The following is a 142,193-nucleotide window of genomic DNA, read 5'->3' on the forward strand; positions in this document are numbered from 1 at the left end:
ATTGGCTAGTGTGCAAATTTGCTGGTATTGTACTGGGATTTCTAAGAGCAAGAGAGAGAACACCAGATAATTCTGGTGAAGCTACATTCAAAGACAGGATTTGAAATATTCTCAAACTGTAAATCTGAGAATTAAACATTGTTTTTGACTGATTTTGCTTTACATTTTTATTTTAATAAATTTATAAAATCACAGCAGTTCCATTTAGAAGCACTGGAAATAAGAATAAAGTGATCACTTCACTAACAAATCTGTTTGGCCGCTGTAATATCTGTTCAAGGAGAGATTCCTGCCATAAACAGAGTGCAGGCAAGTTTTGTATCATTTTTCCTGTGAATATTGCTGATTATTGTACAGATGACTGCATACTGAGTCTGTGAGATTCAACCATAAGTAATCATTACTTTGCACTACAGGAGTTTGCAATTACCAGCTTCATTCTCTGTTCTGTGGTGTTTTGTTTCTCCCTTATACTGAAATGGAAACATCCTGCTGTAAGCAGCAGTATTGACTTAGTCATCCTTATTTATTTATCACTCAGAGTGCTCCTTCTCAGCAGGTCAGGAATTGGAAAATTCATGAATGTGGTCCTTCTCATCTGAGGAGGTTGCCCAGTATCATGCTTAACAGATTTTGTGCTATTAGTTAAAGCTTTTTCCTGTTTCCTTTTCAAAATATGAAATACGAAAAGAGGAGCAAAATTGGTTTATGCAAATGAATCCTTTACAACTACAGAGTATGTTTTGCAAAGTTTAAGTTGAAATCTGAACTGTCACAAAGTTCAAGTTACCTTTTTGTTGCATTTATTCCTTTTTTTCAGAGGGGTCATGTATCAGTGAGAAACTTGAGAAGAAAGACATGTAAGAGGAAGAATAAGAAAATATACTTTATGAATGGTATTTTTTATATTTGGCTTTAAAAATCTTAGGGCTCAAAGTGAAAAATTCTGAGCAGAGAAAAAACATAATCAGTGTTGCTTTCTCACTGACCAGCTTGTTTTGACAAGCATGGCTGCCTGTTTACATGCAAAACTTGGACACACAGTTGAAGACATAAACGAAAATATAACGACATTTTTTGTAGGGTAAGTACTGCATGCTAATGCAGTCACATAAACATTGTGATTACTCAGCCAACTGATTAGCATATTGTTAAGAGTTTTTTCCTTATTGTTAAGAGTTAAGTGTATTTTCCTTTTCAACTATAAAAGAAACAGAACACATTAAAAAAACATAGAAAATGAGATATAATGGGCTTGTTACCAAATAAAGTCTAGTATGTTGTTCTTAATTTGTAAGAAAGACTATATTCACAATAGATTTATGGCAGGTATACTACAATTACAAAAACTTTAGTGTATTCACCCTTCTTATGCTAGGAAGTGATATACACTAGGTGATTTGAACAAAACCAGGTCTACAAGACATAAACACAATGTGCTGTGGCCTTCCTGGTATTTAACTCAGCAAAAGTGTTTCTGTGGAGTTCCCAGCCAGGGTACCACACAACAAGGGAGACACTTTTGCTATAGAGACACAGCTTACTTAAGTAGAAGTCTGTTAGTATTTCAGTGACTATTTTAACAACCACTGATTATTATTCAACTGACCAGTTTCAACATTGCAAAAACCCCCACTCTAACTCTACTTGGCACATGGCTGAGAGGTCTGGAGGCCATGCTACCAATTAAACTGCTTTGATTGAATATTTAACCTATTCAGTAAGAAGTGCTGGTGTTTCAGTGCACTATTAAATTAAGTGGGAATTTCAATTTGAAGCTGTGTTTGAAGATCTCACCTTTTGTTTTTTACACTTTAACAAAACTGGTGTAATGAAACAACAGACTAGAGCCTTGAGGAAAAGTGGGGGGTTGGCTAGGAAATGGTGGAGGAATTAAGGTAGTTTATATCTTTCCTTCCATAATCCTCTCAGTGGAATCAAAAAACAGCTACCAAAATGTAAATTGTTCTGGATGCAAAAGTATTTGTCTTTGAGTTACCATGTGAGTGAGCACAGTCTGTAACTTACTCTTGGTGGTCTTGTTCTGGCTGCTCAGGAATGTGCTGAATAACTTCATAAACCGTACTTAGCATATCCTGGCCTGCGACAAAGTCAGGGCCAGGAACAGATTGACTTGAAACCTAAAACCAACAAAGCATATTCCTACTGTAAGTACAAATATGAAAAGATTCAACAGAAATTAAACTGTTAATGTAACTTGTAGTTTTTTAAACTTTTTATGAAGTTTTGATTGTGGATTGAACAGGTAGTCTCTTCTAGTTTGCATTTCATTTTGAGTAAGTTCTTGTCACATTAATAGTAAGACAAGTATTAGTTTTAAATTCATTTAGCCCCTTAAAAGATTTAGGATGCAGCTTTTGTATTTAATACAGCAAATACTTTATATTAAGGTACCACAAGTCAAGAAAGAAACATTTACTAAAGGGAAAAGCAGGAGAACAGACGGTAAAAAAGCAGTAAATATTCTGGGCTTGGGTTCAGCATAAAATTCCCATCAGCCTGTCAAAGAGAGAGAAATGCATGGAATTTCCATGAATCAAGTAATATTGATGGTTCAGCATGTTAAGTATATTAATTTCCTCTCATGTCATGACAACAGATTTACCTAGACTCTACATCCATAAGGAATTACCAGTCTTTCTGCCTATACCTAACCTCCAGTTCTTCATTATCTCCACCTTCTTACTTTCCCCTTTCTCTGCTGACTAAAATGAATCAGTGGATCTAATGCTGACTTTACCTGCAGTGTTATACATTTGAATAGCTGAACATAAACGAGTGGAGTTTCTCCTGTTTCTTAAAATTTTACTGGAAATTATAGTACATTTCATTGCTTGTACATCCGTCCTGTTGTTCTTGTCACTGCTCTCTCCCTTCTGACCTGCTAAGGCCCTGATCCTGCAAAAATGTGATATTGTGATATTATCAGCTTAAGGGATATAGAAGGTTTGGTTTGGAAGTCCCTAAAGATTATCCAGTTCCAACCCCTCTGCCATAGTCAGGGACATCTTTCACTAGACCAGATTGCTCACAGTCCAATCTGACTCTGAACACTTCCAGGGATGGGGCATCTGCAACTGAGGCAACTTTCAGTTGCCTCACCATCCTTACAAGTAAAGATTTTATTTAATCTAAATATACCCTCTTTAGTATAATATCGCAGTATGCTTAAGGCTGTAATGATCTAGGGCCTGATCTCTAAACTTAATAAGCCTCTTACTGGCACAAACTGTTAAAGAAGCAGTTCAGTTGCTCTGTTTTTAAAAAGTCTTTTATCTCTGCTGCTGTAAAAGCCTGTCCTCTCCACTAACATTTGCAGTAGCACTTTAGCCCTATAAATGTATATTTCAAACATCTAACTCCATCAGAGAAGATAAATTAATCTGTGACTGTTTTCTGACATCATGTATTATGAGTACTAATCATAAAAAACAAATTAGGTGTGACAATGTGACACTGTGACCATGCTTTAAGAGCTCTCCCTTACCTGACCAGATTGATGCTCTCCAAAGTTACAAGATTACATTGCTGGCAATTTTCCCTAGCAAAGGCAAAGTCTTTATTCTCTTTCCTCCCAGTTTTACCATTGTCCCTAAATTTTGTGGCCCTGTTTCTGATTTTTTTTTTTGTCCCTTTACACCATATCAGAATGGTCTCAAACTGCTATGCAGTAATGTCAGAAAAGACACCATGCAAGGAAGCAGTAATGTCAGAAAAGACACCATGCAAGGAAGCAGCAAATGTTGCAGGATTTCTTTTCTGCTGGCAAAATTCCTATGCTTAACTCCTACCCTACAGTACATGAAACCAACCAGATAAATTTTGTAAAATACAGCTGAGACTTATCTTATATTTACACTTTAAATAACCCCCTGACACTTTTCGGCACTGCCAGGGCTGAATGTTGCATGAGCAGAAATATTAGGGTCAAGGGAGAAAATGGCATCACAACAGTACACTTGCCTGTCTGACACAAGTGGTTCAGTGCTACTTAGCTACCCAACATTACTAATATTCTTTTAATATTCTTTCAATATAGGGTAGTTGAATGGAGATTGCTGTCTTTAGAGCTTAATTATTCCTTACTCCACTATGTTGAGTACGAAGCACTGAACTAATATAACAGGAAAGAAAGAGCAAGTACTGGGTGACCAATAGCCATGAATACAGTGTCATACAGACATCCGTAAAAAGCAACAGAAGCAAACCTACAGAAGGATTCTGGTACAGATATTTAGTATACCTAGAAAAATAGAAGAGAAACTGTCTGTTTACGATGTAAGATCACATACCCTAGAGCCATTGGTAAGATCTGGAAAAGTGATGAACTCATATATCCCAAAATCATCCAAAGCACTTTCATGTCCTAAAGTTAGAACAAAGATTTAAAAAAAGAGATGTTAATATGAACCTGGAAAATAATGACTGACAAGATATTTTGCCCTAATTTTTAAAACACCCGAATACTACTTATGTGATCTGCTTTGTACCACTTCCCTGCTGAGCTCCTACACTGGTGTGGAGTGAGGCAGGACAGCTGCAGAGCTGGTGTGCACGTTACTTGGTGATCTCCCACACCTTATACCAAGTGTGGAGCCTCTTGCTAACCTCAGCAACAATTTTGGTAGAGGCATTCATACTCTCTATTCTGGAAGGCTAAAATGACCAATTCACTTTCATTTCCCACAGAAAAGAGGCTGAATAAATAAACTCAGCACATCCACAGTGCAGTGAAGCAGTACCACCTGAATGTTTTACAATTCTGAGAATAATAAAAGGGAACATGGTACCTAGAGATGCCACACTATTATTATTATCTGGGACTTCAGATACAGCTTGTGTATTTAGGTGTAGTTAGTCTACCCTCCCACTGTCCAGGAGATGTGAGGCTCTTGGTTGTCTCTTGGGCAATATTCCACATCAAAGATTGCAGCACTAAAAACAATGATGAATTTCTATTCTTTGCTATGACTTTGATGGACCCTCTGTGTTCAAGTGAATGTCCTACTTTCCTAAGCTTTATATACTTCCCTCTACTTGTGCATGTAGCAGTTTATGGTCTGCACTGATGCTTTGGTAGAAAGGAATGGGAATAAAAGTGATCTCCTTCCAAAGGATGGCTGGTCTCTAGCATCTCCTGCCTATGATCAGGTGGGAAGTATTGTGAAGGGAAAAGAGGCAGTGGAAAAAAAAAACACTGTGAGTCCTGATAACACAGAGAAAGGTAGTACAGAATATGATAGAAGGTTATATAGGTATATTGCAATTAACTCATGTCATTAAGTCATTAACTCATGATTTTGATAACAACTGATGCCATGAACATTTTCAGTTGCAATCCTCCCATGGTCTATCACCTCTTACTGCTATCCCACAATAACACTGATTTAAGTCATATTGGTGACAACAGTGGAATACAGGTATTCCAATCCCATGGGATTAATAGGTAGAATTCAAGACAAAAGTACATACTGCTATGAGCTGCAGGCATGAGCTAAATCCATGCTGACTTCTCATTTAGGTCTTATCTTAATTAAGCTATCATAGAGGTGTGTAACCCAACATAAAAGCACTCTTTTCTTCCTTTCCTTTTACTTTTTTTCTGTATTTTGTGATGCTATTTTTCTTTTTCAGAAATGGACTTTGACATTATGCTCACACTTATTTCATTAGCATTACCTGAAAATGCCTGTGCCTTCCTGTAATCAGCCTCTGCCCTAGAAAACATAAACATGGTTCTCAGTTTGCTGTCATAAGCCAAGGAAAGAAAATGAATATGATAAAATGCAATTCTCTGGATGGAAAGTACTTTTAGAAGTAAGATGAATTGTTTTTCTACCTGCTCTGTAGCTTCTGTTGTATCACTGAAAAGAAGAAAAAAAAATTATTCTTTTTGCTCCAATGGTCCAAAAGAAGAGCCAGACTTTGCTTAACTTTTACATACCTTTATGTGGCTGATATCTTTTCCATAGGAATAAAAAGGCCATAGCTAGGATCAAAAATAATGAAATTCCTGTTATTACTGCAAGAGAAGACAAAGATTTTCCTTTCTGGGCCAGCCTTTCCAACCCTGTGACAAAGAAGATGAGTACTGGATTTAGTTCCTTGTTCTTTACAATGTGCTACAACGACACTGAAAAATGTATATTTTAAAATTATTCTGAAACTAGTAAACCTGCATAGAGATATAAAACAGGTGCAAAATTTGGGTCTTGTGAATGGGTAATATTTATTTTTCCCCACAGATTTCCTGAACTGAAAAAGCAATGACATGCATATCAGAAAAGACTTCCAGGCAGATTAGTGTCTAGAGCTAAATGGAAGTCAGTAAATGTAAGCCACAAATTACAGCATCAAAAAAAGAAAATGCATATTATAACTTGAGATATAGAGACACTGAACTACCAAAAAAAGAGGGTGAGAGAGCAACTTGTACTAGATTGGAGGGAAATCCTCCTAGTAGTTTTGAGCTATAAAGTAGGAGAAGACAAAAGATCCATTAGACTTTTTGTAAAGATTTTTAGATCACTGACAGTCTGGTTATTTATCAAACCACATCTGAAACCAATAAATTATCACAGAATCACAGAGTCAGTTAGGCTGGAAAAGACCTCTAAGACCATTAAGTCTAACCTATGATCAAAGATCAACATGGCATTAAGTTCTATGTCCAGTCTTTCCTTAAACACCTCCATGGATGGGGACTCCACCATGTGGTTTGTATTCATATCTAAATATATTCAAAATATTTCTTTCGTTTGCTCAAGTCTTTTGCTGGGCTATGAACTAGCAGGACTTTTCCAGCAGCATTTTCTGATACAACACATACACAAATTGCATATAATTACATACCTAGAAGCACATGGAAAACATTTGTAATGAATTTACAAAGACAAGAATGTGAAGGTTAGGAAATACCAGACGTATTTGCTTGTGCACTCTCAATTTCCTCCTTTTGCTCTGAATTGTGCAGAATTCATGTGATTAAAGGACAAGTCACAATCCATACAGGTAAATAAATGTTGCATATTTACTAATGCCAGATTTATTAGAACAATTAAAATGTATATTATTTAGCTGGATGTGTTTCCAGTAGTCAATGAACTCCTGTGCAGAGGGCTGCTTACATCTACTTACGCCTCTCTGTAATTCACTGGCATTGTGCTGGCTACATGTGCAGTGGTTTTCATGAAGATTAAATATCAGGATTTCTAGACAGATGTGTCCTAGAGATATGGGAAACTAAACCACTGCAATTTCACCAATTTTTTTAGTAGTCCTTCAGTGTACTGCTTTCTTTAGGAAGAAAAAGCCCGCCCAAATGCTGGAGAATCAGATGAGTCCTTAAAATTGTTCCTTAAAGTGAGTAATTTCAAATGTAGACTCAACAAATCACATCTCCATAGATATATCAGTGCAGAAAACAAAGACATGCTCTTTGCATGCATTTAACACACTCAAGCTAACCTTGAAAACTGAGCAATGACTGGTGTACATGAGATACCTCATCTTATTTTAGAATCTTGGCTGAAAATGGGTAACAACTTAATGCAACTATTGATATAATTGTAAATTATTAAAATAATTGTTTTGTAGATAATTTTTAGGATTAATTAGGCAGCTGTCTGTAGCACCATATAGGTGAGTTTCTGTCCCACGGGGAAGTTGTGTAAGGTCTTCCGAAACATCAGAGTTCCTGCTGCTACTGCAAATGGAGTTTCTGGTATTTTGAATGCCATAGTCCAGGCTCTGTATCTAGGATTATGAGGGTATGGAAAAGGAATATGGACAATTCTTATAGTCTTTGGTTAGTATGTTTATTCACTTGCAATGAGAATTTAGCCTGAGCAACATTGCTGAGAATGAATTGTGTGTGAATTCATACCTCTTAGAATCAGTCAGTGCTGCTCTGCAAGGTGTAGCCTTGACATTTCTACTTAGTGATATTTGAATAAACACTCATGAAAAAGAAAATGGCTCCTGAGAGGGAAAAATATCTTTTTCTATTTTTAAATACACAGGATAAAATGTTTTAATAAGATGTAAGTAAAATATTTGTAATTAGGAAATCTATTATTTTAAGTGCAACCAACCATGAAGCTGTGGAGTCTTCTTTCTGGCCTTTGAAAGGAAATCTCAGCTGAATATCATATCTTACATGAACTTCCTGGAGAAATGTCATGTTTATTTCTATAAATATGTAGTTCTGGTTGCATTTTCTTTCACTACTAACCACAATATTTAGTTTTTCAGTGCAGCATTCTTACTGTGAAATTGAAACCCATCTTCCTCCCAGCATACTGAAAGCCCTGGATTCATGATGAATCAGTAAGTAGCCTGAATCATGGACATATCTTGTTTACCAGACAAACAAATTTGTCAGCTCTTTGCTCAGCCCACGTGAAATTGCTTTGTTAAATTTTCTAACAGGCAATCTAGTCATGCTTGTTCAACATTAATAGCATATGTTCCTTATCTGGAAATACTTGTATCCATCTGTATTGAGAAGAGACATCAGACTTCCTTGATATCTTGTTCTTTGCTCTATGCTTCTGGAGATTTTCTCAAAAACTGCTTTGTTGCTATTGAACACAATCATATAGGAGCTGAGGTTATACTGTATGAGCAATGAAGGTATGTGTTCTTCAGAACCCAGCAATCAATCCAGAGATTCGTAACTATGACAAGGAAATAATTTACATGAACATTGTAATAAAATCCCACAAAACTTCAGTGTCTTAGTGGATTGTGTTCCAAGCTGTGTCATACAGCAAGTAAAACCTTTATCCCACAAAATGTCGAAAAGCCCCTTTACTATATTCTTAGCAAGGCCTAAATTTCAATACATATTCTAAGAAAGACTTCCTTTTTTTTGGGGCATCCACTCAGATGTTACACTTTACAGCAGTAAAGTTACATTCTTACCTACAGATGTAATGACAACAGTGAAGCGAGTTTCATCTCGTTTTCCAGTCACGTTGTTGAAAGCACAGCACATGTAATCCATTGTCTTCTGGGCCACTTTATCAGATACAACTTCCAGATGGGGTCCATATTTGATTACTTGAGTGGTATTGTCATCCCTTTGAATCCATGAATAAGTATTTGGTGGATTTGAATCTGCTGAGCAGTCAAACAGTACAACTTCCCCCACGTCAACTGTAAACACTGCCCCTATATTCAGACCTTTGTCTGATTTGACTCTTAGTCCATAAGGTCCATCTGCATTGGGAAAAAAAAGAGAAATACAGTGAGAAAATGAAAATCAAAGTATATAATTAAAAACTAATCAGACATGCATCTCTAAAGTAAGAATATTTAAGTTAGACTAGCCTTTAGAATGGCTGGCATTCAGTCACTCCAATGAAAAGGATTTCAGGTCAGTAACTGGGTCTGTGCTAGGCTTCGCTCAGGCTACACCACTTAATAGTGGTCTAATTGCTGTTTAAGGAAAACACATGGGTCTATGTATTTCTCAGCATGATAAAAAGAATGAAAACTGAAATCAGTTGGATTTCTATGAAGTAAAGGAGCATGTCTTCTTTAGGAGCATATTTGATGCCAAACTTACTGGCATAAGTAATTTCCCTACAAATTTAAAAGTAAACAAATTGGCCTTGTAATGTTATCTTCAGTGCAGTAATTTACAGTATAAAAATTATTTAGGGAACTAAATTACAGGTATAATATTGAGTGGGGTGTGTCTTAGATGAATGCAGAAAAATTTTTCCATAAATGACTGCTAGAATAAACTTTAACTTTCCCCCTATTTTAGTAGGTTTGTACTACTAAATAATACCTTAAATAATTAAATAATTTAAAATACTTAAATAATTACTACTATAATTAGGCCTTTTTCAAGAGCAAATTCTTGTGCTGAAAGTTGTTTTTCTGAATATAATTAGAAGAAGCATATGTTGTTCTATAGTCTTGAGTTCATTACTCAAAAAATTGAGCAGATGAGTATTTTTAGTGCAACCTGCATAGGAAAATGAGAAGGGAAACAATATACTTAAATATAAAAATATTTGTCATGCTGTTTTGACTAGAACATTTCAGATCATTGGAGCTTTTATATCTTTACAGGTTAAAATTATTTTTGCAGTTATTGAAGTATACAAATTTATGTAGAGAATATAATTATTGAAGTGTGCCTTATTAAATAACTTTTTCTAGTTTAAAAAAAACAAAACGAAAAACCCCTAAGAATTTTAATGTTATTAATTCCCTGAGGACTTGCATGAATAATCAAAAATGCACAGACGTAATATGACAGAGCAAAAGAAGAAAATATGCAGAGTATCCTTTTGGTAGGATCCCTGAAGATCAGTAAAGCTGCCTCATACAGAATGGTGTAGCACAAAACAGGCACAGTACTGTGCCCATTGCAGACAGTGGAATCTAGTAAAATATCCACCTTCCTGTGGTTGTCTGGAAGAATTAAGATAATGTAGCTGGGTTTGAATGGGAAAATCCCTGCTACATGAAGCTGCACACTTATATATTTCAGACTTTATTTCCCACCATGAAAATCAGGACCATGTTAGAACATTTTCTAATACTTCTCTAATACTTCTATTTACTGTTTGCCTTTTTTTATGAGACTCATTTATTCTTCAAGAACACCTAAGCCACTAGCACACAGCACAGATCAGGCCATTTTGTGTGTGCCTCTGTGTTTTTTTCTGTTTGTTCAGGCTTAGACAAGAGACTATAGACCACCACATATGACCTCAGTTTAATCCACTTTTAAGTAAACATCCGTATTTCACAACATAAACTTGTCAATCTTTTAATTTTCTCTACTCATTTCCTAGTGGTAAGCTTTTTGCAGTCTCATTTTCAGGAATGGCCAACATCATGCATAATATTTTCTTGGGAAATGCAAGACAAATTCACTCCAGTATGAATTAGTGCTGCTTCCACCTACATTGCAGTGGCCACTCTGAAGAATCATGGCTTTTCTTTAAGTTCTAGATGCTGGGCTGCTTCCTCACAGGCTCTGCAGTTCCGGAGTCACTTGCTTTATTGTCTCCAAGAGCCAGCTGACCCTGTAATGACCATTTCTGTGAAGTACAGACCTATACCCCACTGTTTTGGCTTGGCTGGCCTCACTCGGGCTGCATGTTTCTGTGGGAGGGGAGCTTTTCACAGGGGCTCACCTCTTATAGGTGTTTACTTCCCCTTTTTTTCAGATCTGAAAGACGAAGGGATGTACTGGCCTTTGACATTTTTCATAAATGAGTTAAAGCCCCTCACAAAATATGTATAGTCAGGAACATACTTTTTTAACTTTTCAGAGCAATTTAGTGGTTCTTCCAATCCAATTCTCCCTTCTTAGGAAAATTAGCTTTTACTTTCATGACTTTGCTATGTGTTAACAGAGATTATTGGTAAGAATAGTTGACTGGTTTCTATGCTCTCCTCACTGTAGTTGGTGGTTTGCCACAGTCTGCAAAAGAATTGGAAATGAGTTCTGCTTTTCTATCAGTATCATAACTGTGCAGCATAAAGAGATAACACCGAGAACTATATTTTAATGGAAACTGCAAGTTGAAAGAAATCATTATATAAACACTGACACACACTGGCTGGGGAAGTAAGTTGGAAAAAAACAGAGGGGTTATCTTAAGAAATAGCCAAATCCTGGCAAAATCTGAAAAGTGGTATTCCTTGCTGAAGCCAACACAAAGATTGGGTAACCCTTCTGCTTTGCCTGGAGCAATGTTTTGCCTCTCCTAGGCATCCCGTACATCAAGGTCCCTAAACAATGAGTAACTGACAGTTATACACAGCTTCAAGGATGATTCTGAAAAGTAGGAAATTAGCCATTCTCTCACTACTAGTAAGCATATTCTAGCTTTTGGAAGACTTGAGGAAGAAAATCCCACTTAGTCTGCTGAGTTCAACTCCATCAACACAGTACAACAGTGTCTGCTGCAGCCTACAGGACAGCAGCTTCTTCCAGTCTTGAAATAATTTGTTTCTGAGTCACATGACTGCAATAGCCATGTTCCAGGACGCATTATCATCGTAACTAATGGAGAAGCAGGATAATATTAATAAGACATTAATTAAAAACCACTTTTCATACTCAGCAACAACCCACAATGATAGCCTTCATGGATCCCTCAGCTCTATTTTCCCTTTCAAGTATTGTTCTCTACAGAAAACTGCCTCTTGTCTCAGTAAAACCAGTTAACTAAATGACGTGTAAAATAATAAATCAATCTTTCTGAGTAACAATTTACTGCTCCATGGGAATATTTCCAATTGCTCCTATCACTACGAGACTGTTACAGTTTCCAAGCAGATGGCAGGTATTTACCGTGAGTGACCTTTTCTTTATCATCTCCAGTAACTCCCCCACAGCAATGACATATGGCAGAGAGAGATCTCAGGGCCTGTTCTGGATTGTTATTGACAACTGGGAGCTGGGAGACAAAGTGCTTCTGCAGGCAGAGGTTGAACCAAATTAGGTGACTTCATATAGCTCAGGAAGTAAGACCCCAACTCCCATCACTGACTTGGATGTAGAGAATACCACAGGTATTTGAAGTCTTTCAGCATTGCATTGTTTGCTCTTAATACCTTTTTTCAGATTTTATATTATGGACAAAGCAAGTCCTCAGTTCTGATCAAGGACATTCAGAAAATGCATATACAATAATATTTACATGCATGGAGAAAAAGTGAATCTCAAGGTTTTTGATAAAGATCACAACCATTTAAACAGCAAAAGATTCAAGAAATGTGGACACTTAACTAACTTTAAGATTTTAAAACTCTAGTAAAAAGTAGGTCAAATCCAGGTTTCTAGCTTAGAACTTAGAAAGATTTTTCAAATTTGCTGAAAAATGTGTGTAATTGATGAGGAAGAAGGGGGGAAGCAGTAACAGAGCTGGGACTGAAGGGCACACATTGTCAGAGTAGATGTTCCAGACACCTGTGAGTTCCATCAGTGCTTTGGAGACAATCAGATGTATAACAGGTCAGAAATTCAAATCTCACATGAGCTGTGCAACAGAGCTGTCTGAAAGGTAGCAAGGGTGGCAGATGTTTTTCTAGCCTGACCTGACTTCATTGTATGGGAAGGGATCTCAGGCTGGATACAGTGTCCCAAGTTCTACATAGGTACTCTTTGAAGACAGACCTCTGTAAGGCCAATTCACAGCTCATTAAAGTGAGAAATGCAGAAGAGGAGCTGCGTTCATACACCTGCAGCTTTCGTTCTTAGCACTTTAATCACATAAGTGAGCTGAGATTGTGACTTTACAAAAGCAGGCATATAAAAATGTGCTACCTTGAGGAAAGAATGTGATTGATTTTTTTTTTTTAATTACAGTAATAATAAATTAAAGCTCTATCAGTGCTAATATTTCCTTATTTATCATGATTCCTCTGTCTAATGAGATGGAAGCTCAATGAATATTTGCCCTGTTTAGGACTCTTTGCAGCTGCTTCTTCATTTTCAAGTCTGCACTGCTGTCAATTTTATAAGCTACATATAAGCTTATCTCAGTTCATATCTAACAACGTCCTTGTTAATCTTTGCTAATTTAGGCAGTCTTTTTCTCTTCTCCTGATTCAGTGTAGAGACACCTCCTCCCTCCCATACTTCAGATGCAAGTCATCCCCATATCCAATTAATTCTTCCAAGTTATAACAAAAAACCCCAAAAAACTAGCAGAATAGACAATCAGAGATGAAAGGAGATGAAAGGCGGAGGGGGAAAATATAAGAGGTAGAGATGTAAGAGATGTAGGTCCTGAATATGTTGGTGGTGTAATGGTAACAACTTGAGCAGGGGCTGCCTACCAGCTGCCAGCTGCCAGAGCCTGGAGAAAGCAGGAATGAGTACCAGCCCTTGCCTGGACAGGAATTCAGTTCCAGTCCTTGCAGTGTCCCTTCCAGACTGGGCCACTGGGTAAACTGGCTGAATAGGACTGGTGGCAAAGTAGGTACTGGCCTTTCAAATTTCAGTTCTCCTTTGAGAAGGATAATTCAACCCCCAAGGACATGAGGATTAGAGCATGGCAGGTGACATATGTGTAGCATGTGCTACTTGAAAACTGAGGAGGCTCTGGGAATTCCTGACATGGACCAAAATGAGAAGGTGCTAAGATTTATTGTATAATTGTTGAACGGTGATTAAATCAATCTTTTGTTTCCTCTAACTCAATTAGTTTCTCAGGTGCCTTAATTTCCAGTCAAAATACCTGGCTACCTTATGGTTTTTTCTTCTGTCAAAAATGGACTTTATGCAACTCTTCTTACTCCCTCACGTTTCCCATTTGATATGGAATGCAATAATTTCTTTTAGTTCTAATTTTGCTAAGCCTGACTGAGGTCTCTGCGTCTCTTCTCCATTCCTGTCTGTCTTTCTTTCCAGTTCAAGATCAGCTTTCTGGGATCTGCAGGGACTACGTGAATGATTGCACATGTGGTGTTATCTTTTGTGTGCCATTAGCATTCCCCTTGTTTCCTTGTTGGAAATACCTTTCTCACTCCTCCAGAATTAAATACATCTTTCTCATGCCTGAATCACACTGCCAGTTCATAGATATCTTGTGATAGCTCAATCACCTAGGCTCACTGCCTTGATTATTTTCTAATCAATCTCAATCTTATCAGCAGAAATTCATGTTTTTTATTCTCTGAAAGGGCATGCCCATTTATTTCATTGCTAGCAAATCTCATCCCAGTTCCATCACTTTGTCAGAGTCATTCAGTTCTCCTATTTAATGTCATGAATGAACTTCATTGAGATACTCCCTATCTTCTTTCTGGTGCCATTAATGGAAGTATGGAAAAAGACAGGACTTGAAATATCTTGAGAAAACCCACTAATACCAGTCCTTCAGCCTGGTACATCCTGTGCTTAGCTTTTTGATACTATTTGGTATCTTCATTTATAACAACATTTTAATGTATAATGATCTCATTATTTTTTCCCCTTTGAGTCACATCTCAAGACATCTGTGGAAATTTTGAAGTTTCTATTTGAATTCTGCAGTTGAGACTGATCTTCACAACTACACAACACTGAATAATTTTATTATCCTGTCTAAAGTTAGAGCTATTGCAAACAAGCTCATTTTGAATGCAAGCTCACATACAATGTTGGCTCCACTGTTTTCTGCCTGTTTTCATATTTGGAGGCACTCCTTCCAGCAAAATCATTCATACAAAGATAATAATGAATATTTCATATACTCACAATATATGGTTGGTGCAATTATCTCACTTTCCATTGTACTGACAGGGTTAGATACCAGACAGCTGTAATTCCCAATGTCTTCTTTCACTACAGGAACAATTAGAAGTGTGGCATTGTTTGATGAAAAGGTATAATTAGGGCCAGCATGAAGACGCTTCCCATTTTTCATCCACTGGTAAGCTACCCTTGTACCTCTATCCACAGTACATTTTAGGGTAATATTCCCTACATACTCCACTACTCCTGAAGATGGTTCAGTATGTACAGCGGGCTTTGTGACTGGAACTGTAAAAAAAACAGATATGAAGAGTTGTTAAAGTGACAAGCCATTATATTACAGTCTCCATGGTCAAGATGATTCAAATAGCAATCATCATTCTCCCTGGAAATTACTAATATTTCAAATTTTATCTCTTAAATGTAGCCAAAGGTTAAAAAAAGAAGGTCATATTCTCAGCTGGTGACTGTAAGAATTGTTATGGGATATAAATAAAACCAGACTGTTTATATTACTGGTAATAGGATAAAGGCTGCAGTTATATGTACCACGGCCTCTTGCCTCATGTACAAATCACTGAGTCCACAGAAAGGAAAAGAGCACAAAGCATGACACTGCACACCATGTGTGACCTCTCAGCATGACTGCCCACAGCTTTGCCCACACTGGGCATCACTGAAATCTGGGCAATCTGTCATGAGGATGTCTGCAGATTGGGATGGGTTTAGGAGTTAAATGGCAGCTACAACTTTGCCACCTCAAGATGTCGTTCATCTCATTCCTTCCAGCCCTAAGCCCTTCAGTTACAGGGTTCCCTCTGTATAATCCATAAATTATAGAAGACCCTTGTCATCCTTTTAGATAATTTTTTCCCATTTCAATTTTTTTTCCAGTCCCCAGTAGAAAGAACAGAGTCTAAAGAGGGAAATTCAGTAAACTTCTGAATTCAGATCTGGGCTTCTTTTACAGACTACAGTCACCAGCAAAAGTCAATGGCTCCTCTTTGTTTCAGGAGGTAAAGTTGTTCAGGGCAAAAGACTATTTGAAATTCAATGCATCCTCATGATAGCACAGCAGAAACTTATGAAATCTTATTTTTTAAAAGTCTGTCTAATATAATCTTAAATGTTTCTATACCTCTTCAGTTTTTTACTTATGATATAGAAGCATCAATCAATATATTAATTCTGTTTAAAGATGACATATTTTAGTATTCCCTCCAGCAGCAGTAGAAAAAAACATAACTTAATTGTTTGCATTTATTCATGTATGGTTGCATTAAATGAGACACCATTGTAACTGGATACTAAGAACCAGGACTTTGAAACTATTGTAATTTTATTTTCAAAATGAAGATACTGTCCTTTACTAACTTACCATCAACAGCTACTTGAATCTTTTGACTTGCAGCTATGGTCCCATTTCCACGGACATTGACTTTTACGATGTAATTGCCCTCATCACTGAGATGCAATGGATCAATCCTCAAAGATGCATTTGGTGGTATAAGGGTAAACTTGTGCTGGTATTCCAAGTCTGGAACAACTCTTTGATTTACAGAGCCAAGCAAGTATTTTGGATTACTTTGAGACCTCTCAAAAAGCCAAATGATCTGGATTTCAGAAGCTGTAGCATTGAAATTGTAGTCAACAGAAAGATGAAGTGGTTGCCCCTCAATACCATGGATGGTATGAGATGGTACTGTCAATTTTAAGGCAGAACAAATCCCTGCATAAAAATGGAAGAACAAACAAATAAACAAACCGAAAACACAAATGAAAACCCCAGGAAACTCAAATGAGAAATTCTTACAGTGAAAAAACTTTCAAGGCTAAAACTCACTCTTTTTTAGTTATGACTCAGATTTTAAGTATGAAAGGGGCAAGAGCTCACTGACCTTGATGAAGCTGCATCTAACTACAGAGCTCTAGCCTTGTATTATACAAAAAGCTAAAGGATCTTTTAGTATTGAAAGTTTGATCAAAATATGTATTTATAGTGTACATTTACCTTAATGTATAAAATATCTTCCCTTTAAAATATTTTGTATTTCTAGGTCTTACACTGCCTAACAGTCTTGGATTGTAAACTCAGTTTTTAGGATTTTTTCTGGGTTGGACTTCTTAGGTACTCTGCCAGTTATACTGAGAAACTGACTGAAAATCTGACAAGCAGCACTTTCATGAATTCTGACAAAAACTATATATAATTATTATTGCTGACTGTTCTGTACCTGTAAGATTAAATTCAAGAAACATTACAAAGCTTGCAAAATTCAAGTATTCCAGTCTTAGGAGATTGCCAGAATTAAGCCTTGCTGTCGATATGCACAAAAGTGAAATTTTCAGCCACATGATTAATTCTGTTTTCCAAGAATTCTGTCTCTATTACAGTGCAAAAAGGCCACTCCTTGGTTAATCATTGTCTTTCCCATATCTTTTAAAAATAATTTTTCCTTGTGCTGGCCTAAGACATATTTATAAAACACTATTAAAGCTTTAGTCTAGGAACTAAATGATTGATTTTCACATTAACTTTGCCACGGCACTTATGAGAACAGCAATGAACATTGACATTAATGAGCTGATCTCACAACACCATTTTAACTGATAGGACGATAGAGATTAATAATTTAAGCCCAGAGAATATTAACAGCAAAAATACAGACTCATTTTGGATGACCAATTGAAAATATAAAGGGTATGATTTTTCAATATATATAAGAAAGTTTTAGTATGTTCAAGATGCAACTCCAATTGACTCTAGTTGCAGGTTTGATTGCTCAGATTTGTGTTCAATTCTTCTAAAAAGCACAATGCAAGTGGCAAAAAAACTCTAGGAAAAAAGCAACCTCTTATAAGTAAGAAACGTAAGTGCACCATCTATTCTTTTCCTGCTAATGATCATTTTTGGTTGGACTTGATGATCCTTGAGGTCCCTCAAACCTGAGATTCTGTGATTCTTGACATGCTTACAAATACCTGTAATGAAAAAGTAACTTCCCAGATGATGTACATGGAATGTGTTTCTATCTGGAAAGGGCTGTATGGGTAGGGAAGAGCAGGAGCAATGTATGAAAAATAAGTGACTGTGCTCATTAATATAATGCAGAGTTAACTTTATTTCTAACATTCCCTACTTTCATATAATTATTCTTTATGACAGAAATTGTTAAAGGTTCATTTCTGTCTAATTTCCTAGGTTATGTGACAGAAAAAAAAAATCAATTCAGTATCATAATGTGGTATCTGTACATGTCTTTTGGGTTAGAAGCAGCAAATGTTTGCCATGAGGTAATGGGAAAGCAAACTTGTTGAGGATGAGGGTGGGGACAGAAAAAGGAGTGGTGGTTACAGATGCAGCAGTAATGCCAGTAATTAATGTCAGAGATACTCTGGAGTGTGAGTGGGCTGGCTCCTGGGAAGCCAGAAGCGCTGTACAGAATCTACCCCAAAAAAGTAATTTTGTGGCTGGCTTCCCTTTTCATAAAGCTGAGCAATATTACACTCAGCTAAAGATAGCTTACAGCATTTCTGAGGGCATGGCAGGGAAGGCAAAGGAAAACGCTGTAGAATACTAACGGGGAAATATACAAAAAGACAGTGAAATCCTTTGACAGAAAGTCTGGCAAGCCCCCACTAATGGGGCTAAGGAGGAAGCAGGCAGAGGGCTTCAGGCTGCATGGACTTTCATTTGCAGAGGACTGGCTGGGGTTCAGCTGAGATAGGAGGAGAACAGGGTAAAAAAAAAAGAGGAACAGCGTAGAAAAAATGTGGAATGGCTTAAGTGGAGGATACATAGGACAGAGATATCTACATGCTTAACTTCCTAGATGAAAAACCTAAAACAGATGATGCACATCAAACTGAAGCCTGCTCCCCTATCCCTTTTTAACAGTATTTGTAGCCTGTTATTCTTGCAATTTTCTAACACTGCACAACTCTTCCAGGCTTGCTAGACTCTGGTTAGCAGGACATTAAGCATTTTGTTGGTTATTCTAACACTTCTCAGATATTAACATGCTCCCTGACAACATTACAGTACAAATCAGATTTAAACTGCTGTTGTCCACTTGAAAAAGAGAGAGTAACTCCTCAGTAGAATCCTTCATTAAATATTTAATGCTAGAGATCTATTTCATATAACCTAGCAATTTTATAACCACCCATTTAAATTTTTAGATCAACTGGAATAAAATCAAACACATCTCTTAAACACAGAGAGATCTGTAATTAAAAGATCTGTCCATATACTTACTGATTCTTTATGTACGAAGGTGTTCAGTTTTTGGGTTTATTTAGCTGCCAATAAGTGATTGTACTGTTGGACAACATGCCAGTAAAAGAAGCAATGCAATCATAAAATATGGAAAACAAATAATATTTCTCACAGATCTGTTTGTGCAAAAACTTAGCATAACCTAACCTTGTGAGCACCAGGATAACTGGGATGACCAGGATGGAATGTAACAGCATAACAGAGTAATAAAAAGAGAATCAGGGATGGAAAATGTACTTTCTTAGCAACTAAAAACTGTTGGAATAGAAACTGCAAATTAACTTTGTTCCACTTGATTTACAGGGAAAATTGGCTCTGTGTAATGTCTTGGAAAGACATTTTGATCTGCAATTAAGGAAAATCTTTTAGCTGGAACCAGAGGTGGTGAGGACAGAAACCTCATTTTCCCCTCAGCCCCTTCAGGAGTGCCTTTGGATAACTCCAGTTCTTGTTGGTCTCTGGCTTTGCTTGGGGTATTTTGTGGAGTGCCAACATCCCACAGGAGCTTCCCCATGGCTGGTAGGGCAAGGGAGAAGGCAGGCTGAGACTGGGGCAAGTTATTAGATAATGGTGCTCTGTCACAGGCAAAAGTTTTATGGGAGGAGTGATGGAAATATTCTGGTCTTAGCAGGGATCATGTCTTCTGCAGTCTGGAATATTCTTTATTGAGAGGGTTATCCTCTTCATCAAAAGTGTTGTCAGGCATTAGAATGGGACACCCAGGGAAGTGGTAGAGTCATCCTCCTTGGGGATACTTCAAAGATGTGTAGACGTGGCACTCAGAAACATGCTCTATTGAAGGAATTGGCAGTGTTAGGTTTATGGCTGGACTTGATACTCTTTAGAGTATTCCCCAACCTAAAGTGTTCTATGATTCACTTGTACTAGACTAATTTTGATTTTTAATTTAAACTGGAGACTATTATGCCTAATCCTTGAATTAAATTATTAGCAAAATCAAGCCAATGTGTCAAACTAAATTCATATTTTTCAGGCCCAAATACCATAAAATTCAAGCCTATCCCTACCGCTTTACAAATATAATACACTTTTTTCCCAAGATGATGAAATTCCAAGACCTAACTTTTGTATAATGATTCTAAGGGCTGTACCACAACGACCTCCATTTGGAGCTCAGTGATCTGTGCTTTGCTTCCATTTCACATTACTATCACCAGTATTAGCAAGCACAACAGAATTGTTGTTGACATAAAACAAGGGCTGCAGTTTTAGTTTAAATAAAAAACTATGACATAACTTTTGAGTTTATGGCATAAACTGAAACCTGCTTAGCGAGATTTTAGCATTCTCTGAATTTAACATGCACATCTCCTTGTGAAAGTGAGTTTGGATTCTTACCTGCTTTTCACCAGAGTGTTCATTTAGCCCTTCAGCTCTCCTGAACTTGGTGCAAAATGTAACTAGATCAGTGAAATATTTTTTCCCCCTTTTTACAAGTATGTTCATTTATGGAACAAAAAACTCCAAACAACCCAGATGTAATGGTCCAGGAAAGCTGCAATTTCTATACCTCCATTTATATAATGGAAAATTTGGGAATGTTCTTCTCTGGATTGGGATTTTTGCCCAAGAAAAAGTTCTACTGAGCTTTGTTACAGGATTTAATTTTATTTGCTGAGGTCAATGCCTTCAGTGGCCTTTGTGTCATGTCTGCAATGCACCTGATTCTCATCACGATATGAAGTATGGGCAGCACATTTCCTGGGTAAGGATGTAAGGCTTCCTGATGAATAAACCTGTACTCAAAGCACTCTGCTTGAATGACAACAACTCTTGTAGGATTTTAATGAAAAATATCCAATAAAGTGGTAAAGTAGATAAAGCACAAAATCACTGTTTTTTATCAACCAAATATTTTTCATTTTTAAAGGAGAGATCCAATAATCATCATATAAAATATCAATCATTATGAAGCCAAAAGTCTTGAAAAAGTATTGAGCCTGAAATCAAGGAAACTAGGTGACTTTATAATAAGCTAGAACTGTGAGGTTCAAAAAGAAGATAAAAAAAAGTTGTTCCTATACATGAAAGATTAGAGGATGCACTTGATTTGTAATATTACATATTTCCTCTGTTGACATTTACAAAAACAATTAAATATAGAAAAAAAGTAATTACAGTAGTTTGTAGAAATAAGCTTATCTATAACATCTGATCACAGGATATTTCTATCAAAGTACAGAGAACATCTATTTTTTATCCATTGCATGGATAACAAATGCACATGTACAAAAACTGCACCCAGACACCAAACAATAGCACTACTAATAGGGAGATATTCTTCAGTTGACTAAAAGCTTAATTTAGTTTCAATACCAATTACATTTAGATATTACATATAAATTAATAATAAAGAAGTGAAAAATGATGTATTGGTGCTGTCTCAATAAATTTTTAAACAAGTGTGTAACAGCTTCTGTATAATTGGTTAAGAATCTGTCCAGTCTTACTGGTTAAAACGAATGCACAATGTATATGTTACTCAAAAAAATGTAATAGTATGTATTTAATCAATACCCATGTTTTACATGTGGACTATGAATATTTAATCAATGCCAAGTTTTACATAGAGATTATGTATAGCACTCATTTTTGTTCAGCTGGTAAAACTTTAGCTTCACTCATAAAACAAGGTGCCACTATCTGATGAAAAGCATTTAGGCTACCTTCCTGAAATCAAACATCTGACAATACAACAGAAATATCTTTAAATTTATAAAGATAAATCTTATAGAACCAATTCACATTTCCACAATGACAATCAAATATAATTCATACTGTATCTTACCTACAAGCAGAAAATATATTTTGCACTGTAAGTCCCAAAAGAAGTTGGCTAAAGGGCTCCATGAAAGCATCTTGTCCCACACAAATGCCACCTTCTCAGCACTAAGCCAGGGCTTGGACCTGCAGCTGCGGGTTTATTTGCTAGGGAAATCAGCAATGAGTTAACAGGTCCTATCCGTCCCCTGCCTTATGTGATTTGAATATGTGTATACAAAGAACAAAGGGAGTGGAGCACCTGTTAGATGAGGACCCATCTTCATTGCCTCTGACTTTATCATAACCCTTCCCCAGCAGTCACAGCAAATATGACACAGAATGTAATAAATGGGGCACACAATACAAAGTACATTTAATTAATAGAAGTAAGTAAACGCACCAAGTGAACAGGTTATACAGTTATTAACTTCCTTTAGTTACAGATTCATAAAAAATACTGTGATGCTACATGCTTATTTCAAACTAAAATTAGTATTCAGAATATTTTTTCCAAACTTTTCTAATCACAGCCTCTCATTTTCTGTTACAAAACACACCATTAAACAGCTGATAAAGAGCCTTACTAATTTTTTTCTTAGCACTTTCAAGCCTGTACCTTTTCTGTATTTTTTTCCTTAACATAACTCAGCAAATAATTAATTCCCTTTCTCTAAACAACATGTGATGTCAAGTGCCTATGAGACATCTTTGAAATGAAAATCCTATGGCTAGAGTGGACAGTTTACTACAGTTGTTAACTGCTGATTATTGTTTCTTCTCCATTAACTTACATCAGTTTAAATTAATATTAATGTAGGGTTTGGATTTTGTCCAAAGCTGTCACCCACCATACAAATCAGCAGCAAACTGGACAAACCCTCCCAGAGCTGTGCAGTAACAGTTTGCAACAGCAAATATTAGCAGTGACAGAGATGGTTTATCCATACAAAACCACACAACATTTTTCATTAAACAACACTTAGGCAGACTATTATGGATTAACAAACATTAGGCTAGACTGTATTCCATTTTGTGCAACTGGTAGGAAGGAATTGCCTCCCCCTCACTGAGTGCTAGGAGCAAGGTGCAGCAAGGTGCTAAACCCCCATCAGAAAGGATGAGCACCCAATTTTTACCTTAGTTAAAGAGAGGTGAAAACACCCAGATGCTTCTAGGGCCAATATAAGACACATAAGGGTTATTCCAGGTTAATAAAGCAGAAGTACAGTGATCCCACCAGATATAATATCACCACCTGACATATGTCAGGAGATGAAGAGGGTATTTCACATATTCCCAAAAGCTTTCTGGCTCCATTGTCCTGCCCACCTGAATGTTGTTGTTTGGAAGCTGCTTAATCCACCTACCTGTAGGCTTGATATATCAAATTGCAACCTTTCATAAAACATTACAAATTATTATCTACTTGATTTCACCATGTAACAAAATATTTGTCATAGATTCTAACTGAAATAATGGGACTTTTAGCATTGGAATAAAACTTGTGTTTCATTTATTTATTTATGGGGCACTTTAAATGTCCCCTATGGGCAAAGAAAATAATAATAAAAAAGGAACAGATAAGCACAGTTATGTTTACAGTTATGTTTTTTAGTTGTGTCCGGTAACTTCCAGCATTTGAATATATTCTTGATGTTATTAATATACTACAAGTTTTAAATGAACCCACACAAATGTCATGCATGTGAAAAATGAATTTTTTCAGTAGACTTGTAGTTGTTAAATGGCACTTCGACTTAATACAAATCGAACCTCCCTCCTTTTGAATAGAAGCAACTACATTAAAGCATCACTATTTGCAGCACCAACGTTCTGCAAATTTTCGTTACTTTATTAAGCAGTAACTTGTTATGTGCTAAACTTGTTAGAGGTTTTCCACAAAACAATTACACGGTATTCCCAATGGTAGCCAGAAGTAATGCGCTCCTGCCAAAGAAAGCAGGGAGGGACCATGGCTCCTGACCCTCCCTTTGTCAGCGAGCCGTTTCAAAGACACCTGCTCTTACCTGCCCTACCCTGCATCAACACAGCAGCAGCTGGGGCGCTGAGTAACAGCAGGATCAGGAAACACGCGGAGCTGACCTACGTGCCCTCCAGAAAGAAAAAAACCCCTTTTCTACAGGCACAACCATGCCACAGTGGATGTGCCGGTAGTCTCACCGTCGAATGCTGTCTCCACTTAACCAAAGACTGTAGGATAAATTCTTTCTTTTCTCGTGCTGACATAAATTAGATTTAAAAAGCTATCTGATGAGTTTTGGTGTGTGTGTGGTTTTTTTTTAAGTTGCCAGCCATACAACTAAATAAGAGTGACACAAGCCTATTTTGCCGACGCAAAACTACATCTGTCACCCGCGAACAGGTCAGACGCGCTCTCTGCGAAACGCCCGAAAGAATTCGAGACAACCAGGAAATTCTCTTCATTTACACGTACGCTCCAGCTTGCCTCGTTTTATCTTCTGAGCTAAGCACGCCCAAATCCGCACAAGCGAACCTCCATACTCAAACACCCCACCCACTCCCACAGCTCCAGGGCCCGCCCTGCCGGCCGCGCTGCCGGGACTTGTAGTCGGGCTGGCCGGCCGGGAACTACGGCTCCCAGGGAGCCGCGGGCGGGCGCGGTCAGGTGGCGCCCAACATGGCTCCGCCGTGCCCCGGCACCTTGCGCGACCGCTGAGCGCAGTCGGGGCGGCGGCGGGGCCATCATGCAGAAGATCAAGTCGCTGATGACCCGCCAGGTGAGCGGCTTTTCTCGCGGGGGCGGCGGGGTACCGCGACGGCCGTGCCGGGCTCTCCTCGGGGCCGCCGTGCCCGGGCACTCCGGAGAGCCGCTGGTGCGCGGGCATCGCCCTCCGTCCTGCCGGGGAGGGAAGGCTTGGGGCGTGCGAGCTCCTGCTGCACACGCATCCGCCTTGTTTCTCTCTTCCGAGAAATGGAAGCGTGTGCAGGTGCCAGCGCGTAGCTCATGTCACAACAGAGAAATGGTTGTTGAAGACGACAGGGCGGGCCCGTGTCAGTTTGCTTTTTTGACATATAATTTCAAAATTATCTAGGCTATGGTTCTGTAACATAGCTTTGTCTGGCAGCAAATGCTTTTGGTCCAAAGGGAGGCGAGGCTAAGAAGGTGCCAGGGACATATTTGGGTGGGCACATAGTGAGTGTGTGCCGCAGCACTCGGTGTGTGTCTGTCAGCTCGCTGCTGTCTGCCACTTGTACCGGTTGTCTCCAGGATTATGTAGATCTAAGCCTACGTTTGGACCAATATTTCTAAGATTGAGAGTCATTTTAAGGAAGTGTGTCAGCAGAACATTCCAGTTATTCACATATAAAAGAAGCCTGATTATTTGTGTCTAATTGGAAAACTTAAAAAAATGACCTATGTCGCCCACATCAGATACTCTATATAGTTATAGAAAATAATGGGAAAGTCAGAAGTTTTTTTTTCCTCTAAAACTATGCCCTCAGAGATGTGATCCTTATGCAGGAGGTAGGGCTTAAAAATGAACACTTGTGTGAAAGCGGAACCAAATCTGTTCCGCTTCAGTAGAGGGTTACATGATTTGTTTTGAGCTTGACTAGGCGGAGTGCTGGGAAACCTGCCCAGTGTGGAGATGATGTTTTCTGCAAATGATAACAACTTAGGCAATTTTCAGTCATTTGGAAGGATTAGGTTCCATTTACCATTTGATAAATGGAACCTTTTATTTTTTCTGGAGGTAAGTCACTAGAACTGCATATTTTTGAGAGGACTTGGGAAAATTTTGTGTGAAGTATGAGAGACTGCATCAGTTGCTTAGCTTTTTTCTTACTTTGAACTTCTGATGCGTAGAGGTGAGTCATCTTTGATGGTGGCAACTGCAGAGGGAGGATGTTTTGAAGTGATGTGTAACAAAATCTGAGAATCAAAATCAAAATGGAGAGGTTTTGCATCTTGAGAGGATGAAACAGTTGTAAAATGTAGTCGTTGGCACTGAAATGATGTACAACACTTCATCAGTTTCAAAGAATAAATACAAACTTTCTCACCATAAACTAACATAGTACTTGCACAGGTCCTTTTAGAAATGTGGGTACCAAGGACCAGAAAGGGGCTTGGAAAAAATACTGTTAACATCGATCACAAGAGCAGGAGGAAAGTCTGCCTGAAACTTGTGACTCACAGTAACACACTGAAGTCTCAAGAGAAGCTGGAGTTAGAACCATATCTGAAACCTGAATGTGTAGATGAATTTCTGCCTAGGGAGCTGGCAGAAAAGACACTAAGCAGCCTGTTCTGTGGTATTGCTGCTTGAAATGGTGAGATGCTGTTTCAGGTTGTCAGGAGAAGTTGTGGATGCCCCATCCCTGGAAGTGTTCAAGGCCAGGTTGGATGGGGCCCAAGCAACCTGATCTAGTTGAAGGTGTCCCCTGCCCATGGCAGGGTTGGAGCTGCATGATCTTTAGATTCCTTCTAACCCAAACCTTTCTATGAAAACTGTGAATATGTTTGATATTCAACAAACATACAAGCTATTTATGTGGCTATATGTGTTATAAGGAGTAATAATTATATAAAGCAGCTAGTGTGGATTATGCAAACTTTTCAGTTCAGTTACACATAGGGAAAGCCAGTCCTAGTAGTGGAATATCTTAAGTAGAAAAATATGCCATCAAGCAGAAATAATCTTGCAATAGAGTAGCTGGCACCTAAGTTGAATTAAGGTCTTTGATTCCATTAAATCGTTAAGTTAGTGGAACAAAGTATGCTATTTTTATTTATATTCTAAATAAATGAACTGTACTGAAAAGCTACATATTGCAGCATAAAACTGGAAATGCTTAGATGTTTGTAGAGCATAATTTATATACCAGTGGTCTTGCTTAAATGTTTCTAGAATAATGTCTTAGCCTTCCAGCTACATGCCAGAGTATTCATTAAGGGACCTGTAGATACCTATTCAAGATCAGGTAAGACTTGATTGTAAGATACTTAAAGGAATCAAACTTAACTGATTATTAAAATTATTTTAAAGGGTCTAAGAAGTCCTCAGGAGAGTGTTAATGACCTCAGTCCTATTGAAAACTTTCGGATTCCTACTAAGGTATGATACAACATCCCTCCCCTCCCACTCCCTTTGTTTTTAGTTTTTCATTTTATAGTTAAATGACACTTAGATGTGTCTTCTTTTCTTCCTTAACACCAGGTTTACTGTTGTTCTTTTTTCAGTTTTATTTCTTGCTGAAAGTCTTTTAGAGTGTTTTAATGAAAGAATTAAGAGCTGTGAGACAAATCAGTTCACCAAGTCCAAATGAATTTGCATGAAAATTTTTTCTTGAAACTTTTCAGTTGTCACTGGATGCTGATCTTAATATTATTTAGGTTTCTTGCTGGAATGAATTAAAAAAAAAAAGAAGAAAAAAGAAAAATGCCTTTTTGAGTTTTACTTTGGAAAGTAGATGCTGTGTGGATGGCCTGTATAGTTCTAGTCTTAACACTTAGTTTCTTCATGGTTTTGGTGCTGTAAGTATATTTTGTAATTTCATAGTTTTAATCTTCAGCATATATAATTAACTTCATGTTCTACTTTAAAAGTTAGATCTTTATAATAGCAATAGTCTTTGGTATTTTTTTGGATCTCACTATTTAAATGAAGCCAGCTCACTGTTATCTCACAAGTCATGCTGTGTAATCTGTGTGTGAGGGAACAATTGTCACAATAATTGGCTGTTCCTTGCTCGCTATTGATCTGAGGGGAGGATTCACAAGACTTCTGTGGTTGTTGTCTATTATTTTCTATGACTTTGGTCTTTGCCTTTAACCAATAAGATACTTAAATTACTGACTTGAATTTAGATGGCTTATTTTACAACAGTTAAAAAATCAAACTGAAAGACCCCTTGTGTTTCTTTGTGTCTCCCTTACTGTGTAAGATGTTGCTTGTGCTGAGGCAGATCAGAAAATTATCATTGCTGTGTATTTCAAAAATCAAGTAAGAGTCTCTGAATTGGTACATTTACTTTATACTTTATTAAACAGTGGCCAATATATTGGTATCAAAGACCAAAAGTATTCAGCTGCAGCAATGTTGAAAAACTTGTCACATCTCCATCGCTTAAATTTCACAATTGCAGATTCCTGCCACTCCCTGAGCAACCAGTTTTTTGCCAGGTTGGCTCTCCAGGTAAAAGTAGATGTAGGGTATCTTGGCTGGATTTCCATTCTGTAATGGTTTGATGTTACATGTCTGATAAGTCTACACTGTGTAGCAATAGCTGTTTTTATTTAACTCTTGAATCATTAAAGTCTTAAGCTGTTTTGATGACAGAATGGTTATGATGCTGCACTTCCATCATCACGCTTCCATATTCAAATTGATATCTCCAGACTGATTTAGGGCAAATGTTACTGAAAACTTCAAAAGCTGCATTAAAGCTATACAGAAGTATACAGAATGAAAGGCTGCAGGGTCAGCATTAATTAGGGCCAGTGTGAATTACTGGTAAAAGGACAAGCCATTGGTTAGACAACCCTAGGTACAAACATGTGTTTTTTGAGATGAGGGACTACCACAGTAGTTTGGAGTTCAAATGGGAAATAATGAAAGACAGGAAGACGAATATGCTGACATTCCATCCCCTGAGGGCAAAAACAGCAAAATTCTTTTGGATCTTGATATCTGAAAGTTGTTGATTTGCTGACTGTGGCCAGCATGATGAAGTGATGACTGTACTCCTCAATTTTTTATTTTCAGGCAATGAAATTGTTAGGCATTTGGACATTTTAGTAAGAACCTGAGTTTATTCACTCATTAACGGGTACTCCAATAAGTTCTGCAACTAGTTTGAAAAGGTTCAATTTCTTACCATATGAAGGCTAATCACCTGCAAACTTGCTTAACTTTGTTAATACAGACTCATGCAGCCACTTCACTCGCATAGGGAAGTTTCTCAGTAGGAAGTAAGTGTATAATAGTTTGAGTCTGATAAAGTCTTATAAAGAAGAACAGCCAAATCTGAGCCACAAGGCTGGATATAACAGGTTGCCCAGAGAAGTTGTGGATGCCCCATCCCTGGCAGTGTTCAAGGCCAGCTTGGATGGAGCTCTGAGCAAACTGGTCTAGTGAAAGGTGTCCATGACAGGAGAGTTGGAACTAGGTAATCTTCAAGATCCCTTCCATCATTCTCTGATGATTCTTTGATGATTCTATGATATCTAGAAGCGAAAGTTGTCTGTAGAAGGACATAATATCTATTTTGACTGAGATACCTTACTTCTTTGGTATACCCTGATTACCCAGGGAAATTAATTCTTTTTGTTATTGTTGTTTCCCAAGCTGATAACAGTTTTGTTAGCAGATTCTGTCACAAAAGGCTGAGAAATATATTTTGCATGCTTGAATTCAAGCGTGTGGGATTAATGGCAAATTGACTTTGAATTAGGTTATGTTTATTTTGATGATAATCAGCTCATATGCAATATACAAATAGTATTTGACTTTGTGGCTTATCATGGTAAATAACACTGAGATTAAAAAAAAAAAATTTTTTCCTATAGATATAGGAATGTGGGTTTCTTATTTCCCAAGCAGTAACTGAGTGCTTTTCAGGAGTGCATTAAGTAGTAGTGTGGCTAACCTATGTTCTGTGAATAGGCTTTGCTGTTCTCTCCATCAGGAGAGTTGTTTTCAAAGTATAATGTTTGTTTTGGTAGAGTGAGAGCTTTTTAGTAGGTATTCTCTACACATATTGAACAAGGGAAGATCAAAAGGAGGTTCTGAGGATTTTCTATGAAAGACAGGGAATACCACAAACTTCTCTGTGGTACTGCCTTCCCTAGCTGGGAAAGAGGGAGGGAGGGGCAGGGAGGAAAAGCAAAGTAAGTTTATAGATATGGTTATACATTGTATTTTATGATATTATAGACATTAATTTTTATATAAAACACATAGAGAAATACTAGATTGTTATATATATATAGTAATACATGTGTATTGTTATATTAAATACATACTGTTATAGTATAATATAATATAATATGTATACATTAGATTAGATATTAGATAAAGATTCTTCACTCAAGGATGGTTGAGCACTGGAACAGCTCTCTAGAGAAGTGGTCACAGCACCAAGCCTGACAGAGTTCAAGAAGCATTTGGACATTGTTCTCAGGCACATAGTGTGATTTTTGGGGATGGTCCTGTGCAGGGCCAGGAGTTGGACTTGATGATCTTTGTGGGTCCCTTCAAACTCAGTGTATTCTGTGATTATAAGACAAATATAATCTCTAAATATATCTTTGTATATAGACAGAATTCAAAGATTGTTTGCATGTATGTATACAGATACATATATAAATGCATTAATACTTTTATTTCACAGTGGTGCAGTGTTGCAGTATAGCTGCTGATTGAATCTGTTAAGCATGGCCCTTATCCTGGTATTTAGGATTGGATTTTAGCACAGGTGTTATCCATGTTCAGAATGGAGGGATATAAATCAGCAGCATATTCATTGGTGTGTTTTTTGGCTCATGACAGAAAGGAAGGCTGTGTCCAAATTAGTATAGTGCAGACTTGGCCCCTGGTAATCTCCAGATAAAAGTGCATAGGCTGTTGCTGGACTTCAGCTTGTAATTAGATTAGAAACAGTTTAGATTTTTTTTTCTCTGAGTGGTATCAGTTAACTTTTTTCAATGTCTTCACTTCCCAGTCTTTTAGGTGATAGTGACTGGAGTGCAGAAAGTGTTTGCTTCTATTCCTTACAAGTAATGCTTCATTCAACAGAGCAATATTGGTTTTGCTGCTACAGGCAACATAGCATACAAGGAGAGTGGGAGTGTGATGCACTGGGAAATAGCTGGGTAGACATCTAAAACTTGCTGAACTGCATTTCAGATGAGTCTGCAATGAGATGACTCTTCTGAAATACATTTCAAGGAATTGCCACAGGCTTCTAGACTGTAAACTCCTATTTCCATTGAACAGAAAGACAAAATGATGTGAGATGTGTGTGGATGCAAGCACTTTTGTTTAGCAATGGCTTCTTCGAGCACACAGAGCTGTCAGACTTCTTTTTCCTTCTTTCTTTTCCTTCCCAGATTCTGTCTTTCACTGATCTATTCAGGTGGCATAATGAGAGAGGCCTGCACTAGTGTTAACCTGACAGGATAAATTGTTTTTCCATGAAAGTATGATCCTGAAGTACTGGGGTAAAAAAAAGGTGCAATTGGCACCACAAGTGAGGCCTCTTATGAATAAAACTTTGGGAAAATGAGTAGCCTGTGAAACAGTATCTTACCAGGCTGTGTACTGCTGAATGCATGTGTTAACCTGGACAGGTGGATTGAAGTGAAGATTGTGGGGTCCACCTTGCCAATATGCTGCTCTTCCTGACCTCTTGTGTATCTAATTAATTCTGTTTAGCAATGGCAAAGTTCTCTGCAAGGGTATTATCATGAACTTCCCTCTGTTGCAATTTTTGGTAGGTGTTTCTGTTCAGAATAGCACTCGGAATTGCTGAATTAGCGTAAAATGTAAAATTATAAATGTGTTTTAATGCTGACTTTTTTACTTTTTAAGGAAGATACTTATATGGCAATAGATAGACAAGTTTTGGGGTGGAAAATACCTTGAGGGATTTAATAGAGCTTCTCTTTTTCCTTTTACTGAGTGTGCGAGTACCAAGTCCACAGAGCTAGACCGTCCCTTTGCCAAGACCCCTGAAACTACAGGCTTATTTCTACATAGTAAAATTGTTTTTGTGTATCTGATTGAAAGGATGAGGAAAATGGAATATCAGCAAATAAACTTTAGTCGGGACTTTGCCTCCTTTAGTGGTGAGTGAATAAATTTGCCTTCACTATGTTGGTTATTTCAAAGTACTGGAGCGTGATGTGCTGAAAGCTGCAGGTTATCATGGCAGAAGGTCTGGTGTCAGATAATGTAATTTATGGGAGAGCTAAAGTTTATCCTGGAGAGTTATAACTAGATTGCTTTTCTAGAAAAAAATGAACAAGGTAAAGAAAAACCTTGTCATTTAATAAATATTTCCCTGAGTAGTGTTTTGGCAAGAAACACACTGATGAGTGATCTTTCTGAGACAGAATAAAATGGTTTCTTAGCAATTTTCCTAGGCACTGCAACATCAAATCCAGATTATGTGTCCATAATGGCTTTCTTAATGCATCTTTAGCAGATTTAAATCACCACTGACCTATGGTATTGAGATATTTTTTTCACCAACATGACAAGGTATCAGTAGTCCAGAATTTCAAATGATCCTAAGCATTTCTTCTTTGGTTAGTTTTTAATCTTTTTTTCTTTTAGGAAACAGCCATGCAGGAACTTGAGGCAAATATTGGATGATAAATTCAGTTAATCCATTTGCAGTGGTTCAGTGGACCCGGTTGCATGTCTTGGATAATTTTCAATTTTAGTTTCATATTGCTGAAACTCAATGTACTGTAGGACGTGAAACTGATTTACAGTGGGGTGTACATTGTAAAGCTACCATTGCAATATACAGCGATATAATTGTATTATTTCCTTGTTTCTCTCGGTCTGTCTGCGCCGTCCATGTCCTTTCTCTGGTTGGGCGTGGGCTGCTCAGTTCACCTGCGCTGGTGGCAGTGACTGCATCAGGCGTTTCAGGAGGAGATCGGAGGCGCCTGGGGCCTGACGGGCGGGAGAAGGTGGCTGCTCGAGGGCTTTTCTCTGGTTCCGCGCTGTCTCCTCGATGGTTTAGTCCCATTCCCCGCTGCCCCATCACGGCTCGGAGCCTCCCGGCTGCGGCCTGGCCCGCGGCCCAGCGGGGGCGCCCGAGCACCGCCGGCGGCCGCGCCTGGGGCCTTCCCTCGGCCTCGCGTGTGGCCGCTCGGAGACGCGAGATACGCTTGAAACGCGTTTTTCCTCTGTATTGGAGTCGTTGCTTTTTATTTCCCCACCGTCCCACCTTTTTCTTCTTTTCTTTTCCTTCCCCCCCCCCCCCCCCCCCCCCCCAATCTTTTTTTTTTTCTTGTGAGAAGTATTTCAGAGGAGCAGCGGCTCCTCTGATGCTCTTCCAAACTGCCCACTTGTGACCCTTTGGCTGCCTCTTACTGCGTAGAGAAACAGCACCTTGCTGTGTATTGCAAGGGTCACCTTGCCTCGGAACGTCTGCACATTGACCTTATCTCAGGTGATGTGCAAAAGAAGGAATTTAGTGGTTGTTCAGTCATTTAATATAAATTCGGATACCTCTAGCTGGTAAAATAAACCTTTGAGCTCTTTGTGATGAAAATACCAGCTGGAGTAACTCAGCACTGTTGGGAGGCTCACGGTCATTACGGGACTCTTCAGTCTGCTGCATTGCTTTACCAGAGTTTAATTTCATTATCAAGCAATTTGATCCATTTTATCTTTACTTTTGATGAAAGAATATTCTAGCACTTCTCCCTTTGGAGTCCCTGATAAAGGATTTTTTATTGTTTTTCAGTGAACGATGTCCAGTTGAGGGCCAGTATTAGTTGCAATGTCCAGTGCAGCAGAGGAAGAGGAGGTTCAGGCTCAGTCCTTGGTTTGCTTCAACCACTGGAAGCATCTGGGTTGTTGGGGAGACCTTCCAGAGGAGATCATGACAGCAAGGAGGGGGATGCTTATCTCTGGAATATTAGCTTTCAGAAAGCTGACAGCACATCTCTGCTTAGACCACTGTGCTCAAATCTGAGAGCTGTTAATCTTGTGCAAAGAAGACTGATCTGTTCAAGGTTTACCTGTAGAAATCAAGTGTTTAATGGCAAGACTTTTATTACACTGAATGTGAGGGCTGAACTGAAAAGTTATGCATTTGTAATGACACTATCTACCTGTCATTTACAAAGAGGGTTCTTCTGTTTTAAAAAATGCAGGTTTTATTTGGTTTTTTAATGCAATTTTTTTTTCCTCCTTCTGGAGAAGTACTCTGCCAGTTTATTTTTAGTTTATTACTAGTCTGCCAGTTTATTTAGAAATTCTAAAGGTAAGGAGGAAGAAACTGGACTCAATATGCAGTCGGTGCCATAAATCGAGGAAGTGTTTAAGTGGGCTGCAACATTGATGTCTACACTATGTTTTTTGAAAAGTTTTAAATGTCTTGCTCTCCCTAGTGGGAATACTGTACTTTCTATATTTTGCCATTGCTTCTTGTGCTAATGTTGGAAGTGGCTTTTGAAAGATGTTAGTTTTGTTAAAACGTCATTCTTCCTACGATGTGTTCTTACATTATGGAAATTCTTTTTTGTTTCATGCAGGAGGAGCTCAGAGAACTACATGAAGAACCAACTGATCCTCAGGCACAACAAGAAATAATTAACAGCATTGAAGAAGTTTATTTTTCCAATGACTCCTTTGATATTGTGAAGTATGAGTTAGAGGTAAGCTGTCATCTTAAAAGAAAAAACGGTAACATAACAAGAAATGCAGACCAAAAGTATGCCTGTTTCAATGAGCTATTTTTTGTTTCTTAGATCTTGTATTAATATAACACTGTATTCCCCTATGTCATCTTGCAGTTGTGTGCAGCCTCTAGCATAGAATATTTGTGCATATATATGTAGTATATAGTCTCTTCTTTTAATGTGGTGGAATGTGCTAATAGGCATTTTGTAATTTAAACTGTATTGAAAAAGTCAAGATAGATGAGGAACCAAATCTGTTCTATATTTTGTGTATTTTTTTAGCAAACTGACAGAGACAATTTCTGTGATAGGCTGGTTGTGTGTATACATATATTACTTTGAGGTAATTATAATATTACATGAGGCAATTATGATCATATGTTGTATATCTTAACACGAATTGATTTCAGTATCCATCATTTGAAAAAAATGGATTAATTCTGCAAATTAGATTACAGAAGCCATAAGAATGTTTCTTTAATGAAACTGATTGCCTAGCTAATACTATGTGTGATTTAACAACATATAATTTCTCACTGATTTTAATTTATTATTTAAATGCAGAGGCTTCCTCCAGTACTTAGTCTTCAAGAACTAGAAGAGTACAGAGACAAACTAAAACAACAGCAAGCTGCTGTAAGTAATGTTTTTTCCTCTGTACCCTTACACAATTTGTTGTCTTGTCTATAAGTCTAGCAAGAAGTGTAACTGAAAAAGATTTGATTTCTTAACACATTAGATACTAAGTATTTTTTAATATCATGTTGTGTGCCTTTATAGTGGAAAATCATCACTAAATCATATAATCATATGAAATCATGGAAGTAAATCTTAGTGTTAAGTATTGTAACAAAGACCAAATGTGCTAACTATTTCTTTAGAAACTTAACTTTTTGAATGTTTATCTTGTAATGTTCAACACAGTGCTGACTAGTGGAGTAGTATCTTTTTGAGGGATTTCTGGCAATGTAAGACTTAAAATGTTTTAAAAACTCTCTCTTTGAAGATGCTATTATCTCTTACTTTTCATTTGCCAATATGTTAATTGTTCACAAGGGTTTTAAGTGAACACTGATACAGAGTTATTATGTAATAAACCAAATGAAATGCAATGAGTAGTAAGTACGAGGAATGAGGAGAAATTGGAGTTGCAGTGTTTGAAAGGTGCTTGTTATGTTGCAGACTCTTAAATTTTCTATTCATGTATTAATTGTTGTTCTATTACTCTTTTGAGATTAATAACATGGTATGGGAAACTAATCTGTTGACTATGGCATTTAGAGAATATCTACAAGTAAAATAGAAGTAATAATCATAATTCATGTCTTCAAATAAATGAAATGTATAGGAGAATCTTGCATTGTTAACAATATATAAAGTAAGTTCCTTCTGCCTTAAACTGCTTTCCCCATAATATACCTATGAAGTTTTGTGAAAGATTAGTGAGAAGTTGAGGAAATGAATATTCCATGTTTCTCACCAAGATTTTTAAGGAAAGAAGTTGGAAGTGAGTGAGAGGTAGTAATTTTTTTTTGTGTGTGTTTGTGTGGTGGTGGTGTTTTTTTTTAATTTTAAGAAACCATCTAGTAGTGACCTTGTTTTGCCAGGAAGTGCTCTCAAGACTGAGACAACTTCAGTGAGATATGCTGCACAGCACAATTGTATGGAAGATGCCAAAAGCAGTGTGACAGTTTGGAAATAAATGAAGTAACTGAGGATAGTATTGCTCATCTGAAAAAGTATCTGAGAGAATAGCTTGGAACCTCAGAAGGAAAAGTAGTATCACTAAGTACTGGGAAAGAAAAAAAGTATCTGTGGCAGGTGCTTCTCAGTGTTGAGGTCATTATTAGACAAGGGTAACTGAGGACTTGGAAAACAAAAAGAGTGTAAAAACTGAAAAGAAACCTATCTTTTATTCATGTGTACTGCTTGAATGTTGCTTAACAGTACTAGAGCATTGAATAACTAGCAGGTATATCCATGTCCTAATGTGTTTTACAGGTACAGGACTAGAATGAAGAATATGTTGAAAAAACAAGGTGAAAATTTCACAGTGCATAGACTGTGGAGTGAATAAAATTTCTTAAAGAGCCCCAGGGTCATGTAGGCTTGTGTAGCATTTGGCTTGATAATATCCCATCTGACCCCACCTTACTCTGGAGTGGTTCTTCTGCTGTCCTACAGAGGAAAGATTTATTAGTTATGGAACAACTAAAAGGTTAAGAACAACTGAACAGTTTTAAAATTGCTCTGTGGTTCTGGCCTGCTTTTGATATGGAAGGAGGAAAGCATAGCTGGGTATATTGCCCTTGTCCACATTGCCCCCTGATGACATTGGAATACTTCAAAGACCATTTATGCGCAAGTGCTCTTCCAGAGGATGGGAATTGAGCTGGTGGAGCCAATATAAGATTGTTACAGGAATGCTGATTGAAGAGCTCAAATTTGTGCTATGTTTGCCTAAGCAGTCAAGTTTACAAAAAACTTCTTTGTTTCTCTTTGCCAGTCGTGCATTGTGGGGTGGCAGTCATAGCCAGTTTTATTTTATTTTCATTTCTAGGAGTATTGTTCCCCCAAAAGAATATAGAGCAATACCAATAATTTTTTTGTTATGTTTGAAACAATTTCTTAAATATTTTTAGTCCCTGATGAAAACCGAAACTAAATACACTATAAGTGCTCAATCTGGCATTTATAAGACTGTTACTGTTGGATTTCTTTTTAAGCTTCTGTGTTTGTGGACAAGAGATTGATTAAGGTAGCAATGCTCACTTTTTAAATTCAATACAGACAGCAGCTCTCAGGAGCATTTTATTTAGAATTATACTCAGAGCAATGGAGAAAATTTTAAAATATGCATATTCTGTGTTCTAAAGAAAGGGTATAATATGTAGAGGATGCATATTCATTTAGACATAGTTTTACTTTAATGCAGTATCAGTCTCAAAGGTAGATGTCCTTATGTTAAATGTGTTGTGGTTTAACTCTAGATGGCAATAAAGTATCACACAGTCTCTCATTCACTTCTCCACCAGTGGGGTGGGGGGGAGAATGGGAGGAGTAACAGTGAAAAAGCTCATGGGTTGAGATAAAGGCAGATAATGAAGAACAAATAGCTAAAAAGTAGGTAAAGCAAAAGCAAGTGAAGTGAAACAGGGAATGAATTCACTGCTTTTCATGGGCAGGCAGCTGTTCAGCCTTCACCAGGAGAGCAGGGCTCTATCATGTGTACCATTTATTTGTGAAGACAAATGCCATCATTCTGAGCATCCTTTCCTTCTTTCTTTTCCCCAAACTGTATATGCAGATCATGACACTGTACATTTAGGATATCCTATGGGTCAGTTGGGGTCAGCTGTCTCAGCTATGTCCCCTCTCAAAGGTTTATGCACCCCTAGCCCACTTGCTGGTGAGGTGGTTCAAGGAGTAGAAACGGCCTTGATCCTCTGCAGGCACTGCTCAACTGAAACTCCTCTGTGTTATCAAAACTGGTTTCAGCCCAGGTGCTTTGGAGAAAATTGAATACCCCAGCCCAAGCCAGCACACCATGCTATATCATTGACTGAAATTTGTACTCTAGCAATAGCATGAGCAAAATGTAAACACTTGCAGTACCCCAAATTATTTCTATTTGCTTTTGTAGCACGTTCCTTAACAGAGAGTTAAGTGAGTAGTCTAAAAATGCCCACTAATTGCTAGATGGACTTGTGAACATTTCTCTTATCTTGGTTCTAAGGAAAGCTGATCATAACTTTTACAGTTTTTTTTTATATGTTGTTGTGGAATATTTATGAATAAATTTGAAAAATGCAGAACTTAATGGTAGAGAATCATAAGCTTGTAGAACATTATTATGGGCATGGCCTACTTAATTGAGATTACTGTGTATCACATGGAGTGTTCTTCTTTTTAAGGTATCTAAGAAAGTTGCAGATTTAATCCTTGAAAAACAGCCTGCATATGTTGAGGTAAGACAACTAACACTTTTCAAGAATAAACTGCTCAATTTTGTGCTGTTATAATGCTGGAGTTGTGTTGTTATAGTGATTTGTAGTAAGGGTACTAGTGCCTGGTTGGAACCAGCTCTTTTTGTATGCTAAAGCTCTGTCTCTATAGTGAAAACCAATGGTGTATTGAGTTGAAAGTCATTAAGATGATAAAGGTTTTGGCATACTGTTTTTTTACAAGGCTTTCTGAAGAATTCAGAATTCGTGAATTCACAGGCTTGGCTAATACCTGTAATGGATTTGGAACAGGAGCTGCTTTAGTGCCCCTGTTTAGGAGTGGTGTGACAACTTATTCCATAAGAGAAAGCAGTAGTGATCTTTCTTAAGATCACTTAACTGCCACTAATCTCAGGCAGTTGTGAGAATCACAGTCACAGAATATATCGTGTTGGAAGCGGCCCACTAGGATCATCAAGTCTAACTCCTGCACAGAACCATCCCCAAAAGTCACACCATGTGCTCGGGAGTAATGTCCAAACAATTCTGCAAAGTGAAAATGGTGATTGTTATTAAGTTAGTCAGAGAATGATCCTGTGGTGAATATTTCTGTTTGTGTACAGTGCCTTACATCACTATTGTTGTACTGGTGATTATGGCAATTCTTTGGGCAAGAAGCTGGAGAGAGCGTGAAAGAACAGAGATGGCTTCCTGGCTATTAACCTGTGGTAGATGTCATGGAGCTGCAATCATTTTCCTCTTACCCAGAGGACACAACATCCTTTTTGTTCTCTTGTTCTTATGGCCAGTGCATCCAGCTGTAGTGAGGTTGCCATCTGTGTTCTGGCATCATTGCCTGGTGAAAGGAGTGCTGATGTTTAAAGAACAATGGAAGACAGAGAAGTGACCATTGCTTGTGTCATCTTCTGCAATATAAGATGAAAGAAAAAGGCTGTAACAGTAAAGTTGTTTCAGTTTTAGTTGAAGGGGTGATGAGGTGGGAGGCTATTGCAGAAGGAGGCTGGTAAGTGCTAATGTACAGTAAGTGCTACTGGCTGAGTCTTCACAAGATAGTGTGAAGACAAGGGGGAGAAAAGGTAATTGCGTGGTATAAAAACATTCTGGTATTATTTCGCTATTATGAGGGTTTGAAATTGATAGTTTTGAGTGAGTGCTGCTTTTCCTGAATCCAGCAGCTTCACTTTGAAAACCTCTCACTGCATAATGGAACTTCAGCAAATATTCTTGCATTTTGCTGTGTAATGCTGATGTTCTTATTGCAGACATCTTAGTGAGGTGAACCTGTTTCATACCTAGAAGTGCTTTCAGATATTCCAAAAGGACAGTTAAAAATCTGTTGTGCCAGTAAAAATCTTTTAAAAACTTTTCTTAAATGCTTTTGTGCCTGATTAAGTCAATCCTTCAGTGTTACTTATGGGCACAGGCCTGCACAGACTTTTTCTTGTCAGTAGACTTTTTGGAGATTTCTGGTGGGCATTATAGGTCTCACTTTCCCACTGATTCATGAAGTGAACCTCCTGCTGTGTGAACTTGTAATGGCAGTTCCAGTTCAGTGTTAAACTACAGTAACAAATCATTACAAGAACGAAAAATGCAATTGAACACATCCTGGACACATTTTCAAAGTGTAGTTTAGGGATATCATGGTTTGAAGCCTATGCCTAGTGTGAAGTACTGGTCTAACAGGCGCTCCTGTGGCCACAAGAGGCACGGTACAGACACAGGGTAAGGGATTTACAGTTTTCTGTTCTTGGAAGAAATACATGCTTTAGAAGGAACCAGTGGGTGAAAGACTGTTTTTGAGAAGAGAAAAATTGTATTCAGTCCTACATGGTGGGCAGAAGACTCCCTCTTTGGGAATATTTAGGCTGCACTCTCTCTCCATTCCTCTCCATTCAGTTGTGTCCAAAGGAGAGATTTTACAGAGTCTTTGCAAGAAGAAGAACTGGAGTGGAGTTGCTCTTTATTGTATATGTTTCCTCATGAACAAGGGAACAATGGCTTTTTGAATAGCTCTGGTATTAGCAAAGTATGTTTTCAGAGAGAAGTAAGTATTTAGGAAAGTAACCTTTGAGCTTGGTTTCTTAATATATTTTGCATATCAGCAACTAGGCTGTCATTTATAAAAAAGCAACCCTGGTAACATAAAGGAGCAGGTTGTGGTGGAAGATGCAGCTCGGTTGTTTGTAGACTGACCAGGAGCTGATCTAAAACTGAACTGAACTTTGAATTCATTTTTGCTTGTCATATTATTAGAGTTAGATGAGTTTTCAAAGTGAAAATCTCCCTTCTCATGGAAAGCATTTGATGCATTTTGAAATGATGAGCAGAATTAAAAAATAAAACAAACCTCCCCCACCAAAAAAAATCAACCCCAAAAATCCAAAATAACCCTCAAACAAACAAACAAAACTATTTTTCTGTAGCCTGGGGAAAGAATGCACTTTTCTGCAGAGCTGTTCTAACAAAAGAAATCCTAATAGTTGTATTTAAACATTTTTTTTTCAAGGAGTTGAGATTATGCTAGGCACTTCACTAAGTCAAAATCAGGCTAAATTCAGGTCACCTCTGCTGAAGAGTTTTCAGCTGAAAGTCAACAGGATACAATTAACATTCATTGTGATGTGACATCTATTAAATTGGTAGAACACAAGTGCTTCTAAACAAGAAAATGCTGTGTGAAACATAATTTTTGTGTTTTGTTTTGCTGCTCTCTGGCATATTAATGTAAATTAAACCCTGTGCTTCTATCCCTGAAGCTTTGATCATTCTGTTGTAATGCATTAATGGTATAGAAATTCTTAGGGTAAATGTGCAATATATAAATGTAGAGGGTCCCACTGCAATGAAAACAGATTTCAACTATCTTATCTTCAAAAGAGAATTGTATTTCAAAATATAGTTTATGTTTATGTTACATTGCAGTACTTAGTGTATATAAAATGATGAAACAAATAATATATGAAGTAACTCCACAAAGTCATTATAACATCTCAAGAGAAATGTACTAATCAGTAGTCTTCATTGGTGTGTAACTTGTATATTTGTTTAACTTGTGTATTTGTTTAACCTGTTGTCTCTGTAGGAACTTGAACGTGTTACATCATTGCAGACTGGCCTTCAGCTAGCAGCAGTTATTTGCACAAATGGAAGAAGGTATCTTGCTTAAGGAACTACAGAGATTGAAAGTGGGGCAGTATTAACAGGAAATCTGTAAACCCAGAAAGTTGCTTGCTGATGATATTTTCTGTTCATGTGCTGAATGCTATTAACAGTTGCAGTTAGAGATACCGAAACAGTTGCAAACTCTTGCAGCTCTCAGTTTTGCAATTGGTAGTTCTCTTTGAAATAGAAAGCTTTGGAGATATACCACTGATCCACAGACAAGTGCAGAAGGGAGGATGTACCTTCTTGTTTTCTGAGTTCCCCTAACAGTGCTGACAATCTTATCTTCTACCATTTATTTTGTTGGACTTGTTAGAATTTATTAGAAGTAAGTTTTATTTTATGAATTATTGAAGATTATGTTAATTTTTACCTTGCAGACACTTGAATATAGCAAAGGAAGGGTTCACACAAACTAGTTTGGGGCTCCTTGCAAATCAGAGGAAACGACAGTTGCTTATTGGACTGCTAAAATCTCTGAGAACAATAAAAACACTGGTATGTACAGTTGTTTTTGTTCAGTGAAAAATATTTCTTAGTTTCTGCATAGTAATGACTGGATTTTTTTTTTTTTTTTTTTTTTTTTTTTTTTTTTTTTTTTTTTTTTTTTTTTTGTTTTTTTTTTTTTGGTTTTTTTTTTTTTAGCAAAGAACTGATGTGCGTTTGAGTGAGATGTTGGAGGTAAGTCCCTACCAGACTGGTATAATTTGAAGCTATTCTAAGTCTACATTTGTCAGTCATCTTCATTTTTGTCTTGCAAACAGGGTGTGTGCATGGGATGAAATTATATTTTTATTCTTCTTTTAAACTGAGAAAAGCTTCATATCAAATTAGATAGCCCTGTTGCCAGGGGAGAGTATTTTCTATCAAAAACTCATTCCTGCCTTTACATCTGGGCACTGAAGCTTGAGTTAGTTCAGTACAAATGTTGTGGGGTCTTCACTTATCCCTGCTCTCAACTTATACCTCTTTTCTTTTCTTTAGCTTGATATTTGGGAAAAAAAAAAAAAAAGATGAGATTTAGCTGATTGTTGATAAGCTGGGTCTGGATAAAGAATTTCTATTGTTATATTACTATACAAATTTATAGATGGGCTTCCTGCTTAGTATTTTATTTGCAAATGTAGTAGCCTTCTGTCCTTATTCATTGTGTTGTCTTTTTAATTCAATTGTAGAAAAGATTGCAGCATGCAGGCCATGACACTGAAAATTCTGATGCTCTTATATATGCTGCCTAAAAATGCACTAGATGCTCCACAGAGCAAAATAAGATCTTGTCTTGAGGTGATGAATTGTATGAAAGAAAGCCTCAGGATTTTATTGACAGCTATAGTAATTGTAGCATAACAATTTTGACTTGCAAGTTTGCCAAATATTTACAGCTAATACTGGATGGAACGTCATGATGACAATTCCCAGTTATTAAATTTGGAAATTGAATTTTAATAGTTTTAACTTTCAAGATTCTTTGAATTTAATTTCATCTTGAGTAAATCACCTTGTGTCAGCAAACTTTCTTACTCTTTACCAAGCAAAACTGCACTCATTTTCATGTGGCATAAATGCTTTCTGCTCAGTAAGCCCTGTACAATGATTAGCTTTTAATTTCTGTGCTGTGTTTTGCTACCCAGGAAATTAACTCTTCACTGTCTACTGGCAGGAATTGTCCTGAGGAGGTATAGTTGTTGCATTCACACACAGACCCTAATGTCTAATTACCATAATTGGTCAGTGATTTTTGAGGGCTGGAACTGCTGTTTTGGCAGAGTGTGATTTTAGAGCTATGCTCAATGTCTGCTCCCAGTAAGGTATCCCAGCTACTGGCCCATTTATTTTCTGTACTCCTAGAAGTTAGTAGGTTGGAATATGCATGAGAGCTATTAGTAGCCACTCAGAGAAGAGCATTTTGAAAGGGTTCCCAATTAAAAAAAGACCTAGAATGAAGCTATAGTAGCTTACAGGGCTGAGCTGCATTTGGAATATATTAGTAACATATCTTATGCAAGCAAGGCTTTCTGGTTTGAGCCCTGTTAGACTTAATGGAGCAAGTACCAGATTTCCAGTAGAGAGAGATGTAAAGAGCTAAAAATGCAGCAGTCCTTTTAGACCGGTGTACTGTTCTGTTTTCATCTAATGGATAATGTATTTGGGGTTTTTTTTTTTTGTGTTTTTTTTAGTTAAATTTGATCTGCATTAGAACATTGCTGTTCAAACCAATTTAATTTCAGAAAGTACTCTATGATAATAGCTTAATATAAATTACCCTTGCGTTTTTGCTCTTCAATCAATGACTGAAATTCCAGTAACAGTTTTGCATTTTGGCTGTCTAAAGCATGTAATATAGCAGATGTAATTATGACAAAAACCAGAAGCTCTTAGCTATTAAAGAGAGTTTCTCTTCTTCCAAGATTCCTTCTGGTCTCATGTCTAATAGAATACTGAAACAATAGGTATATCCAAGGCAATGGCTATGTCTTGTTGGTAGGATCTTGGGTTTTACATTTTTCTGTGTATGTTTTTGTTTTGTCCTGACATCCTTATAATACTTCCTGATTGAGCTGTCTACTTACTGGATATTCTTCTTATATGTTAGGACAATGCATCCATAGTGTGTTCTTTGTTTCCTGAGGCCTTCTGTGAGTCAGTTATGTTTAAGCTAATTTTTAATAAGCTGGATGTATCAATTTAAATAGTTTTTATTTGGGTGTTATGTTGGAAGTGTTTTCCTTGTCTCCTCTTACGTTTTATAAACAATGGGAATAGCTTGTCAGTGCCTGAATTAACCTCTTTCCATGAATAGATTACTAGGAAGATGTTAGTTGTTCTGTAATAAAAACTATATTATGTATTTTTTATGTGTGGATAAGGAAACAATGCAAGTTGTTTGCATAAGGTAATGTAATACCTAGTGTTTTCAGATGTTGATAATTCTAAAGTACCTGCACATTAAGTGCTGCAGTAGACCCTCACTCTTTACTGTATAGACAGGAGAGGTAAAATATTTGATTTCTAATGTTTATACATAAACATGCAAGCAAAAATGGGTATTGCACTATTACTTCAGATGAGCATTCACTTGTATTTTATCCTAAGGAGGAGGATTATCCAGGAGCTATTCAACTATGCTTGGAATGCCAGAAAGCTGCCAGCACTTTCAAACACTACAGTTGTATAAGGTAGGATGACATTGTGCAGATGTCAGCTTTTATGGTTTTACTTGTGGTCACTGATTCTCATTCTCTAAAGAAAGTTTAATTGAAAAGTAATTTTCAGCTTAGAAAAGTAAAATTGAGGCAGTTATAAAAGCCTAAGTATCCTCTGTAGTTTCCCACCTCCCTCTACCACGACTAACCAGTCTTCAGTCATAACAGCACATGATCAATGTTTAGGCTATATAATTGTTTTGTAACTCTTCTAATATGTTGGCAGGTAAGTTTCAACTTAAAATGAATTATAGCTGTTCTACAACCTCCCGCCTAGAGATACCTGAGCTGAGTTTTTAATGAGAAGTTTTTATTCTGGAATTAATTTGCCTATAGCAAGATGGCTTCTGCAGGATAACTCACCCTGATTCTTGTCAATGACATTAGCAAATGCAGAGTTTCATGCTGACATGAAGAAGTTGCTTTCAGAACTGAAACTAATACAAATATCTGCAGTTTCTAATGTAGAAAGACTTAATGTTTCCATTGATTTAAAAATAAAAAAAAGAAATAGCAGGAAATGCTCATAAACTCCAGTAGGAGATGCAGTAACATCAGATTATTATGTAGGTCCTTCTGTTTGAAGGTTCATTGCATGTGGAGAAACAATAAAAAAATACTGGCTACTCTCTTTAGTGTTTAATGGCAGTTCTTTCTGATTACTTTTTTTTCTATTTAAACTTTTCTTTGCAGGGTGCTGTACCCAATTTATCTAATGGAAACAAAAAAGGAGGGTGATGGGTGTATCATTTAAGCATAGAGAACTAAGCAGAGATGCTAAAATCTGTCTTTTGATAATATCCTGCCTATTTCTTTGTTGCTTTGGCCCTTCCAAACAAAAACATAGTAGGTTTTTTTCTATTTTTTATTGCTGCTGTTCTGAAATTTTTGAAGCTGGTTGTTACAAAGGTGCACTTTCTTTGTCCTAAATAGTTTCTCTTATGGTAGTTGTTTTTGTTAATTTTTTATACCAACTTAATTTTTTTTTTCTGAGAAAGCTTAAATTCTCTTTTTCTGATATAATTTCTTTAAGGGGTTCCTGAGCAACAAATAAAAAATACTGTAGTTTGCAAAGACTTGATAGCCCTGACCCTTCTGGGTATGCTCTGCTGTAGACCACAGAGCCAAACCAAAGCATTTAAAGCAAGTTTCTTGGGGGTTGGGAATGTCTTTGAATTCCTGGTTAAATCCTAGCAGGATGGAGTCTTGTCTAGACCCTCTTAACACTGTTGCATTATAAATCTAGAATAATGTGGCTTTCAACATAGTGGTGGTGTGATGGTGCTAGTCTGACACAATAACAGCAGCTTGATGGTTTATGATGAATTACTATGTTGTGGCTCAGTAGTAGGGTTTCTGGAAATAAGAAATGGTCTGAAATGTTTATATAATCAGTAATTTTATTCTATACATTTTTTTGTTCATCAATAGTGAGTTAAATTCAAAACTGCAAGACACCTTGGAACAAATAGAGGTAAGAATTAATATAATGATGTTTAGTATATATTAATATTTATCCTCTAAGTATGTGTTAGTATGTAATCTCTAAGTACCAGAGCTTTCCAGTAAAATGTTGTTAGCAATTATAGAATGTGTACATTTCTTTCAGATACTGTCTTTGGATGCTATAGCCATTGATGTTTATGTAGACTTTAGTGCTGTAATCAACCTAAATGGTCTGCAATATGTTATATTATGACCAAGTTCGCTAGTTGTGCTCACTCTAAGTGGTAGAGCAGTCAAATTTAAAAGTCACATAACATTTGAAGTATTGAACTTCTAAAGAGTTGTGAAAAGTAAATTAATAGCAAGCCAGTAGGTTTGGATAAGCTGTACAGGAGATCACAGTTTCACAGGAAATTTTAGAGGTCAGCAAACTGGAAACTGCTGGATAGGACCAGTGCTAAGCTGTAGGAAATAAGACTTGAATAGCTGTGAAGGATGAGACTACGTTTGGTCTAATTTGGTGGATAGTATCACAAAAGCAAAGGAATATAAAATGTTAAGTGTCTTCCTGGAAACTGATCTGGTGGAAAAAAAAAGGGAATGCTTTGAACTCCACTACTGGGTAATTTTGAGCTGGAACTTGGCAAGCTTTTTGTAGGAAGTCTAGCAGTGTAGGTATGTATAATGTGTATGTGATGCATGTAATGCATACACATGTAATGTTTAGCAGGAAGCTGAATTAGCTATTTGAGCAGCTGTCTACACTTGTTGTCACATGCTCTTCAGAAAGTCAGACTAGCATGTTTTATAATACCTTGTTATTTAATTCCCTGTAAAATTAAAATTTTGTCAGTTTCCCTCAGTTATGTCTTTGTACTTCAGCATTTATGTAAAGCTTTTTTTGTTCCTTTAGTCTTTCTTTGATAGTGCTTTGTTCAGAGCATGTCTAGTTCAAAAGAGCTGGTGGAATGACTGATTTCTTCCTACTCTAACACAGGCCATGTGAGAGTTTTTAACTCAGTTTCTAACTCAGTTTTTTTCTTGTGAGGAAATACTGATGTTGCTTAAAAGGAGACATTAATTTTTACTTCTTCCAGTAACAGCTTTGAAGAGCAAATTCTGGTCTTATCAAAATATGATAAAATATGCCATATTGGTTGGTGAAAGCAATTCACATCTAGCTAAATGATCATGTTCAAGATTCTTATTTATTACTTGTGAATTTATAAAAATATCTTACTTTATTTCTGTGAAAGTATCTTGTTTTGTACTGGAGTTATGCCTGTGCATATGGAAGAAACATAAGTCATCCTGGGGTCCATGGAGTATTGCTGAGAAATACATGGTCTAATTAATACAGAATAATATTCTGCTACTTAGGATTTCAATAATGAGCCTTTTCAGTAGTTGAGTACCTCTACTTAAGTCCGTTCCTTTTTCTTGTCTTTTTTAGATTTAGGTTTTAATATAGATCTTACTTTTATACTAACTTACAAATAAAATGCAAGATGGCTTTAGCAGAAGGAACTATTGAAAAATGTAACAGAAAAGATGAATGTTCTCTGTTTAAGAGCTCTGTTCATGGGCAGTTTGATATCCCGGTTTTTTTCTTTGTACAGGTGTTCTGCAAGAAACGAGAGAAGGAATTTTTTTTTAATCAGTATATGCCTGAAATTCAAATTGCTGAGTAATGTTTTAGAGAAGTTCTGAATCTTTAGGTTACTTATCCTTTTACCATTTGGCTTGGGGAAGAAAGTACAGTGAACAACCCCACCAAATCTCTAGGATTAATACCAAAAATATTTTGTGACTGATGATGTAATTCATGAAAATTTTCCAATGGTTTAAGTAAAAGTACATAAACACCCATCTACTATGGTTTCTATTTTTAAGAGCAAGACTGTATTGCAAGATCATTAAATAATAAGAATTGAAATGATTTTATTATCTAGCAATGAAAGAAAATATCTGTTAACTGTGTATCTTATTACATGATATGGATTCATTCTGCTTTTATTTTTTGCATTGTTGGTTGGAAAAAAATAGGTTGTGTATCTGAATATATTACAGTATCTACATGAGAATTTTGTTATCAAGCTACATAGGCAAACTCTTGAAAGCTTTATTAGTCATTAAATACATGATGCCGTTGAAGTTTATTTTTCACTTAGTTTACATAATAGGCAAACTTCACTTTTGGCAGAGCTGTTCAGTATGCTCAGACACAGCTCTGATGGCAAAACCTGTATTTGTGTGTCTACTTTCTTTTTAGACTCTCTCAGGTACTGATTGTTGTGCTGATGTAGTAGTCTATAAATGGCTGTCTTGCCAATGAACTTTTAATTCAGGCAGTGTTAGTTCAATTTAAGAGATGTAGTCAGAGGGTTAAGATGTCTGTAATTTAGTTAACCCCCAGATCTGGGTTTTTCTTAGGGGTCAAAGTGTACCAGCTCAGAAATCCCAGCTCTCCCATACTGGGGTTCCTGGCCTTCTCAAAGTAAACATCACTTTGAATTTGAAGTATTCTTGCTTGTTCTTGGGAGTGGTGGAACTCTTTGGCTGAAGTACTTACACTGTGAGAAGTAACACTTAAACACCTCAGAACAGTCTAGTCACACACAGTCTTGGTTACTTTACAACCATAATTATCACACTGTTTAAATAAACATCTTCCTCACTTGCTGCTGTTTAAGTAATGTATTACTTGGCCTGGTTTTTTTTTTTTGGGTTTAACACATTTTTTCTTTCATTTTTATAGGAACAATTGGACGTAGCACTTTCCAAAATATGCAAGAATTTTGATATCAATCATTATACAAAGGTTCAGCAGGCTTACAGGCTGCTTGGAAAAACACAGGTTAGTAATTATCTTCTGAGGAAGTCACAAAGAATAGTCATGTCACAGCATGAAGCTTTGAGTACTGTGATGGAAATTTATTTTCATAATTGTTTGGTTTAATCCCAGGTGGCACCTAAGCCCCACACAGCTGCTCGCTTCCTTCTCCTTGGTGTGATGGCAAAGTCAGAGAGTGAGCAGGTGTTCAGTCATCCACAGGGCTCCATCATGTGTAACACCCACTTGTGAAGACAAACTTCATCACTCAGAACATCCCTCTGTTCTTCCTTCTTGCCCCAGCTTTTATTACTAAGCATGACAGCACATGTTATGGAATATCCCTTTGGTCAGTTGGGGTCACCTGTCCTGGCTGTGTCTCCTCCCAACTCCTTGTGCACCCCCAGCCTCCTCTGGAGGGTTGGGGTGAGAAGCACAAAAGACCTTGACCCTGTGTAAGCCGTGCTCAGCAATAGCTAAAACATCCCTGAATTATCAAAACAATTTCCAGCACAAATCAAAAACACAGCCCCATGCCCCATACCAGCTACCATGAAGAATATTAACTCTATGCCAAAACCAGCACACTAATGCTGATGGGTCTTGCCAAATATATGTATACAGAGTTTTTTATAATGCTAAAGGTAAGCTCTGTGTTACTGCAACATGTAGTTTTTTTGACAGATCATAACAGTAACAGTTACATATTTCAGCTCTGTTTATACTGCTGTTTGGTCATGTAAATACTATTTTTTATAGCTAGGTCTGTTTTTCTGGGTTGTGCACTACCTCTGCCTTGAGTATTTCCATTTTATAATTAACATGATGGCAATGGCGCATGTGAGGGGATAGATTTTTGCAGTAAAGTACATCCCATGGCATGTCAAACACGTACTGTGAACATGTCCGGAAAGTTACATCTGTGTGTATCTAGAGCATTTTCTGTGTATAGAAGAGTAGACCTAGGTTCTCCCATAGGATGGGCTTTTCTTCTCTTTGGTGCACTGTCTTGAGGCTTCATATTGGTTTATTTCTCTGAGAAGGCAATTAACCAGTGTACTTCAGAAGGTATGAAGTAGGAGAGCTAATATCAAGGTCCTGTGAGGTAAAGGGGATAAGGAGACATGAAAATCTTGGAGGCATGTTTTGTCAGTGGTCAGTGCTCATAATACAGGCTGAATGTGGTGGTGCCAGTGTAACAGGGATTGATTTACTTAGGGAAGAGATTACCCCAGAAGGCTTTAGTTCCTAAAGATCAAGTCAAAGCACCTGTCCCCTGGTGAAGACAGGACAAGAACCCCAATCATTTTTTATTATGCTTGGCTTTTTAAATACTCTTTCCAGATTTCAGGAGTATATCTGATATAAGATTGCCTTTATTCGGTTTGTTTTAAAGTTTTGTTTGTTTGTTTTGCTTCTTTCTAATTAGAACCTTTCTAGCAAAGTTGGGTTCTTTTTTCCTGGCTTGACTGTAAAACCAATGCAGCTCTGCAATAGGATAGAAATGGATTGATCTTCCCATACTTTGTTAATGTGCAGAACTATTGGAATGCCTAAAGACTGCAACTTAAAATCAGGGGAGAAGATGAATTAGACTTCTCAGTTTTCTAGTGCACTGTATTTAGTTTCTTATTTACTGAACAAAAATAGGTACCATGCATTCACTGCGTGTCATGTACATGACATGTTGAGAAAAGCAGATATTTGTTGGAGAGGAATGAAGTTTCTGACAAGTGTTATTTGTTATTGCATGCTTTTGCTTGCTTTGTTCCATTATAGAGTGAGTTGGTTTTGGCATTCTTTTTATTACTAGTAAAGTACATATTTTGAACTTGTCCTGAAAATAATTTAATTGCATTTTTATTCAAATCTCTCCCATATTGAGCTCTTCTCAGTAAACAAAATAGCAAGGTCCTTCAGTACTTTTCATTATTTCATTTGTCATTCTGTTTTCTTTAGCTAATTCAAGTTAGGACTAGCTATAGAAGATGGGCTGTTTTAATTTAAGCAGAATTTCTTCTTCATTTCTTGTGGAGTGATTGAGTTCTCAGCTCTTGTTGGTAACTAAAAATGTCAAATATGAAGTAGTGCAACTAAACACTTTCAAATCTGCTGATTACATGTATGTGAAAACACTGAGAAAATTCAGTTTCTGAAATGGAATAATGTTACATACAATTTATGAAGAACAGGGACACTTGGGAAAGATCCTGACCTGAAACTCAGACATGATTATGGCAAAACTAATATGTTACGTAGTCATTAGTCCTTAGTACATGTTATTTTTTTTCCTGGAAAATGTAGTCTTTTTGTTTAAACAAATGTCTTTTTTTTTTTCCCTACCAAAAAGAGGAGTTTTATAGGAAATTTATTTATATGATGTGCACACCTTTCTGTAATGCTTGATTGTACTTTGGGTTCTTCACTCTGGCAAGTGGATGAAGACTTTGTAATTGTGCTTTTAATTTTAATGATTGCAAAGGAAATATTTTTGATTTAGTTGTCAGTGTTTCCAGTGGGAAAAAGAGCATGAATCCCAACTAATTTATTTTTGGCATGTTATCAGTGATTGGGAGAAGGGTAAATGAGTGAGCAAATTCTATAATTATCTATATTTTATTAATATTTACTAGTGACAGTGTACAAAAAAAGGTAAAGAGGGAAGATGGCAGAGGAAACTGATTTTACTTGCAATACCTGAACTCTTTTATGTAACCATATTGTAATATTGCCAAGATCTGTGTTAGGTATTTTTGAGACAGAGATTGGAGGACATGCTTACAAGTGTTCAGTACTGAGAAAGATTTATGTTAAAAGATGATGGCTAAAAGATGATGGCATATGACAAATCGAATTTTGCTGTTTGGTTTCATGTTACTCTATTTCTTTCAGACAGCAATGGACCAGTTACATATGCACTTCACCCAAGCAATTCACAACACTGTGTTTCAAGTAGTCCTTGGATATGTGGAGCTGTGTGCAGGAAACACAGACACCAAGTTTCAGAAGTTACAGTACAAAGACCTCTGTACAGTATGTAATTCTTGCATATATATGCATGGTTTTTAATCTGAATTTTTTCACTGTTGTAGGTGTACCTTTTGTCAGTAGGGACTCAGTAGCTACTGTAACCCTGTAGCTACTCTAAGTTTCTTAATACAGCTTATGACTATTTGAGATATTTGTTACTCATAACTTAATGTTGATTTTGATTGCACTAAATCTTAGCACATTGGAGTTATTGTGCACTCCATCTAACAAAGACCAACATTTTGAAATATGTGTGTCTTCAGTATGATATACTAGTTATTGGAATAACTATTATCTTTGAACTTTATTCCAGTGCATTTAGGTAGTATTCACAATTTCTCTGATACTGCATTTCAGTAAGAATTCTTGTAAAGATTCTAATTTAATTGGTGTCTTCCCATTATTCCTGACCTTGTATCATTCACTTTTCATTCTCACATTTAATTTTGCACTTTTGATACCAGGATAATGGACAGCTATAATATTGAGATATGAAACCCTGATGACCAGCATATCATGGGCTGGGAATATACATTTATTTTCCTCTGCTGCAAATTTTAAGTGCAGTTTCTTGCATATTTTGTAATATTTTTAGAATGAATGTAGCATTTTTTAAATTCACTCTTTTAATTTTTTCACTTGGGATTTTACTGTTACACCGTGAGAAATTTTCTAAAACTTCAGTTATAGGGAAGAAGAATGTGAGATATTTTAGGAGGCTAATGTTGAATTACAATTTGAAATTATGTTTCTATCTTGAATGTTCTTTAGGATGTTTGTTTCAGTCACAGATGGAGCCCTCATCATGCTTTGTCAACTTAAGGACCCACCCCATCAGTTGCAATTTATAAAATTGAAACACAGTCACAAAGAGATTAAAGTTCATATTCTGATCCATTTTCTGTTCTTTCACTTCTCTAATCTCCTGGGATCAAGTAGCTGCTGCTAGTAGACAACACATCTGCATTGTAACCATTTCATTGTAAAGAGGTGCCTCTTTGACTTAAAAAGTTTACATTATCTAAGAGCCTTTATATAAATAAAAGTGTGATAAAAGCAAAATAAATTTATTGGGAATAATTGACTTAAGTGTTCATGAACATGAAGAGTAAGTTTCTGGATAGTTGGTATTTCCACTTCACTGAGATGAATTCTAGTAGCAGAAAGCCAGCAAACCCTGATCTTTGTTCTCCACACTGCAGTCTTTTCATCTTTCCGCTATAAGCCTTCAGAGAGTGTGGTTTTATTTTTGTTTCTTAGTTTCTAATGAACTTTTCTTCCAGTTTTTTCTTTTTCTTTATACTTCTGTATGTCCTTCAGTTTATTTCTCATTCCTTTCTAATACTAATGATACTAAGCCCACTTACTTACACTTGCAAACTACTGCTGAGCTGCTTCTGACCAGCTCTAAAATCCAGAGTGTGTGTTGCTGTTTATCCTTATAATTGAGTGTGTGGAGGGATCTTTCAGGTACTTGGAAATACTACAATTTGTAATACACAGAAAGAGGGTGGCTTTAACTGCATGGTTACAAAATGATTTCCTCATTATTTCTATTAGTCTTTACTTATCCAAAGTCTTAAAGACATGATGCTTAAGTTAATGTGACCCTTCAATAGCTGGCATTCTGTATGAAGGAAGGTACTCAGATTTTGGGACTTTATTCTACTATGAATATTGCTGCAATTGCATTGAAATTTACTTTTTAAAATTTTTCATTACTGTCTTGGTAACCATTAGATATTTAGAGACAGGCTGCAGATGGGAAATTTTGGTCTCTTTCCATGCTGTTGGTTGTTACCTGTTGTAATACATTTGTGAAATCAGGGTGCTGAATAAGATGAGCTATCATAGCAATTCAATTTCTAACTTCCTGTAGAAAAAACAGCAGGTTTTCATCTCATGCATTCAGTTGTTGAGGAATAAATTGTTCAAAACTGAAATATGAACCCTCTTTCTCTTGGTTAAGTGAGAACCCTCTTCAGGCTGCCTGTGCTGTTAATCCAGCATGCCCTTAACATGTAAAGGGTTATGGAGTACTTTAATTAAACAAGGGAGGTCATATAAAATTGAAGTATTCCTTTTGAGGCAGGTATGCTGCTGTGTGTTTCTAAAAATCTGTCAATATCTGTCATTTAGCTCATTTCCATTGTACATAGGTAGCGGGGGACTATACTGGCTTTTTTCTTTGTTTTGTTTGCATCTTTTTGGAAGTCAGATACTGGATATTATAATAATGTGAATCTTTTAAAAAAGATTAATGTTTCCAGAAATTCTTAAGCATTTATGACAGTTAGTGCCTGTTCAGTCAGAGTCACTGTTTCATTGTTGAGTTTTTCTTTTCTTAGCAATATGCCATGCTTTTACATGTTTTCTCTTTTTGAATATTTCTGGAGCAGGGCAAAGCTTTGCTGCTTCAGTCTCAAGTTTTGATTTTCTTTGTTCTAATATAAGCTCAAAGAAATTCAGTTGTTTCCTTAGTTTAAATTGAATTACCTTGGTATTTAGTAAGTAATCCTTTCTTCCTGTCCACCTGAAAGTCAGTATGTCTTCAAATATAGTAATTTGCACAAGAAAACTTTAGCTTTTAGATACCAAGAGCCCTGAAATACAGTAAGAATAACATACAGTAAGAATAACATAAGTTAATAGAGAAAATTGCTGAACCAACAAGTTTGTGTTTTTTTTTTTTTTTTTTAACTACTACTTTAAGGCTCATTCAACCCAATGGATTAATTGCCAGGAAGGCTTCTCTGTAGTACTGCAGTGCAGAAGTCTGCATCCTTGAACTGACACACAGGGGTGGCTGCATCCCTCTGAGAGTGAGATAGCCTTACTTCTGCATCTGTGTCACTGTAAAATAAATGTAGGAGGTGGTTAACATACAGGCCAATTGTGAAAATTAAAAAACAGATGCTAACAAAAACACTTTGTACTTTTGGACAGCATTTGATTAGTTGACCAAAATCAGGAATCTGTCACTTAAGATGCATTTGAACATGAAACTGATCTATGTCAGCTCAGCTGTATGAATTTTAAGAGTTTCTTACAGTTTGTGTTGTTGCAGCAAAAAATGAACGCGATTTTAAAGTTTCTCAATGCTGTTTGTTGCTCTGTAGCACATCACCTCAGACAGCTACATTCCATGCCTTGCTGATCTCTGCAAAGCCCTCTGGGAAGTCATGCTCAGTTACTACCGAACGATGCAGTGGCATGAGAACCATGACCAAGATGAGGCAGCAGTTGTGTCTTCTGGTAAGAAACTTTTGGAAACAAAACTTCTGATATTTGGAAATAACTTTTCTTGTGCTCAAGTTATTAATTTATGTGTTGATATCTTCGTGGTCTTGACTCAGTGCCTTCAGCATTTTTGCTGATAGTGTACAGTAAGGACTAAAGCACTCACTTTAACCTGCTCTTTGGTGACAGGTTAAATTTTAAATGCATATTTGTATGTGCCAGTATTGCAGATATAAATGATTTTATTTTAAACAGTGCTTAGGGAAAATGTCCTTCCCCTATTGTGTGGAATCTTAAAAAAATAGCAAAAATTATTTTTTTAGTAAAAAAAAAAAATTATTTTGGATTGCTGTAGCTGTTTTTGGAGTTGAAGCCATTGCTTGAGTTGTAAGTTTTTATAGCTGTATCAGATGTAAAACTCAGAGTCTAAATATTTGCTTTTGCAGTGTGGTATGAAGAAAAATTATAGAGTTTTGATTGAACTGCCCATTTCCAATAATATTTACATTTACAGTTTAAATGAGATAGTTATATTTCTTCTCTTGTGTCCATTTTGCTGTGGTTTTTGCAGATGTAAAATCAAGTAGGTATCATAAAGAACTTAGTTAATGGAAAAATGATTGCAGTAGACTCCTAATTCAGCCACATATGCACTTATAAAACTAGTTCCCCATAGCGTCGTTACCTGTGACATCCTGAGGAGAGAAAACCACCTGCACTCTAAAGCCTTCTACAGAAGCCATTAAGCCTACTAAAGTCATCTATACAGTCAGATGCATAATTTTAGATGCACTGCTTTTAAATGCATGCCAGAGTGTTTTGGTATGTTTACTACTAACCTTCTGTCACTCAGTTTTTTTATTTGCTGTACATACGGCTTAGCTATAATGTACAACTGAAATGTAGTGATCTACTGAATCACTTTTTCAAATACCTCAGCAATAATAAAGTACACAGAAGGGAATTTTAGAAGTACAGTTTAATTTCAGAGGGATTGTAAATATTTACTGGTTGTTTTTTGTTTTTCTAAAACTCTTTGCTTCTTCTACAGTATTTATTGAAACTGTACAGGGAATTCTCATTTCATACTTACTGACTATGATATGTGGTAAAGTCAAAGAGTAAAATTCCTGTAGAATGGGCATGTATGGCAGAGGGAACCAGGGAGACAGTTCAGGAGATTATGCTGAAGTTGTTCTTCAAATAAGCTGCACAGACTGGAGCAGTAGATGTACCACTATGTCTGGCTTTTACAATTTTGGGAACTCATGGCTGTCCCAGTATTGTCCCAGTTAATCTCAGCACTCTTAGAAAGTACCTTAAATGTGTCAAGGGACTCTTGAACTTAGGGCACAAGTACAATTGTAGATGTTGAGAAGCTGGACTTGAAAGACATTATTTATAAAGCTCTTTGTATTTTAGTAGTGAAACGTATCCAAAAGAAGCCCTTGGAAAGAGAGAATTAAGTATATGTAGAACTTGTTTAATCAAACTGAAGATAAAGTAAACTAAAATTATCAACATAACATGAAGTTAATTCTATGTCATATTTAATGAGATGCTACTTAGTCTATGGTTTTGTTGTTTATATGGTAAACAGCAAATTCTGTAATATGATGTTTCATCTCTCAAAATAAACTACTTACTAGAAGATTTTCCATTACACTGCTGGTTGTGGTCAGAGCATTGTTTATGTTTTTAGTAAAGAATCAAATAGAAAATGAGTTTTAAAGGGACCTATGCAGATAATTTTTGTCTTCCCTGCTCAAAGCAAAGTGATCTTCAAAGTCACACTGGTTTGTGTGAGGTCTTGCCTGGTTCAGCTAGATTTTCACATAGCATGAAATTTACTATGGTGTTGATGTAATTTACATGTATTCATGAGACAATGATTTAACAGAAGACCTGAAAATGAGTGGTAAAATGATCACTATAGCATTTAAACTCCTGATTTCACATGTGTAATCCTAGGGGTAAATGTTGGTAAAAGCTCTAGTATCTGTAAAAGATTCAAAGAAAAGAAGAAAACGGTGTAGGGTGTAAATTCATTTTCAACCATTTTAATTTTCAAAATGTTTCCTTTATAGTACAATGTAAATTCTGTGCAAGACCTGCTTAGTATTCAAAGAGTGAAGCTAGAAGACAGAGATTTGATTGAGTCCTTTTTTTTTTTTTGCTTTCCTCTATCATGCAAGGATTAAACAAAAACCTTTTGTTATGATTGAAAGCTGCCTTTTTGAATTTTGAGAAATACTGAAAAACCTGAAGAATTACTGTATTTAAATCAGGCATCTAGAATAATAACTCCTGGGTGGTTTTGATCCTTATTTTTATGTGTAGTTATGAATATATGTGTTCTCTGCCTGTTCCAAATTCCTCAATGCAAAATGTGTAAACACTTGTGCAGTCCTTGATTTTCAAGTAAGTTATCCTAAATTAATGTGTTTGCATGTGTGAAACTAGCTGCAGTGCAGTTCATGAAAAGACTGGAAACAAGGCCTCTTAGCATGACTGGCCATAAACCAAGACCACTGGGAGACTGACAAGAGAGAGAATATTCCATTGATTTTTTTTTTTAGTGAACAATAACATCTATATTGCAGTGTCTGTCCAACAGTTCCTTCATGAATGGCATGGGGTACAGGGACTATGGTCTCAATCTAGAGAACAAGTCAAGGACCCTGACTTGTTTAGCATTGGCTTCAGTCTGCGGAAGTTTAAAAGAGAGGAGTTTGCAGAAACACATAGTGTGCTGTGCCTAAGATTGCTGATTTTGTTTCCTTGATAGTCCGGGAAAGGTTAAATCCACTTAGAGGTTTTCTGGTTATAGAATTTAGATTCTTAGGTTCTTTCTGTTTGTGTTTCATTTAATCTTCCATGGAAGATCAGGAAAATGAATTTGTCAGAATTATTACTTTCAGAAGATGAGCATATTTAGGTACAGTTAATAAATTAAGATTTATGTAGGCAGTAGGTAATATTTGTTTTATGATTTTTCTTTCATAAGGGACATTTTTTTGCATTGCAACAGTAGATGTAGTATGGAATTAAGTTTAGGTCTTGTTTGCACATAAAACAGCCTTTTATCATCTCATGTTGAGTTATTAGGGTAGATTCTCAGTTAACCTGCAAAAGCAGTCTCAATGTCTTAACACAGGAAAAAGTTGAACACAGATTTGCAGCCTTGAAAAATGAATATCCTTAATGTAAACCCAAATTCCAGACGGTATTTTATTATGTTTTTTAATTTTGATGAAGAGTTATTAATTTCACAGTACTGGAACTTTTACATTCTGGCTGGTTATTGTGCTGGTTCTGTGTTCTTGAGTTCCAGCCTTGTGGGCACACTAACTCAACTAGCTTGCCAGTAGTTCTTGGTAGTGTTTGTATGTTCACTGCTGTAATGCCTAGTTTACAGATAAAGCTTTCTCAGTGTCAGATAAAGTTCATAATTTAACAACGTGTCCAGCCACGCCTTATGGCTCCCTCTGAAAGAAATCAAGCAAGGTCAGCATCCTTCTCAGTATTCATATTCCCCACATTTGTTTTTTGAATTTAAGTGGAGGTACAGATGTAGAAGATACAATATTTTTGTTGTTCCTGTTAAGCTTATATAAACATTTTAGTAATAGGCAATAGTTCTTGTTCTGAAAAACATACTCTGGAAAGATTCAAATCAGAAACCAGATGGTTGATGAGGAGAAAGATGATGTATATGACACTTCTACTTAGAAAGAGTCTGGCCTAGTGCTGGGAGAATGAGGCACTGCTAAGTGCTATTTATAATTGGTGATTGTTACAGAAGGAAACTGCTCACTTGACAGTGAGCACTGGATGATCTGAAGAAGATACAATCAAAACATGGTCAGACTGCTGTGCTCTATTGTTATTTTGGTTTAATTGAATTGTTAGTGTTTGATACAAGTCATAACAATTGCTATTAGTGGATGTTTTTACTTTCGTTCTCTTAAATATGTGGTAGTCCAGACAATGCTGCAGGGTCTGTTCTGCATACATCTGAAAAGGCTGATCAAAATCTTGTATCCAACGTCCCATTCCTTACTGGCCTTTTTAGTAAGGTGTTCACAATATTTACATGATAATCATCTAGACTGCAAGGTCTGGATTCAGGGCAAGGTGTGACAAGGAAAGAGCACTTACTTTGTTGATAAAAATTTCATGGTGCTGACAAATGGAGGACATACGTACGTTGTTTATGTTTCTGGACTCTTCTTCACTAGACAACAAAATTAGACATGCAAAATTGCTCTTTTCTCTAAGGAAGGTGAAGCTAAGCCAGGAGTTTGTCTGGAAAAAGCTGTGAAGCCTAGTAATGAAGAAGTGCAAGGGTCAGTCAGGATTAGCTCTCACTGTGATCCTTGCAGTACATTACTACCTAAGGAACACTACTGGGACAGGTATTTGGTATGCAGGAGATGAAACTCTCCTGGTCTGCATTTGTATATGATGCATATATGCGCGTTATTAATTTCTGTTCAAAAGTTTAGAGAAAAGTAGCCCTTCTGGAGTTTGCATAATCAATAATATGGCAATAGCTAAGGAAATGTAATTCTGTGTAGGATAACTTTCAAAGCTTTTGGAAATATTTACAATGCCTTTAACCTGAAGTTTCAGATGGCAACAATGTGATTGGAAGTGAAGAGAACAGTTTTGACCGCAACTACGTAAAAAAGAAATTGGAGCATGGGCTTTCACGAATATGGCAGGTATGGGTTTTGAATTTTGTTTCCTCCTAGGTATTTATTCCTCCCCCTTCCACCTCTCCAATATTAATTATGGTTATATTTATACTAGTGTTCTTAAAGAAACATCTCCAGATTTTTTAAGTGATTTTTTTAAAGTGACCACAGAAATATAATTTCTATGACTCAGTGGTTGCAATGCTTCCAAACTCAGTCAAGATACCAAAACATAGTAACAGGACTTTTAGTCTTTATTTCTTTCAACCTCTGTGCTGTCACACAATCTATTTTCTTCTCATGTGCTTTTCTCTTTATTATGCTTTATATTTCTGGTATAGCCATAGCTGTGGAGAACCTGGAGCCTTGTGAACCTGGCTGGTTTCATGGTATTCCTGGTGTGATTGCTGGATCTGTTTGGTGTGCAGTGTCACCCAAAATGATGATAAAAAAGCTGAGTTCTGTTTTTGCATTGACAATAAAGCATCTAGGATTGACTCTGTGTTATAGAGTGCTAAGGAAACTAATTATAAAATTGTTTTTGAGAAATTACATATGTTACAGAAAGTCGAATTCTATCCTAAATCTCAAAAGAAGAATTTGTAAGTGCAATCAACCAACAAGTGTTAATGAACCAGGCATCCAAACCTTCACTTTTTGTCTTCAGTATATTATCCATACAAAAACTTTTTTGTGTTTTGTAGGATGTTCAATTGAAAGTGAAAACTTATCTTCTGGGAACAGATCTGTCTAACTTCAAATACGATGACTTCATATTTGTACTTGATGTTATCAGCAGGTATGCTGGTGTGGTCGTAAGACCTTTAAGTACATGTCCACAAATGAGCTCTGGTCAGATAGCACTGTTGGTTAAGGCTGATGTTTGCATTTTGATGCCAATTTCACTCAAATGTGCTGATAGCTTGAAGAGCAATTCTTCTCTATGTGAGAGTTTATGAGGATGTATTTAGGAGAGGTAGCATGAACTGCTTTGCTGCTTAAGTGTGATATGATTTCAGTATTGTCTATCTTCTATGATATGTGCAGGTCTAGCAATTTTTTTTCTAAGAGCTTTTAAAAGCTCTGAGTCTTTCTGAGTCAAGCAGAAAAATACTGTGGTACTGCCAACCTGTATAATATTATCCTTCTGTTTTGGTAATAAAATAACAGATCGAGACTGAACTGACAGCTTGCCCTGTGTAGTGGGCTCTCAAAAATACATTTATTTTGCTTATAGCTCTTTGTCTCTTATGTGTATGGCACACAATGATAGGATTTGAAGGAAAATGAGACATGGACTTTTGTGGAATGCAACTGTTACATTGCAATGTAACATTGGTACTCTATGTTTATGAAGATACATCTACACTCACAGTTGGAACAGCAGTATTAAGAAATCAATAAATATGTCTAAACTTTGTTTTATTACTTTAGGCTGATGCAGGTTGGAGAAGAATTTTGTGGCAGTAAGTCTGAAGTTTTGCAAGAATCTATCAGAAAACAAAGTGTTAACTATTTCAAAACATACCACAGGTGAGACTGTTATTTGTGCAGTAGATGATTCTAACGACATTTACTGTTGTTGGGTAACCGCTTTCCAAAGGAATTCCACTGCATAATGTTCCTGTGTTGAGGTTGCCTGTAGACTGTTTCCTGATGAGAACAAGGCTCTGAGGCTTGAAGAAGGGGAGAGGATAGAGAAGCCTTCACTTCCAGCTGTGTTTGTGAAAAACTGTAGGTCTGCAGCAGGATAGGCAGATAAAGATGAACAACATTAGGATAGTCCGATAAAGATGAACAGCATTTTAATGTAGAATTTCAGTAGTTTTTTAGGTTGTCTCTTGTTTCCTGGCATCCTGAGGAGGAATGCCTTTGAAGTCCATACTTTGTAGCAAAATTGTGTCTTCTTTTTCTATGCTATTGCTTAAGAAGACTTGTCAGGTATGACTTTGAAGTGTTTTTTCAATATGCATTTCTGTCTTGAATCAAGTAAGATATTTAGAACTAAATTCATCCTTTTCAGTCATGTCTTCATGGCCTGTTCGTTGGCAGGATGTAACTACGTTTCAGTCAGCTCTTATGTCATATCTGAGGCCAGTCATGTGTTGTCATGGACAGGCATTCTCTGGACCCAGATATGATATATGGCTATAACAGCATCAAGACTTATCTTTCTGTTTGTTTTAATTGCCTTGATTTTAGAAATGTTTTGGTTTGGGTGATTGACAACTTTTTAATTCTAGTTGTTTAGCATTATGTTCTTTCTGGGTGTAAAAACTAGGAAGATATGAGAAGAAATACAGCCTTCCATGCTCTAGGAAATGCTTACTTTCCTAGTCATGATCTGTTGTCCTCTTGTCTGGGAGCTGTCATACAACTAATACATTCAGAGCCATTTGAAAAGTCTGAGACTTTCTGCCGAAAGTCCATGAAGTATGAAAATTAGGGCAGGAGAACATGAAACAGTGCTGAATTCAGAAGATGAGAATGAGGTTTGGAATTTCTTCCAGCTTTGGTAGTTTGTTGCTAGGAGTTCTTTCTCATGATTTGATGAAGACCTCAGTTCCAGTTGTCTGAAAAACTTGAGCCTTAATCATATCCACATTATGTCTTGTCAGGAGATGTCACCTATTTTTATTTCTTGAAATTTATCTGAATCCTAAACAGAATTTTGTGAACCGATTTTGGTCTACCTAACCATCTTTTACTACACTGACTTATCACAGAATGCCTTCTTAGGTTAAGTAAATATAATTTTGACTGTTACAGTTCTGTGTATGATTAACAGCTTAAATAATCATAGGCTAATTTTCTGAATTGTCTTTGAGTAAAATAAAGGTTAGGGAACATTGATGGAATATGTATAGAAATAGTAATTTTTTGAAATAGCTTGTGTTTTTAAGATAATGTAATTCTTGTGAAAATAAAATGAAATATTTATTGACATGAATTAAATTTTATGAAGCATTTCAATATTTTCTACGTGTTTTATGCTGCATGGGTATTGTGAAGATTAATTGGCTGCTGTTTTCATTCTCAGAAGGAGAAACATAAAAAACCCTGTCTCAGAGCTGTATCTCCTAGGTTGTTTATATAAAGCTTTAAGCATCTTGCCTTTTCAAATCAAGCTAATATGGCTTTCACTTCTCTTGGATATTTAATTGGAGAAAAAAAAAAAAAAACAGGAGTGCTTTTAAGGATTCATTAGTGCATGAAAGCTACACACAGCTGAAATGCGTAGAGTCCAGGAGTAATCAGTTCTTCGTGTAATTTGACATACATGGCCTCCTGGGCAGTGTGGTGTTATGGAGAACTGCCAGCATAGAGAAAATATTGAAAGGAATTGGCTGTGTGATTCAAAAAACATAGAAGAGAACATAGTACTAGAGCATACAGGAAGCCTGTTTTTTGGGTGCAAATTGATTGTTCTGATAAATCAGAATGGGCTTTTGGCAAAGAGCATCAATAAGATGATTTTTTGAAATGCAATTTACTTTTTGTACTGATACACTTGTAAAAAGGTGTGTCTGATCACTTAAGCTTTTCAGAGAATGAATGCATCAGATCTTCATGCATTCCTGTTTCTACACGTATATGCTGGTGAAAATTAAGAGCATTTGTTCAAGTTCTCTGTCAGAGCCTTGTTTTCATATTTAAAATGCTACAAAACCTGTTGTGTGGTTTTTAAACGGTTGCTTTTCTATGAGTCTTTCACCTCAGTCTCTCTCACAAAGACTTTTAATCTCTAATGCTGGTTTTCACAGCATCTCTCGCTGTTCTTTCTGTTGGCTTTACTGTGAGAAGATCTGCAAGCTATGGGTGCTCAAAGCCCTGAAAATAGCACTTAAAGTCTATTTGTATTTAACTTGGGAATTTAAATAAACACAGCAAACTGTAGTCACAATTCAACACATTGCTTATCTCATTATGGCAAGCAAATTTTAATTGTAGTGGTGGTTGCAGTTCATTATTGAAGTTGTGGTATTCCTAGAATATTTTATTGCCTAATTAGAAACCAATGCATAATTTACCAATTGTTACTTTTTAAACAAAACAATATGCCCTATATTAAGAGGAAAAGATAGAGTAATGTGATCCCAAAAAGTATTCATTGCTGTTTTTCCTATATATTTCATTTATGTGGCAAATTTTTTTCTTTATCAAAGATGTTTCTACTTATGACAGGGTGGAGGCTTCTCTGGTGATTAAAAACAACAGAAGAAATGCAGAGATGTAATGGCTTGATTACTTTTCCTTATTACTGTATTACTGATACCAAAGTAAAATTAAGCTATGAAGAAAATTAGAGACTAATAGCCATTTATGTTTTTTTATTTGAAAGGTTGAGATGTCTGTAGGGTATTCTTTCCTCTTCCCTTTGCTCTCTGTTGGCTTTGGTATATTTGAAAGAAGCATCTGTCTTATGTGGGCTCTCAGAAGCTGTTGTGCTGTTAGTGGAGTGTTTATATATTTATATTGCTTTCTACAGTTTACAGAGGAAAAAGATCTAGTATTTCTGCATAATTGTAGGTGTCCCTCTATAATTTTTAATGGTTTTGACTAAAAAAATTAGTTTACAAATTTTCGAGATAGTCTCAAAGAATATCTTTCTCCAGAGGTGTCATAAAAAATACACTGTTTTGGTAGCCACAGCTTTTGGTGGTTTGTTGGTTAGAAGAATTGCTTAAATACTTGTTTTAAAGTGTAACTTTTTATACAGTTTTTCTCTGCAGAAGTGACCGAATTGCCAATGTTGTGATTTACTCTTTCTTCCAATTAAGAGTATTCATTTGTGTTTCAGAACTCGTCTTGAAGAACTAAGAATGTTTTTGGAGAATGAGACCTGGGAACTTTGTCCTGTTAAATCAAGCTTTAGTATTTTGCAGCTTCATGTACGTTCTATGTATAAAATATACAAATGTATTAATACTTTAATTACTAAGAGTCATGATGTTCTAAGAAGTAGTAAGAACCATGAACTACTGTACAAATGTTTTTAATGGCTTCTAAAAGCTCCTCAGTTTTACTTCATTAATTATTAGAAACTTAGGAGTCAAATGGTTTTGAAACAGTAGTGTTTCTGTTTCAGACAGGCAGAGGTTTTTATGGAAGATGCTGGAGTTGTAAGCATAATGTTAGCCTTTATTTTTCCTGTTTCAATGTACTGTTAATATGTTTGTTTTTAATTCCTAAATTATTTATCTGACAGTAAGATGCTAGAACATGAGTGCCTGAAAGTAGTTGCAGGAGCACTCACTAGCTTGTACCAACTTGGCATCTGTTTCTGGAAACATAGGTCATACCGCCTCAATTGGACAGGAAAAAAAATATTCTTCTGTGGTGAAGTCCAACTGAAAGCAAGTAATTACTGTACTCGCCTTCTAATCATCTGAAGTGATTTTTTTATTTTTAGCATGTGGTGGATGAAATTAACTTGTTTTGCCAAATAAAACATGGTGCCTGTGATTAAAGCTATAACTGAAGTGCAGGAATGTTTTAGCACAACAATGTTAAGCAAGATCATTTTGCAACCCCTGTGGAGTTAACTGTAGAAGTAAGCAATAGGCTACTAGGTCACTAAAAGTATGGAGGGGGAAGGAAGGGAGGACCCTCAGCAGCAAACAGCAGCAAATCAATAATATTTTTAGTAAAGAAATGGTATTATAAATCCGTACATACTGCTCAAGGGACTGGAGCAGCAGAAAATGGCAGAAAGTTATGGACTTGTTCAAGCAAACAGAAATCTAACATTGTAGTGCTTTTAACTGCATATGTTTTAATCTTTAAACCCTTAATTAAAAGAAAATGTACATTTTTCCGTTATGAATATCAATAGCTAGAGTTTAATAGATAAAAATGGTATGTCATCTGAGATAAGTTGTGTTTTTTAGGAAAAAAAAAAGTAAAAAAATAATGCCTTTTGGGTCCTACTTGGTCCATACACTTGCAAATGTTTGTGCACTCACACAGTGATCAGAAACTGTGCAGTGGGTTTCAGAAGAAAAAAAATCTTGACAACTTTTTAAAAATAAAATATCAACAAGAAATTTTCAGCTTTAGTAAATTATTTAGTAACTTGTATAAAGAAAACAGCATTTTTGGATAGAATTTAGGTATTTTTTTATCTCCTTATTTCTGTGAAATAAAAAACACAATTAGTTTTGACCTAGTTTTAGACAGTAAATAATTTCAGAATGCAGATGTATTGCATGTTGTAGCAGAAAACTTCTAAAAGTACAAAGACAAGCAGCATAAGGTTGTCACTTTCAAGGTTAACTTGAGCCAGCGTGAAAAGCATGTTTAAATAAGCAGCAAAATTTGGCTAAAAGTTAATTGTCCACAAGTTTGTTGTTATCCTTTGTTTTTATGGAACTGGAGTCATAATAATGTGGAAAATGCCTGATGAAAACGTGACTTGTTTCTGTTGGTAGGAATTTAAGTTCATGGAGCAGTCGCGTTCCCCATCCGTGTCACCGAGCAAGCAGCCCGCCTCAGCAGTTTCATCAACGGTGACGCTGTTTGAGCAGTACTGCGCCGCAGGAAACCCCTTCGAGATTCAGGCCGACAGCAAAGATGATGAGACAGAAGACGTGTTAGCTTCCAATGGGGTATGGAGGGTTTCAGGAAAAAAGAAAACAAACAAAAAAAAAGACAACTAGTGCTTTCAGTAAATTATTTATTTTGTGAGGCAATGATGGTACAATAATCTGTTGCCTGCAGTACTGTGCTGCTTTGCTTTTAAAAGTGCCAGAAACCCAGGCATCCTGTTTAAAGTTCAGTTTGTTTTGTGCTGAATCAGTACTTTTTTCCACTAAAGTCAAGCATTCCTGAAGGTTAGCAAGACATGTTCCACCTAAATTAGTATTTTTCCAGGGGTTTAAATTAGCTTTCTTTGTGGAGGTAATTTATCATTTTAGGACTTGCTTTCCAGCTTCATAGGAAAGAATTGTTGTGGGTTGCTCCTTTTTTTTTATCTGTTCACACCTATGTGATTTGACATGGATTTTCTGATGTTTGTTACATCATTTTTAGTTGTAATTGAAAGTATAACTCTCTTTATTGTGCGTTCTTCTATAAAACTGAACAGTAACTGTGTGGGTTTTTTTCAGACGTCTGTCAAAATCTATCAGTGATCAAATGTGTTTCAATGTAAAATTTTGTACTGTTCTCTTAAATGCTACATGTTTTTGTTTAAGCTTTTGTTATTGTTTATCCCTTTGATGAATGATGTTTTATTGGGCTTAACTTGTGCTACTGAGGCTGGATAACATCTCAAGAACAAAAAAGAATAATTGCTGCTTAGGGATTTCAAACTCCTCTGATACCTTGTGGGTTACTGCTATTGAATGAGAGCCTACATTGTTCCCATATCTTTTGTTTAGTGACTTGTAATCAGCATACTTATACTTGTAGAAGGCTAGAATTGTCTTCATTTCTTGGCTCTGGATGGGTTGAGGTGTTTTTATTTCTCTCGGCATATTTGTATGAGATGTGAAAACTCTGCATACAAGTTAGGACAGACCTACTTTGGTCTTCCCATTTCTAACATTTTACCCTTCAGAATCTGTTTCTCCTAGCTTGAAGAAAACCTTACAAGACATTGTCTTACTGGGTGCTAAGCTTTTGCAAGCATTAAATAATTTGATGAAAAACTAGGTAGCAAATGCTGATAAACATGTTGGAGGCACTGTTTTGTTGGCTTTTGCCAGCATGAAGTGTCACACTGCTGCTTTCTGTCAGTAAGACAGAAGCACTGAATTGTTAGTGTTCGAAGGGACCTCTGGCACTGAGACTTGCAGGCTCATGAGAGAAGTAGTGCTTCAGCAGATCTTACTGGCACTCTTTGAAACCTGCAGGAGCTACGAAACATAACTGTAAAACAGACAGAAATTTGTCTCTCTGAATGGAGGCACAGTACAGGTTAATTAACCTGTCAGTAGGTGTACAGGACATCTCCCAGGGCTGGTATTGGAACCAAGGTATTTTATGACTGAGGTGACTGTACTCCACAGATGACCATCCTACTTTCCCTTTTGACATTTTTAGTCTCCCCTCTGCATTACTGTCCCAGAGGCAGGGTAAGTGAAGTTCTTGTTAATAGATCCTTTGGGATGGATTAGAGTGAAACAACACTGAATGATTGGTGTTTATACATGCATATAAATGGCAGGTTTATTTTAGAACAATTGGATTTCAGTGGAAATGAGGTATGTAGGTGTTTTATCTAGCATGTTGTTATCTATAGTAATATAACAATATAAAAGTATCAAGATATAACTTAATGAAATATACAAAGAAAAAAAGAAGGAGGAAAGGGTAAGAGTAGATAGTGAAAAGAACACAACTCATGGATCCAACTGGGACTTGGTCTTTGCAATTTCAGTGCCCATTGGTGAAAGTGATGGCCACAATCTTGATCTGTTGGGGCTGAGGGAAACCACCAAACATGAAAGTTCAGTGGGTTAACAGACATTCATGTTCAGGGGGCAGCAGACAGGTACCTCCACTCAAGGGGTGTTTTTGGCTGCTGCAATATGGATCATGTGCAGTCCTCTGGTGGAAGGCTGCTGACATGAGTCTGGGGGCATTTTGGGGGTCTTTGATGGTTTGTGGCCCCTTCTAAATAACTTGACTGCTGTTTGACCTGACTTAGTTGAGCCAATGATGCATTATCAGAAGGGGTGAATACCTTAAGGCTTATGCGATACCTCTTCATGGGAAGGACATTGGCATGATAAAAAGCGTTATCCTGTCTCACAGGAACTGTTTATTACTCACCTTTTTCCCTATCTGGATCAAAAAATGGCTTGTTGCTAAACAAAGGCTATTTTTTCATGGTCAGCCTCTGGTGGTGGGTGTGCACCTCCTCTGTCTTAGGGAGATCAAAGGTTTTGCCAGCACACAGTTGGCATGTGCAAACCTGGCCTCAGCAGAACACCTGCTGCTCTTGCAAATTGCTGATTGCTTGAGCCATTTACCTTTAATGTTTCAGTGTCACAAGTGTCTGTTCTGAAGTGCTAACACAGAAAGAACTCCTGTTTAAAAAGTAGAAGGCACACCTATTTTATTAATCTTTACATAGAAAGAGAAATAACCTGCTTAGACAATGAAGGATAAAATTTTACAGAGGTTTTCTGTGTCAGTGTCTCGACTGACCAGTTAAGGTAGAGGCACATTTTAGCACTGAAAATTGGAATTACTTCAGGTAGAGGTTGCAAAATCTTGTTTCCAGAGAATACAGGCATGTTGCCAAACATAGAAAGAAGTAGCATGATAAGGACATAAACAAGTAATTTACTTGACAGTTTATCTGTAGTGTGGGAGAAACTGTCAGGCTTTCTTTTGTGAATTTTAAAGTCTTTTAAGTGCTTAGTTGTTGCAAAATGGGGCCCCTGGACCCAATTACCTCTGTATTAGCTCTGTATCTTGAGTTTCAGTGAGATGCTTTATGTCCCCTTTCTGTAGCTTCTTAAAATATCTTTGTTATGATACAGTTAATGAACTGTATAAATATTCCAGTATTGTAACACTTTTCAACTTTGATGAACCTTGCCACTGCCTGTGGGTTGGTTTGAGTGGATTGCCTAAACACTTGTAACTGATTATTGCTGCAGGATACCTGAATTAATTTTTACTTTAAAATTTTACTGCAGGCTGTGCAAATTTAAAATAGTTTTCTAAGGTCTCTTCAGATTAAGGTCACTGTTTAATAGCTGTGAGTTGTGTGAGTTAATGCATACTTTAAAATACTAATGCATTTATCTTATAAATAGCTGTTTCAGATCATTAATAGCATTAGATGGAGGAGATTTAAAAGTATTTTTCCATGTTAAAAAAAAATTCTCAAAATCCCTCTTATTCTATGATGTTAAGGCATTTAATTAATGCCAACTGACAGATTCTTACATCAATATGAATTGTAGTTAACAATTGTGGTCAATTTATCTTTTTACTGTCACTAAATTTTAATTGAATCAGCACATTATTTATTATATATTAATGTATAATAAGTGGTGGTAATTCTCTGTGCTTTTTTTTACTGCCTCTGTAGGGATGAATTTTGAGGATTACTGTTTTTTTCTGATTATAAGCAAATAATAAAAGCTGAAATATGTAGGTGCTTCATAAATCAACTAGAAAGCAACACAAATTATCGGTAGCTGAAATAGAATGATGCAAATATTTACTCAATCAACATAATGTAATTTGCCTGCTGCATTTTTAAAGAACATTGTCAGCAGCCTTTCAACCAGCAAAGTTATTTGTATCCTAATCAAGGTAAAAGCCAAAAAGTGACCAAAGTGCAACATTAAATGAGTGTTAATATTATAAGAAAAATAATGGTAGTAATTTTTTTTTTTTTAACAGTATGAATCAGATGAACAAGAAAAAAGTGCATATCAAGAGTATGATAGTGACAGTGATGTTCCTGAAGAGTTGAAAAGAGATTATGTGGATGAGCAGACAGGAGATGCCCCAATAAAAAGGTAAGTAGGCTGTGTGTGTCCTTGGTCTAATTCACATGCTTTTCATCTCAGTATTCTGATTAGTTCAGTTTCTATAATCTGCAGCAGTGGAATAATAATCAAATGAATATTATGCTGCCTGCACAGTTAGAAGGCTCAGCACTTAGATCTCCAGAATGAGGAGGAACATTAAAACTGCTCATCATTATTGCAGAGAAAACCTGAAGAAAGGAACACTTTGAAAGCAGATAAAGGCTCTCTGAAGCAGGTAGTGGAAAACTGGTTCGTAAGGACTAGATGTTAACTGAAGGTCCTTCTATAGCAGCTCTTGTGTATATGTGTAATTTCTGTTGGGTCAAAATCAGTTGTTTGCAGACAAATGCTTTGAGTTTTGAGTTTCTGCTTCTGCAGAACAGTAAACTTGTACAGGCTAAGGAAAAAAAAATAAGGCTCTTCCATAACTTGAATACAGTACTTTTGAATTTTAAGTTCTCTTTTTCTTTAATACACACATAGATATATATAAATGAATACATATATTCTATTTTGATGTATATAAAAAAAGTATTTTATATATATATATATATATTCATGTAAAAAAAAGCCAACTTTGTATCCTCTAAAAAGATCTGAAAACAAGTTTATGTCTAGGACACTGTATAACTCTAGATGTACATCTAGACTTTGTGAAGTAGGCTAACATTCTTTATGCAGGGTTTGCAGGACAGCTGGAATGCCATCACTTGGATCAGAGCAGAGTAGCAGAGTTGTTACAAGATGACTCTTTAGGATAAAATATTGTTAGCATGATTCCTTATATCCTTATACCTTATAGAAATATAAGGTATACCATGTAAACTGCCTCCTTTCAAAGAAGTGGTGGACATATAATTAAAAATTATTTAATTGGAACAAACAAGAGTTGCTGTCCATAGGTTTGTGCTGTGAAATTGAAATTTTTGAAAGAATATAATTTTGAGGTATGGCAGCTGGCAGAGGGTTTCTCTTACAGAAAATTAAAATGTATCTAGTTGGATAAATATCATTGAGTTCAACTTCCTGCCTCTTTCAGAACTAAAATTTATGAAAAAGTTAATGACTCTTAGTTTCACCTTCCTCAAAATTACTGCTATTTCTAGGTAGTAACTTTCAGCTGTTGCTGACAAATCGGCCTCTGTTTTGTTGTGACTTGTGTTGCTTTTATTCTCTTCATGAATTATGAATTTGATTCAGATTGATTAAAATGACTGTTGGGGCAAGACAGAGGCCTGCAGAACTCCAGCATTAGAATAAAAGTAAAAAATTCCTTCTCTAGCACAATTCTATGTAAATTAGGTCAGGCTTCTTTCTTAAATGTTAGATTCCTAACCCTGTTGTGCTTTGGCATAAATAAAATTCAGCGCTGGAAGGCATGCTGTCATGTGAAAGAAGGGGGGAGGAGTAATATATTTTCCACTAAATTTCATTTGTATGTCTTTGAATGTTTTCACATTTGCTGTATTTTGTTTTTTTTTCAAGCGTTTCTCGAGAAACTCTGAGGAGTAGAAAGAGATCAGATTATAACCTCAATAAAGTGAATGCACCTATTCTAACCAACACTACACTGAATGTAATAAGGCTTGTTGGTAGGTAGAATAATTGTTTTTTAGAAGTGTTTCTGATTTTTGTGCAAAAGGATTATAGCAAATATGTTAAATGATATTTAAGGCCCTGAAAAATATACCTAGTTGGGCTCTATTTTTACTATTTGAAAATGTTAATAAAATAGAAATAAAGCACTAAACAAATTCTTTAATTAAATAGACAAATTTGCTTATATCTTGGGAGTTATTTTTACCTGGAAAATTAATCTTCATGCATATGTTGGTTATGTAGTTTATCTGTTTGAAATATTGAATGTGTTAGAAGAGTGGAGATAGCAAGCAAAAAGATTAATGCTCTGTGTTGCTGATGTGTTTTATGAAATTATTTATTTTAAAGTAGAATAGTTGCAAAAGTAAGAACTTTAAGACTAAGGTTTTTTTTTCCCATTTCATTATTCAAATTCTTGCACTCAGAATAACTGTTTTCACTACATAGTCATCAACTAGAAGATCTCTCTCATACATCCTAGTAATCCCTAGGGAGTTTAGGGAATCTCTGTCCCTGTGGGTCATCAAGATGTGACTGGACAGGCTGATGAGCAGCCTTGTGTCTCTAGACCTTCTCTAAGCCAGAGGTTCCACTAGGCCACTTCTTGAGGTCTTTTCTTGCCCAGCTTTTCTATGAAAACACTGCCCTCCAATTCGAGATGTGATGGGATTGATTTTTCATCATCATGCCTTCTGTGTGATGATCTAGATAATTGTACCGTAGCAATTTTCTGCTACTGACTTCTGTTTTATTTATAGAGAAAGGGGAAGTAACTGCCTAAATATATCTGAGTAGGCAGGAGAGAGAAGAATTATGTATGTGTTGCATTAATGAGGTTTGCCTTCAAAGCTTGAAAATGATTGTTGCAATTCAGAGTAAGCCTTTTTAAAAAAGGTTACTCCAATACCTGGTTATAGCAACTTTTGCTGTCTTTGAGGGCATGAAAGCATGAAAGTCAGGAATTAATTTTCTAAATCTTCTTTGCAGGTTTGCTAAAGCCTTTTTATTTCATTGAGCATTTACCATATAAACCTGAAATGAGAGTTCATTCTGTTCTGACTTTTCTGTAATTGATCTGTGACTTAGGTTGGAGAGATTTGTTTGCTGCTTTCTGCTATAAGGTTTTGCTGTAAGAAAATTGAGGATTGAATGTAGAAACCATTCATGGCACTTTCATGTAAACTCCAGCCTCTGTCCCTCCCATAAAACACTGTAGTAGTAGGTGAAGCAGTAGTTCTGGTTTTCCAATTTTACATAAGGCGTTCTATTTGAGGATAATGTTGATAACCCCAAAATTAAACATTATTTTAAAAGATCATATATATACTTTATCCTCCTTCTGGAATTATTATTAATTTTCAAATTTTCTGCTGTTTGGAGTGTTTTATATTGTTTTGGTAATGAGTGATAGTAGTGTTATTTAAAACATGGAATTGGAAAGGGACCTCCTGCGGGAGGAAGGTGTCATTTAGTACTGCCTGTAAATATGTTTGTTTTCAGCTCCAGCTCAAAAATACTTCTATTCCCAGCACTCATTCTGATAAGAATTCTATTTCAGAAGCCTTGTCATTGTAAAGAATAATAAAAAAACAATTATCCTCCTATTTTCTGCTGACTTGATCTTATGACAAAAGAAATTTTGAGGTTTAACAGATTGTTTTGTTTTTTGATGCATACTGTTCTGCTGTTTTTACAGGAAGTAATTCTATTTCTTTTCAGTCTTTAATTTGCTGAACAATGTGCCAAGATTTCTAGTGTCCTCTGTACTTATCCACCAAAAACTTAAATTTTCTGCCTTGTTGTAATCTTACCAAAATCACATGTAATACTTTGGATGAGATCTTCCTGCATTGTCCATTTCTTACATAATTTCATCATGGTCCTAAGTTCCTTTCATTTTGCACCTCTTTTGATTTCTTACACCTTCGTTGTACTGGCAGTCAGTAATGGCCTTCTACAGCCAGTAGATCCTTCACTTTCCTAGTTTTTTCCAAGAGATAAGCTGCTAGCTTATAGTAGAAAGATGCATTTTTTAAAATAATTGTCCCCTAAATGCATGGATTTACAATTTTTGCTACCGAATTTCATCCAGTTCTTATTAAAACGATCATCAAGTACTCCTGTACATTATGTTAGTCCTTTCTGTTTTGATGGTGCCTCTTTATTTTTTTCTATTATCACTCTTATTTTTGTGCCAGAGTAATTTGTAAAAATGTTAAAGAGATGGCCAGTTGTTGGGAACTCCACCAGTAGCTTTTTTAGTTACTTCCTTTTCCAACATATTCTAGCTTCATTTATTTACAGTGCAGTGTTGTTATATTAATACTTTCACCAAATCCCAGATAGATGAAATGTACTGTGTCCTTTGTGTAGAAAAACATGTACCTTAGTCTGGTACAGTTCACTTCTGTTAGATCCATGATTTATCTTAATTTTGCCTCCATATTTCTGTTCCTGTCATTTCCATAGTTTCTTCAAAACAATCTGAAATTCTGCATCCTAAAAATTATAACAGTGGATCAGTAGTTATTTGGATTACTATTTTCCCTCCTTAGTATGTTTTTCTTTGCTGTTTTTCAGTCATAGTGATGAAGATGCAGATTTAAGTTGCCCAATCCAGTAACAGAAATAATTGCCCTACTTTTTAGGAAAGTAGTAGTGGCCACTACTTTTAGGAAAGTAGTAGTGCCCATTGTGTCATATGGAATGAGTATGACAGTGTTAACCATTTTGAACTATTTCTATGTGCTCTATGCTTTGTATGGAGGCTAAATGAATAAAAAAAAGTAGTTTAATATTTATAAACTACATAAATGAATTGCTAATGTATAACTGAAGTGGGAGCGGTTACAATTGTGTTTGAATTTCAAGTAAACAGTTCAATTTGTCAGATTTCTCTTAAATTAATGAAGGTAATTCTCTTTCTAGTATAAAGTAGCCATCACACTAATTTATGAGGTTAATTTTTCCTGTCAAGCCATTGCATGTTGACTTAAAATGTAAAGGAAGAATAAACCTGTTTTAAATTTATATGGAATAGTTTGACTAAGCACTATATATCAACAAGAATAATTAATGATTATGTCATTATATATATAGATACATTGATCTCTTAATTAATATCATTCTGATCTAAGAAATAGTTTAGTGGCTATTTATGGGGTTTAATGCTTTTTTGGCCTTATTTTTGCTTGTGTTAAGAATGGGTTTTGAGGACAAATGCTTAGATTTTGCTTGCTTTAAACCCCATTTTCTTGCAAGAAAAAAATAATAGTGGTGACAAACCTCACAGCAGAAGTTGTTAGCTGAAGTGAGTGATTGGTAACATAACATAGAACCTCATGTGACTTTAAAAACCTTAAACCACACAGCCTTTAAACAGACTTTGCACTTTTTCCTTCAAAGCAGCGTTTTAGCTCTTAATGTGTGTCTTCTTTCCACCATTCCTTTTTCCCAGCCACCTGGATCAGGGCTTCCCAAGGTCTTGTCAATGAAGACTGATACACAGAAGGCATTTGTTATATCAGCCTTTTCTGTGTCCCCTCACCAGGGTTCCTTCTCCATTTAGTAGCAGGCCTTTTGTTATTGATGTATTTGAAGAATCCCTTGTTGTCCTTGACATCCTTGACCAGATTTAATTCCAGGTGGGCCTTAGCTTTTCTTGTCTTAATGTCTACTCACTCCAACAACATCTCCATATTTGTTCCAAGTGGCCTGTCCCTGCTTCTACCTCCTGTATATGTCCTTGAGAGAGTTTTGACAGATGTTCCTTGCTCATCCATGCTGGTCTCTTGCCCCCTTTGCCCAATTTCTTGCTCGTCAGGATGCACCATTCTTGAGCCTGGAGGAAGTGGTGCTTGAGTACTGACTATCTGTCTTGGACCCTTTTTCCCTGCAGAGCCCGTCCCCATGGGATTGTTCCAAAAAGATCCCCAAAGAAGCCAAAGTTAGCTCTCGAGAAGCCCAGGGTTGCAATCTGGCTTCCTGCCCTGCTTCCTTCATGCAGGATTCTGAACTCCACAATCTCATGGTCACTGTAGCCAAGGCTGTCCTCAACCTTCACACCTCTAGCAAGGCCTTCCTTGTTCATTAGTAAAGGTTGAGCAACACACCATTCCTTGTTGCTGTCTTCCACCATCTCTGTCAGAAGTTGTTGTCAATACTTTACTATTTGTGCTTTGCTGTTTTGTTCTTCTAGCAGATGTCAGGATGACTGAAGTCCCCTGGTGAGAAGCAGGGCCTGTGACCATGAGGCTGCTTCTACTTGTCTGTTAAAAGACTTCATCCACTTCCTTCTCCTCATCAGGTGGCCTGTAGCACTGACACTGACCCCTGACAGTGTCACCCTTACTAGTCTGCCCTGTTATCCTAACACTTGAGCTCTGGACTCACCATCCACCCCAAGACAGAGCTTGATACATTCCAGGTGTTGCCTCACATACAGCACAACTCCACCATTGTGCTTTCCAGATCTGTCTTTCCTAAACATGTAGCATGTAGCCCTTCATGACAATAATCCAGTCACACAAGCTATCCCAGCATACCTCCATAACTGCAATGAGATCAAAGCCCTGTGGCTGCGTACACATCTCTAATTCCTCCTGTTTGTTCCTATTGTGTGCATTGGTGTACAGGCACTTCATAGAGGTATTTGAGTGTGTCAATATCTCAGTGGGAGTGAAAGGGGATGTCCCATAGTCCTGTCATATGTCTTTGGCTACTTGTACCTGCTGGAGGTATCCCACTTAAACCTTATTTTTCTGCATGCATGGTCACTGTAACTTTCCCTTTACCCCATCTTTCCTAGTTTAAAGCTCATTTACCAGGTTGGCCTGGTAAAGATTTACTGGCAAAGATTTGTGTGTGCTAATTTGTGAGGTGCATCAGTTTTGTATAGATTAGTCTGATAAAGAATGCTCTCTCTTCCTATCCTTAAGGACAGAAGGAGTTCTGCAAGCAATACTTCAAAAGAAACCTGGCAAATGTTCAGCAGTTTAAGCTATCTAGAGCCTCTGGAAATTCAAGCTACTTTCAGCTGCTGAAACTTTAAGTGCTGTTTTCAAGTATTTCTGGAAATTTTTATTTTGATATGGCTTTGGACTGTGTGCTGTTTGGAAATGTTCTTATATATCCCTTTTTAACCCAAAACAGTAACTTCAGCACAAGTATAGGTAACAATGTGTAGACATTAAAAATTGGTGTCCTGTTAGAGCAACGAGGAGGAAATGTTCTTGGAACACTTGTGTCAAGTTGCTGAGTGATGTAGTAATAGAGAAATGTTCTTGGCAGTGGGAGATTTTTATAGGTACAGTACTTGGGCAGTGTGTAGTGCATAGCCCTTTGGAAAAGTATAAGACACTGCCCAAGAGATTACCTTCAATATTCATGCCAGCTGCACAGATACTTGGGAGTCTTAACTGTCCAGAATGTGACTCATCACTCATAGTGTGTTTAAACATACAGGTTTAAAAATATATATATCACAGCATAAGTGGAAAAAGTCAGCCTGTCCAATACAGAATATTCAGATAGTATGGATGAAGGTGACATTTGCTTTAATTAGGGTACCAATACCATCCTTTCACAAACATTCAGAAGTTTCCACATTGGACTGTGCGTTCAATTTTCCCTTTTAGAAAACAAATAGAATTTTTTAAGTTTACTTTTCAGTTTGTTCATAATGCTATGGGTCAAAACATTAATAATTAAGTGTATAGAGTTAACAAAAGGGCTAAAGTGACAAATACCAATTATTACAACCTGTGTCAAATCTCTAAAAATAACAAAACATATGCTTGTGTGTCTTAGCAAACAGGGGTGTAGTCATGTAGTATTCAATAAGGAGTCTAAATTAGATAGAAACCTGGAAGGTAGCAATGTCAGGCTATTGTATGGTTCTTACTCTAGTGCTCTACCATTTTATCAGGTATGTAGCTGTATCATGCATGTTTCAACTTCGTTATCTTTGCTGACCTACACAATTACTTGCTTCAAAAATTCAAATAACTCCCCCATTATTAAAAGCTAGCTTTTGTTTCTTTGCTACCCAGTTTCTCTGATCAAACCAATATTTTCTCTGTCTATTAGTAGATTACTTCTCTGGGCATAGTTTTAAATTGAACATGAATGTTGTTGACTACGGGAAAAAGAAATTGTTTTAGCACCTTCCTGTAATTTTTCCAACCTGTCACATCTAAACATGTCTGGAATATGACAATTTGTGAAATGACCTGCTGTATCCTACATGCAAGGGTAGACTGCATTTGTATTTTGGTTTAAAAATTGCTGTCTGTCTCTTACTGTAATAATCAAACAGTTTGTTGGTAACAAAATAACATTTGTTATATGTTATGGTTTTAGAACAATAAAAGGGCAAGCAGGATGTCATTTTTGAGATAGCCAGCAGGAAATGTGAGGTCTCTGCAATATCAGGGTTTTCATTAAGTGTGCTTCTTTTATGACCCAATGAAGAGCCATGTCCTCTGCTGGAAACAAAAATAAATGAAAACTATAGGCCCTGTGAACTAGGTCTGTAGGGAAAAATCCATTTTGGACTCCAAATCCTATGATCATTTTGATTCAGATAACATATAGGTGAAGATCCTGAGGCTGGGATTTTTTTATTATTAAAAAAAAAATTCCAAAGTCCAATATGTTACAACAGAGAATAGTAAGGAAGAGAAGGAATTGTTCTTCTCCCTGGATGTGCTAGGGAACTGACATCCTCCTTTACTCATAGTCTCTCTCCCTGGAAACATATCAAACTTAAAGCTACTTCAGATTCTTACCACAGGATAGAAAGGAAGGAGAGTAGAAAATGCTGTATCAATGATGTGAAGCACGTAACTCCTACAGTTGTGGGGTAAAATCCAATCTTGGACATATAATTTTTATACTGTGTTTTTCTATTGCTTGAAAAATACCATATGTGCATATATAAGCACACTAAAGCATAAAATCTTCAGTGGCTCTATATAGCATTTGCCAGACACTGCTTTAGCAGATTATTATTTTTTACCTAAATGAAGCTGAAACTTGTAGAGGATCCAGACAGTTGTGTGTTGCATTTGTTACCAGAAGGCTGAGAATGGTTGAAGACATTTTGATATGGGTTAACACCTATATTTTGAGAAGTCTTGAAACAATTGTGGTGTCTTAAGCAATCATTTTAGCTTTGTTTTTAAACCTTTCCAGTCTGTAAACTATTATTAAGTTGTTGTTAATAAGTGATGAAGGCTACATAATACACTTGTTAAAGCTGGCTTTGAGTTTGTCTAAACTGTTTTTGTAGCACTTGTGCTGAGGAAACTGATCTTCTGTGTTTAATTTTTAAGGGAAGTACATGCAGATGATGAATATTCTGAAACCTATCGCATTTGATGTGATCCACTTCATGTCCCAGCTCTTTGATTACTATCTGTATGCAGTCTATACATTTTTTGGCCGAAATGACATGGTAGGTAGAAGCATTTTTCATTTTCAAGTATCACTGTACACAGAGAATGAAAATACAGAGGAGATCTCTTTGCTTAAAATACTACCTAATATGTAATTCCCAGAAAAATTAGTGACAATAAAATGGATTTGAATGTAGGAGTAAGAAAAGGCTGATAGCTCAGCAATAAGAGAAGGAAGTACTGGGAGCATTATTGTCAGTGAGACATTAATCGTATTATGTTTTGAGTAGATAGATTCTCTATTATTTTTTCCAGCACTATTGAAAGGGAGAAAAGACAGTGTGAAATACCTAGAAGTAGTGGTAGAAAGTGGGTAGTAAAGGAGATTGCAGAAGGAGGGTGGTTTGAGCCGAGACAGTATAAGGTGATTAAATTTTTCTGTATGTATTTCTCTAGTTTACATAAGAATAGCAAATGTAGGAAAAGGGGGCCATGAAAGTTAAATAGCAACTTGAGTTCAAGACATTTGAAAGACACTTTTTAATGTCTAGTATTCTTCTGCCAAACTACTTGCATTAATGAAAACAATGTTTTTTTGAGTGATCTTGTAGTTGAAAAAAAAATGCTTGTTGGCAATGTCTTCACATAACATAGATCAGCTGTCAACAGAATTGTCTTAATAGCTGCATGTAAAAATAACTTTCTCCTATCTTGGCCCCTAAATTCCTCCACAAGTAACGGAGTCGAGGGATTCCAAATCCATCATCATTTATCATTTGTTGGCAAATTGTAATGAATTTTCAGACTCAACATATGGTTCTAAAAGATTTTGAACTGTTTGGCAGGACAAATGTACTTGCAATTTGTGTTTGCAAGATGGGTGGAGGTTTTTTTTCCTTTTGTTGTGTTTTTTTTTTTTTTCCCCCGTTGTTGTTGTTTGTTTTTTGGGGATTTGTTTTGGGCCTTTTTGGTTTGTTTTGTTAAGATAATTGATTTCCATTGGCTTAGTTTCTCTGCTATTCACATTGTATTGCATTTATGGTTATTTTTTTGCACCTCCTGTTTTGTGTTTCTGAAGCCCATACCAGCTTCCTCCCTCTGTGCTTCTAACAGAGATCAGCACAGTGCTAGGCAGGTAAATGTTCTAGCAGATGGGTGGTAAAATTGTGATGTTTTTGTACTGTGCCTACTATTAGTTTTGACAGATTGTTTTCCATGGGAAACACAATGCTTACAAGGATTTATGGTTGTAATAAACCCTCTTGTAATGCTGCTTAAATGTCCTCACTCCTCATAGTGTTTCTAAACCTTTAGAAATTAGAGATGTGTGATGGTATGTGATTTAGACCACTCAGAGAGTTCCTGATTTATTTTTGTTCGGAAAATAATGTCAAATGGGATTCTTGGAGTATGCTGGTATAACTTCCTTAAATGTTTAAAATTATTTGTGAATATTATGGTTATTTTGTATATGTGAGTTAGTACACACATAAGGAGAGCGATTGGTTATACAGAGTTCATTGTCAGCTCAGTGAAAACCAGGGATTTAAAATATACATGTTGAGTTCTGTCTGTTCATGATGCCGTCGTTGCTTTCAGACCTTGTTCAAATCATTATCCTATGTAATCAGTATTAGCTTTCTTCACTGCCAAAAATTAAACACTGTTGTAAGAATTGCTTTCAAAACTTTTTTTTTATTTGTGGGCTGCAGATTAAGCCTGCCATATCTCAAAAAAGAGTTTAATGATTAGAGGTAAAATTGGTGATGAACAGAATTATTCTGCAATTTGTTTAATACTCTGCTTACTAGCCTTACTACGTCATCAATTTATGAAATTTAAAAATCTATAGTTCTGCAAATAGAAATATCAAAAACTTGTATGAAATGAGTCAGCTGTACTGATGAGTGAAATGTTCATGATGGAGCCATGAAGTTCTGTTCTTGTAAACATGTCTCCTAGATCAGGTTGAGATTTCATCAGACTGTACTTCCAGTGAGAATTCAACTCAAATGTAAATTGTCATTTAATTTATAGAAGGATTGGGGCAGATGACATTTTAAATTAGAAACTTTGGATGCAGTAAATGGGGACCCAAATTATACCCGTTTGTATTCAAACAGAGGGGAGGAGGTCACATAAACTCAAATACTTCCTTCCCTGATTGAGCCCACTGAAAGGAAGTCTAATAATGCAGTGTACAACAGTGCCCTAAATATTGCTCAGCAAATTGCCTTTTGGTGTGAATCACATACCAGAACTGTATTCAAATCCTTCCAGGTTGTTGACTTAAATTTGTGTTTGTTACACATCCTGTTCCACTTTCTTTGTTGTGTTAGTTTGTTGGAAGTTTTTATTAACAGTGGAAGATCAAAAGTTACAATAATTATGCATGTCAAATCAGACCCTCAGCTGGTATAATCCATTGCACTTAGCAGGAAATTAGTGTAGCTATATATATGTATGTGTATATATATAAAAATAAAATAAATATATATAGCACAGGTATATATATAACTATATATCCCAGCTGAGCATCAGTCCCATACACTCCTGAGCTGTGAACATGAAGATGGCACATTTCTGAGGTAGATCTTTGTAGACATTAAGTAATAATGACTGTTTATAAAGATCAGTGGTTATAATTTTTACATATGCAAGATATATATTTGATGATTACTAGAGATTGTATAGCTAGAAAGAGTAGTGAAAACCATTTGACTTGGGTGTGGTGTGAGTGCGAGGCTTGGAGGTGGTGTTGTGGGGCACCATTCCGAGCTCATCACCCAAATGAGAAAATCTAGAGGCCTGCAGTTAAATATGGAATTATAACTATACATATATATTATATATATATAACAATATTATAACAATAAAAGATACTGGATGTTTTATTGGTATGAATGATACACTGTCATCTTCATGGAAAATAATTAGGTCATTCTTCACACCAGTGCAGTGTTGAATGCTGTGACCTCTATTGATTTTCTTTTCATTTTGTATGGTTGTGATTCTGTGCTAAAATTCTACTGTAAGTAAGTTGTGGATAGTCTTTGCAACCTCAAGTTTTGCTGTATAACTTTAAACCAAAGAGATTTCCTTTCCCAACTTAAGCAGAATGTATTTCTTCCAGTTTGAATCAACAGGACTGGGCCTCAGTAGCAGCAGATTACGCACCACACTGAACAGAATCCAGGAGAGTCTGATTGATCTGGTAAGTACCTGGATGTTGTTAATGCTTAGTGGGATAGAGGTCTGTGTGCGACATTCAGAAAATATATTTCATCATAGCTTTTTGATTTTTTTTTTCTCATTTAACATTCATTGTGAATGTGTCTAATAACATAGGCTTAGTTTCATGATATAGAGGTCACTATTGTATATAATCACTTGTTTCTAATGTACAGCGAAATGAATAGATTTTGCTTGATGTAACAGTGAAATTTGATATTTAAATATTCTATTATGATTCATGTAATAAAGAGAGACAATTCAGTATTATCCTTACTAAGAGACATTTTTTAAAAAGAAACAGATGACTCATTTTTCTTCAGTAAAAGAATAGCAAAACAGTAAGCTCTCCTGAAGATTGTTCACCTTTCAGGATAATAGAGGTTGTATACTAAGACCTCCCTTAATTTTGGGGAACTGTCCCTGATGTATTTTCTGGATTGTATACCATTGGTCATTTCATGATTTATTTTCAAAATGTGAAAAGCAAATATGGTGCTCATGTCACACTGGGAGTAGATTATTGTCCTGCGCAGGAGGATGGTAAAGGAGACTGTAGGTAGTTTCTGTGGATTCAGCTGAACAGCAGAGTTTATAAAGAAATATTGCTAAAAGCTACACCAGAAATGGAAGTTTGAAGTTCTCATATTCCACCTAAATATAAAACCCTTGAAACATTGTGAAGAAATTTCCTCAGGGTGTCATAAATGGCCTGTGTAGTACCTTATACCATGGATGCTACAAGAAGGTTTTATTTTCTGAGGCTTGTATCTTAGAAAGAGGAAAAAGATGTTCTGCTCTGACTTGCACAAGGATTTGACACTCCACAGAAGTGTACTTTATGCTTTTTTAATTCCTTGAAGCATTATATCAAATTCTAAACTGTTCTCTCAGAGAAGGATCTTAGAAGGCTTGGAGGCCATTTCTTATACGGTCAGTAGAGGGAGCATAAGATAACTAATAACCCTCGGCCTCTGTAAGGGAGAAAAAGGCTTCGTGATATTCTTCTCAAAGGCAGTGTATGCAGAAAGAAAAATTAATTACAGGAATTACTTGCAAATGAATCAGTTAAAAAATTATGGAAACATGCCAAGTTATGGAATTAATTTTTAAAATTTCTCTGTAGTGATGGTTCCTTCATTTTTTTTAGCAGTTAAAATAATTGAAAAAAAAATCTAGTAGTGAAATGGAAAAATAACAGCAGTTTTTCTTCCTCAGTCATTAATAGTACTGTAATAGATAATGTTATTGCCAGTTGAAATTAATAGCTATGTTCAATGTAAGATTTGAAAGAAGAAAGAAATCTTAGCTAACTGCTATTAGCTTAAAGACATTCCATGAGGTTTATAGTATCTTATGAACTTATGCCAATCTTATAGTATAAATGGAAATTTTACACTTTTTGATTTATGAGGAAGTAAAAGTATTCTGGGTATTTTTGTTTATTGTTTACTTATTTTTAAGAATTTGTGAAAGTCAAGGTTAATTTTCATTGTGTCATAAAAACTACCCTTTTCTTGAGACTGCATGGACAATTCAGAACTGCTCAAGGGATTCTCCGATCTTATTTTAAATTTTTGTAAATTGCTTTCAGAAAGTATTCATGTTTGTGTTGGGGCATTCAGTTTCATGGCCTGTTGGGAATTTAGGGTTGTTGCCTTGTCTTCTACCCACAGTAACTTTATTAAGGGCTTCATTTCTGTCACACTTCAGTTCCTCATGGTAGCATCAATATTTTATTTCCATAAAGATTGTCTGAATCTGACAATTTTAGTCTGTGACTAAAACATATAGATCAGAATAATTTCACAAATCTGTCCATGACTGTGAAGGTTGAGCTACGTGGTCTATATCAAGACTTCAGTAATTTAGACTGGATAATTTCTAGCTTTCCTCTTGGATTTCCTCAATTCCTTTTTTTTGAGATATGAGTGAATGAAGGCCTCTTTACTCAAATTTATTGTCAGGAGTTAGAGGAATAATTGGAGGATTGAGTGGCCACTCCCTCCAGCCTTGTGTGGAATTCTGGTAGTTTCTGTTTGGGATTGAATTAATGCTATCTAGTTTATACCAGATACCTTTTTTTTTAAAATAATACTGTTTTTATTGTTATTCAGCTGAATTTTAAGTTTCCTTTGTGAAGGAAAAAGTGATGTGGAATGGGAGTTCTACTTCTGGAGTCAAAGCACTAAGTATTCTTTCTTACATTTTTGTAGCATGTTCAGTATGAAAAATATGGAGGTCGATTGGAGGCATTCCTTAACTCGTTATGGAGCTGCGCTATTTTCCATTACAGTGCAAGAAGTTTCTGTCCTTTATTATATACTGTGCTTACGGTATACTAACCATAGTTGGAAAAGAAGTACTTGCCTGGTTTTTATTTGGACCACTAAGTGACTAAGTCAGATTTCTGACTTGTGGCCAGTATGCAAAAGGCTGCAGCAATTTGAAGCACTTCCTGAACTCTTCCCTCCATCCCTTCTCATGCATCATGTGACTCCTGCTTCTGCTGGGGGTCCTTGTCCTTTCTGAGCAGGATTCAACATTGAACTATAGCTGAATCACTTCTCCACTGGTTTTTGCAGTCTAATACTTCATAGCGAAACCAACTGTAGTTTATAAACTGCAGCAAGTCCTCCTGCAGTTTAGATTAATGCTTTACACAGTGAGCAGGAAATAGCTGAAGTGCAAACATGTGTTTAATCCTGTTAATTTTTTTGCAAGGCAATAATGTGACCTCAGCTGTGATACACATTGCTCAACGTCAGTATGTCTCTCTTACACTGATAAATGATAAACCACATTATAATAAAAAAAACCCCAAACAATAAACAATGATCAAACCGCTTCAGTTGGTAGTAAATGTGCTCCTGCTGGTGTGCTCACACTGGTTGTAATTGGGACACAAAAACATTTTTAGTTTGAACTTTTCTTAAAATTTGGATGTTCTTTATGATGAAGCAAACAGGTTCTTAAAACACTAGTGCTTTAGATATGCTTCCAATCTCAAATTGTTACAAATTTAATAATAATGAAATCCAATTATGGCTCTTTTAAAGCACTATACTGCTAATACAGATACTGGTTTAAGTATGATCTGAAATTTCTTTTGGTAAATAAATAGAATTAGTTAAAAATAAATAAAAGGGGCCTACCAATTACAAACCTTTATTTACTTTCTTATAGTAAGTTTTGTGGAAGCGTGCTGACGACTTACAGTGATTGAGTAAGCTGTTTTCTGTATGCAACCTCCTTGTCTTTGCCTTAAAGAAATACCTTTAGGCTAAATCAAAAGTGTAAGAAACAAAATCACTGTGAGTATTTGTTTTAAAGTAGTTTAGGGTCCAGTTTCATTTCTGAGAGTAAAGAGAACAGTACGACTTTCAAAGATTTATTTGGCCTCACTGTACTGAACTTCTTATGTGTATCTGAACTTCATAGTCAGGTCTTTGCACATCTAGCACAGAATAGCTTTCATACAGTTTTCTGCTATGCAGCAGCTTCAGAGTTAGTAATTTAATAATTACTTCTGGATCCTCCAGAAGTAGCACTCTACAAACACTCTACTCATTCATATAAGCAGATTGTATTAAAAAGAAAACACAGAAAGAGAAGACTGAAAAGGGGATGAAGAAGTGCTGTTCTTTCAGCCTCACTCAGATGTGGCTTAGATTAGGCTAAATACATCAAAACAAGCCCCTTTTTTGAGTTGCTTGTATCTCCTCACTGGCAGTTTCCAAGTCAGTATGTAGACAAACCTACACACATTATGTGCTTGTGTTTGTAATTTCTAACAGAAATGTGTTTTTACACAATAATGATGTCCATATTAGTTCACTGAGAGCTTTAAGGCCCGAAGTACAAGGCATCAATCAGTTTCTTGTGTGCTTTGGTGGGAATAATCAGTGCTTTGGAAGGAAAAAACTTCAGTTTCCTTGCTCTTTCTGTTTTTAAGCAGCTTCTTTATCTTCAAAAAAATGAAATGTAATTGTGATACTGCCATTGCCTAGATCTTGTTTGTGAATATGCTGTGTATGTAAATAGCTGCTTTGAGTGATATTGCTGCAAAAAGAGATTTGGAGACCAAATAACCGTGGAATACTCATAAATAATTCATTGCAAACAGGTTTGCTCAAGCAAAACTGAAATTTAGAATGAAGTTTTTTAAAGTTACTGTGTTTTACATCAGTAGAAAATCACTGCAGTAAAGTATCTAAGCATTGCAATGCAATGTATAGTAGAGTAGATGGGAGGAATTACTGATATAAATGAGTATGAGTCAATGTATTTAAGAATCTGTCTTTACTTTGGCTTTTGGACTCCTTTCCCAGAAAGTATATGTCTTTTGGCAGAGTCAGGTTAGAGATTGATGGTGCAGAGATGGAAAATGTAGATTCTTTAGATGTACAAATAAGATTGGTAGGAATATTTTTTTTTCTTCATATCTGACTTTCCATCTCTTTTTGGCTTTGACTCTTTTATCCTGTGGAATGGTGCAATTCAGTTACATTAGTCCCAGTGCTGGAAACAAATAGTTTGGTTTTACTTAAAATGTCACATCACAGGTCTACATTACGTAGTGTAGATGGGTGTCCTGTTATATATGGTTTGGCAAAATACTACTGGCAAACTCTGGAGAGTCTTGGCTGTGGAACTGTTTACCTGACATGGCTGAGCCTAGCACAGGATGCAGCTCCTAAAGGGCATAGCTAAGGTCCTTCATGAAATGGTAGCTGTGACTCTTGGTGAGGTTTTATTTGGCTGAAGATATCTTGTGCAACATTTCTAATCCATGCTTGGTCTCCTGCTGCTTAAAAGGAAAAAAAAAAAAAAAAGCTGGAAAAAAAAAAACAACCAGTTTGTGGGTTTTCTCTTTCCCCTCTTAAAAAGAGATTTCTAAGTGTACATAATGACAATTTTGAGGTGTTGTATGAATTGTGAAGGGAAGAGAACTCAGTGTATACAAAGTTCTGACATGACAAGCACTTTGAAATTATGCTAGGACTTCAGCAGGTGATTTCCTTCCTCATGTTATTAATTTAGAGTTCTTCATACAGCTTTTTTTTTTTCCTTACTTGGCTGTATTACCAAGTGGACTGGAATAATTTACTGAAGTTTTTGAGCGTATTTAATTGGATACATTTTCTGGGTTTTGGCAATTGCTTGGCCTCTCTGGGACATTTTTGTCACTTCAGACTCTTGCTGGGCACTAAAACTGGGCTGTTTCCTGAGGGGTGCAAGTGTACAGCTGAGCACTTGGGAACCAGCAGCAGCTCTTCCTGAGAAAATTTCTTTGAACAAGAAAGGGGTGCAGTAAAAATGTGTATGAGAGGACCAGACCAGCTTACGTGGCTTTGTTCGCAAGGTAGTGGTTCAGGTTCTTATGCTGCCTGTGCATGTAGTTTTCTGTGGAGTCTCATTTGACATTTATTATTTTAGGGCATAGTTCATGGCTCATTTGCTCAGTTATCTGTCAGCACACAATGATTCCTCATAGAGACATTGCTGCATTGGTTGAGACAACCAGTAGTAAATAAACCTTCCAAATTGTTGTATTTTTTTAATGCAAAAAGTCTGCCATTTACCTTTGAACAAAAAAAAATCAATGTGAAAGATCCCAGAAATTTCGGTGCAAACTTAATTGAACTGTTTTACTGAAGTCAGTGGGACTGACCCAACTGAGGTTTGGGGCATGCTTGTTTTGTGACAAAGAGCATGGAGGATCCCCACTCCTGAAACCAGAAACTCATGTGTGCTGTGAGGCAATGCTGATCAATTCAACCCAAAGACAATGTGTAACGTGTACACTGTAAATGTTGGGAAGTTTGTGGATCCCTTTAATGGCTCTTCAATAATGCTATAAAGATACCATTTGCATGAAAAGGATTGTAAATAATAGAAAATTAATAGCATGGTTTCTCAAGATGGTTTGTAGTTTGGTTTTTAAAGATCAGCTTTCTTAATGCCTGAAGAGTGTTGATCACATTGCTTATGTTTGATTTACTTTCTTGCGAGTTGAGGCAAGATTACCTGCTTGGTAAGTTTTGTGCCCCTCAGCAAGAAAATACTAATTTTGCAACTTAAAACATAGTAGGAGTATTGTGAAATACCATTTTAAAACCTTAACACATTTACAACATATTCAAGAAGTACTTTTACCTTGAAAGCAATGTGCTTTTGCAATTGGCCCTACATATAATTTCCAGCATTCAGTTTCAACAGTTAGGGATGTGTAAGGGGAGAAAAAAAAAAAAAAAAAAAGCCTGATTGGTTGCTTTCAGTACATTTCTTGTGATAAAAAATTCTTGTACATTAAGCATCTACTTGGAGTTAGTTGAACTATTTTCTGTCAGTTTTTGAATACAATAAGAAGTTATGCTTTCTTTGATCAGTTTGTTTTCTTGTAATCAATGCTCATGATATTACAGAAACTATTAATTACAGTTTTTTAAACAGAGATGATGGAGCTGTCCTGTTTTATGTGAACATTTGGGGTTAGTCTGCTTTTCCTCATCCATCAGCACACATCAAGTTCTTGGCAGAAGTGTTGGTATGTCATAGCTGCTGTAGGCTGTTCTACTGCCAGAACCTTTTTGGATAGTACAGTTTTGTCCATGCTTTTTGAACACCACTTACTCCTTTAAGACCGGGATTTCTTCAGTAACATTTTGAGTTATTGCAAAATCAAACCTAAAATGTTTGCTATTGTGTATGTATATTAAATCAAAACAATTCTGAAACTGAAATCGTATGCAAAAACTATTAGGCCAGAAGAAGAGCAGTTTTAAAAGATTATTGGTTATGCGTGTGATCTGCAGAACTTTGTGTGCTGGGGACAGGTTGTGGAGTTTACTGGTTTTTTTTTAAAGTTAGTGGAGGTGGATGATTGTAATTAACCGTCAACTATTTCACCATTAGCAGATAATCAGTTGCTTCAGTCATAAGTTCTTTTGGATGACTGAAATAAAAGTGTTTCTGTTCTCATGACATCAGCCCTGTAAAAATGTCTATCTTGCAAATTGAATGTCAAATTTTTAACTTAGATAATTAGCTTATTAATTTATACTTCTGATTTAGGTAATTAGTTTGTAGTCTCCTCTTCCCATTGAGATGGAAGGCTTAACAGAGGCTTGCCACTAGGTTCAGCCAAACTTGAAATGAAAACATTCTCTTGTTACAGATGACATTTTTAAAAGAGATTGAAGGAGAGGCTTGTTCCTTACACTAATTTTATTTTTCTACCTGTTCATTAAAAATTTTCTTCTTGGGTGTAAACAATTAAATGATAAAGTGAAGTAGCCAACAGTTCAACAATATCACGCTCCCATTCATCTGATACCTGTATTTGCTGATACATACCTTTTTGTTGTAAAAACATGTTCCAGATGAATTTCAATTCAACTGTAGGTATCTTGCAAAGATACTTCCCAAAGCATACACTGTAGCTCATACTACTGTTATTAGCAACCCTTAAATAGGCAAAGCAGCCATAAGCCTGCTTTAACACTTCATCCTGATATTTTCAGGTCTTTATAGCAAAGCAGCTTGTAAAAATGATTGCTAGTTGGGTATGCCTATCATGTATAGCATTAGAACACACAGTTCTTTTCCTGTAACAGTATGAGGAAATTAAAGTAAGACTAGAGAAAATTTAATAGGTAAGACCTGCTGTAAGGCAATACTGGTTAACCTGTCCTGGTGTGCCTACAGCAGTTCATTTGGTTATTGTTCAGATAAGTCTGGCGCTTTTAATTTTTTTTTTAATTTTTTTTAACACTTTGGGATTTTTCTTTTTTGGCAAGGAAGGAGAAGAGCATCTTGTAGTTTGCATCAGTTCCATGTATATCTTGAAATGATTTTATCAAATCTATTATGTGCAGTTTTCTTACACGGATGTTGTGTGGGCTGTGATGTGTCTTTGACATATCCCAGTTCTGCTGGATCAGCAGGACCTGCTACTCTGATGCAGGGAAGAGCTAAGCAAGTTTATTCTGCTTTAGTATTGCTCTCTGCATGTTTAATGCTGAGTGCTACAGTATGTTCTCAGTGTAACTTGACATTTCTTGAAACTAAAGTTCGACTGGATTCTATTTAATTTTCTGGCTTCCACTCCCCTCCTTTCCTCTTCCTCTTGAGGCTGGCAGTTTTACAGGACTCTGCTTATATGGTACACAAAGGGAATCTCTGGCAGCAGACATTTTCTTGCATATTTTCTTCATTACTGGAAGGGTTAACTTTAGCAAGTCCAGTACACTGAAAAACATCAGATTTCTTTAAATAGTCTGTAGCCTTTTTTCCTGTTCCAGCCTGTGTATTTTGCCCATTTATTTGCTGCTTTCAGTCATTTGATCATTTCTGTAAATGAAGGCAGGAGGAAAAAACACATGCATCACTGAGACCCTTTCAGAGTGATCCTGTGCTTCTTTGGGGTATTGGCACACTGGCTGTTTGCTTTTTGCTATCAACATGCTTTTGCAGTGCCTGCTTTTTAGAACAAATTAGGAGAATGAAATGCTCATGCTGTTTGGCCACGATATTTGAACCAGAGTTTGACTCCCTGGCTGAGGGTAGCATTATCTTTGACTTAGCCAGTTTTCATGTACCTTTTGTGTTCTTCAGATGCAACACATTTTTGGCATTTAAAAGATGTTACCTTCATGAGAAGAAAAAAGGAAGAAAAAAAAAATTAAAATGTGTTTGGAGTGGCAGGCAACTTTGAAGTGAGATAAATACAAAATGAAGTCTTCATAATATTTGGTTTTTACTTAATTTGTAATTAGTCTTTGAAAGAAAGAAAGCTTCTTAAATGTTTACTGCTGACACTCTTCCCCCAGCTCTGTCACTCATTGTCTCTCCTAAGGGTACAGCATTGCTTGGTGAGCTGTGAGTTTGGCTGCTTTTGTCCTGTGTAAACACTTCAAAACTGTTTTTTTTTTCATTTTTTGTTGGTTGTTTGGGGTTTTTTGTTGTTTTTTTTTTTTAATCTGGGTTTTTGTGAATGGAATGAAGTGAAAAATATAAAAGAGCAGGCAGATAAAGAGGGAATTGTAATAATTAATCAATATTGTCTTTGCCTTAGTTAATGCTTTTAGATAATTGATTGTTGGTTAGATGTCATTGCCTATCTGCAGTAAACATGTGGATGTGCTCAGGAAGTACACTTCCATAGAGCTCTCTGAAAGAGGTTACATGAGCTTTAGCAAATATCCAGGCCTTTTGGCTTGCTTATCCATTCTGATAAACTCAGCAGAATGCAAACTTCATAGTATTGTGAAGCATCTAGTCAGTGTAATTTCAGATTTATCTGGCTGAGTGTGAACACAGATCAGAGCAAAGAAAATTAATTTTTCAAATAACATAACATTGTAGCTAGCCTTTATAATTGTTCCTATGCTCAGTGCAACTGTATCTGATTACATTTGCCATAAGCTTCTTTTAGAAGCTTTATCTTCTGCTTATTGATGTATTTCTGTGAGATCTTTTAGTGCTACAAATGATGTGTTGATGGAAATTCTCAGTCAGCAGTCCTTGTTTTAATGTCAGAATTTCTGTGGGGAACCATCAAGGTTCCCTGCTTTATTGGCGTTTTATGTCTGTAACCTTATTACAGTATTTTTTTATAAGTCTGAAGGTACTTCCTCACCCTTGTTAGTGAGAACTCTGCTTTCCCAGACTGTGCATTGTTCCATCTGCTGTAGCCCATTGTTTGTGTTTGACGTCTCTGGAGATGCAGAACTGAAAGAGCCTTTCTGATTTAGCAAATCCACCTCCTATTGCCTTGGGCTGTCACACCACAGGAGGAAACTGCCAAATAAAATCTGAGAGAGTTAAAGTGGAACTTGTGAATTTTTGTTCGTCCACACCTCAAACCACTTTTAACAGCTTGGCCGCTATTATCTTCTCAGTTGTCTTATATTCTTAATGTCACTTTTGGTTTGGCATTCATCCAGGCAGTAAACACATTCTGGTGCTGCTTTATCTATAGCAGCAAAGTTTTGATCTTTCTGCTCATCCTGTATCACTTAAATTCTCACCAGGTCCTTACACATTTTGACATAATCAATTTTCACCTGCCCTACCTTTAATTGCTGCAGTACTACCACAATGGGTCTGTCAGATATTTTGCTATCAGAATAACTGCCCTGTTGATTTTCCAGTTTTCAACTGATTGTATGTGCAATACTTCTCTTGGTGTTTTGAGGTCTGCAATGAAATATTCCTCTTTGTCTCAATCCTAACATATAGAATGAGTGACACCACTACTAATTTCCACCAGTGTTTCAGGTGCTCACTGCTTTCCTCTTCTCCTTAAGCAAAAGTGTCTGAACAAAACCTGTTTGAATAGCAAGTACTCTATTTTGGGTCACTTCTCACAGTTGTTCTCTGTTGTGGAGCCCAGAAGAAATTAATGGCTACTGTTGTGGTTAGCTTGAGTCTGTTTTTCTCCCTCTTTTCATAGTTGCTTCACTGCAATTTCTTCTGTTTTTATTTCTATCTCTAGTTGGAACAAACAAACTATTCACAAACTTGAAAGCTGCTTTTTTTCATTATGTTGTTTTTGTCTTTATCTTTTTCCCTTTTTTAACCGCAATTTCAGAATTACACTAATTTGTTTTTAGTCCAAACATAAATGTTATGTTTAAGTATTATTATTGTCATATTGTTTGGTTGTGCCTATGCTGTTTATAGCAGCCATGTTGAGCCACTGATTTTACTTTTGTAAAAGCTATTTTTTCCACTACTTTGTCACTGTTACTGTTATTTGTTTTCATTCCATGCTTACAGGCTGATATGTTGTAGCATCCATAGACTGTAGACTCTGGCCAGGGTCTCTATTCCCAGGGCTCTTACTAAAATGAGTGCCATATCCTGCCTGTCTTCTTACCTGTTCTGGGTGCTGTGCCTTTCCTTTGTAGCATTTCTCGTCTTCTTGTGGCCTATGTATAAGCATGGTATGAATAACTAACTCAAGCCAACCAAAACTATCTTTATGTTTTCATGTTTTCATGTCCTAAAACCCTCTGAAGACTGGGAAATAGACAGGCTTCAGAGGGTATCCCTTTGTACACCTGCTCTGGGAATTTCTTCTTTCTGTGATTCCTCTTCTAGCCGTGCCTTGTACTTAGATTCCTTAAATCTGGGGGGTAGAATTTTTTCTCTATTTTTTTCCTTTAATTTTGGAACAAGCATTGTTATAACCTGTTTCTCACTACAGATTCTACTCTTTTGCTATGAATATTTCCTTGCTTTCTAGCATTGAGATGTCTTCAGGATAGAAGTTTTTGTGGACTGGATTAGTTAAGGTGTTAGGGCATGGGTTGGACACAATGATCTTAAAGGTCTCTTCCAACCTAGTAATTCTGTGATGGAGAACATCAGTTGTTTTTTACCTAAGTTAGCCACTGCTTATATAAGCAGTAAAGCCCATGCAGAAGTAACATTCCTTTGATCTGTCTCTTTATTTGGTTGCTGTCAGATTGAATATACAGTCTCCAAGGATGAGAAGTTAGTCTCCCAAAAGACAATTGGGCTGAAGCCTGTTTGGGTGTTAAGGTGTAGTGAGAAGATTGTTCGCTGCCTTTTTCTTTTAACTTATTTGTTCCTTGGCTACTGATTTACATGATCTGATTTTTTCACCCATTTCACTATACTGTTTAAATAGAAATAGGCTTGATTTAAATTACACCCTAGAATTTGAAACATTCCTTCATCTTATCTGGCATCTGAAACTGTTCAGCTGGAGCCATCCTTGCTGGTTTTGTGGAGTTTAATTTGTTTAATTCTTTGTTTCAGGAGGTGTCTGCTGATCCTTCAGGAACTCTCACAGCTGCTGAAGAGAGAAAAGAGAAGGTGCCAAGCCCACATCTCAGTCATCTTGTAGTTTTGACATCTGGCAATTCGCTGTATGGTTTGGCAGAGAGAGTGGTGGCCACGGAATCCTTGTAGGTTGTTTACTGTACACACTGTATTTGTGATCACTGAAAGCTATTGATGGTTTAAGAAATTGTGGTGACAATCCAAATCCTTCTTGACAGGTCAAAAATTCCTATCTCTCCATGTGATTTTAAATATGACCGATAAAGGTGATTTCTGTATTGAAGGTACTGGAGTCTAATTCTTTGGTCTAGCGACACGCAAACACAAGAAATGAAATTTTACTGTAGATGATCCAGTAATTTCTGATAATACATGGCCAAATCCATCAGGAAAAAAGTTCAATTTCAAAGAGGCTTGTGGGAATATTTAATCTGTATGGTTCATTTTCACCTTATATTAAATACTTGACTCAGAACTGCTTAGTTCATATCAGTTTGGCTTGAATCACCCTGATCTTTGCAAGGGATAGAAGTGTACCTATGTCACACCACAGAAGACATTATAACAAATTAATGCAAATGTAACAAAATTATTTTTATTTGATAAGAATAATAATAAGAGCTAGGAATGTTTTTTTCCTCACATGAGATGACACTTGAAGATTAGGAGTTAATTTTAAAGTATTTTTTTTCATTTATGCTGAGTTAGAAATATATTTTCTTATTATGTTGTTATTAACAAATTCTACCCCTGGGAAGGAATATGAGATCAAGTTCTATTTTATAGATTCACTAGCATAAAATTAATTGGGGATGTTATTTTGAAATTCTAAGATGGATTTATTAATACTGATGTTGACTGTCCTGCAGTGGAAATTGTGTGATTCTTGGTCAATGACTTTACTAGACCTCATCTCAGACTTTTGCAGTGTATTCTCAGTAAAATAGAAATAGAAATACAAATTTTTGATATTCAAGCCTTGGTCTCTTTTTTTCAGATATTTTCTTGTTTGCAAATACATTTTAAAATTGTCAGAATTGAGACTGCTAGTTGATATGCTGGCATGCAATTGATATGGTTCTTCTCGGGACTAAATTTTCCAAGGTTACATATTGTTATTGCCAGATATGTCAGCTGTAGAATAAAAATTGTAAAGAGACATGCCAAACATTGCACTTAGTTCACAGTAAATTTTCTTTGAATTTTCTTTCAAAGGGTATTTCTGGCTGAGCAGTTTGAATTTCTTCAGCCTCATCTTGATGCAGTGATGCCAGCTGCCAAGAAGCCTTTTCTTCAGCAGTTCTATTCTCAGGTCAGAATTGTGTAATTCACAGCTGATTTCCATACAGAAGATTTGAAACTTGTACATTATGGTGAAAATACTTCTACATCATAGTTATATATTGCTCCTACTGGCCAGATATTTACTGAAGTGAATTTTATTTATTTTCTATTTCAGACAGTGTCAACTGCCAGTGAACTACGTAAACCAGTTTATTGGATTGTTGCTGCTAAAGCCATTGATTATGAACAAATGCTTCTTCTCATGGCTAATGTGAAATGGGATGTGAAGGAAATCATGTCACAGCACAACATATATGTAGATGCTCTTTTAAAGGTGAATAGTTTATGGGAAGTGGTGTGCTAGAGTTTATATAAACACTAAATTGCTCTAATATTTCACTAAAACTGTTAAAGTGGCATGGCTAGGACAATACATCATCCTGACAAATGGGAAATTACTATGAGATCTATCCAGAAGTGTCATTATTCTTGCTTCTAAAGCATTTTTTTTCAGTGATGATTTTTTTGACTACATGGTGTGTGAAAGTGATCAAAAAAGTTTAATGAGTCTCACATTGAAGTCTTGAATGGTAGAGAAATGTGTAGTAAGCAGAGTAAGACTGAGGGAAGTTCAGTGGCCAGAGATAGCATTTAAAAAAAAAACCCAAACACCCTATTTGCTATTCTGAATAATTTTGCTGATTGTCTTTGACATGTATCATAGGAGCTGTAGGTCAAATCAGCACCAATAATGATCATGCAGTATCTAACTGAAGTTGCTATATTAGAAGTTAACGTTTGAAAAGGAAGCTAAAGGGAAGTTACGCACCAAACTTGTCAATTGCATTCAGTAGATGTCATTATACAATTGCTGTGTCTTATGGCGTACAGGACTAGTTCTTGGGACAATGCCTTTCTCATCCTTTTATATATGCCTGATTAGTGTTTCTAAAGGTCTTCAGAGGGAAGTTCTGGCAGTGGTAGAATTATGCTAATTAATGATACTATCTTAATTACCAATTCTTTTCAGAGAAACTGGAAATTTTATTTTAAAGATGTGTCAAGTGTGTATCACAGAAAAAGCTACACATCTGTGTGGAATAACAGTTTGGATAACACCTTCATACTTTGTAGGTCTTCTCTGCTAAAAAAAAAGGCAAAGAAGGAAGAATTTGACAGAGGATATATCATTGCAGTGAATTTGGTGGAATCTTTGTGATTATCCTTATTTATGCTGCTGTGACTTTTTGGTATCAGTTTGTGCTTAAAATAGTTGATCTCTGGGGCAAAACTTTTTTCTTCTGAGTATGCAACTGCTGATGAATTTGCTTCAGGACAATCAGAGCTAATACAATTCATAACCAGCTTTGGTCTCTCTAGTCTATAGCTAGTACTAGTTGCTACAAAAGCTTTTAAATAACTGCTAAACAATGAGTGATTTTCTGTGTACACTGGGACTCCAGGAACATCAGATGTGAACACAGTGATTAAAGTAATAATCAATTACTTTCAGCCGTGTGCACACATACACAAAGTTCTATATTCAGTCATAGTATGTTGGAAGCAGATAAAGTGGGGAAAGAAGATTGTTGAAGAAATAGGTTGTGGAGTGTTAGGCATCTTCATCTTCAGAAGAATGAGTTGTATGCCAGTTAAAGCATGACGTTGTGGTACCCTGCATCTTGTTGCCGAATTCATCTTTCAGAAAATTTGTGTTGAATGCCGATTGGTTACTGAAATTCTCTTCTGACTTTCTTCACTTACTGAATTTTTGAGAGGGTCTGTAAGAAAAAAAGGAAAACCAAAAAAACCTAGATTAACAGCCTTGGAAATAAAATCTCTGTTGGGCAAGTATGGTCTTAAAAGACTGCCCTGCAAATGACTTTTGCTGGTTATACAGAGGAGTTCATTACCATTCTGCTTGATATTGAAGTAATTTGATACTTTTTATATGATAAAAGCTTTAATCATTGGCAAAGGGCTTCTGTTTCACTTTACATCACAAAAATCATTGTAGCAATAATTGCATTCAGTTGTGACTAGTTTCTCACTCGAGGTATCAGCTGAAGTCCATCCAGGCCATTGATGATTTGTTTGGAAACAGGTGCCTTCCTTTAACCGAAATTGTTACCTAGTGCTGCATTGTGGTCCTAAACTGTTAAGATTTAGTTTCTTTCGGTGGATTCTCTCAGCTCCTTCTAAAGCACTGAAGAATTACCTAATGTGAAAAGTTGAAGAATGAAAAGTGGTTACAATGTTTCTGAGCTTCTCTTTGAAAGCCGGTGGGGTGGGTATTGAGAGGGATGAAGAGATCATAGCTGGATTTTCTTCAGTGTCTGTATTTTGACTTAAAGAAGTTAAATATGAGTTTAGGGAGTGAGGCAATGAAAATGGCACCTGAAGGATAAGCTACTTGGTTCATTTTCAGAGGTGTCAGTTTCACAGAGAACCACAGCTCTGGGGAACAGAGCAGCAGTTCCTTAAAAAAAATCACTGAGGTAATGTGAGTGATGTTCTAGAAAGTGATATGTTTTCTGCTTTACACATCGAGTTGTCTACAGTTTGTGCTTATTAAGCCCCTCTTCTTTGCTCCTACTTTTCAGTATTCTCTTTCATGTGTATTTCTAATTAATTGTTGCTGTTGTTGGATGTATAGAGTATGATCCATTTTTACATTAAAGAGTAAACATCTTTTATGTTTTATTAGGAATTTGAAGAATTTAACAGGAGGTTGAATGATGTGTCTAAGAGAGTTCGTATTCCATTGCCAGTCTCCAACATCCTTTGGGAGCACTGCATACGCTTGGCCAATAGAACTCTTGTGGAAGGGTAAGTATTTATCAAAGTCTTGCTTTTGGGTAAGTATCTCTATAATGATAATGTTTATTTTATAGAGTTAAAAGTCCTAATTTTATAGTGTCCTTGTGAGTTCATGTGCTTTTGGGGACCCTAAAAGTTAGCAGTGCTTAACACACTCCATAGCAATTGTTTTGCAGTCTAGTGCAGCATTAAGCCTAAAGAGGGTGGTTTTGATCCTAGATACTGCTGAAGAATGACACTGAATGTTCTATTGAAGCATTTGAAAATACAGTACTCTTTCAAAGGAACTTCTATATGAAAATTATCATTTCCCAGCAGAGTAAAGAAGGAAGTTACAATATAATAGTCAGTACTTCCATGGTGATGCCATTTATCTTTGCCAGGAAGAAAGATGGAGTTATTAGCACTATCAGTTTTCTTAAAGTACCTATGGAAGGTGAGTTTTCCAAATTCATCAAGAACAGAGAGGTGTCTCAGATGGCTTGCTCGAGCACCTTAGTCAGGAACCTACACCTTAACTTATTTCTTGCTCTTGTTATCAGTATCCCGGCCTTTTTGGATTCAGTTTTGTAGCCTGAGTATTGTAGACTTTTCATTCCCTGCATTTATTTTTATGGCTTTGTCCCTCTGCTACATATGATCGGGCTCTTACTAGAACAGCTTCTGCATCATAGAATGTGTGCTGTCTTCCACTCCTTCTACATGTTTTCCATACTTCTTTCCTGGTTATCTTTAGCCTATTCACTCCCTACTACCTATTTTACTTCTTTCCATCCCACTCTCCTGCTGTCTGCTCTAAATTAGGACTTCAACAAAACACCTTTCTTCTCCAAGTGTTAGCTGCCTATTGAGAATCATCAGCTTCCACTGCTTCCATAAAGCCATCATTTTTTTTGTCTCCTGCCCATTTTTTCATGCCATCATCCTTTTGCAGTCTCTAGAGAGATCAGTTTCTTGTTCAGGGTAACTACTACCATCCATGACCTGTCTCTGGCTTCTCAATTTCCTTCGTATAACATATGGCCTATACAACTAGCTTTCCTTTTTGAAATTTTATTTTCTATTTATCATGCCTCAAATAAAAGGAAGTGAAACAAAGGCCCATCTCTTCTCCTCTCTGTTCCCCTTACCTTTAAGTTGATAACACTGTCAGTCACTATCAACCTCCTCTACCTCAGCCATTGTGTTTGTTTTCTACTTGTTTCCTTTTCTTACATCACATTCATCTTTTGTGGCTTCAGTGTTCATGAACCATTCAATCCTTATCTGTGAAGATCATCACTCATATGTCTTGCTCCATGCTGCAGCTCAGGTTCATGTTTGCGACTTACCATGAAACTTTGACCGTTACTTTTACCTAAGCAGGTTGGACTAGGAATACTTTCCCGATACAATTTGTCCTGTACCATTTCTGAGAAAGCAAAAAGTACTTATCATCTTCTCCCAAATACTTGCCTGTAATTTCTTATTCTTGGCCAGTTTTGTTATTTTTACATACCTTGTAAGTTCTGTGGAAAGGGAAGGAAGGTGTTCTGAATAGGTGACTCTCTGAATTTGTAACTTCTTTTAGCTCTGTATTCAATGAATATATGAGTTGAAAGCCATGAAGGAGATGTTTTTCATCCAGTCAACTGAAATTGCTTTCATCAGGCTCTTCACTGAATGAAGAATTACCTCCACTGCAGTCAGTTACATCTTTCTTTAACTTTTGTCCTTCCCTATCTCCTAGTTCTGTCTTCTCTCCTGTTTCCCAGCTGGCTTCTTGAGCTTACTGAAAATCATCTGCTAGTCTTCTATGAAGCTCCAGAGGACTTTTGCTTTGGCCCTCTCTCTTTTTGTCTCTTACTTTTGCATTCTGCAAATTCTTTCTGTGTACCAACTCTTAAGTGTGAAATGTCTTCATATTCTTAACCTGACTTTTCTGTGTATCCATCTTTCAACTGCATGTTTCTGCTGCCTCTTTTGCATCAAACCTAATAATTTGGGGAGTGTATAATAACTAGGATCAACTTTGTGAACCAGTGAAAAACTGAGCTTATTTTAGATTTGGTAGAGGGGAAGAGTGAGACAGGGTTGTCACTTGTGGGACCAACTGGTGGATGATCTGGATTAAGTCTCTGAAGTCACTGTGCCCCAGACCCTGTACACAGTTGAAATTGGCATTCTTAAGGGCATTGCAGTGTCATTTCCTTTGATCTTGACAAATGCAGTTCCTTATCCATTTGAAGAACTGCAAAGATCGTTTTTCTCATTTGTTGCCTATCACTCCACTGTGATCCTTGCTAGTATTACTCTGCCCTTAAAGTCATCTACTGTCTCCTCTAACCTTTCACTAGTTGCTATCAACCTGTTCTCATTAAATCATCAACTTCTCACAGAGATGAGCCAGTGCTGCCACCCTTCATCCTCTGGTTGCTGTAGCTGTTTTTGAACAAGTAGCTTTGTGTCTTTGCTGCTCCCACTTGTTTCAGCAAGCTCCTGGTGACCATGCCTAAAGCTGCTGTGGTACCTTTCAGACTGCAGTGGTCATGATCTCTTGAAACTGTTGTCCAGTGTGCTAATTAACATTGGTTTAATTTCGTCTAACTTACTTATAGTAAGTTGCTCAATGTAGGATTTTCTGTGGCTTTTGGAAGAGGTGTGATTTTTCTAAGTGTCACTGGGTACAGTGAGGTTCTGTTTGATGACTGGGCTAAAATGTGTTGTACTAATGCAAATATAGCTTTGCAGCAGACATCCTAAGAGAAATTCTTGTCTGCTCCTAAGAGAAGTTCTTGCCTGCTTTTGACTTAAAACCATAATTTTGCTCCTCCTCAAGGTTCAAAAGACTAAATTAACTTTGAGAAGCAAAATTAATTTTTAGTTCCTTCTAAGTTCTGCTTTGCACTGTTTCTCTTTTTAGTTATGCCAATGTGAAGAAGTGCAGCAATGAAGGACGTGCCTTGATGCAACTGGATTTTCAACAGTTTTTGATGAAACTAGAAAAGTTAACAGACATTAGGCCTATTCCAGATAAAGAATTTGTGGAGACCTACATTAAAGCATACTACCTGACAGAAAATGACATGGAATCCTGGATAAAAGAACATAGGGTAAGAGTTAAATTTGCATTCTTTTCCTCTCTATTGAGAAAATTCATCCTGATGATAAAAACATGCTAACAACTATAAATAATCAATAGTTCTATGTGTTAAAAATGAATATAGGCATATATATGTATATTTTCATTTATTTTAATGAAACTTATAGAGGAAGCAGTATAAATATAAGTGCATGTTCATTTTTTTCATATTAATTTAGTATGTGTTTGAACTGGTTCAACATCTGATGACTGGGGAGGATGACTAAGCCTTACATCTGCCTATTGTATCAAAAATGTAGAAAACTAGAGCAAAGGGAAATTGAAAACCTTTGTGAGCTCTTCAGAATATGCCAAAGTTCACAGCTTGATCATCAAGAATTACGTTTTGGGATCACACCATCATGGCCTTTAGGATTAGATTACTTAAACTAAGTTGTAAGGCACAATGGAGAAGTCATTGCTTTTTCTTTCTTCATTTGATACCGCTTAATCAGCATTTCTTGCTGAGATAAGTCTATATTTCTGTTTTGAGAACATTCAGATGATTTCACTCTAGCATGAACTAACAATTATAACAGATCTGTATAAGTAATAGTCACATGCTATTGGGGATGCCCATCTTTGAAGTAAAAAGTCTTTTAAAGTGAAGCACTTGAAATCTGTATTTTGGGATTAAATCCCACTAGAAACGGAGGGAAGAAATATGTCTTTGATTGAATTTTCCTTGTATTGCCTGGAGCCCCAACAGAGATCGTGAGCTATGGGGTTTGATGACCTACAGGGAAAAGCTCTTTTTTAAAACACATTGGTGGAAGCTGTGTTTTGGATAGTGTTAAGGCATAAAGGTAATACTGGCAAATATGGTGTTTCCACAGGTGTTAAGAATTGTTTTCTTCAGTTTTTTGACATTTTTTCCTCCTTTATCATATACTGAAATTAAAATAGTTTGGAGACTCTGCAGACAGAAGCATTTAGAAGCTTACTGGAAATGGGAAGTCAAAATAAAAAAGATCACCAACATCTATCGTAGTTTGTGGAAAAAAAAGTTTTTGTGTTAAAAGCTTAATCATTTGCATGTGTTTTCCCACCAGGCCTCCCAAAGAATGGAAAATACATTAAAAATTGATTTATATACATGTTCACAGAGTTACTTTATGTGAATTCTTTCCAGTACTTTCAAAGTCATAAGCATTTTTCATTATAAGCCACCATGTAGCAAAATACAGTTTTGTCCTCTGCCTCAACTATGAAAACTATCCAGACATGACTGAACTACAGCTTTAAATCTCCCCTGTGTACTGATGCTCCTATCAATTGTGAAATCCACTCTGAGTATGTCTGCATATTTTAAAATTTTCTGTCTTTGTCTGGTGTTTTATTCTGCCCTAACATGATCTGTTTTTGTTTGCCAGGAATATTCCACTAAGCAGTTGACCAATCTGGTGAATATTTGTCTGGGCACCTACATCAACAAAAAGGCAAGACAGAAGCTGTTAGCTGCCATTGATGACACAGACAGGCCTAAGAGATAACTGGAGAAAGCTGCTTTCTTTCTGACTTGTACCTTTTTCTGTTCATGTGAAGCATGCAAACATTTCTCTCATGGACTAATGACAACATTAGAAATGTTGTGCATGACCTTTCTTAGCAACATTGGAGGCACTCTGAAGTGACAATGTTCTAAAATACGACTTTTCTACACAGGGCCACTGTGTATCATTGATGAGCTATAGGTTTTACAAAAGTGTATCCTGTAAGTAAAATCAAAATCAGAGAGAAACACAATGGCTTAATATATCATTGATGCTCTTTTTAAATAAAAGGGCTACTTGAAAATATGATTTCTTTCCTCCCTGCTTTCACCTCCAGAAATTGTGCTGTATTATAGTCCAGTGTAAAGTGAAAGGAGATGTATAATAATTTGATCTATGTTTCCTGCATGTGGATTAAGAGTGCAGATCAACTAAGTACTGTCATGTTAGAGCCCATCATCTTCATATGTATTTAAAAATGTCTCTTTATTTCAGAATTAATTTAGTCATATCAAAATGATTGACTTCAGATTAATAGAAGATAATAAACATTGTATGCTAATATGATTTGTTTGTAAGACTTTGTTTTTCCAATTCAACAGTGCAAAATGTCAGCAATAATGCCAGGGAATTGGAGTAATGATTTTTGACCGAAGTTTTGGATTGATACTAAGATAATATTCCTGTTTCCTGCATTGCTGTAGACATCCTGAGTGATCTTGAGCAAAGTAAAATGGCTTGACTGCATATGTGCCCTAGAAATCAATTTGTCAGAGCATCACTGACTTCACTGAAATGTTCAGGTTTACCTTTGGTTTTCAGTATGTAAAGTTTCAGGAATTCTATTTTTAATTACACAGTCAACTTTCTGGAGTGCTCTCAGACCATTTTAAAGGAAACTTTGAGCTAACAGGTAAAATAAATGGCATAGGCTGCAATCCACTGGTGTGTACAGCATGCTAAATTCTCAGTTTGGGATTCATACTTGCCATTGTACATTAATTCAGACATAAGGGAACCAGGAGTTAGTGAATATCAGCAGTAATGCAGTGACAGAAAGTTGCCTCATAGAGGCATCATGATTGTTCTTTCCTGTGGCCTGATTTCTTCTTCAGAAGTGTACTGAGCATCATTGTGTGAGTTTAGAAAAAGCCTGTATACAGTTTTAGAAGAATGATAGAATTAACATTTTAAACATGGACTGTGTGGTATTCAGCTTCCTTGTTTATCTATATTTTAAAGGAAATAAGATTTAAAACAAAATTTACACTGTTCTTTATTGCCCATGCTGTCTTGCCTAGTTCCATTTAAAGCTTGCTTAGTGGTTTGTCACCGTATGTGTTGAAGCTGAATCACTTTTATCCTCATTAAAAAGGTGGTACAAATGAAAGTGTGGACTTTTGCGTCAGCCTATTTGCCCTGGAGTCAAATCCTGAACGAGAGCTCTTGGAAGAAATAGAAACATATTGGGGACTATTAGTGTAAAATGTCTTTCAATTTTCTTCTCTTGGATGAAATAAGAAATTCTAATATCTTTACCAGAGATTTGATGAGCTGAACACATTTAATTTCTCCTGAGCTGCTTAGGTCACTGTATTTTAGTGCTTACCAAAAGGTAGAGGTATAATCATTGGAATGCAGGGTCAAGGTGAGCAATTGCATGAACCACAATCAGGAATTATTATTTTTTTTTTTTAGTATATCTATAGCTTGACTTGTTATTTTTAAGTAAGCCCCCAAATAAAAGAATGTGCAAGAAGCAGTGTTAAACATGTGCAACAACTGTATGATCTTCATTCATATATGCCTCAGAAATCATTGTATTTTCCACAAGAACTTTTCCTTGCTGCCTAGGATTGATGATTGATGCCAAGCAGGAAGCCACATAGCTAAATGGCCTACATACACTCTTAGATACATGTTTTTAGTTTGTCCTGTGTGAAATTAGGTGTTGGACTCATTGATCCTTGTGGGTCTGTTTTAACTCAGAATATTCCATATATTGCTTGGTTCTGACTGACTAATGAAGCTAAATTTTCACTGAGTGCTGAATTTTTATCTCACTAAAGATATGTTTGGTAGTTTACATCCTCTGATATGAGAATATTTTCTAAACCATTGATTTTTGAGCATCTCTGTGCATCTTTGTTCTCCTCTGCAATAAGCCTCTTATACTGCTTTTTCTGCAGTAGAGAATATAGCTTCAATATCCTTTATGTTTTATAGGAGTATTTTGCAAAACTTTAATAATAGAAGAAAATTGTCTTCAATTTTCTCCAAGAAGACTGACCAGCAGTGGGGAGGTGGGCATCTGTCAATCCTTCTTTAGCCTGATGAAGACTTTAAATCCTGGTGCCCAGAAAATAAGTCCTCTGATATTTGTCAAACTCACCTGGAACACAGATGAGCAGTTTTCAAGTCTCTGGTTAGGCACAGCCTGTACCCAAACTGATCAGCACACAGCTGACTTTTCTACTGTCAGCTTCTCTCAGTTATATCTCATGGTGACACTGTTCTTCCAAAAAGCAAGGAACTGGGACAAAAATAGCAGGAAGCCAGCTGATTGTTTGTGTGGCCCTGATGTACAATCGAGGTCCTTGCTTTGGTAAAGGTTTAATTATTCAAAGCGGATGGGAAAGACCATCTTGGATCAGCAGTGCTGCAGCTGATGGGACAGCACACAGAGCAGCCCCTGCAGGTGTGAATTCTAATGCTCAGCAGGGTAGGCATGTGGATGTTCCATGCTTTCACATTTTCAGGTAATTGACTGTTCCAGGGTCCATTTTTCCCACATGGCTAAGAGTGTTCCCCTGTGTACAATAAAAACTTGGCTCGCTTCTGATCTTCAGTAGGAGGAACCAGGCCCTGTCCAGATCTGCTTAGCAAGCCCTGGATGAGGGGTGTAAATTGCAGCTTGTGTTCACTGAAAGAACAGCCTCCCTTCTTTGCCCTTATCCCCTTAGGGACAAAAGGGGACAAAAGAGGATGAGTGATCAATGGCTGCCTCAAAGCTTCTCTGAAAGGTTTGACTACCTCTTAATTTTTTCAGATGTGGATGATAAAGGTATGTTTTGTGATAGATACCAAATGCAAAGCTGTGGATGTGAATTGTGCTTGTATTGTGTCACAGAATGCACAAAACTTTAAGGACCCCTTTGTCTTACTGTGAAAGTGATGTATTTGGGGTCTTTCCCTGTTTAAGACCTGCTATACTGCAAATGCCAGAAATGGAGATGGTCCAAAAAATGCAGATTTATTTTATTTTTGATGTTATCTATTTTATTTTTATCCACTGTTTGAAACAGTGTAGCATAAAGGCTAAACATTGTACCGACAGTGCGATTATGGTGCAAATATGGAAATAATGCAATTTGCAAGCAGCAAGGTTTCTGTGCTTGCTGGCTTTTTAAGGATATTTGTGAGTGTGTTTTTTTTTGCTCTGCCAGAGCTGGTTTTCATCACAGCAGAGACTTGGTTTTTAAGGATCTCCTGTTCATCCATGAGATCATGAAGTGTTATGTAGAACAGCATCTTTAAGTAATACTCAGGGCGTCGCAAACACTTTTTTTGGTTTTTTTTTTAAAGTAGGCATAAATCAATAGCATGCTATATGCTAAAATACATGTCTGAGAAAGAAATGATGACATGAGTAACCTTGGGTTTTGTGTTGTGGCTCCAGTGCTTAATTTTGCAGAGTATTCTGTCCAGTCCCAGAGACTTTACATGTATAAGCTAAATTAAAAATGGTTGTATGTGAACTAAACTTGAGTCTGCTTGGCTATTCTACTAAACAAAATCTCTACAGTATACCTCAGCTGTGCTGGTTTGGTCTGGAGCTCTGGATACATATGTGAAAAGAAAATCTACTTTCAGAGCAGAGGTGTACAGATCTGTGTTACATTTGTGGATTATCTTGCACAGATTTCCATATTGTCAGATTTAAAGTTGTAAAATACATGTCCAGATGTGTAATCTTTGAAAAACAAAGTGTACAAGCAAGCTGAAGATCTAGGGGAATAGATGCAGTGAGGTATCTCTTGTCACTAAGCACAAAATGAATTATCAAATGTGCAAAATGACTGCGGGTATTTCTGAAGATCTTTTTTACAAATAAATCCAGGGTTTGTACCTGTATGTATTTCCTGCCCTATATCACTAGTAATTTTTATTCATACATAGAAAGTCATCCCATTCATTGTATTTCAGTAAACATAAAAAATAAATGTCACTTGAGCCTTTAGATAAAAAGGATCCTTGTACAGGGAAATTATCCTGGGGCTGCTATCTGAGAGTTGCAGGGATGGCATGTGGAATATGCACCACAAATTTGTGTTCCTTGAAATTCATCCTTATATTATAATGTAAATATATACACACACAGAACTTTGTGTGTGATGTAAGGGACTACAAAAAACGAATGGTAAAATTGAACAAAAAGCCACACGCTACTGGTTTCTCTGCTGTCATTGACACTGGCACTGAAGCTTGGGTAGGTAGTGCAGAGTTGTTTCCTTGTGGGAGTAACGGCTGTCCATTGATGACAAGGTCATAATCTGAGTTGGAATTCTGACCTTGGAGTACATCTGAGTTACCATTCTGTTCCCTCTGCCACTGCCTGTGTGTGCTGCAGGAAGCACCACATGTGAGCCTGCTGGAGAGGAGCTGCAGCACAGCCCAAATCATTGAAAGCAGCAAGCTGGACACTTGGTGGAGCATGTGGCTCTTGCCCTTAATGGAAAGCTCATGGATAGTCATGCTTGCTGTCCTGGCTGCTCGTGGAGGATACCTGTTTCAGATGTACAACACTCCTGGGTCAGGTCATGGGGGGATTGAACTGAAATGCAGTGGAAGGGCAGCCTGGTGAAAATGTAGCTTGCTCTGGGACAGCTTGCTGTTCTCTTGAAACCTTGGACCCCAATAAATGCAGGAATTCAGATGCCTGATGCAGTTATTAGCACAGTACTAAGCATCTGTGAGTTTTCAGGACCATTTATTTCCAGAAGTGTAGGGAAATGTCATTTATGTAAATGAGTTTGACTTGGGGCTAATTCCTGGCCCTGAGCTGCTAGTTCAGCTGTCTCCTCCAGCACAGTTAGAATATTTAAGCAGCCAAATGTTCCAACCAGCTGAGTGGTCATGGGTGGTTTATAATGTAGCACATTATAAACCACCAGAGAAAATATTTGCCACCAGAGAAAATATTTGCCATGAATAGTAGTGGTGTGTCATGGCTGTAATGCCATTATCTCTTCCTTCTCCCCTTGCAGACACATCCCAGTGCTGTGCTGGTGTCTCTGCTGTTTGAAAAGACATTTCCTTCTCAGACCTTTATGCTGAGTTCTTTTTAGTGAGATATTTACTTCTGCCTTTGCTCAAAATGTCTGTAGTGAGATGCAGGGCTCTGGGTGATGCACAAGTGCTTTTGCCTTGTGTGCCAGGAAAGCTTTTGGTGTTTGTGGCTACCCTGGCCGGGAGAAAGGATGCCCTTATGGGAACACCTTAGAACTACTGCATACCACAGCAGCCAGGTCACAGAGTTGTCCTGAGCTTTGATTCAGGTTCTGCTCTGTCTCAGTGCCTGATGTAGAGAAGTTTGTTATGTTTTCCTATTCTTTACTCCCCTACGTATAAAAGAAATGGCATTATCTATAACATTTTGTGAGATGCTCTTAGGCCATGGTTCCATAGGCACAAGTTGTACTTTTAGCAGCCATTGGTGACTTAACCCTGGAGAAGCTGAAACATGAACTGTTTCTTTTCACAGGGTAACAATAGGCAACAGCTAACATGGATCACATTTTTATTTTCCTTGAAGCTCAAGTTATATTTCTTAAGGTACTGAGTTTAAGACCTAAATACCAGAATTAACATGCAAAAATAGCTAGACCGGGAGGTTCAAGGAGAGTGTAGATTAGATTTAAAATCTTGCTTGCTCACAGGAAAATTAGGACATAAAATTCTTAGCCATTTATTTTTTTTTACAAATATTATTATTTTTCAGAGCATATCTGAAACTCTTACAAATAAAATAATCAGGTAAAGAGATTGGGGAAATTTGTTTCTGTGCCTATCCATACTTTTTAAGATCTATGTCTTCAATAATGGAAAATGATGGGATAATATCTCTAGAGACTTTTTTTTTAGGCAATAAATTGATTAGCTTTGCTTGCCTGGGTGAGTGTGCAGACTCTGAGCTGGTAGGCTCTGTTGAAGATTCTGTATGATTAGTTCCCATGAACTTGGGTGGAAGTTGGGAACTCATCTCTTATCTTGGGAACTCCTATCTTTAGGCTGAGTGTAATTTCTGCATTAAATTTCAGTTTTCTGCATTTGAAAGGAGCGAATTGTATGAATAATTAAAACATATTCATTAACCTCTAATGAATGGTCAGTAAAGCTGGAAATTGGACTGAGTGACATGCATGTGGGACATTTTGAACTGTGCTCTTTGTAGGAATGAGAAAAAAAAACCTTAAAGTAGATAAAAAATTTTCTGGGGGTCACTATGTGCCTGTAGCACAACCTAAAAAATAGAAGTATAATATTTTCTGGGTTTATTTGGTACTTCGTGATGAACCTTTCTGCTCTCACTATTTCATGAGGTCAGTAAAGGATTTTCAGACTGGGCTCTTCTACTCTGTACTCTCACATGTTTTCCTGAAAATGTGATAGTGTTCATATTTGCTGTTTTATAAACATTGATTTCTTAGGAAAAGAAAATGACAAAAAATGCAGAACACTGGGCTTCTTTAAATATTTTATTAATATGTTTACCTTGCTTTACTTATACAGTGTGGAGGAGAATAGAGATTAAAGCATTAGCTTATTTTTGCACATAATTGACAGGTAAAATTTTGGCAATTTTTTCTTTTGCATTCTACTGTGCACTGCAAGAACAAAAACAACATAATAATGGTCAGTGGCAGCCTCGGGGGGAACTCTTTCCATGGACATTACTTCCAGCTTACATGAGTCTTGCCAACAGCATTCGGGAGCTCCAGTCATGGACACCATCATCACCCTGCTGGGGTTTCAGTTAAAATATGGAGTTAATAATTTCTGTTGCCTCAGGGGGGCTTGAATCTAAGAATAACATAGGTTGCAGCCAAGTCCAGCTAATCTCCATTGGCTTGTGTATACCCACAGCACAGGATCCCCCTCATCCCTCCTCCCACAGGGGTGCCAGGTCACCCAGTGGAGATGCTTCCCTCCCCGCACCCCAGAGACTTGCCCCGAGAGCACCTTCTGCCACGTTAGCACTGGTGTCAGCGAGGCTGGAGACATCAGCCCTTGGAGTGGAAAGCAGAATCCAGCCCTGCGATTGTTGAGGTGTTGAGCCATGCCTTCATGGGACGTCTGTGACCTGCATTCTGCCACCCATCCTGGCTGTGTGGATTTTCCAAGAAGAGGGCTGGAAGTGGTGGTGGCAGCCAGCCAAAGAAAGACTGGGAGAAACTGGGCAAAAACCCCAAGCTGGTGACCGGAGGACACCTGATTGCCAAGAGGAAGTGATCTTCTGGTTCGTTGTACTGCCTTCCACGTGATGTTGAAGCAGCAGAGCAGCCTGGGGGACCACACAGAGGGCAGCCTCTCTCTCATGGGGTCACAAGCTCTCTGTCACAGTGCACAGGGAGGACATTCCTCCTCATGAAATCACCAGCAGTCTCCACTGCCTGCCCTTTGTGTTAGTGGAGTTTGAATTAGGGCATCGCTCTGCAACACTAGCCTTTGTTTGGTAGGGACGGATGAGGAGATGCAAGTACAATCAAAAGAGGAAATTAATCTGATCTGATTCGTCTAATCTTGGTTTTAATGGAATGATCCAAGGAGGCAACAGGGACTTGCCTTTCAGCATGTGCTGGATCTTAGGCTCTGGCTACAGAAGTATTTCCATGCCAGCCCTGGAGCAAGGCTGACCAAGAGTATCTGCAGGGTCTAGGATGTAGAGTGAGAAGAGTAGCCAGGCTGCAGGCTGAACAGAGTCACCACCTTGCAGAGACCATATTTCCAATATGTTCCTGGGCTAAAGAGAGAAAAAAAATGGTAAAAATTCCACTACAAAATGATGACTTTTTATATAGGTTTTGTGGAGATCACATTCAGGACTAAAGCAATGAGGGACCAGAGAAATACAAAATGCTCTGCACGTTTGACAGAATCTCCCATTATCTACATCAATATATGGAGAGGAATGGGAGGACAACTGTGCTAAGTGGCCTCTCTGCCACCTGCCACGGAGAGGGAACAATAATCCTTCTAGTTCCTCCCCTCTGATCTGTTAAGTCAGCCTAATATCTAGTTTTTCATGTTTATCTCTAATAATTATTTTGTATTCAAGCCGATTGAATGAAAATGAAGAATATGTTGAACAGTTTCTTCTAGAAGGTACGGAAAACACTGTGCTTATATAAGCAGCCTTTCTTCATTGTGCATTAAATACCTGCCTGGATATCAGTGAAAAGTCATTTACAGGCTTGGTGTATGGGTATTGTCTGTTGTTTACAATGCCTATTTTGTGAAAATTAGGCTGGTCCAAAAAATTAGGTGTAATGAAGAGGAGTATTTGTGAGCACGATATTTGCACTATGAAAAGGCTGAATGCACTTTGGAAGAAGAGTTAGAATTTAATTTCTCCCATTGCAGTCTCTAAGAGTAAGATAATCTGAAAAGGAAAGGGACTACTCTGACAAATTGCTTTTATTTTTGCTTCTCACAATAGCTCATGGACAAAAGACAGACCGGTTTTTGTATGCATTGTGTCAGATCATTCTCTCTTCTGACTCAGCCACCCTCCCCCAACCTTCATTTTACCCAAATGTCAATTTGGTTGTACATGTATGCATCCCACCATCTTCCTAAATGTGGCCTCAAAGTTTACCTGAAGCACCATGGCCTGTATTTTCCCTGTAAAATTTAAAGGTCCCAAACAGTTCCACGTGTACAAGAGGAGAGGTGGGATCAAGTAGGTGGTGTTGCCCTTGCAACCAGCGGCCATCAGGCCATTGCCAGTGTCCCCTTGTGGTTCAATCATGTGTGCTTAACTGGAATAGATGAGGAAGAAACCTGAGCAAGGAATAAAGTGTCTGAAAATTGGATGTTTTTAGAACATTGGGGCATTAAGTCCAATATAGAAATGCACGATGTCAGCCAGAAGCTAAATAAGTCCGTCAGCCATCTTGGAAGAAAATTTCCCCTTCCCAAGGGATAGGATGACCCACAAATGTGGAGGGGACAAGAGGAAATGGTGAAGGTTCCTATTTCCTGCAATCTTGCAAACAAGGTCATTAGGTTTTCTTCACAGCTTTCCTGTGAAGTTAACCATCTGCTGTGGCACCATATAGCCTCTGTGTCACTGTGCTGTTTTAGGCTAGAAAGGAATATGACTGAAGAAGCTTTCACAGTTTCTCAAAGATAGGAAGGAATAAATCTCCAAATACAGAGGACACTGTCATGACTGAGATAAAGAGAAGAGAACTGAAGCAATGGAAGCCCAGAACTGTTTCTCCAAAATACCAGTGGATCACAGAAGGGGCAGGAAGGTGGCAGAGCCTGGCGTCAGTCACCAAAAAGGCAGTGAGGAAAAAACTGACAGTGCAGGGAAGGATTGGCAAGAAACACCATGAAACAAAATGTTGAAATCGAACCTTCTGTAAAAATATGCTTTAAAATAGTATATCAAACAGTGAATTCCAATTAGATACAAGCAACTCTGAAATAAGCTTTTGAGATGAAATCTATGAGTAAAGTGAGAAGGAAATTATTTCTTCCATAGGGAGTCAAATGTACTTTTTATTCCACAGAGACACGTATGTGCTCAGAGCCATTGCTATGTGTGAACTCTCTCAGAAAGACATTTTTCTTCATCATAATCCATTTGCAAATTGAGTCAGTGAACTACCAATTACCCTTAGGTAATTAATTTTAAATACACTATCCATTTTCTTTCTTTTTTTTTTCCTTGCTTTTTCTTTTTTAAACTTATGTAAAGATCTGTGGGGAGTCATAGGTCCTTAGCCTTAAACAGATTTTTTTTTAATGCACCAATATCAGGGCTGAGATTACCATTATCCTTGGCCTTAGTGCTGCTGAAGACATTTCTATACCTTTAGTTTTAGTCTTCATCCTCTACTTGCCTGTGTGGGGTGCTGTGTGGAGGACAGGAATTAGTTTCAGCCCTTTTCTTTGTTGAGAATGTGAGTTTATTTTGGGTTTTTTTGGGTGACACAGAAGAAGCAAGAGTTCAGCATCTATAAAAACAAATTCCTGCTTTTGTTTCTTTAGTTTTATTATTTTATTTATTTTATTATTTTAAAGTTACTTCCATATTGTAGGTTTTATATTTCAATTTTACTTTCAGATTTTTAAAAATTTTAATTGAAGGCTCAGAAGAATAGAATGTGTGCTGTCTTTTATAATTTGCCAAGAGATCCTCTTCTGTGAGCTTCTTAAGCAGAATTGGAAGATTTGGCCATGGCTAAGTTTGCCCTAGGAGGGGCTTAATGAGGTTGACCTGACTGTTCTGCCTTTGTTAAGCCCTACTTAGCAGTACTTTAGTAGTGCTCATAGAGGAATTGTTGCGTATTATGGAAACTACACAATCCTTTGATTAGGCAGGAGCTCTATTTATTACCTTTAGGAGACCCATCCAGTGGGTTTCTAACCACTCAACCCAGTTGCATGCACGTCTAACACCATGAGGAGCTTCTCTGTGCAGGTCCTGAGCGCAGTCAAACACAGATCCTATGACCAAAGAACTGCCCTGGATTCTTCTGCTTGTGAAAGAAGAATGATGCCCACTTACTTATTTTCTTATTAGTCATTTTAAAAGCCCAGGTGTTTAATCTTAAAATTTGACAACACCAAAATCCGGAAAAACACTAAAACCCCAAGACTCTTCCAAAACAGATAAAATCCATATATTCATTCTGAAATTTTACCTGCATTCAATTTAGTAAAATAAATCTCATTCATGGAACAATGTCATAGGAATTAAAACATATTATGTCTAGAAATGTGGGGTTAAAATTATTAAATTGACTACACCAAGCAGGAGTTGGGGGTCCCAAGCTTCTGGAAGGTGCTGGACTTAGCATGCACAAGATTTCTAATATATACATGTCTGCATGGGGGCTTTGGCAATCCTGTGCAAATCAAAATGAGTCCCTGTTATCTAAACTACATGTTAACCTCCACTGCCTCGTCAATGGCTGTGAAAGAGAGCTGGCTCTGACCTTGCATACACATTTCCTGAAACTATCAGCAAACCCTCTGGATGATCAGGAATGTGTTGTTGTTTCTAAATGAATTTATGTTAGCAGAAGCAACATATGAAATGGATCTACCATTTGCTTTAGGAACTTGCAAGGCTGTTTCTCAGAAATGTATCTTAGAACTGTTAGTGTCTTTATACCTTGCAAAGGAAGGAGTTCTACTTGCAGTATGGAATTATAGCTTGTATAATTCCAGATTTACATTAGGAGCTGTAGCATGTTGTCTCAGTCAAAAACTGTTAAAACAGTTCTGGATAAAAATAGTCCATCAATACTTTGAAATAAGCAACACTTAAAAAAAATCCTAAATCACTACATTTATGCATATTTCTTTGTTTCCTGTTTACAATTTAAACCCCTAAGTTTTATGGTAGAATTTTTGAATTTTTATTAATATTAATTTGTATTACAGTTTGCAGTTGCTTGGTAACTGGTGAAGGCTTATGCTTGTCATATTTATGAAGGATGTAGGAGAATATATAATACAAGCATGAGTCAATTGGACTGCCATCTACTTGAAACATGCAGTCCAGGGCAATTCTTCAAACTTCTCTACAGATTATTTCTCTGTTGTCTTGATCCTAACGCCTTTTCTGGGTTCTACTTGCGTGCTCCTGCTCCTCTTATCCTTCTCCTTTTCTCTCCACTTGTTTGTTTATCAGGAGTAAAATTCCTGAAATGGCCAATTGCGCTCAGGTCTTGTGTGTGGAGTGAGTAACTCTTAGCTCTGACTTTGATTGCAGTGTGACAAAAGCTTCACATGCCCAGTGGCTGCCAAGAAGCACCTTTGGCTTTTTCAGACACATTTGCTATGCAGTGCAAATGAGTCGTTCTCTGCAATACAGTGGCATTTGAGCGTTTGAGACAAACAAAATAGATCCAATAAAAATCTAATAACAGATTACTATTCATAAGACATGCTGTATAATTTCTCTGGGTGGGAGATAAGCTGGGGAAGCAACTTGTGGGCCAGGATGGAAATATTTAGGATAATTTTACTCTTATGCTCAAATTCCTTTTATAAGCAAAAATGAGAACATACGTATATGAGAAAATAAATGAAAAGTTTTTAGAGTCTAATCATAATAACATGATTAGTCTAGTTGCAATATTATATATTTGTATTCCATATACCTTACTCAAATTAATACTGGAGATCCTTGATAATAAAGCTAAAATGTGATAAAATAAAATTTCCTTCTCAGTATATTTCTTATGTTCACCCTTGCAATGCTTCTCCAGTTGCCAGGCTGTGAGTTTCAGTGTGTGTACCTTTGGGTGGGTTATGTATGAAGAGCTGCAGCATTCACCAGGGAAGAGAAAGGTGTCCTGTCTCCCTTCTCTTTGACAGGACAAACACAGTGGCAATTTTTCGTACACCTTTCTGTTGTGCTCCACTTGGGTTTATTTTGTTTGCTTTTTGTAGCAGTTTGTTTCAATGCTATTCACTGCTTTTCATTTACCTAGTTTTTTCTCTTCTTTTTCTTACGGTGAGAACTGTTTTTCCAGAGCAAAGCAAGGTTGTGCTCCTGTAGGGACTGCTGGCTTTATCAGCATGGTTTGTTTTATAATCTGTGACCTCCAGTATGATCCTGAACCTACCATCTTCCAAACCAATTTCATTCCAGGCAGTTCAGAGGCACTTTGGTCCACACAAAATAGGTATTCATTAAATTATAAACTGTAAGTCAATCAAAATAAGCTTAGGCAACAAGTGCCAGACAATGGGACTATTGTCACAGTTAAGCAGGTAAATTCAGGCCTGTCCAAGTCAGGGCGTCAGGTTATGCAATTTCAGGCCAATAGAGAGCCTGTAAGTCATAATGGCAAAAATCTCATTTACTGCCCTACGTTATCTGGATTCTTGTTCAGTCTTAGCATAATACCTTGACTTTGTTAGAAACTACGTTGGAAGGCTTAGACAGAGCCAACTGTGGCTTTCCGGCAGGCCGTAATAAATAGGCTGACTAGTTTTTATTGATGTTTGAGGGGCTTTTAAATTGTGCATGATATATTGTGCAGCATAATTAGTTGTCAGATGGATAAGAATGGCATGCTCTGGAATCTTGTGCAACTTCCTCATACTCACACAACAGACACGGCAAGCATTCTATTTTACCAGAGGAAAAAAAATAGCTTTTTCTACTTCAGCCATTCTTCTCATAACAACAGCAAGTTTTAATAGAAAATGAAATTTGAGGGTAAATTTGTATGTGCATAGTGGATTGCATCATTCTATGGGCTACTGTTGCATTTCTTCCCAAGATGGTTATTTATGTGTGCAAGCTGAATGGTAGCTAATAAAACAGGCCCAGTGCCTTGAGCACATAATACCATTAATTCTTTGTGTTGATTGCGTTTTAAATAATCACTGCTGGGGTTGATCCAAAATGGAGTAATGGACATGACTTGACTCCTCAAAGTCTTTGCCTTTGCCTGTAGAACTCAGGTTCTGTGCACTGTTTTGGTAATACAGAGAGTTCATACGAAGGAAGAGCAATGCACCCAGAGCAAGCTCTTGTGGACTGCTCTCTACACCTGATTCCTGTTTTCCTCTCTGCAATCCCAGTTGCTGCTGTTGAAGCAGATAGATTGATTCATTTCCTTCAGTAAAGGGATGATTACTCTCCTGGGTCCATTTCCCTGGCAAGTTGTTTGGCTGTTCTGTGTGTTTTCTGAGAGTAAGCAAGTTGGGAGCAGACAGACCATATGATGTTTTATGTTTCTGCTAGCAATGCAACTCTTGTTGGGTTTCAAACTGGAACCTCCTGTAGAGCCACAGAGAGAGAAACTAACCCTGGGAGCTCAGGCATGGCAAAGGCATCAAGCAAAAAAACCAAACCACAAAGCAGCAGATTTGTGGGAAAAAGCCTTCCCAGAAACCTTCCTTATATAAAAGTCAACATATTGCTTATTTCTCAAATAAAAAATGGTTCATTTTAAGAGAAAAATTCAAAAGTATAAATTAGTTCCAAATTGCTTTTTGATGCTTTGTGCAAAGCTGCTTCAAGTGCATACATTTGTATAAAATTTGAATGTTTCATATCATACTATTTTCCTCATATAGGAGTATATTTTGTCTCTTTTTCCAATTTATGTAAAGAAGGATTAGCTCTGATAGCCACCGGCAGAAAAGCAGCTTTTGCTATTCATTTGCACTTAGCCACGAAGTACTGCAGTGCATGTTTCAAAATCTTCTGACTTTGTGCTGAAAGAGATGGGATCATTCCAGCAAGTAAATGTTTCTTTAGATACTTTGCTGAATCAGAGTATGGTTTGAATGAGGAGATGTTATATAATGATTGAGCTTCAGAGCACTTTGTTGTGAAACATACAGGCAATATAAAACACTGCTATATTAAACACAGGTAACCAGCGACCTAGGGTGAATCAGGAGGCAAAACTTGAGTGAGACCAGTGGCAGCAGCCCAGGACTTTGGCACTGCTGGGCAGAGCAGCTTCCCTAGTCCTCTACTATGACTTTTATCTTTATAATGCTACATGCATACAGGATTTCTTAGAACCCCATAGGGCTAAGCTAGGCAGGAGTAACATGTCCTGGAAGAGGGCTGGACTCAGATGGTAAGTCCTCTTTTTCTTATTGCTGTGCTCCTCTCCTGGTTCTTATGCATCTAATCCAAATTTTTCCATTTATGAAAGAAAAATGCAGAGTGTACTGCATTAAAGGATTCAAATATCAATATGCATTGGATACAAAAGCCTACAGTGATTTATCAGAGAGCATCCTGCAGAACAGAGAGTAGGTTCCCATTCAGGTGAGAGTAGGTCCCTTTAATCTGCTTCAACCCAAGGACTTGGAGGTGCTGCTGCCAGCACCTGCTGTCAGGCAGGATTTCAGATGCAGTTGTAGCAGGTAACATACAGGGAAAGGCCTGACTGAAGCAATCGTGGGTAAAACTTGAGTCAAGGTAGATCCTATGGAACACAATGAGAGCACCATGAAGTAGCACAAGAGTCCTCTAATAGTAGCTCCCATTGGAATGTTTACCATGGGGGATGGACTTACATGCTGCATTTTGATAACAAATTTCTAAGGTAACTTTTCAGATATAGAAATGTGACACTGCCATTTTGCTAGGAGTTAGAGAGAGAATTTCTGCAAAATGTGGTCATTTTTTCAACTCATCCTGCATATCCAGTGCATCCTCCCCCTAATGTTGTTTGTTGTCATTCACAGATGCCATTAAAATGTTTTCATTTCATATCTGGAAGTTGTGGGTGTCTTAAAACTATCCTCTTCTATTTTATCAGTCAACAGGAGAAATGAGGCCCGGGAGTCTTGAAGTGTAATTATGGGTGAGATTAGCCCAGCAAATGAAAAACCTGCACATGCCTTCTGTAAACGAGCACTGCTTTTCTGTGGCAACTTGGATCATAATTGCAAAAATGAACCTCCTGTCATCTAACCAGAGTTTGGTTTGCTGCATGGTGCATTTAATCTCTTTATTTTCAAGATTTTAAAATGATGATTTGTTGGTGTCTCTAAGACCAAGGTGACCATTTTTCATTCATTTAATTTTGCTCAATAGCAGCTGTTAAGGACCAAAATAAAGAGACTTTAACTACATCTAATATATAACTGACAGTAAATGATATCTGAATAAATGACTCTGAGCAACCTAAATAATAGTAAAATCCATTAGGTTCTGAAGTACTAACACAGACTCACTAAAGTGAACTTGTCTAAAAGAGTCGGACACAGCCCACAACCCATGTTCAGAAATTAGTGAATGAATAAGAACTAAGTCCAAATCCTTTGAATAAGTCAACAGCAGTTTTTCCTTGATGTGCTTCAAGGCCAGAATTCTTGATTTTCTTCTGGCCCTCCTAAAATCTGCACCAGAAACCCTTTTTAGTCAGTGATTCAAAAACTGAGTCAATTGACCTCAGGCAGAGATCCTGTTCAAAAATTAAACACAAACTCTTGCAATTTTATTTGGAATAAATATCCAGAAGTAGATGGACAATGAGGATATAAGATCATGACCACAGCCTTTAGCTTTTAGCAGTTCTTCTGCTCTGTTTAATTCACAGCCCTGAAGTGTTGGAAAGGTTTGCTGTTCTGGCTCCTGGTTTACTGTGCACATAAATACTTGAAGAAATGTAAGCTTTTAAAGTAATTTACTGCCAACAATTCAGTGCGTAGTCATGACAAATCTTCAGGACCAGATGGGTTTTCAGGCTCTGCACTTTGAATTTAGGTGCTTTAAGTGGAGCTTAAAGAACTGTAGCAAGTTTTAAAATTGATGCTTTCCTTTCTTACTGACAGTGATAATAATATATTCCTTAGTTATTTCATATTTTATTATGCCTGAAGTAATGCTCATGTATTGTCATTCAGAGAATTACAGGATGTGTTTATGTAGAACGGTGTATCCTGAGATTCATATTGTAAATATAAATGCTTCTGTCATTGTATCAGACTCATTAAATTTTAAACCTACTGCAATAAAATTAATCAACAATTTTTATGAGTCATAACATTCATAGTTGCTACAAATATTAATGAAAAAATGGAAGGAAGAAGCTGCATGAGTGATAAAATTAATAACTTTTACTGGATTTAATTTCTGCATAAACCCATCCTTTTATAGATCCACCAGTTCTGTCTGCTCTGTTCTGAAAAACTTTTTTGAATGTTGGCAATATTGCAGTACTGCTGCTCCAAACGCTGCTACTGCCATTGTGGGGTCATTTTCTGTGAACATAAAGTAGTTTGGCTCAGACCTGGAGCTGTTAGCAACTGATTAACAAAATTAGAAATCTAAGGGCTCATGCTATTGGAACTGAGAATTCCCTGGGGATAAAAGCTGCCCAGAGATTTGGGTTGTGTTTTCAGATTTGTGTGTTTTTGAAGACTGTCTCGTGCTATGATTCTGAAACATGAATTAGTGAAAGCTGGAAGAAACATCTTGACAATTTAGCCAAATTTTCAATCAAATGACTGGTAATAGCTCTTTGAGAACATCATCAGGCTCAAATTTTTCTTGTTATGGAGCTGAGAATGAAGGAGACAACTAAGGAGGCTTCTGGGTGAACCTACCAAAGGTGTGTCTGCTGTTTTCTGGAACACTGCCAGGGAAACTTCAGAGTTGCTTTACATGTCCGGAAGTTTTTAGCAGGAAAAACTTCCCCAAATCAAGAAAAAATGTCACAGTGCATGAAGTAAAATGGAAATACAGGCAACATTTCCATGATGTGGAATAAAAGGTATTCATCTTTTTAATTCAATATTAAAATTCAATATAAAATTCACATATACCCTGTTTCTGAGAGGTGTGAGTGCTACATCCTCTCACAGAGGAAGAGAAGTTTCCCTATGTAAATGTGAAGTAACATTCACAGATTTATTTTTAATTTGAAAAGGACTTAACACTAACTACCAAATCTCTGATATTTTACAATGACCATCATTTTTGGGATGCACAGAGAGTCTACTGGTGGATTGGAAGTACCAGCTCTAAGGAAGTGTGGAGAACTTCTCCTTGCTACCTTGCCAGTCAAATGAAAATTTCATGCCAGGTTTGTAACTTCAGTGGAAGGTCTAATATTTGTGATTTTGATGTTTTATGATGATCTCTCTATTTGCAGGACTGTGTGCTGAAAAGTAAGGTGGTAAAACTGGTGGGAACAGAAGTGACTAGACATTAAGTTAACAAAGTTAACTGAGTTGTTGTTCCATGAGTTAAAGCATATCTGGACTCTTGCATATTAAGCTTATTAACAGCTTAAGAACTACCAATTAACCCCAACTCTATGAAATTGCCCTTAAGGTACTAGATTTGAAAGTCTGAAAGGTAAGAATTTAGCTATTGTAAATTAAAATAACCAAAAAGGATAAGTCCTGTTTCCAGGAGTTTTGAATGCTTTTGAAACCTCCAGGCTACTTTATGATTAAATATTGGGGAAAAATACTTCTAGAAAACTTCTCCATAAATCACTGTGATATGAGAGCTGGCAAGGACTGCTGGCTCTGGCACGGGGTTATTTCATGGCTCTCCAGCTTACCCACCACAGTGCTGAGTTCACCCCAGTTTCACATGGTGTTTCCATAGGTCATTGCTCTGTTTCTCTGGCAATAAAACATCTCAGCAGTGGGCACGAGCCTTTTGTGAGAGCTAGTGCATACAGAAATGCCCAAGACTGTACTTATCACTACATGCAGCCTACCATTGCCCCGCCAATGCAGTTTGTAGCCATGCTAACCTGTATCAAACACATTGGCAGTGGCTTTTTTTAAAATGAAATCCCTTTATCCTTTCAGCCGTATCCTCACTTCAGAGTTCAGTCAGTGTAGCTGTGTGGCTCAGGACCAGGGTCTGTGCACAATGAGACCCCCACAGCTCTATCCTAGACCTTGCCTCTGGTGCCAGCATTTACATATGCAAAGGTCTGCAAGGAGGGTCTGCAGTGAGTGGGCAACGTCTCTCTCTCCATCCTTTGCTGACCCTCAGTCCTCTAAAACATCAACTCTGAATTGTCTGTTTTCACTTTGAGCCCAAGAAGCTCACCGTGGCCACAATGCCAGCTCTCCTACTCATATTGACTGGATTTCAAATGACAGTCATTGTGCTTTCTCCTGCTCTGTGCCTCATGTCTGGGGAAAAATGACTTATCAATAACACTCTCCTGCTGACCATGCTGCTTTTCTGCAAATCGCTCCTTAAAACTCTTTCCTTTGCTTTTACATTTTCAAAACATAAGAAATTTACACAGTTCTTTATATGCCACAAATAGTGTCTGTTATGGTGTCCAGAACTGTCTCCATGGTTTCCTGAACCCCTTGTCTGTCTGTATTTGCCTTTCTGTAGTGTTGAGAAGAGTGAATTCTTGTCACACCTACAAAACACAACAACGCAGAAACAATTGTAAAATCTAGTAATTCACAACAACATTATAAAATAATGGAAGAACAGTTAAGATAAAAGCATCTATTTAGGAAGTTAAGGGGGGAAAATGGAAGAGCTTAGCTGTTTTGCTTGATTAAATAGCAAGTGGATAGAGCAGAGAACATAACCTGGCAATACTTATGAAAAGATGACTGTGTGATGCAGATTAAAGGTCTGTACTTTGCTGGGACAGCTGTCACCACCCAGATTCTTCTGGAGGAAGGCACATTCTTAAGAATGTTAGGAACCTTGTTGAATAAGTTCCCTCTTTGTATACCATCCTTTTGCTACAGCTTAGCCACCATTTCTGACTATAAATCTCACACTTGAGCACCTTGTGGAAGCCATTTTCTAGGTGGACACTGCTATAAGCCCACCTCTGTGCCATGAGCGTAATTGTGCCCTGTGATTCCTCCACCATGGGGGAAACAGGGTTCAGAGATAAAATGAGGTGCTTCATGACAAGCAGTGCGGTTGAAGGCTGAGTTCTATCTGTAAAAAGGAAATTGCAGATAGAAAAGAAAAAAAAAAACATATGGCTGAAAAGGCATGAATGAAATGCCTCATCAGAGAGATTTGTGGTTCCCCAGCAAAACTGAGACATCTGACTGGGTGTGGCAGGGGCAACATGGAATCTACAGAAAATCCATGCCTTTCTGGAGGGGCAGCCCCTGACCCCAGCATACCAATTTAGTATATAACTTAGTATCTAGGTATGACTTGTGCAATGAACAATAGACTGGCTTTCTTTTTGCTAGACCTCAGTTTTGGGTTTTAAGCAAACAGGAGGTTTTACAGAGAAAACCCAAATCTTTCTGTGAAATTGCCTTAGTAGTAAGGTTTTCGATCCACCAATATCTGTATGGTATTGTCATCTTTGATGAATGCTGTTTTCATGTGCCAATCATTAAAAGACAGCTTAAGGATTTTTTGCTGAACAAAATATATATGATACTAAACATAGCTTCCTATGTTTGTATGCTAATGTTTGTATGTTAATTTTTATGTTAAAAATGCTTTCTGTCACTTTTTGAATCCTTCTATATTCGCCTAGGTTTTTTTTTTTTTTACTTTCTTTTAAATACTTTTTTACTATTAGATAATTATTTAAATTACTTCAGTGAAGCTCCTGAATGTGATAAATGACTTCCAGGACAAATCATAGTACTGTTAAATGCCTGGTTAAGCAATAGCTCTAATAATGGGAAGTTGAGCTTCATGCAAGTTTAGGCAAGGGCTTAGGCAGCTGATTGAATAGATTCCTCTAGGACCCTGACACAGAATATTAAGGCAATTTATATTTCAGTTTTTTTTCTCTGTGTGTATCAGTGTGCACAGAAGTGGCAGAAGAAGCGGAGAAAGGGCAAGGAGACATACGGAGCAGATGCATTGATGGCAACCTGGAAGCAGATAAAAGACTCAGAGAGAGTAAGTGACCAAATTTTTGTGATAAGATGTTGCTGAAGGAGACATAGAATTAGGCAGAAAGGATCTACCTTGCCATGTCCATAAAAAAAAAAGGGGTAGGTGCATAGTCAGTCATCTTGCTTTATGAAAATGAATAGAAATTCTTCCTGAACCACATAAGCTGATACTAGTCCTTTCTAAAGGGAGTGAGGGAATGAGTTCTGATCTCCTGGTAATATAAGAAAAAAAAAAAAAAAAAAAAAAAGAGCAAAGTCAATGTCCTCTAACTTAGCCATGTAAAGTTAAGGGCTATGAGTAACCTCTAGTAACCTCTAGAAATCTCTCTTCACTCACTGTGAATGAAAGCTAGGTGGTTAATTTAGATTAGGTACAAACTAAAGTGAACAGGGAGCTGATGTGAGGTGAAGATAGATCTCACATATGCCTCTTGCATGTCTGAAAGGGTGATGTAAATGAGTAAGATCCTCTGAGTGGAGGAGTTTTATTCTCTCCTGCGAGGGCTCATGAATTATTTTTCAGTGTAAAGAAACATTTCTTTGAAAATGTCTTTTTCTTTTCAAGTTTCACTGTTCTGTTTGCAAGGTAAATATATATATGATGAAGTCTATCAGACTAGGCACTATTTGCTCTGCATTGCCATACTTAGTTTCTTCCTGAGGGGAGGGAAAACTGATTTATGACAGTACATCCTAAGGCTGTCTTTAACCTTTGTGAAAATGTGCTTATGAAAATGAATTTTAAAGAGCTGGTGGCCATCAGAATGTATACACTGCAACATGACAAAGTCAGGCAACAACTTGCCACTGCCTGTATGCTGCGTGGGGTGCTCTGACAGTTGTGGTAAGTTCATCTGCAGAAAAGGGAGCTATGTGCTCACTATGAGCCATGGGGGACTGACCAAGGTGGGCCAGAGACGTGCCCTGACTGCCACTATTCCTGCCATGAAAGACATCCCTGGGTTGCATATTGGTGAAAGCAGAGTCTGGCTCTGGGGAATTTTCAAGTGAACATTCTCATTTGAACATACAGTCAAACACTGATAAATGTCCAGTCATGTGGCCGTGTGCAAGGCCATAATTCTGTGTGACACTAACAACCACTTTTGTGCACAGGAGTCACTCACAGCTGATACAATTTATTTCTGAGAGGAAAGTACATTGCTTTCCCAGTTTTTACAGTTACATGCTCGGCAACCTGTGCCCTGTGATGTGCTGCTTAGTTGCACAGAGGAAGGTGACCAAATAAATGTCAGACCTATTGGCAAGGAGGAGGCAGCACCTGCATGGCCAGGTGGAGTCACACCTTGGTCCCCTTGCTGCCTTTGCAAATGGGACTGCTGCTGGCTCAGGCATGGCTACTGTGAACAAGGGCACAAAATTTAATTTCGTATTTGAGTCAGTCATGTAGTAAGGGTGTCATCTATCAGCCTACCCTCTGAGAGGCAGGGAAGAGTTTAGGCAGCTTCTTACTTTCCTCTGGGCACTTGTGCACAGAAATGGACTCACTGCATTAGATAAATCCAAACTAGAGTGGTTCTCCTGTCAAATGGCAGCCCTCCAGAAGAAAGTCTTATAAGCAAATAATTATAAATTTTAGGATATTCCCAGTTAAAGTGATGGAACCAATGACAGGAAGGCACATTTAATGGAAAATTAGAAAATGCATCATTTGTCTCTGAGGTAGAAGGAATGGTAAAGGATTTCTCTTAACAAGCTAGAGGCGCCTGAGATTTCTTTTCCTCTACATTTAAAAAGAATTATTCTTTCCAAGCCTTTCAACATATGGTGAAAAAATGAAATTAGTAAATATTGCTTTTCACATCAAATTTCTTCCTTTCAATCTACTTTTATAAGAAAAATATTTGCTAGGGCAAGCAGTTCTGGAAGACAATTGCATGATTTATATTTCCTTATTTTTATCTAGCATTTTTCCTCTGCAGGTATCTGATAGATTAAGTGAAATTTTCTCTCATTTCAGCAAATACCTTGTGACAAGAGGATGATGAAGGAAAAAAAAAATCACTGGAGTAATAGCACTGCAAAAAATGCCATAGTTTTAGTGGAGTCACTGTAGATTTCTCAGATGAGTCTTTGGGCAGTTTCTGAGGTGTTTACTCTGCCTGTTTATTAAATCTTTTTTTCTGTTAACTTTGGGAGCATTTTTTGTGAGCCATATGGGCTGTACCCCACACTCAAAAACACTCAAAAAGACACTGCTGAAGTCAAGGAGAACTTCCTCTTTGAACTATGTAAAGACTTCAGGACATGAATAACAGCAATTTCTTTCACTTGCCTCTAGGCAGGGAAAGTTAGCACATTTTACTGAACAATAGTGTATTTAGAAATATAATAATTAAGGCCTCACTTCATTGAAACACTTGGAAAAGTGCTTAGCTAAGTTTTAAACAGAAAAAAAAAAAGAGTGTTTAAGGGCCACTACATTTTAAATCTGAACCAAACTATTAAATTAGCACCTTCTTTGAGTGGCAGGGTCACTTTTCAAACCTGTGGTTTCAGATATATTGAATGAAGAACCAAACAGGGTGGGTGTTCAAAGGAACAATTCAGATTATTGAAGACTTTTTCATAAACTACCTATTTTTTAGGTAAATAAGTATTATTTAGCTTAAGGATTGTAGGTCTATAATTTTTCCTTACAGTCTTGCTGCACCAAGGGAACAGCCTACCCAGGGTTTAACAGCCCTGGAAGCTGGAAGCCGCCCCCTTGTGCTGTTTGTTGCTAGAGCCATCAATCTTTATCAGAGTTGGCAAGCATACCATGCCTTTGTGCCACTGCCTGAAATAATATTATGAACTGATTCAGTAACAGAGCCATTAGGGAAAATTTCTTGGGGACAAAATCAACAGCTTTTTCTCTTCGCCCCATTAATTAATATTGCTACATTCTGCCTGTTAAGATGTTCTTAGAAGGCAATGGACAAATGGAAAGCTGACTTTTGCCTAAAGATGTATTAGATCCAAAAGCAATGTATTTCTGCACTTGCAGAGTGTTTCAGTCCTAAGGGTCTGTCCATTTGACTGATTATAGAGTCAGGAAATGTAAATATTTTTCCTACACCTTGTCATTGAGTTTATCTATAAATGATCCAAACACAGTAAACTTCCCCTATTCTTGGTAACTTTTGTGAAGCATATCAAATTTGCAAAGTTTCAGGGAAAGCCATAACTTGTCCTTAAAATGCCCTTCTGTTTTCATTTATCCTGCTAGTTATGGAATAGTTATTAAGGCTGTTTGTCCTGGTGTGATGTGCTTTTTACATAGGCACCAGAAGATATATTATCCCCTCCTGTAAGCAATAAAATAAAAGCAATAAAATGGGCAATTGGATATAAAGCTGATGTAAAATAGGAATTTTTTTCCTTTTCCCTGGTAACATTTCCACTTGGTGCTTTATCCCACTCCACTTTGGTGCCCATGTCCCTGCACCCCTTTGCTTTAGGGAAACCTGTGGTCCTGACTACGGGCGAGGGTGAACATGGACATATTACCCTCAAGCAGATCATATGTCTGAAGGAAATCACAGGGGATGCTACCACAGAGGCAGCTGTAGCAGGGAATGCTTGTGTATCTGATGTTTTAGTTACAGTCACTGTTTTGGGAACAAATTGGCATAGCAAGAGCTTCACTGAACTATTTAGACAACTCTCATTATCATTGTTTTTTTTTTCCCTAACACTAATGAACACTAATATTTGGTGCTGAATCTAGTGGATTTTTGAAGACAAGTGTGTTGCAAGGAGCAGAGCTAATTCTGCATGGTAGGACTCCTATGTTTACCTCACTCTTCAGCCTCCCTAGTGTTTGGCCAAATAAAACCTCCAAAACTGTATGTTTCTCTCTGCCTACATATCTGCTTTCATTCTGTCTTTCTTGAGAGATAACATGTTAGTTTCTCTTAAAGGTGGGGAAAGATTGTAGGATTTTCTTAAGAATAATTGAGCTCTTGAAGTAATGTTAAATGGCCTCAGAAGATTTTTTTGCAGACACAAATATTCTACTTCTCTTTGATAAAAAGAAAATCAGAGAACTGTAAAAGCAAATTTAAATCTATTCTGCTGAAAAAAGTGTAGTGTAGGTGTTCTTGCCACGTCTGCAACAGAAACCTGCACTGACAGTCTGATCATCTCATCCATCTGGTTTTCTGCTCACACTGCTGCACCAAATTCCCTCTGTGTCTCTGGCTCCTGAGACCTTGTCAGGTTTATGAGGAGATATTTACTCGAGGTGCATCCAAGAGCTTTTTGGAGATTTTGAGAAAAGCCACTGGATCCTGTGGGAGCATTACACTGAAATGATGTCTCTTACCTGCTTTTAGACAATGTATGGAATGTATTTCTCAGTGTACAGATGGAATGTATTTCTCAACTTAAATAAAGCTACAATGACCTGTAACAGCAGGGTGGGATATTAAATAGTAAGAATTGTGAATCCAGAGAGCCCATCACTTTTATTACTTACTCCTGGAAACCTTAGATGAAAGCACCTTTGCTGAAGTGGCACAATGGGCTCCTGGACTTCACTAGCTCCCAAGCAGGGATCTCTTTGCTCTGGACAGATTTGCAGCCCACTGGGCAAAAGATCAAATGTTTTCTTCCTGTTCTGTCAGCCCCATTTCCAAAGCAGGAGATACCACTATGGCTCCTATGTGCCTGTGTGACACTGTATGTCTCTCCTGTAGGAGTAAGGGCTCTGAGTCTCAGTAAAGATAACTTCCTGTCTTTTTCCTGCCCCTTCCTCTCTTTCCCACCAGATTTTAGAGGCCCTTACTTTTGCCATGGACTAGCTGGCACAATGTGTGTGGGTCAGCAGTGATGGGAACAAGTGCTGTCAGTCAAAGATGAACTGTCTTGTTCGTAAATCACAGCAAGCTGGTCAGAGTGCCCCGTGACCATGAAACAGATTTGGGGGTTGTGCAGCACTGCAGGCAAGCTGCTTTGCCATGTCCCCTGATGGGATGTTTCCAGCTCCATACCTATCCTGGAGTCAGTCCAGCCATCCTCCAGATAGCTTCTCTCTAGTCTTACATACATTGGAATGAGTCAGGGATCTGCTTGCTCTGCTTTGTTGCAATGAAGCTTTGCATTCCTGTGAGAAGTGACTTTCATCTCAGGTGCAGTGCTGCTATCCAAATCTCTTCTTTTCCTCTCTTACTGAACTCAGTGCATTGCAGTGCAGCTGTAGATATTGGATCCTAATCTAACAATCTCCTCTCAAGCATGTGGAGTATTCACACTCTATCCTTTCTCAGGCTGTTGGAAAATAGGAGTTCAAGTGAGGAAGTTCATCTCCAAAGGCCTAGGTGGGTACAGGCAAAGAGAAAGTGGTTTGGATACAACACTCCTCTTCATGTGTTTGAAGTGGATTTCTTTCCTATGAGCAATTTATCCCAGATTATTTTACAACACTTCTGCTTCCTGTTCTACTGACTCGACGCTTTGAGGCCATGCCCGTGAAATAAAATACTCTAATTTTTTGGTGTGTTTTCATTTCCCCATAAAAATTGCTATACAGATTTACAGACTTTTTCCTCCCCAGTCTCATTTGTGATACCTTTCCCTGATGGCAGCCAAAAGACTTACATAAGGAAGTAAAACCCTCCAGGGTTCAGCAACCAAGTAAAGTGCAGGTGATTATTTCCACCTGCTCAAAAACAGCACAGAAATTGCTCATGGATACACTTGTCCCACAGGCAGCAAAGCAGGATTTGAGCAGGGAGCTGCTGAGAATGTTGCCAGGTTGCTGAGAGCTGCTAGGGCAGAGAGGCTTGGGGGACTGTGGCAAGGCTGGATGGGGTGCTGAGCAACTTGGTCTAGTGAGAGGGAGGTGGGAACTAGGTGATCTTTGAAGTCCCTTCCCACCCCAACCATTCTATGACTCTGTGATTCTGGAGGAGATCCTGATTCCCACTTTAATTACAGCTGGTGTTCCTTTCCCTTGGTAGCACGGCTGGTGAATTACTCTGCAATTCTCTTCTTTACCTTACCCTAGCTCTCTCTCTGAGCATCCTTCTCCAAAGTGAAATTCTTGCTGGAATTCAATGAGGGTTTTTTCCACTGAATTTGCAAATATTTGTTCCAAATAGCATGTACTGTATTGTAAATTATGTTATTATAATACATAATAATGCTATATTAATGTACACATAGTATATTGACAAATTATATAGTATTATTTATATTTATATATGTATTTATATTTAGTCTTCCTTGTGACACTTTTCAAAACAGATGTACTCATCCCAGACTCTGTTGAGAATTTGACCTATGAAAACCATACTCTTTAAAGTAAAATCCAAGTATGGGAACTCTAATTGCAGTAATCCAAAGTCGCTATAAACTTCTGGAAAAAAACCCTTCCTGTTCCTTCCTTTCTAAGACCTGCAGAAATATTTTTCCTTACACAAGGCAATCATACAAGAATTTTCATTTGTTGTTTAGTTTCATGGTAAGCACATTTTTGTGGTGAATACTGTGTGTTTTGTTACCAAGGATAAAATACTGTTTATTGGCTTCCTTAGAAAGACTTCTGAATAAGAGTAGTTGCCACTATTTATTTTTCAAATTATAGAGATTTTGAGCATATAACCAAAATAATTATTGTATTAGCCTTCTGAAACAGAATTAAGAGTTTTCCTGTTTGGTTAAATGATTAAAAATATGTCCATAGAATATGTTTCTCTTATAGCATATACTAAACAATGTATAGTTTTATTTCTATAATTATATATTCTGTTTATGTTATTTATACCTGCAGCAAAATGACTGAAAGAAAAATATATCTATACATAGCTTCAGTTTTCTTGAACCTCATTTGACAGAAAATTCATAGAATACACTTTTACCCCATGTATCACTTCGAGTGTTGACAATAATTTTCAGGCCTAAAGGGTGCAGTCTCTAAATCAGAGACAGTTCTTGCAACTTAGCCTGAGCCCTGAAATTGACAATAATTTGATTTAATGGTGACCAGGAAAAGGATATATTGATGTATCAGCTGTGGAGGCAGCCACATCTGGCAGAAGGATGGGCAGGCAACATGGGAATAATAATTTCTAGAGCTTTTCCAACAATTTGTTTCAGTGATTTGGAATTTGATTCAGTTTCAGTGCTTGGAAGTTGAACTAATTTTGGTCCTATCAGTCTGTTCTGAATCTTCAGGGAATTTATAACATGGCTGTTACAGGGACACATGTTCCAGTTAACTCAGACTCCTGAAAATGGAGACAGCAGCAAACTGCAGACAGCCAATTAATCAAGTGGGTAATTGAGAGGGTCATTCAGACTGCAACTCAGCCTTTCAGTCCTGATAGAGCCTCACTGTTTCAGTTATCAGTTGCAGAGATGTAAAATTCCTGTGCATCACTGTTATAGAATCCAATAGTTTTTTATCTCTGAGGCTTGTTTTGCTGAGATTGGCAGCTGTAATTGTTTGGCACCATAGATTTGAAGGCATAACTAAGAGATTTGTAATTAGAACAATTGCTAAAGTTTTCATGTCAGTGAAATTCTGGAGAGTAAGACCTTTTGCCATAAAGTGTAGAACACTTACGTCAGAAATTAACCTAGGCAGCATCCAGACTTCATACTAGTGGGAAATGGAGAATGAGTGGTTTGCTAGGGTTTTCAATGGGACAAAAAAATAAAAGAGAAGCTTAGAAAAAGCAACACATTTTATTTTCAGGGAGAAAAAACTTGTTTCCAAGTCCTTAGTGCTAAAATTTATAACCCTGAATTCCAGATGAGCGTGTAACAGGTGTTCCCTTCCTCTTTGCTGCATGGGTTTTCAGTGCTGAGAGCCTGTGAAACTCCCTTTCTCTTTGTAGCCTGTATGGTTAGGGTATGAAATACCTCCAAAAGCTGAGCTTGAGGATTAGAGTATTAAACACCCAACAACATGCTTTAACAGAAGCAGAAGTTTCAATTTACTGTGCGTTTTTTCTCCATGCTCATCATTTGTGGCCCCACCTTCTCTTCCACAGGTGGAATCAGCTATTCTCTTGCTGCCATTCCCCCTGGGTCTATTGGTGTGAAGTGTGCTTTCCTCTTTGTGACCATAACAGAGGAAAGATGTTCACCAGTTCATTGTTCAGTACAAAGGGAATTAAACACAGGAAGTGGATCTATTTTGCATTTTCTCTGGATGCAAAGCTGATGCCAGGGTCTTCCTTTTCCCTCTCCTTCCCCACATTGCATTTTACCATCTCCTCACTACACTGTTCTCTACTACATCTATCAAATGGCTGAGATAGATAAAGGGAAAAAAATTGGAGAAATTTATCTATTTTTTTTTTTATAGTTAGAGAAAAGAGTCAAATTTCTGTGATTCAAACTGGATGTGCAGAAATGGCTATCTAACATGTAGAGAGAGGAGAGGAAGCACATCAGGTACTTTTATAGTTGCCTTTTAATTGTGTATTAACAAATGATGTTATTTCTAGATAAGAAATCTTGCCTAAGTGGACTAGTTTAGCACAAACCCAAATTAAATATCCAATATACTTGGAGCTCCAAGACAAAAATAAGATGTTGTTTAATTCATTAAAGACTATACTCCCCTGGCTGAGGCACAGTGAAAAAAGATGACAGAGAAATTAATTAGGAAGTGAGAGATCTTAGAAAATAACAAAAATGCTTCTTAAAGAAGATTTGGAGTATGTTAATGAAGTGTTAACCTCTGCTAGCACTTTTGTAAGACAAATCACATCAGATGGAAAAACACCAAGCTGCTTGCTGAGTGGGAGTCTGCGAGTAAGGCTCTCCTCCTTCCACTGCAGGGGCTATGAGCTCCTTGATCCAAGGTGCAGAACAAGTAAGAACAGCCCCAAATAAAAACAACAAAACCACACAAACCTCTAATAAAATAGTTATTGTCAAAAAAAGCTTCATTACATCGAAATACCATTTCAGTCAACACAAACCTGTTTGTTCATTCTGAGGATAGTTGGCTGCATAGCAGCCTAATTGCCTCCTGGTTTCTTTGCCTGCTACAAACACAGCAGGTTCCTGGAATCCATTATCATTGGGGTGAGAGGCACACACATTTAACAGTAAATATACATATATTTGTAACAAAAATATATATTTGTAACAAAAAACGTAATTTTTTTGGCCTTGCATTGCTCCTGTGCTTTGCAGGCTGAATTCCTCGAAGTAGGAAGTACCCCATGCCAGGCCATCAACCCTTTTCTCACCCGCCCTGTGTAATTTCAGCACATGCTGTGAAAACAATGTCGGTGGACAGACTCCTGAGCTCTTCAGAGAGCAGATTCTCCTCTTGACTTTGCCTTGCTATACCCAGATAATGGCACTTCTAGCCATTGCCTAGGATCTTTTGGCAATGAAAACCCTTAAATAAGTAATAATCTTAATAAAGATGATGATTGTCTCAATCACAACTTAGACAGAACCTGAAAGATGGCTATGAGCAGTGAATGACTCTGTGAGTCTCATGTTTGGCTGTGAGCAGTGAACAACTGTGAGCCTCCCAAATTTACCCTAAACCACGACAGGGAGAGTACAGCAAATTTCATAATTTTCTATTCCTACTGGCCATGAGTAGAAAGACCAAAACCAAAGCAGCTAAATTGAGAATAAACCCAAATAACTGCTAAAAAATTTGGATGCACAGAAGTGTTTTCTGGATTCTTTAGAGGCATTTCTAACTCAAACCAAAGAAAACCAGAACACAAGCTTTGTCAACATTGTTTTCAGGCAGCCAAATTTTCTCTAAACAGCAATAATGCTAGTGGGATTTGAAAGATTTCTATCCTGGTGTGTTGTTGTTGTTGTTGGTTTTTTTTTTTTTTTTTTTTTTTTGTTTTTTTTTTTTTTTTTTTTTTTTTAATATAGGAAACAGGCTACATTTGGAGCCCAAAGGTAGATGAACTCAAATGTGCTAACTCCTATATGTTCAGTTAGAGTTGGATTGTCAGAAAAATTATAACCTTCCAAGTCCCTCTATATATGGCTCAGTGGGTTTTTTTTCAGCTTTAGGGAGGTTACTTATGACTTCTGCTTTGGCTCTGATGCTCTTTTTATGAAACCCTTCCAAGCCCAAGAAAGGAAGTAACCTCCTAACACATAGTATGGTGCCCCACAGCACACATTTTAGAGCAAGAAAAGCTAGAAAAGTTATTTGCAATAGAGTTTCCTTCTTGTTTTGTGGTGCTGTAATTAAAGGGGCAAATACCATTTCTAGAGAAACTTGTAGCTTGCAGGGATTCAATATATATCCTGAGCTTTTTTTTTTTTTTTCCCTTTTTTTTTTTTTTTTTTCCCTTTGGCCTAGTCACTCTAATCTCTGTTATTTGGGGCTGAAAGGGAAACTTTTTGCCTTTCATTTTGCCCTACAGCTGTGTAAGACCAGAACTTTCACACTTTCACCAGCAAAGAAATAGCAACAATCCCAACCCAGTCATCCCCTTAGGGCAGTGAGAACATGAACCCAGAACTAAGCCAACAGGAAGACACATTTTCTCCACTTTTAACACTCTCTTTCAATATCAGAAGAGAAATGACTCTAATAGGGCATGCTCTCAGCAAGAAATCCAAGGAGTGAGGTGACCCTACTCATGCACAAGGCCTCCAGAAATCCTGGCACTTTCAAACCACATTTTGACAGAGTCAGTTGTAGCAGAGAATTAGAACAAGAATGAAAGTTTTCTGAAAGATAGAGATGAAGAAATGAAAAGTTATTCTGTAAGAAAAATGTCCAAAGGGTGATTATGGTATGAATTTTGCATTTTAAATTCTGTGCAAAAATGCAACTAGAATATGTATATTCTACCACCACAATCCATCATAGCTCCTCTTTAATCCCAGTTTCTTCTTAGTATCAACTGCAAGATTGTATTTTGCTTATTGTAGTTTCCATCTTGGAAATTTAGTTTTAATATTTCAGCTGCTTCTAATTTGACCACACTGAAACTTGGCATTAATTAGGTATGTTTCCTGAGGAATCCAATGAGCTATGTTTTTTGAAGTGTAACAAAAATAGCAAAACTCTGTTGATTTCAGATATATTTTCCAAGGTGCTACATCTTGATTTTGAGAAAATAGAAAATTGTAGGAAAATTGCTCTTAGTCCATGTCTATTCTGGATCTCTCACAGCACAAAAATGGTGGAGATGGACTCCAAATCTAAAGACAGCTGATGGACATTAACCAAAACTTTTACTGCTGGGGTTCTTGCCAGCAAAGGACAAAACTACACTTTCCATCAGAGATAGAATGTCCCATCATTTAATGCTAAATTAGTTGGAGAATGGCAAAAGGATGGTTGCTTTCCAGCATGAAACACTGGCAATTTTTCAAGACTTTAATGAAAAGGAATAGTTTAGGCTTTTAGGAGAAATAAGGTGGCTATTTGGGGGCAGTGTGCAATAGCTACAATCACAACAGAGGTATGGCTCTTTATACATCTTGCTATGGCAGATTATTTGGGACATTAAATTTAGACTTGCTGAAGTATTCACTGCCTTGCTCCTACACCACTAGGACCGGAGTCTTGGTTTAGAGACTATTACTCTGACAGAAAGTTGATAAGCTTTTCAGGCTCTGCCACGTGGCATTGTGAAGCTGTGATACTTGGCAGAACAATGAACACTACAGACATTTGACCCACCAGAGGCAGAGGGAAACTTTTCTAAGGCTGAGATCATCCTTAAATTAATTTTAGAAATCCATGGTACTAAAACACGTTTTAATAGCTAGGCTTTCCCTGTTGCTGAAACATGTTAAAGACTTAATGTCCATTCTAAATGTCAGTGTCAGTCTGAATACAAACCATTCCTTATCTATGTCTTTGAAATTCATATGAGCAAAAACGTTTTTTAGGGATTATTTTGTCATTACAAAATCCATTCACACTCAAGAGCCACACAGAGAAGAACCTCACAGCAATATCTGAAAACAGCAGAGAAATGTACAAAGTTCTGTGTGAAGCAGAGTGGTTTTCGATTTGTAAATGGAAAAAACATTTTTGGCTGTTGCTTTTAAATTGCATTGACACACACCATTATTCTGCATTTTAGCTCAGAACTACAAGCAACATTATGGGAAAGTACCCGTGGGGAAATGAAATCTGTTTTGATGGGCAATGAGTGCTTTGGTACCAGGAGAAATCAGCACCCCTCCAGAAGTAAAATAAGTGTCTGAAGATTTGGAGGAGAGTTGCCACGCTGAAAATGGAATATTGTTAACAAGCAATTACTTTTTTCATGATATTATCAAAGACAACAGTTTGGTACTTGTCTATCAGACCTGACTTTTTTTGTCTAATGTCTTTAAAACACCTGCCAAGATAGACAGTCAGGTCTCCCTTGGGCCATTGACCCCCAGATGAGGAAGACTTTCTATTTCTAAGGCAGATAATGTGTAACTGCTAACAGAAGTCCTTTAATCTTGTAATTTGTCTGGGGAATATGAAAAATATGAAAATAAAAAGGATTCCCCCGTATTTCCTTGCAGATGTTGTTTAGGTACAGAATGTTCAATTACATAGATAGTTACTTGATGCCAAGAAAGCATGTATCTGTAAAATACATTTGCCAGCCCAATTAATCTGATGGGTAACAATGGTCCAGACTCTCCTGAGCAGCTTTTTAATGCACTGAGTAAAGTAACAAATGCAACTATATTTGGGGAGTGCCACTGAAATTTTTTGTGCCTTGGCTGAATGAAAATATTCTTAGGACACATTTGAACACCACAGTGTCCCATGCAGGTAGAATTGCCTAATGTTATTTGACTACACTGCTAATTGGTGGTGCTTCCTCTAAAGTGAAACATTGCTTCAGAAGCAATGTTCTGAGAGCTTCAGAAGGAGCTCTCTTCTGGAAGCTTGACAAACACTTCAGAAAAATTAAATTCTACTGAAGAGTTGATATATTTGCTATTAGTGAACCAGTCTGGGCTTTGTCTTTCTGAGGGCTGCTGGCATTCACACACAGGTCAGGATTGCCTTGCCTATATCCATTTTGCCCTTGTACAAACAGAGGTGGATTCATCGGGTCATCGTGGCACAAAGGAGATTTAACTTTCTCAGTAAATTTGTCACTGGTGGTAGGCACAGGAGAAATTGCTTTGTTGAACAGAAAGAGACAATTTTTCAGCAGAAATGGAGAAAATTAACATCAAAAGATTGATAGCAAGGCCTGCTGATAATACTGTGTGGATCACATGCATTTGACACACTGTTTTAATTTTTCTTTTTTTTAACATTTATATGGAGATTGACCTTATTCATGGAGAAGGGTTGAGCTCTCTCAACTACATGGACATTTAAAAATATGTCTAATATATCCAGGCTACATATGGATAATATATCAGCTATGCCTCAGCCCAGTAGCCACCTTTGAGCAAATGAGCTGCTGGAGCACTGCATCAGGTATAGGAGCTGAATCACCTGCCTGCTCAGCAACACCTGAAATTGCATCACTTAAACCCCTGTCAGATGACTGGAACTACAGGTCTAGGGTCTATGTAGGTATTTTGCATTATATGTGAATGTCTAAATATATGTGTATGTGTGGGGTCTCTCTTAAGACTGGCCTCTTTCAGAAGAAATTGTTGAACGTATTTCCTTCTAACTCTTTGAAATGTTTTAAGCATTTAAAAAAATTCTCTAACCAGAGGGAAGAAACTAATTAGTGCTCATGACCGAGCACTATTGCAAAGGAGGAGATTTTGGTACAAAATTCCTGTCAGAAAGCAGAAAGCCAGGTCAGTCAGGAATATGTTGTTTGCAGGGATGGAGGGACAGCTTTTCCCCACTGACCTTCATGGGAACATTGGTTAGGACTTAGGGACAATTTAGATGCATCTGTAATAAAATGGTATGATAGGTTGGGAATTTTCAGCAATGAATACATGCTTGGAGAAAAAGTCTCAATTTTGAGTATAGGCCCCTAAATCTGTCAGTGGAAGTTTCAGTGGATTCAGTGAGTTTGGCACCTGGTTTGCAACCATTTTCTTAGGACCACACAGTATGTCTGTGGCAGGGACATGACCCAAACATAAGTCTGCTGAGTCCATGCAGGCCAGTGCCTTAACCACAGGTTTTTGATTGATTTTAGTAGGCATTATTAATAATGCTATTATTCTACTAGCTCATAGCTGTCAGAGATTTTCAGAAAGCTTTTGAGAGAGTGAGGGTTATTAAACTGTTTAAGAACTAGTGGTTTGCTATTCATTTGTATCAAAATATCTTAGGAGAAGAAGACATTCCAACAATTTTAAAATGAGTCTGACTTTAATTGCAAAAAGAAGCCTCTCAAAAAGCTAACATTTCCCAAAGGTTCAGTTCTACACCAACGAAATTGCATCTAAACCACGTCTGTGCAACATGCAAAATAAACTAAGAAAGGGCAATTGACTGGCACGCAGCTTGGCATGGATCCTATCAGGCACTGCCTGACCCAAGGGCTGCAGCAGACCAAGATTTCCAGAGTCTCTGAAAACCTTTTCCAGAGCTACATCTTCCTGTATTTACTGTGAAAGGAAATGTCAGAGCAAGGCTTAACTTCTGCACTGTTCCCTCCAGCCTTGCTCTCTGATTACCTCCACAGCTCTTTGGGGGAATGACCTGAAAAGACACCAGCAGCAGCCCCTGTGGGTGACATGGCTGTTACAGATGCAGTACCAAGCCTGCCTTTCCCTGATCCATCCATAGCCTTTAACACTGGGAAAACAGAATCTGTAAAGGATGAAATCCTTGTTACGGCAGAACTCAATCAGCTGATGCTTCTGATTTCAGCGAGGCTGAGATTTCACTCATGTTTTTGCTGTAATTCACCACGTGTAGAAAATCTTCTTACAAAGAGATACTGACCAAAGTGCAGCTTATGTACAGCACATAAGGCTGCACATTATGTAGCAAATACTAAAGCAGATAGTGAATTTCTTGGCTTGTATATAAAGAGAGGGATATTTTATTTATATATATATATATATATATATATATATATATATATATATACACAATTATAATTGTCTTTTCATTAATATCAGTCATGAACAATGAATTTGTGACTCTTGAATGTTCCTCAGATTTGCCAACATGGGAAGTCTTGCTACATTTTCAAATCTTTTCATTTTTGTGAACCATGCATTTCAAGCATCCCCCAATAAAAATTAATTGCATAAAACTTTCCTACCATGAACATGCAGTAATATTCTATGTAGACATGGATTACTAAAAAAAAAAAAAACAAGACGGAGAACTTCTTATATGACCAGGGAATTGTTGAATTGTTTAAATTCTATCCAGATGTTAATGTATGTGTTTTGATTGCTGAAGGAATATTGCTAATTTGTGATGACTATATATGCTGAGCATCAAATATATTTATTTTATTTCTTTGTCCTGATTGCATTCACTTATTTTGCCAAAATGCATTGTTACATGGTAACTGATGCATCATTCTGCACTGAAGAGTTAGTACTTGCGTAATGTAAAACAAATGTCCGAAAAACAGAGCTCTTTGCTCATGACATCCTGATGTATAAAAAAAGTTGATACCAAGTTACTTCTACATGGGCCGTAGCTAGAAAGGAGAAACATGATCTATTTTTTTTTTTTTTTTTCATTTACCAAAACTTGACAGGTCGTGACAAACTATTCATCGTGTAGGTGATGGTGCATCTGGAGTGACCTCTTGTCCTTCCACATCCTTTCTAATTCTGACTTCCCAAGGAATCTCCCATAGGGAAGAAATTTTACAACAGAGGATTAAAATGAAAAATCTCTGAAGTCTCGTTTTTTCAAAATTGAAGGCTACTTCTTGTTGGATATGCTCTCACCATAATTCTTATAAAGACTCTACACTGCTGCCAGTTCAAAGCTGCAGCCTCCCCAGAGGGATACCTCCTTTCTGCTGCTGGAGAGGCAATCATGAGCATGGTGGCTGGCTCCTTGGGAGTTAAGTATTTGCTATATGCCAAAAAATAATAGAAGAAAAAAGCCTGTAGGCTAATATAATAAGAAAAAACTTTTCTTAAGCTATCTTCTCTTCATACGTTGTGGGCCTGAACTTGTTAAGCTGGCCTGCACTGTCTGCAGCAGGCAGAATATGGGCTCTGACCATTTGTAGAGTGACACTCATTAAAGGTAGCTATTTTATGTAAATTCCTTCCATGCGGAAGCCTGTACTGGCAATGCTGTCTCTGCAGCTAAAATACAGCCTCTTTCCTCATGACTCTTATTTCACAGACTGTTCAAATTCTGCAGAACTCTTTCCCACCCCTTCTTAGCAGGGGTGTTAATTGTGATGGTGCTTATACCTAAAGGTATCTTGCATACATCTGCATACACACTGGGAGAAGTTCATGTCCTTGCAATGATCAGTGGGAAAAGTTGTACATCTCCTTGTGTACCTTCCAGAAACAACTATCCATACAATCTAGTGCTGATCAGCCTTGTGCTGCCATCTGGACTGAGGTACATTGGCCCTCTTTGCTCAAAACTAAAGAAATAACTAGGAAATAAGAGAGGAGAGTAGGATACAAAGGGTTTCCACATCTCAGGTTTTTCTGTGTAGTCAGCATGGACTGGGAGGGCCATTTGCATTCTTTTTATTTTGATCTTCTGGAAGCTGTTATATGCCAAGCCTTTCATATAAGCAACTATACCTATAAATGTAACAAGTAAAATATATGTTAGTGGCCAAGTAATCAGTGAAGTTTGTCAAATATATGTAGCACATATAAACATGGTGCTAATAGAGATCAAACATTTTACTAGACAAACCATGGCAAATATAAAAAATAGTATCTTGTAACCTTAAGGAGTCTATATGTTGCATAATACATATGAACCAGGATTTTGATGTCAAATATGCAGGTGATAATGTATTATACCAAGCATTTTCAGTATTTGCTTGATATTTAGATAACTTATAAAATCAGAGTGATTTTAGAATCAGGAGAAGTCCTGCCTTTAGCCACACTGTTGGAGTCAGTGAGAATTATTATTGTGTTACCCAGGGTAAAGTGAGATTAAAAGGTTTTCCATACCAAGGAGCTGCCTGGTCTAAGATCAGTCCTCTCCACAACAGTGTATCTTATGCTGAGGAGATAACCCACCATTACCATGTGTCCTGGTTTTGGACAAATTAGGGGGAAACACCTCCAAAGGAGCCCCCTATAGGAAACCAAACCCTCCGCAACCTCCCCCCACCACCGGGTTCGGGAGGAATTCCTTCAGAGGGGAAAGTGGAAAAAACTTGTTTATTAAGGCACAACAAAAAAACACTCCCCAGCACAAGAGAAATAGCCCAAGACGACCACAGATGTTTTCACCAGTCCAAGGGGGTTGAGCTGTATCTCTCTTCGCCGCAGAGGGTACGCAGCTTCTTTCGCAGACCCCGGGGGAGCTCCTGCCCGGAGTAGGTCCGATGTCTTCGGGGGGGGGGGGGGGGGGGGAAGGGAACAACGGAAACCGGGAAAAAAGGAAAAAAAAAAATGGCCAAAAAGCAAGCCAGCGAAAAGCAGAGAAAAAAGAGAGGAAAGCAGAGCCAGCAAAGCATGCAGCCAGCAGCAAGCAAAGCAGCAAGCAAGCTAAGCGGCAAGCCAGCAGCCAGCCGGGGCGGGGGTTGGGGAAGGAAGACAAAACAAACTGAGGACAGGGAACAAAAACCACGATTGGGATAATGAGCATGAAAATGTCCTGTCCCCACGACATTCCACCCCTTATCCCATATCGTGAACATGTTACTGAACTTCCTTCCCACCTGCTCAAACCTTCCACACTTACACATTCCCTTCCATTCTCACTTGCTCTGACTTTCGACATTTACACATTTCCTTCTGTCCCATGTCTGTGTGGTTTAATGTACAAACAATGGCAGTAACATCCAGCAAATTGAGATGTTTGCATATGAGTCTCACCCCACAATCAGGTCTCCCTGAGGTACACATCGTGTTCTTCCATCTTTCTGCATTATCCACCATGTACAACCTGGTCCCTGAGCAAAGACAATCCCACGAATGGGTTTGTCTGTACTCGAGGCA

The 142,193-nt window shown here is 37.2% G+C and overlaps 2 protein-coding genes across 2 annotated transcripts; one reads left to right on the forward strand and one right to left on the reverse strand.

Annotated features, from left to right (window-relative positions):
- Nucleotides 1-2,024: 2,024 nt before the first annotated feature.
- HEPACAM2 (HEPACAM family member 2) lies at nucleotides 2,025-22,396 on the reverse strand. Its single transcript, XM_053954119.1, has 9 exons — nucleotides 22,327-22,396; nucleotides 16,617-16,967; nucleotides 15,242-15,526; nucleotides 8,947-9,243; nucleotides 5,966-6,091; nucleotides 5,861-5,885; nucleotides 5,701-5,738; nucleotides 4,314-4,387; nucleotides 2,025-2,141 (listed from the first exon to the last, which is right to left on the reverse strand). Exons 1-9 carry the CDS (start codon nucleotides 22,394-22,396, stop codon nucleotides 2,025-2,027), a joined length of 1,383 nt encoding a protein of 460 aa, XP_053810094.1.
- A 2,562-nt stretch (nucleotides 22,397-24,958) lies between these two features.
- Nucleotides 24,959-104,123, forward strand: VPS50 (VPS50 subunit of EARP/GARPII complex). The gene is made up of 28 exons (XM_053946873.1): nucleotides 24,959-25,060; nucleotides 27,335-27,403; nucleotides 34,567-34,689; nucleotides 35,278-35,349; nucleotides 38,628-38,681; nucleotides 41,764-41,834; nucleotides 42,224-42,341; nucleotides 42,489-42,524; nucleotides 44,937-45,019; nucleotides 46,478-46,520; nucleotides 49,251-49,349; nucleotides 52,218-52,358; nucleotides 55,475-55,610; nucleotides 60,225-60,322; nucleotides 61,000-61,094; nucleotides 61,730-61,828; nucleotides 65,097-65,187; nucleotides 66,727-66,903; nucleotides 70,664-70,782; nucleotides 72,280-72,386; nucleotides 79,728-79,849; nucleotides 82,924-83,004; nucleotides 94,815-94,963; nucleotides 96,054-96,150; nucleotides 96,298-96,456; nucleotides 98,830-98,951; nucleotides 101,845-102,034; nucleotides 103,437-104,123. The coding sequence occupies exons 1-28, from the start codon at nucleotides 25,028-25,030 to the stop codon at nucleotides 103,554-103,556; spliced, it is 2,904 nt and encodes a 967-aa protein (XP_053802848.1). The 5' UTR covers nucleotides 24,959-25,027; the 3' UTR covers nucleotides 103,557-104,123.
- Nucleotides 104,124-142,193: the final 38,070 nt, after the last annotated feature.

The sequence above is a fragment of the Vidua chalybeata genome, chromosome 1 (assembly GCF_026979565.1).
Source record: "Vidua chalybeata isolate OUT-0048 chromosome 1, bVidCha1 merged haplotype, whole genome shotgun sequence".
Taxonomy (NCBI): domain Eukaryota; kingdom Metazoa; phylum Chordata; class Aves; order Passeriformes; family Viduidae; genus Vidua; species Vidua chalybeata.

Excerpts from the sequence above, each read along its gene's own strand:
- HEPACAM2 (XM_053954119.1), bottom strand. The coding sequence starts at position 22,396 with ATGCTTTCATGGAGCCCTTTAGCCAACTTCTTTTGGGACTTACAGTGC. Across the intron at positions 16,968-22,326 it reads AATATATTTTCTGCTTGTAG|GGATTTGTTCTGCCTTAAAA; the intron begins GTAAGATACAGT and ends ATTTTTATGCAG. Across the intron at positions 9,244-15,241 it reads AATTGCACCAACCATATATT|ATGGACCTTATGGACTAAGA; the intron begins GTGAGTATATGA and ends TTCCCAATGCAG.
- VPS50 (XM_053946873.1), top strand. The coding sequence starts at position 25,028 with ATGCAGAAGATCAAGTCGCTGATGACCCGCCAG. Across the intron at positions 49,350-52,217 it reads GGCTGCTTGGAAAAACACAG|ACAGCAATGGACCAGTTACA; the intron begins GTTAGTAATTAT and ends TATTTCTTTCAG. Across the intron at positions 79,850-82,923 it reads TTTTTGGCCGAAATGACATG|TTTGAATCAACAGGACTGGG; the intron begins GTAGGTAGAAGC and ends TATTTCTTCCAG.